The sequence below is a fragment of the Ornithorhynchus anatinus genome, chromosome 10 (genome assembly GCF_004115215.2).
Source record: "Ornithorhynchus anatinus isolate Pmale09 chromosome 10, mOrnAna1.pri.v4, whole genome shotgun sequence".
In the NCBI taxonomy this organism is placed as follows: domain Eukaryota; kingdom Metazoa; phylum Chordata; class Mammalia; order Monotremata; family Ornithorhynchidae; genus Ornithorhynchus; species Ornithorhynchus anatinus.
In genome coordinates this window covers 53,708,634-53,842,213 of record NC_041737.1, presented here as the reverse complement: position 1 = coordinate 53,842,213, position 133,580 = coordinate 53,708,634, and the positions used below count along the sequence as shown (strand labels likewise).

General features: G+C 54.8%; 8 protein-coding genes across 9 annotated transcripts; 4 read left to right on the top strand and 4 right to left on the bottom strand.

The window, feature by feature from the left end:
- Positions 1 to 2,589: 2,589 nt before the first annotated feature.
- Positions 2,590 to 4,700, bottom strand: LOC103164684 (zinc finger protein 501-like). The gene is made up of 3 exons (XM_029073380.2): positions 4,535 to 4,700; positions 4,121 to 4,234; positions 2,590 to 3,931 (listed from the first exon to the last, which is right to left on the bottom strand). The coding sequence occupies exons 1-3, from the start codon at positions 4,659 to 4,661 to the stop codon at positions 2,826 to 2,828; spliced, it is 1,347 nt and encodes a 448-aa protein (XP_028929213.2). The 5' UTR covers positions 4,662 to 4,700; the 3' UTR covers positions 2,590 to 2,825.
- A 1,892-nt stretch (positions 4,701 to 6,592) lies between these two features.
- Positions 6,593 to 8,934, bottom strand: LOC120638662 (gastrula zinc finger protein XlCGF52.1-like). Its single transcript, XM_039913388.1, has 2 exons — positions 8,893 to 8,934; positions 6,593 to 7,692 (listed from the first exon to the last, which is right to left on the bottom strand). Exon 2 carries the CDS (start codon positions 7,529 to 7,531, stop codon positions 6,593 to 6,595), a length of 939 nt encoding a protein of 312 aa, XP_039769322.1. The 5' UTR covers positions 7,532 to 7,692; positions 8,893 to 8,934.
- Positions 8,935 to 26,470: 17,536 nt separating this feature from the next.
- On the top strand, positions 26,471 to 27,724 carry LOC100079258 (gastrula zinc finger protein XlCGF52.1-like). Its single transcript, XM_029072903.1, has one exon. The coding sequence runs from the start codon at positions 26,471 to 26,473 to the stop codon at positions 27,722 to 27,724; it is 1,254 nt and encodes a 417-aa protein (XP_028928736.1).
- A 3,309-nt stretch (positions 27,725 to 31,033) lies between these two features.
- On the bottom strand, positions 31,034 to 38,782 carry LOC100079196 (gastrula zinc finger protein XlCGF57.1-like). The gene is made up of 5 exons (XM_039913224.1): positions 38,705 to 38,782; positions 38,273 to 38,383; positions 34,367 to 34,536; positions 33,608 to 33,721; positions 31,034 to 32,892 (listed from the first exon to the last, which is right to left on the bottom strand). The coding sequence occupies exons 3-5, from the start codon at positions 34,491 to 34,493 to the stop codon at positions 31,265 to 31,267; spliced, it is 1,869 nt and encodes a 622-aa protein (XP_039769158.1). The 5' UTR covers positions 34,494 to 34,536; positions 38,273 to 38,383; positions 38,705 to 38,782; the 3' UTR covers positions 31,034 to 31,264.
- A 3,707-nt stretch (positions 38,783 to 42,489) lies between these two features.
- LOC114814636 (gastrula zinc finger protein XlCGF52.1-like) lies at positions 42,490 to 49,842 on the top strand. 2 transcript variants are annotated; one of them, XM_029073393.2, is made up of 5 exons: positions 42,490 to 42,588; positions 43,950 to 44,077; positions 45,378 to 45,547; positions 46,123 to 46,236; positions 48,504 to 49,842. In XM_029073393.2, the coding sequence occupies exons 3-5, from the start codon at positions 45,421 to 45,423 to the stop codon at positions 49,592 to 49,594; spliced, it is 1,332 nt and encodes a 443-aa protein (XP_028929226.1). In that variant the 5' UTR covers positions 42,490 to 42,588; positions 43,950 to 44,077; positions 45,378 to 45,420; the 3' UTR covers positions 49,595 to 49,842. The 2 variants fall into 2 exon arrangements, with proteins under 2 accessions (XP_028929226.1, XP_028929227.1); XM_029073394.2 differs by lacking the exon at positions 43,950 to 44,077 and having other exon boundaries at positions 42,496 to 42,588.
- A 6,898-nt stretch (positions 49,843 to 56,740) lies between these two features.
- LOC100086949 (zinc finger protein RFP-like) lies at positions 56,741 to 60,913 on the top strand. The gene is made up of 3 exons (XM_001516939.5): positions 56,741 to 56,982; positions 58,625 to 58,915; positions 59,273 to 60,913. The coding sequence occupies exons 2-3, from the start codon at positions 58,630 to 58,632 to the stop codon at positions 59,902 to 59,904; spliced, it is 918 nt and encodes a 305-aa protein (XP_001516989.2). The 5' UTR covers positions 56,741 to 56,982; positions 58,625 to 58,629; the 3' UTR covers positions 59,905 to 60,913.
- A 24,155-nt stretch (positions 60,914 to 85,068) lies between these two features.
- On the bottom strand, positions 85,069 to 93,071 carry LOC103168212 (zinc finger protein 202). The gene is made up of 6 exons (XM_029073388.2): positions 92,652 to 93,071; positions 92,164 to 92,314; positions 91,248 to 91,330; positions 88,158 to 88,275; positions 87,075 to 87,179; positions 85,069 to 86,554 (listed from the first exon to the last, which is right to left on the bottom strand). The coding sequence occupies exons 1-6, from the start codon at positions 93,039 to 93,041 to the stop codon at positions 85,773 to 85,775; spliced, it is 1,629 nt and encodes a 542-aa protein (XP_028929221.1). The 5' UTR covers positions 93,042 to 93,071; the 3' UTR covers positions 85,069 to 85,772.
- An 18,166-nt stretch (positions 93,072 to 111,237) lies between these two features.
- Positions 111,238 to 118,998, top strand: LOC114814641 (zinc finger protein 787-like). The gene is made up of 3 exons (XM_029073409.2): positions 111,238 to 111,262; positions 116,974 to 117,079; positions 117,451 to 118,998. Exons 2-3 carry the CDS (start codon positions 117,001 to 117,003, stop codon positions 118,473 to 118,475), a joined length of 1,104 nt encoding a protein of 367 aa, XP_028929242.1. The 5' UTR covers positions 111,238 to 111,262; positions 116,974 to 117,000; the 3' UTR covers positions 118,476 to 118,998.
- Positions 118,999 to 133,580: the final 14,582 nt, after the last annotated feature.

Genomic DNA, 133,580 nt, shown 5'->3' with positions numbered 1-133,580 from the left:
GATAACGAGTTAGATCTCTTCCTGGAACCCAGTCGTAACTACAGCATCTTATCGGCATCCTGCGTCACGTCACGGCATCCAGCCAGGTGGATTGTCCTAATAACGGACAGTTGGCTCTGTAAGCAAATTAGAGAGTAATTCCTAGCATGGGTTAATGGTCCTGCTTACACAGCTCCAGCTGTTGGTTTTGGAAAATTTGAAACCTGAATGGTCCCCAATTTTTTCTTTTCACTTGAGCCGGGAGCAAAAATGAAGCTCTGCCTAGTTATACGATCGAATAATTGCCGCTGTTTTCCTGCTTATCAATAAGCCCCTGTAGTTCTCCTTTCTTACCCAGCACTTTACGAACAGTTGCTCTTTCACTTCTTCCTATTACTGCGAGGAATGAATTGAGAAAACTAGCCCAACGATGTGATAGATATATAGTCGTGGTATTTCTTGACATTAAGACCTATTCAATAACGCCCCGGGCCTGTTCTCTCCCCAAGGAGGTTCTGGAGTGCTCTGCACACAGGAAGCGCGCAATAAATACGATGGAATGAATGAATGGAGTGCTTGAAATGATTGAGGCCAGCTGGGCTCTGGGAAGATGTCCTGATAGATGGAATTGTTCAGTAAGATTTGTGAGGGAGGGAGAGTCAGGGTTCATTGTTTTTTTCCTAGGGGACATCTTTCCTGCCCAATAAATACCATAAAAACATAATAATAGTAATAATAATGATAATAATAAAAATAATTGTTAGGTGCTTACTATGTGTGAAGCACTGTTTTAAACGCTGGAGTAGATACAACTGGGGTTGGACACAGTCCCTTCCCACCTGGGGCTCACAGTCTAATCAGAAAGGAGGACAGGCATTAAATCCCCATTTTACAGATGAGGAAACCGAGGCACAAAGAAATTAAATGACATTCAAAGGGCTGTTTTCCTGTGTGGATTCTCTCATGGCCAATATGGCCTTGTGTCTCTTTGAACACCTTCCGCCACTCAGCCCAAGAATTGTGTCCTACTCTCCCAAATGCTTAGTACAGTGCTCTGTACATAGTAAGCACTCTATAAATACCACTGATTGATTGATGGATAACAGTAGGAATCGTATTTATTAAGTGTTTACTACAAGCAGGGCGTGGCAGTAAACCCTGGGAGAGAATACAGAGATGGAGATGAGAAATGAACCCTCGAGGGGTTCACAGTCTGAGTAGTGGGGAGAAGGAACTGGAGACAGCATGGCATAGTGGATAGAGCATGGGTCTGGGAGTCGGAAGGTCATGGGTTCTAATCCCGGCTTCGCCACCTGTCTGCTCTGTGACCTTGGGCAACTCACTTCACTTCTCTGGGCCTCAGTTCCCTCATCTGTAAAATGAATTGCCCCATCTGGGACAATCTGATTATCTCAAATCTACCCCAGTACTTAGAAGAGTGCTTGGCACTTAATAAGCGCTTAACCAATACCATTATTATTATTATTGTAATACAAGCAAATCAGGTTGGACACAGTCCCTGTGGCATGTGTGGCTCAAAGTTTCAATCCTCACTGAAACTATGAAGCGGGGTGTATTTCTTTAGGGGCATTAAGGAACCCAGTGTGCATTTTAAAGGAGTATATTCACAAGTCCGATATTCGCCAGCAGTAGTTTAAAGACAGGAGGACTTGAATTAGTAGAGAAATGGAGGAAATGTGCAGAAAGATCATCCCACCCCCCACTGGCCTTTAACATCTCCCCCCACTGCCTCCTCCCCCTTGCACCTGACACTGGCTGGGTATCATCTGTGGAGAGTCAGAAGTTCAAGGGTTTCGAATCATCGTGCTCCACTCTGCCCTATAATCACTGGGTGGTCAGCAGAGGGTAAAGAGGTCCGTAACTCCACCTCCAGTTGGGGGGATGGAGAAGGGGTACACACAGAAAGAACCCCAACTGCCCACACTCCAGAACAACCCTCCATGCCCTCACCCAGTGACAGTTTGCTTTTGTAGTTCTCCACTGTAATTCCCGCGTAGAGTTCCCTCAGGGTTTCCTCCACTGTCTCCCGTTCCCACCGAGTCACCCTGCTCCCTGCCCTCCATCTCCAGAGCATCGTTCTGGGCATAAAACCTAATGCAGGAGGAGGTCGGAGGGGGCCTGGCACTGCCAATGTTGCTCCCGTCACTGAGTTAGTGGGGTGGGGGACGGCAGGGCACACAGATCCTCATCCAGGATCCATTCTGAGGGTCAGAAAGCGGATGGAGAAATCCATGGGTGAGGCCAGAGAAAATGAACCAACAGTGAATTGACAAGAATCTGGAAGCAGCACGGCCTAGTGGACGGAACCTCGGAGTCAAAGGACCTGAGGTTCTAATCCCAGCCCCTGCCACTTCCCCGCTGTGGTAACGTTGTCAAGTCACTTTACTTCTCTGCACCTCAAATTCCCTGATAGAGGTTCAACACCTGTTCTTCCTCCCACTTCGACTGGGAGCCCCATGTGGGGCAGAGACTGTACCCAACCCCATCGATTCGCGTCTCGCCCCGGCACTCGGAACTGTGCTGGACATATAGCGAGCGTCTCACCGGCACCATTAAGAAAACCGCTAAGAGCGGTGTTTTATTGACAGCTTTGAGAAAGAGAACCAAACATCGGGAACTTTGATCGTGCTACAAACGGCTTTCCTTACATGATGCGGGTCTTACATGATGCCACGAGGCGGGAGCACGAAGGGATCAATCCACATAGTCGGACACCGCCATCCCGGCTGCAGCGACAGAGCAGCCTGGCTGCTCCCGGGGCCTAGATCTTTCCCCATTGTGGATTCTTTTGTGGGAAGGTAGACTCCCTATCTGGCTGGAAGTTTTCAAGCAACGCATTCACCGGGCTTCTCCCTTGCATGAAGTGTCATATGGGCCGCCAGCTGGGATTTGAACCCAAAGCTTTCCTCACAATGGGGACACGCACAAGGTTGGACGCCTCTGTGAATCCTCTGGTGCGCCATCGGACTGCTCATACAGCTGAAGGCCTTCCCGTACTCAAGGTATTCAAAGGGCTTCTCTTCCGCGTGCATTCGCCTATGCCGTCTAAGACTTCCTCTGATCTTGAACTTCTTCTGGCACTCTGGACACTGAAAGGGTCTTTCGTCAGTGTGCACTGTCATGTGGGTATTGAGAGCGGTCTTCTCTCTGAAGCTTCTCTTGCACTGGAGGCACACATAAGGTTTTTTGTCTGTGTGACTCCTCTTGTGCATCGTCAGACTGTTCTTCTGGCTGAAGGCCTTCCCGCACTCGAGGCATTTGTAGGGCTTCTCTCCCGTGTGCAGTAGCCTATGCCGTTTAAGACTTCCACTGCTCTTGAACCTCTTGTGGCACTCCGGACACAGAAAGGGTCTTTCGCCAGTGTGGACTCTCATGTGGGCAATGAAACCTTTGTTCTCTCTGAAGCTTTTGTTGCACTGGAGACACACAAAAGGTTTGATGCCTGTGTGAATCCTTTCATGACTTATCAGATAGCTCTTCTGGCTGAAGATTTTCCCACACTTGAGACATTCATAGGGCTTCCCTCCCTTGTGCACTCGCATATGCACTTGTAGACATTTTTTGACCATAAAGCTCTTCTGACACTCCAGACACTGGAAGGGTTTATCTTTATTGTGCATCCTCTCATGGGCGGTGAGACTCTTCTTCTGTATGAAGCCCGAGGCACACACGCTACATGTATAGAACTCCTCTCCAGTGTGCGTCTTCATGTGCGTGACGCCATCTTCTCGATTCCCACACTCGAGATGTTCAAAGGGCTTCTCTCCCGTGGGCACTGGCTTCCGCACCCCCCTCCTCTCTACTTGCAGGTCTCGTTTCCTCTTAGATCCCCATGGATTCTCCAGGGATCTTCCCTTTTGAGGATGGTGGGAAACATCTCCATGGGATTCTGCAAACGCTGGGCTGTGCGTTTGCTCTTCCCTGATTTCTTCTGCGGGAGGAAGAGCATCGGGTCAGTACATTGTGCATGAAAACAGGCAGACAGATAAATGGTGGAGCCGGAACTGGAACCCAGGTTCTTCTTCTTATTATTATTCTGATTTCCACGCCCGCGCTATCCGCTGGGTCACACTGCGCCTCTCTATATTAGAGGCTTAGGACAGAGACCCCCCAGGCTTACCTATCCAGGCCTGTTCGGGGAAAATCCATCTATGGTGAACTGGAGGTTCGGGAATACATGGATCTTTCCCCTTCTCCAGCTGGCGGATACAGTTAGGCATCGGACATCCGGCTCCTGGGGAAGCGCACAGTGAAGAGGAATGAGTGGAGATCTGTGACAGACACACAGGCTCCCTTTCTCCTCCCACCCTCTCTGACCCGGGAGCCAAGTACTCTGAAAGAGGCAGAGTTGGTGAGTGGGATTTCACTACTCCCTGTCACTCCTTCAAGATAAGAGAGAAGTAATAAACTACAGAAGCTGACAAACCAGAATCTCGTCCACGACAAGCCTTAGGCCTAGAGGGGGAGGGTGGTCGTCCGTCACTCTCCGCTCCATGGTGGTCTGTCGCCCTCTCTTCCCGTGGGGTGTCCTTACCCAGTGAACGTAGATGTTCATAGTTCTCCGACATGACGCTCTTATAGAGCTCCCTCTGAGCATCTGTCAGACTCTTCCATTCCCACCGGGTCAGGAAGATGGCCACGTCCTCGAACGTCACCTCCATTCGTCTTTGCTCTTCTTCCTCCAGAGACCGAAGAACAAAATGCTTGGGAGAAAAGGGTGCTGCGGGAGGAAAAGAGGTGAGCGCAGTCAGTCAGTATGATTGACAGGCGCTTCCTGTGTGCAGAGTAATAATAATTACAGTGATGGTATTTGGTAAGCGCCTCTCTTTGATGGCACCATGGTCTCAGGAACCTCCTTCTCGGGCACCCCCCTTAAAATAAGACATAAGGATAGTAAGTCTTTCCTTCTGGTGGCGGCTCTGAGCCTCCCCTTTCGTATTCCAGCTCCTCAAGGACGAAACCTACAGCTCAAATTGGGTCTGTCTTCCCCCATGACACTCCCCTGAGAATTAGTAGGATTACACTCAAAGCTGTTAACTAGCTCAAGAATTCAGAAGCCCCAAGAGATGTAATCTCAAATTTTCTCCAATTCTATAACAGGAGGAGATTCTTTGACCCATCTTGTCTCTAATCGTCACAGGTCACACCCCTACCTCACCCCATTCCCATCCAGGGTGATCCAAAACACACTTCAGGAATATTTCCAAACAAGCATCTGTCACTGCTTTGTAGAGCAGTCACTAGAGGTTTGGGTTCATTAAGTGGATCCCAGCACCAAAACTCAAGGAGAAGTGGGGGAGAGGAGAGATATCACTGTGTTCTGAATTGCTCCATTCAACGCGTTCCATTGGGAAAGGGACCCTTAATTGGTTAAACTGCTCACTGTAGCCGGCATAGAAATAAACTCTTCTGGGGGCCTTGGACTAGCATTTAAGCCCCCTGCCCACACTCCGAAATGAACTTCCATGGCTTTACCCAGTTCGTTTTTGTAGCTCTCCACCATAAAAGCCTGTGTACAGTTCCCTCTGAGCATCCTCCACTGTTTCCCATTCCCGCTGAGCCACCCTGCTTCCTGCCCTCCATCTCCAGAACACCTTTCTGAACGTCAAACCTAATGCACGAGGAGGTCTTAGGGGCCAAAGTTGCCAGAATTATCAATGCCAAATTAGCTGAGGAAGTGGGCTGGGGGATGGCAGGGCGCACAGACCCTCACCCAGTAACCATTCTGGGGTTGAAAGGGAGATGGAGAAATCCACGGTGAGGCCAGAGGATATGAATAATAATAATAATAATAATAATAATAACGTTGGTATTTGTTAAGCACTTACTATGTGCAGAGCACTGTTCTAAGTTCTTAGATACAGGGTAATCAGGTTGCCCCACGTGAGGCTCACAGTTAATCCCCATTTTACAGATGAGGGAACCGAGGCACAGAGAAGTTAAGTGACTTGCCCACAGTCACACAGCTGACAAGTGGCAGAGGGGAATTCAAACTCATGACCTCTGACTCCCAAGCCCGGGCTCTTTCCACAGAGCCACGCCGCTTCTCTATAATCAACACTGAATTAACAAGAATTGGGAAGCAGAGTAGCCTAGTGGATAGAGCACAGGCCCGGGTGGCGGAGGACCTGGGTTCTGATCTCCCCCCTCCACTTGCCCGCTGTGGCAACTTAGGTAAGTCACGGAGGTTCAATACCTGTTCTCCCTCCTACTTAGACTGTGAGCCCCATGTGGGTTGGACCGTATCCAACCCGGTCGATTCGCATCCATCTACCCCCGGTGCTTAGAACTGCGCTGGACATATAGTGAGCGCCTCACAGACACCATTAAGAAAACCACTGACCAAGAGAGAGGCGTTTGACTGACAGCTTTGAGAAAGAGAACAAGCCATCGGGCACTTTGGCCACGCTACAGACAACTTCCCTTCCAGTACGGCCAACATGCCGGAGCACAAGGGAATCGGTTCATATAGTAAGGCACCGCCAATCCCGGCCGCAGCGACGGAGCAGCCTGGCTTGCTCCCGGGACCTGGATCTTTCCCTGTTGTGGATTCTCTTGTGGGAAGGTAGACTCCCTGTCTGGCTGAAAGTTTTCAGGCAGCACATCCACTGGGCTTCTCCCTTGCATGAATTGTCCTATGGGCCACCAGCTGGGATTTGAACCCAAAGCTTTCCTCACAGTGGGGACACACACAGGATTGGATGACTCTGTGAATCCACTCGTGCACCGTCAGACTGCTCTTATAGCTGAAGGCCTTCCCGCACTCAAGGCATTCAAAGGGCTTCTCTTCCATGTGCACTCGCCTATGCTGTCTAAGACTTTCTCTGATCTTGAACTTCTTCTGGCACTCTGGACACTGAAAGGGTCTTTTATCAGTGTGCACTGTCATGTGGGTATTGAGATTGGACTTCTCTCTGAAGCTTCTCTTGCATTGGGGACACACATAAGGTTTGATGCCTGTGTGAATCCTCTCATGCTTTCTCAGACTGTTCTTCTGGCTGAAGGCCTTCCCGCACTCGAGGCATTGAAAGGGCTTCTCTCCCGTGTGCACTCCCATATGCCCTCTAAGACTTCTTTTGATCTTGAACTTCTTCTGGCACTCCGGACACTGAAAGGGTCTTTCGCCGGTGTGGACTCTCATGTGGACCATGAGACGGTAGTTCTCTCTGAATCTTCTCTTGCACTGGAGACACACATAAGGTTTGATGTCTTTGTGAATCCTTTCATGCTTCTTCAGCATGTTCTTCTCACAGAAGGCCTTCCCGCACTCGAGGCATTTGAAGAGGTTTTCTCCCGTGTGAATTCGCATATGCACTCTAAGGTATGCTTCCCTCACAAAGGTCTTCTGGCACTCCGGACACGGGAAGGATCTATTCTCAGCGTGCACTACCATGTGGGCATTGAGGCGTTTCTTATTCCCAAAGCCCTTGGCACACACCCCACATTTAAAGGGCTTCTCTTCGGGGTGCGCCCCCGTGACGCCATTTTCTCCATTCCCACACTCGATACGTTCCAAGGGCTCCTCTTCCATGGATACTGTCTTCTGCGCCCCCCTCCTCTTTACTGGCGGGTCTCGTTTCCTCCTAGATCCTCGCCGATTCTCCAGGGATCTTCCCTTTTGAGGATGGTGGGAAACGTTTCCATGGGATTCTGCCAACACTCTTCTGGGCGTTTGCTCTTCCCTGATTTTTTCTGTGTGAAGAAGAGCATCGGGTCAGTACATCACTCATGGAAAGGGGAAATTCACTCTGCACTGCAGAGCATATTGCCAAACATGTTCCCAACTGTGCAGTATTAAAGGAAGTTTGTTACCCCTGGTTGAACCTCTACCACCTTCCATAGGGCCCTCCCCGGCCCCTCCATCAGAGGCCACTTGGCAACTCTCTTTCCTCCCAAGGCCATCAAATCGATGGTTTGGGTATCGAGAAGCAGCATATCGTAATGGAGAGAACGTGTGCCAGTGGGACAGAGGGTCTGGGTCCTAACCCAGTGGTCTGCCACTCATCTCTGGTGTGGCCTTGGACGAGTCACTTCACTTGTCGGGGTCTCGGTTCTCTCATCTACAAAATGGGGACTCGATACCCCAGAGAAGCAGCGTGGCTCAGTGGAAAGAGCATGGGCTTTGGAGTCAGGGCTCATGAGTTTGAATCCCAGCTCTGCCACTTGTCGGCTGTGTGACTGTGGGCAAGTCACTTAACTTCTCTGTGCCTCAGATCCCTCATCTGTAAAATGGGGATTAAGACTGTGAGCCCCACGTGGGACAACCTGATTCCCCTATGTCTACCCCAGCGCTTAGAACAGTGCTCGGCACATAGTAAGCACTTAACAAATACCAACATTATTACCCATTTTCTCCCCTACTCTCGTATCATCCCAAGTGCTTAAACTGTGCATCCCACGTGGGACAAGGGATTGTGTCCAACCTAATTACCTTGTATCTCAATGTTTAGACACAGAGTAAGCACTTTTTTTTGGAAAATGGTATTTGTTCTGCGCTTCCCTAAGCTCCCCTTTCCTCTTCTCTCACTCCCTTCTGTATCAGCCTGACTTGCTCCCTTTATTCATCCCCCCCACCAGTCCCATGGCACTTATGCACATATCTTTAATTCATTTATTTTTATTAATCAGCTGGCTCCTCCTCTAGACGTAAGCTCATTATGGGCAGGGAATGTGTTTGTTTATTGTTATAGTGTACTCTCCCAAGCGCTCAGTACAGTGCTCTGCACACAGTGATCACTCAATAAATACTAATGAATGAATGAACTTCTCTGGGCAACAAGGGACTGTGTCCAACTTGATTAGTTTGTATCTACCCCGGCACTTAGAACAGTGTCTGGCACATAGTAAGCGATTAATACAAATAGCATAAAAAATAATAGAAATTGGTCCTACCTACTCTACTTCATTGTCCTTTCCCAATCAGTACAGTATTCTCCACACAGTGAGTGCTGAAACAAGAAAAAAGAGTTGTGGTATTTGGAGGAGTATGGTATTTGTTAAGAGAGAGAGCATGGCCTAGTGGACACAGCATGGACCTGGGAGGCAGAAGGACCTGGATTCTAATTCTACCTCTGCCATTTGTCTACTGTGTGAATTTGGGCAAGTCACCTCACCAAAGCTGATCTGCCTAATTTACTCTTCTGGTAAGGGCTTAACAAATTCCATTTGGGAGGGGAAAAAAAAAACCCCAAAACAACGAGCTCAAAGTCTAAGGAGGCAAACATCAAAACGAATAAATAAAATTACAGATATGGATTTAAGTGCAGTGGAGCTACCCAGAGGCTCTCCCACCTCGGGGTTTTCGATCCCTGATCCGAGAGGAAGGTAAACAGAGTCTCTCTCCCTGTCCCCTCCAGAGGGGCAGGGTTTGGGAATTGGCACGAGAAAAAGAGACCCAAATCAAGGGCTACATTTCTACAAAATTTATTCTGCGTGGCGAACTGAACTTCCCTTTCGGGAGGGATATAATAATAATGTCATTTGTTAAGCGCTTACTATATGCTAAGCTCTGTTTATATGCCAAGCAATAAATACGATTGAATGAATGAAGTGCAGATACCAGGTAATCAGGTTGCCCCTCGTGGGGCTCAGAGTCTTAAATCCCCATTTTACAGGTGAGGTGACTGAGGCACAGAGAAGTTAAGCGGTTTGCCCAAGGTTATACAACAGACAAGTGGCAGATGCGGGATTAGAATCCACGTCCTCTGACTCCCAAGCCCGTGGTCGTTCCATTAAGCCACGAGGCTTCTGAATAATTGTTTAATTACCCCCCCCACGGCACTTGTGTGTATATATATTTATAATTCTATTTATTTATAATCATATTTGTTAAGTGCTTACTATGGGCCAACCACTGTTCTTAGCACTAGGGTAGATACCAGGTAATCACGTTGTCTTAATCTATCATTTTACAGATGAGGTAAATGAGACGTAGAGAAGTCAAATGACTTGCCAAAAGTCACCCGGCTGATAAGTGGCAAAGTCAAGATTAGAACCCACGACTTCTGACTCCCAAGACCGGGCTCTATATGTGTCTGTATCTATAATTCCATTTACTAGAGAAGCAGCGTGGCTCAGTGGAAAGAGCTCGGGCTTGGAAGTCAAGAGGTCATGGGTTCAAATTCCGACACCGCCGCTTGTCAGCTGTGTGACTGTAGGCAAGTCACTTCACTTCTCTGGGCCTCAGTTCCCTCATCTGTAAAATGGGGATGAAGACTGTGAGCCTCACGTGGGACCAGCTGATTACCCTGTATCCCCCCCAGCGCCTAGACAGTGCTCTGCACATAGTAAGCGCTTAACAAATACCCACATTATTATTATTATTATTAATGCCCATTTTACAGTTGAGGGAACTGAGGCCCAGAGGAGGGAAGTGGCTCGCCCAAAGTCACCCAGCTGTGCTCTGCAAGCAACGATCGCTCCAGAAATACGGTCGATTGAATGGAAAGGGTGGGGAGGAAGGGAGTGGGCGAAGCGTTGCGGGCCGGCCAGCCCTCCGGCCGGGGTCTGCACGTGGCTAAACGCTGTGGTCCGGCCTCCATCCTCGTGGCTCAGTGGAAGGAGCCCGGGCTTGGGAGTCAGAGGTCACGGGTTCGAATCCCGACACCGCCACTTGTCAGCTGGGTGACTGTGGGCAACTTCTCTGTGCCTCAGTTACCTCCTCTGTAAAATGGGGATTAAAACTGTGAGCCCCACGTGGGTCGACCTGATCGCCTTGTATCTACCCGAGCGCTTAGAACAGTGCTGTGCACATGGTAAGCGCTTAACAAATACCAACATTAGTATTATCCTCCATCCTCCAGCTCCTCACCTGGTGCGGGCCGAAAAGGGTCCGGGGGTCACCACCGGGGTCACGGGGGGTCACGGGGGGTCACGAGCCGCCGCCGACCAAGCTCCCCCCGCACTGGCGGCCAGCACAGAGGCGGCCGAACCGCCCCGCCCCCACCTCCCTGGGATGGGCGGCCGGGCCAGGGACCACCCTCCTCCGGCCCCTCCTCCGGATCCCCTCCCCCGTGGGGGCCCGGGTCGGTGGCGACGCCTTGGAACACCCCTCTGGCCTGTAAACTCATCGAGGGCAGGGACTGTGATCGTTTACTGTTGGTATTTGTTAAGCGCTTACTATGTGCCAAGCACTGTTCTAAGCGCTGGGGTAGACACAGGGTCATCAGGTTGTCCCACGTGGGGCTCACAGTCTTCATCCCCATTTTACAGATGAGGTAACTGAGGCACCGAGAAGTGAAGTGACTTGCCCAAAGTCCACACAGCTGACAAGTGGCCGAGTGGGGATTCGAACCCATGACCTCTGACTCCAAAGCCCGTGCTCTTTCCACAGAGCCAAACTGCTTCGTTAGAGCGTGCTCTCCCAAGCGCTCAGTACAGTGCTGTGCACTCAGGAAGCGCTCAAACAATAGGGTTGACTGAAGAAATGTGGCTGGTTCAGCTTCTAAATCCTCCATCGGGGACGTGTGTGTCCCCAGGCCTGTTTTCCAGACTGTAAACTCGTTGAGGGCAGGGAATGTGTCGGTTTATTGTTAGAACGTGCTCTCCCAGGCGCTCAGTACAGTGCTCTGCACGCAGGAAGCGTTCAATCAATAGGGTTGATTGAATAAATGTGGCTGGTTCAGCTTCTAAATGCTCCATCGGGGACGTGTGTGTCCCCAGCCCGTTTTCCAGACTTGTGAGCACGTTGTGGGCAGGGAACGTGTCTGTTTACGGATAGAGCGTCTTCTCCCAAGCGCTCAGTAATAATAAAAATGATGGTATTTGTTAAGCATTAGCTCTAAGCGCTGGGGCAGATGCCGGATTATCAGGTTGTCCCACGTGGGACTCTTAGTCTTAATCCCCATTTTACAGATGAGATCACTGAAGCCCAGAGAAATGATTTGCCCAAGGTCACACAACAGAAAAGCGGCGGAGCTGGGATTAGAACCCACGTCTTCTGACTCCCAAGCCCGGGCTCTTTCCACTAAGCCAAGCTGCAGGAAGCGCTCAAGGAGTCGGATGGATTTGACTGTGGGTCCAATGGGGGCAGGGATCGTCTCTCCTTATTGTTGTACTTTCCGAGTGCTTAGTACGGTGCTCTGCACATAATGAGCGCTCCCCTGAAGCCAATTCTCCTGTAACTGTAAGTCGTTATGGGCAGAGAATGGGCCATTTTATTGTTGGAGCGGACTCTCCCAAGCGCTCAGGACAATGCTCTGCACCCAGGAATTGCTCAAACAATAGGATTGACTCTAAGGCCTTTGTGGACAGGGGTCATCTCCCCTTATTGCCATATTGTACTTTCCAAGCGGTCAGTATAGTGCTCTGCACACAGTAAGCGCTCAGGACAGTGCTCTGCACCCAGGAATTGCTCAAACCATAGGATTGACTGTAAGACCCTTGTGATAATAATAATAATCATGTTATTTGTTAAGCGCTTACTATGTGCAGAGCCCTGTTCTAAGCGCTGGGGGAGATACAGGGTAATCAGGCTGTCCCACGTGAGGCTCACAGTCTTAACCTCCATTTTACAGATGAGATAACTGAGGCACCGAGAAGTTAAGTGACTTGCCCGAAGTCACACAGCTGACAAGTAGCAGAGCCGGGATTCGAACCCATGAGCTCTGACTCCCAAGCCCGGGTTCTATTGCTCAAACAATAGGATTGACTGTAAGCCCTTTGTGGATAGGGGTCATCTCCCCTTATTGCCATATTATACTTTCCAAGCGCTCAGTATAGTGCTCTGCGCTCGGTAAGCACTCAGGACAGTGCTCTGCACCCAGGAATTGCTCAAACAATAGGATTGACCGTAAGTCCCTTGTGGACAGGGGTCATCTCCCCTTATTGCCATAGTGTACTTTCCGAGTCCTTGGCATAGTGCTCTGCACCCAGTAAGCGCTCAATAAATCAGCGTGGCTCATTGGAAAGAGCCCGGGCTTGGGGGTCGGATGTAATGGGTTCGAATCCCGGCTCTGCCATTGTCAGCTGTGTGACTGTGGGCAAGTCACTTCACTTCTCTGGGCCTCAGTTGCCTCATCTGTAAAATGGGGATGAAGACTGGGAGCCTCACGTGGGACAACCCTGGATCTCCCCCAGCGTTTAGAAGAGTGCTCTGCACATAGTAAGCGCTTATCAAATACCAATATTATTATTAAATACGAATGAATGAATGAATGAATGAATGAATGAATGAGTCCAGGTTCAGTTTCCAGGTCATCCAGCGGGGAACTGGGGGGAGAGGGGGGGTGTATGTGCGCGCTCCCGCGACTCACTCCCCTAGGCCTGCTCTCCAAACTGTCAGTCGTCGCGGCCTGGAGTTTAGTACAGTGCTCTGCACGCAGCAAGTGCTCAATCAACAGGATTTCCTAGCCGTACTGGCCTCTTCTCCCCACCCCCGCCCTTTTTCCGTCCAGGCGTTCGGTTCTTCAGGCCCTGGAGGAAGAAGAGCAGGGACGGATGGAGGTGACATTCGAGGACGTGGCCATCTTCCTGACCCGGCGGGAATGGGAGAGCTTGGTAGACGCCCAGAGGGAGCTCTATAAGACCGTCATGTTGGAGAACTACGGACATCTGCGGTCACTGGGTAAGGGCCCGGAGGGCCGTGCGGGTCAAGGGTCACCCTCATGGAAGGGGACAGCGACAGGCCACCATCCCCCTCTAGATGGGAAGCTCACTGTGGGCAGGATAATTCTTTAAAAACCCTTTTATATTGTGCTCTCCCAACCGCTTGCTCCAGTAGTCCGCACAAAGCAAGCTCCATCCCTTATGCTCTCCACCCCCTCATTCATTCGATCCTATTTATTGAACGCTTATTATGTTCAGAGAACTGTACTAAGCGCTTGGAAAATACAATTCAGCAATAAAGAGGGGCAATCCCACACCAGGGTTATACATATATTATAATAATAATAATAATGTTGGTATCTGTTAAGCACTTACTAGGTGCAGAGCACTGTTCTAAGTGCTGGGGGAAGACACGGGGGAAATCAGGTTGTCCCACATGGGGCTCACAGTCTTAATCCTCATTTTACAGATGAGGTAACTGAGGCCCAGAGAAGTTAAGTGACTTGCCCACAGTCACACAGCTGACAAGTGGCAGACCTGGGATTCGAACTCATGACCTCTGACTCCAAAGCCCATGCTCTTTCCACTGAGCCACGCTGCTTCTCTATAATATAATATATATATTCTATAGATATATAATAATAATGTTGGTATTTGTTAAGCGCTTACTAGGTGCAGAGCACTGTTCTAAGCGCTGCGGTAGATACAGGGTAATCAGGTTGTCTCACGTGAGACTCACAGTCAGTCCCCATTTTACAGTTGAGGTCACTGAGGCACAGAGAAGTTAAGTGACTTGCCCACCGTCACACAGCTGACAGTATACGTAATTGCTGCGGGGCCTGAAGAGCAAAGAGAGTGAGTCGAGGTGACAGGGAAGGGAGGTGGTTAGAACAGCTTCACTCCTTCCTATATTGTGTTCTCCCAAGAGAAACAGCTTGGCTCAGTGGAAAGAGCCTGGGCTTGGGAGTCAGAGGACATGGGTTCGAATCCCGACACTGCCACTTGTCAGCTGGGTGACTGTGGGCAAGTCACTTCTCTGTGAATGAGCACTGTTCATTCACTTCATTCACTTCACTGTTCATTCACTTCTCTGTGAATGAGCACTTCTCTGTGAATGAGCACTGTTCATTCCAAGCGCTTAGTACAGTGCTCTGCACATAGTAAGCGCTCAATAAATACTATTGAATGAAATCTGTTGCCGACTTGTTCATTCCAAGCGCTCAGTACAGTGCTCTGCACATAGTAAGTGCTCAATAAATACTATTCTCTGGGCCTCAGTGACCTCATCTGGAAAATGGGGATGAAGACCGGGAGCCCCACGTGGGACAACCTGATGACCGTGGATCTCCCCCAGCGCTTAGAACAGTGCTCTGCATGTAGTAAGCGCTTAACAAATACCAACATTATTATTATTATTAGTGCAGGCCTCTGTGCACAGGAAGCGCTCAATAAATCTGTCCAGAGTGGGTGGCGATTGGTACAACATTCCGAGATTGAGGGCAGTTGCCTTGGGGAGTTCACTATATAGCCCAGGGTAGGAAACTCCCCGACGAGATTCCCGTTTGTCAGTTTCTTTGGTTTACCCTCCTTTCTGCTCCCCAAGGAGCGCTAGGGAGAGGTGACATCCCACTCACCAACTGGCTGTAGTGGATGGAGCCCAGTCCTGAGAGCCAGAAGAGTCATGGGTTCTAATCCCGGTCAGCTACTTGTCTGCCATGTGACCTTGGGCAAGTCACCTCCCTCGTCTGGTCCGCAGTCCCCTCATCTGTAAAAGGGGGAATAAGACTGTGAGCCCCATGTGGGATAATGCTGGTATTTGTTAAGCGCTTACTATGTGCAGAGCACTGTTCTAAGCGCTGGGGTAAACACAGGGGAATCAGGTTGTCCCACGTGGGGCTCACAGTCTTAATCCCCATTTTACAGATGAGGGAACTGAGGCACAGAGAAGTTAAGCGATTTGCTTGTATCCACTCCAACGCTTAGTACAGTGCCTGGCACTTAGTAAGTGCTTAACAAAATACCACAATTATTTTATTGTTATTATTCTCTGTGCCTTAGTTACCTCATCTGTAAAATGGGAATTAAGACTGTGAGCCCCGGGTAGGACAGGGACTGGGTCCATCCCGATTTGCTTGTATCCACCCCAAGCGCTTAATACGGTGCCTGGCAGCCAGTAAGCACTTAACAAATACCACAGTTATTACTGTTATCCCCACTCTGCCATTTGTATAATAATGTTGGTATTTGTTAAGCGCTTACTATGTGCCGAGCACTGTTCTAAGCGCTGGGGTAGACATAGGGGAATCAGGTTGTCCCACGTGGGGCTCACAGTCTTAATCCCCATTTTACAGATGAGGGAACTGAGGCACCGAGAAGTGAAGTGACTTGCCCAAAGTCACACAGCTGGCAAGTGGCAGAGCCGGGGTTCGAACCCATGACCTCTGACTCCAAAGCCCGTGCTCTTTCCAGTGAGCCACGCTGCTTCTCGTATTTGTATGTATGTTGTGTGACCTTGGGCAAGCCGCTTAACTTCTCTGTGCCACAGTTACCTCCTCTGTTAAATGGGGGTTAAGACTGTGAGCCCCACGTGGGACCACCTGATTACCGTGTATCTACCTTAGCGCTTGGTACAGTGTTGGCACATAGTAATCGCTTAACAAATACCATAATTATTATTATTACTGTCAGAATAGCTTGCTCCCAGGACATAGCAGGTGGGAGGAGAAAGGACACCTGTGTCTATCATAGATCTCCACTCATTCATGGCTCAATGGAAGGAGCACGGGCTCGGGAGTCAGAGGTCGTGGGTTCTAATCCCGACTCCGCCACTTGTCAGCTGGGTGACTTTGGGCAAGTTACTTAATTTCTCTGTGCCTCAGTTCCCTCATCTGTAAAATGGGGATTAAGACTGTGAGCCCCACATGGGACAACCTGATTACTTAGTATCTCCTTCAGCGCTTAGAACACTGCTTGACACTTAGTAAGCGCTTAACAAATGCCATCATTCATTCATTCCTCTTCTCCGTTTGCTTCCCCAGGAGCCGGGCGTCCGAAGCCTCGGTGTATCCACCAACTTGAGAAGGGGGAAGATCCATGGATTCCCGAACCTCCATCTCAACACAAATGGACTTTCGCAGAAGAGGCCTGGAGGGGTAAGCCTGGATGTCTCTGTCCTAAGTTAATAACAATAATAATAATAATAATAATAATGTGGCCTAGTGGATAGCTCGGGTCTGGGAATCAGAAGGACCCGGTTTCTAATGCGAGGTCCTCCACTTCTCTGCCAGTTGACCCATTTTTACAGATGAGGGAATTTAGGCAAGTCACAACCCCGGTTGACAGAGGCCCAAATTCATAAATTTTTACATTTCAAAGGTTGCCTGCATTCGCACCTACTCTGCCCCTATTATCTCCCACAGTTCACACCAACCCAGTCTATTTACTCCTGAGAGCTGGCCTCTTCCCTCTCCAGGGTCCAATTCAATTCAATTCAATCATCTCCTCAGGTTATCACCGGATTAAGTAGTTATCAGTCTTTTAAGTAGTTAAGTCTTTTATCAGGCCCCACCGTGAACTTTCAATCCTCCACTTTCTAGTCAGCCCATCCCAATCCTCCCCTCAGATACCCAGCCCAGCCCCCACCCCTCCTCCTCCCCTACCCCATCCCTGTAATCCTGTCCCAGAACCACCCCTCCCGCCCCTCCCCCAGAAACTCCCCCCCCCCAGTCTCAACCAAGTGGGACCTTTGGGACATCATGGGGAAACTTCCCTTCATCCTTGACCCGTTCCTTGCTCTTCCTCCTCACCGTCCCTGAAACCTGACTTTCCCCAGATGACTTGATCTCCCCGTCTCCTGTGCTGCTCTCTCCAGAGGGGACCTCATCTTCTCCCACTCCCCCAGACTCACTGGGAAAGGAGGAGATACTTTTAGGTCACAGTCTCCCCCTCTAGACTATAAGATCGTCGTGGGCAGGGAATGTGTCTGCTTATTGTTGTATTGTACTCTCCCAGGCCCTTAGTACAATGTTCTGCATACAGTAAGTTCTCAATAAATACAACTGAATGAATAAATGAAAATCTGAGGTCCTGGGATCTAATCACGGGCTCTGCCCCTTGTTTTCTGTGTGACCTTGGACAAGTCACTTCATTTCTGTCAAAGAAGCAGCGTGGCTCAGTGGAAAGAGCATGGGCTTTGGAGTCAGAGGTCATGGGTTCAAATCCCGGATCGGCCATTTGTCAGCTGTGTGACTTTGGGCAAGTCACTTCACTTCTCGGTGCCTCAGTTACCTCATCTGTAAAATGGGGATTAAGACTGTGAGCCCCACGTGGGACAAACTGATTCCCTTGTGTCTACCCCAGCGCTTAGAACAGTGCTCGGCACATAGTAAGCGCTTAACAAATACCAACATTATTATTATTATTTCTCTGGGGCTCAGTCCCCTCATCTGCAAAATGGGGACTCATCCATTTTCCCTCCGACTTCAGACTGTGACCCTCACAGGGGCTCTTCTATCTTCCCAAGTGCTTAGACTGGGCCTCCCATGCGGGAGGGCCTTGTGAAAAGTGGAAGAGGTTCAGCCAGGGTAAGAAACTTCCTTTAACACTGCGTGGTTGGGAATGTTTCTGGCAATGTGCTTTGCAGCGCGGCAGAAGCCAAACTGAATTTTCTATTTTCAGGAACAATGTACTGATTCGATGCTCTTCTTCCTCACACAGAAGGAATTGGGGAAGAGCAAACACCTAGCAAGCCGTTTGCAGAATCCCATGGAAACGTTTCCCACCATCCTCCAAGGGGTAGATTCCGGAAGAATCAGTGGGGATCTAGGAGGAAACGAGACCTGCCGGTAGAGCGGAGGAGGGCGCAGAAGACAGTATCCATGGAAGAGGAGCCCTTGGAACGTCTCGAGTGTGGAAATCGAGAGAATCGCGTCACGAGGGAACACCCTGGAAAGGTGCCGTATAAGTGTGGCATGTGTGCCAGGGCCTTCAGACAGAAGGGAAATCTCAGTGCCCACTTGAGGGTCCACACTGGAGAGAGACCCTTCCAATGCCCGGAGTGCCGGAAGAGCTTTAAGAGCAAAGGAAATCTTAACGTGCATATGCGAATGCACACGGGAGAGAAACCCTATGAATGCCTTGAGTGTGGGAAGACCTTCACTGACAAGAGCAGTCTGACGGTGCATGAGAGGATTCACCAAGGCATCAAACCCTTTGGGTGTCTCCAGTGTGAGAGAAGGTTCACAAAGAAGATCAGTCTCAGTGCCCACATGAGGGTCCACACTGAAGAGAGACCCTTCCAATGCCCGGAGTGCCTGAAGAACTTCAAGAGCAAAGGATCTCTTAGAAGGCATATGCGATTCCACACAGGAGAGAAACCCTTTGAGTGTCTCGAGTGCGGGAAGACCTTCCGTGCGAAGAGCACTCTGAAGGTGCATGAGCGGATTCACAAAAGCATCAAACCTCATGAGTGCCTCCAGTGTGAGAGAAAGTTCAGAGAGAAGACCGGTCTCAGTGCCCATATGAGAGTCCACAGTGAGGAAAGACCCTTTCGTTGCTCGGAGTGCCGGAAAGGCTTCAAGACCAAAGGACATCTTAGACGGCATATGAGCGGACATGCGGGAGAGAAACCCTTTGAATGTCCTGCAGTGTAGGAAGACTTTCAGCCAGAAGAACAGTCTGATGAAACATGAAACGGTTCATAAAGCATCAAACCCTATGTGTGTCTCCAGTGTGAGAGAGGCGTCAGAGAGAAGTCCGATCTCACTGTCCACATGAGAGTCCACAATGGGAAAGACCCTTTCATTGTCAGGAGTGCCTGAAGGACTTCAGGACCAGAGGAGGTCTTAGGCAGTATAGGCGAGTGCTCGCGGGAGAGAAGCCCTTTGAATGTCTCGAGTGCGGGAAGGCCTTCGGCGAAAACAGCACTCTGATGGTGCACAGAGGATTCACTCAGTCGTCCAACCCCATGAGAGTCCCCATTGTGAGAAAAGCTTCAGATTCAAATGCCACTTGGTGGCCCACAAGACAGTTCACGCAGGAAAGAAGCCCTGTGAATACACTGACTGAAAACTTTCAGCCGGATAGGGAGTCTACCTGCCCACAGGAGAATCCGCAACAGAGAAAGATCTAGGCCCCGGGAGCAGCCAGGATGCTCCATAGCTGCAGCCGGGATGGCGGTGCCTTGACTTTGTGAACTGATTCCCCCCGTTCCGGCATGTTGGCCGTACTGGAGGGAAAGTTGTCCGTAGTGTGGCCAAAGTGTCCGATGGCTTATTCTCTTTCTCAAAGCTGTCAGTCAAACGCCCCTCTGGTCAGTGGTTTTCTTAATGGCGTCTGGGAGGCGCTCACTATATGTCCAGCACAGTTCTAAGCATCGGGGGGAGATGGATGCGAATCGATCGGGTTGGATACGGTCCAACCCACATGGGGCTCACAGTCTAAGTAGGAGGGAGAACAGGTATTGAACCTCCGTGACTTACCTAAGTTGCCACAGCGGGCAAGTGTAGGGTAGATCAGAACCCAGGTCCTCCGCCACCCGGGCCTGTGCTCCATCCACTAGGCCATTCTGCTTCCCAATTCTAGTTAATTCAGTGTTGATTCATATCCTCTGGCCTCACCGTGGATTTCTCCATCTCCTTGTCAACCCCAGGATGGTTACTGGGTGAGGGTCTGTGCGCCCTGCCATCCCCCAACCCACTTCCTCACTTCCTCAGTTAATTTGGCATTGATAATTCTGGTGACTTTGGCCCTTAAGACCTCCTCGTGCATTAGGTTTGATGTTCAGAAAGATGTTCTGGAGATGGAGGGCAGGAAGCAGGGTGGCTCAGCGGGAATGGGAAACAGTGGAGGATGCTCAGAGGGAACTGTACAAGGGCTTTTACAGTGGAGAGCTACAAAAACAAACTGGGTAAAGCATGGAGGGTCATTCTGGATTGTGGGCAAATGGGGCTTTCCCTGTGTATGCCCTCTCCCCCCCGACCCATGCTCCCCTCAAAGGAGCGTGATAGAGCATGGAGAGAAGCATGATGATTAGAAAGCCTGAAACTTCTGTATCTGTTGCCGAATTGTCCAGTCCAATGCTCTGCAAATAGTAACCGCTCAATAAATACTATCGAATGAAGGAATGAATGAACCTCTGACTTTCCAAGGATGATACCCAGCCATTGGAGGGGGCGAGAGCATGGGGGCAGTGGGGGTTAAGGCTAGGGAAGAGATGCGCTTTCTGCAGTTTTCCTTCATCTCTCGATAGATTCCAGTCCTCCGATTATTATTAATCGATGGTTAATTAGACTAATTAGATTGATTAATTAGATTATCTTGCCAGCTGTGTGACTTTGGGCAAGTCACTTAACTTCTCTGTGCCTCAGTTCCCTCATCTAGAAAATGGGGATGAAAACTGTGAGCCTCATGTGGGACAACCTGATGACCCTATATCTCCCCCGGCGCTTAGCACAGTTCTCTGCACATAGTAAGCGGCTTAACAAATACCAACATTATTATTATTATTATTATGAACCCTACCTCTAGTGATTGCTCTCCAAAGGAGTGACAGATGCTTGTTTGGAAGTATTCCTGATGTGTGTTTTGGGTCACCCTGGATGGGAATTGGGTGAGGTGGGGGTGTGACCTGTGATGACGAGAGACAAGTTGGGTCAGAGAACCCTCCTCCTGTTCTAGAACTGGAGAAAATCTGAGTTCTCACCTCTTGGGGCCTCTGAATTCTCCAGCTAATTAACAGCTTTTAAGTATAATCGTACGAGTTCTCAGGGGAGTGTCACTGGGGAAGACATGACCCAACTCAGCTCCAGCTGTAGGTTTCGTCCTTGAGGAGCTGGAATTACAAAAGAGGAGGCTCAGAGCCGCCACCAGAAGGAAAGACTTGGTTTTGTAAGTTACTATCTTTATGTCTAAAACTGAGCTCCTTATCTTCCCTCCCAAACCCTGTCCTCTCCCTGACTTCCCTGTCACTGTGGACGGCACGACCGTCCTTCCCGTCTCACAGGCCCACTACCTCGGTGTCATCTTTGACTCAGCTCTCTCGTTCACCCCACACGTCCGATCCGTCACCAACACCTGCCGGTCTCACCTTCACAATATCGCCGAGATCCGCCCTTTCCTCTCCACCCAAACGGCTATCTTACTGGTACAGGCTCTCATAATATCCCGGCTGGATTATTGTGTCAGCCTTCTCTCTGATCGCCCTTCCTCCTGTCTCTCCCTGCTCCAGTCTATTCTTCATTACGCTGGCTGGATCATCTTCCTACAGAAACGCTGTGGGCATGTCACTCCCCTCCTCAAAAACCTCCAGTGGTTGTCCATCAACCTTCACACAAAACAAAAACTCCTCACTCTTAGCTTCAAAGCTCTCCACCCCCTTGCCCTCTCCTACCTCACCTCCCTTCTCTCTTTAATAATAATAATGTTGGCATTTGTTAAGCGCTTACTATGTGCAGAGCACTGTTCTAAGCGCTGGGGGAGATACAGGGTAATCAGGTTGTCCCAAGTGAGGCTCACAGTCTGAATTCCCATTTTACAGATGAGGTAACTGAGGCACAGAGAAGTTAGGTGACTTGCCCACAGTCACCCAGCTGACAAGTGGCAGAGCTGGGACTCGAACCCATAACTCTGACTCCCAAGCCCATGTTCATTCCACTGAACCACGTTGCTTCTACTGCCCACCCCGTACACTCCGCTCCTCTGCCACTCACCTCCTCACCGTCCCCCGTTTACACCTATCTCGCCGTCGACCCCCGGCCCACGTCCTACCGCCGTCCTGGAATGCCCTCCCTCCTCACCTCCGCCAAACTAACTCTCTTCCCCTCTTCAAAGCCCTACTGAGAGCTCACCTCCTCCGGGAGGCCTTCCCAGATTGAGCCCCCCTTTCCCTCTGCTCCCTTTCTCTCCCCCTGCCCTCTGCTCTTCCCCCTTCCCCGCCCCTCAGCACTGTGCCCATTTGTATATATTATTTATTACCCTATTTATTTTGTTAATGAGGTGTACATCTCCTTGATTCTATTTATCTTGATGATGTTGTCTTGTTTTTGTTTTGTTCTGTTTTGCTTGCTGTCTGTCTCCCCCATTTAGACTGTGAACCCGTCATTGGGCAGGGATTGCCTCTATCTGTTGCCGAATTGTACATTCCAAGTGCTTAGTACAGTGCTCTGTACTTAGTAAGTGCTAAATAAATACTATTGAATGAATGAACGAATGATGTCTTATTTTAAGCAGGGAGAGGGGCCTGGGAAGGAGGTACCCGAGACCATGGTGTCATCAAAGAGAGGCGCTTACCAAATACCATCACTGTAATTATTATTACTCTGCACACAGGAAGCGCCCAGTCAATATGATTGACTGACTGTGCTCACCTCTTTTTCCCCTCCAGCACCCTTGTCTCCCAGGCGTTTGGATCTTCAGTCTCCGGAGGAAGAAGAGCAAAAACGAATGGAGGTGACGTTCGAGGACGTGGCCATCTTCCTGACCCGGTGGGAATGGAAGAGTCTGACAGATGCTCAGAGGGAGCTCTATCAGTGCGTCATGTCGGAGACCTATGAACATCTACGGTCACTGGGTAAGGACACCCCACGGGAGGGGAGAGCGACAGACGACCACCATCCCCCTCTAGGCCTAAAGCTTGTCATGGTCGAGATTCTGGTTTGTCAGCTTCTGTAGTTTATTACTTCTTTCTTATCTTGAAGGAGTGACAGGGAGTAGTGAAATCCCACTCACCAACTCTGCCTCTGTCAGAGTACTTGGCTCCCGGGACAGAGAGGGTGGGAGGAGAAAGGGAGCCATAAGTAAGCGCTTAACAAATACCAACATTATTATTATTATTATTATTAATCAGGTTGTCCCACGTGGAGCTCACAGTCTTATTGCCCATTTTAAAGATGAGGTAACTGAGGCAAAGAGAAGTTAAGTGACTTGCCCAAGGTCACACAAAACCCAAGTGGCGGAGCCGGGATTAGAACCCACATTCTCTGACTCCCAAGCCTGTGCTCTTTCCACTAAGCCATACTGCTTCCCGGGGAAGGGGAAGGGCATGGAGGGTCATTCCAGAGGGTGGGCAGGTGGGGTTCTTCCTGCGTGTGCCCCCTTTCCTTACCCCAGCTCCATTCGATGGAGCACAAGAGTGGAGGACGATGATTAGAAAGCCTGGAACTTCTAACTTTCCATGAATTACACCCAGCCAGTGTGTGGGGCGATGGGGTGAGGGGCAGTGGGGGTTAAGACCGGGGGATGGGACAAGGGTCGATCTTTTGGCACATTTCCTCCATTTCTCGATTAATTCCAGTCCTTCTCTAATTAAACTGTTGCTGGCTAATGTCGTCCTTGCAAATATAATAATGTTGGTATTTGTTGGTATTTGTTAAGCGCCTACTATGTGCAGAGCACTGTTCTAAGCGCTGGGGGAGATACAGAGTAATCAGGTTGTCCCCCATGAGGCTCACAGTCTTCATCCCCAATTTACAGATGAGGGAACTGAGGCCCAGAGAAGTGAAGTGACTTGCCCACAGTCACACAGCTGACAAGTGGCAGATCCGGGATTCGAACCCATGACCTCTGGCTCCCAAGCCCGGGCTCTTGCCACTGAGCCACGCTGCTTCTCTTAAAACACACCCTGGGATCCTTAATACTCCTAGGAGTGGTAGCATTTCAGTTTATTTGAAACTGGCCTCTCTAGGATAGGGACTTCTGAATTTTCAACCTTGTTAACGGCTCTTGAGTACGTTCACACGAGTTCTCAGGGGAGTGTCGGGTGGAGGAGGTAACCACCAGTGTATAAAAGACACAACCCAACGACCCAAATCAGCTAGAGCTGTAGACTTCATCCTTGAGGAGCTGGAATCCAAAAGAGGAGGCCCAGAGCTGCCACAGGAAGGACAGACTGGGAATTCGCAAGTTACTATCTTCATGTCTCATTTTAAGGAGCGGGAGGTGGGGGTGGCTGTACCTGAGGTCATGATGATATCCAAGCGAGGTGAGACTAATGGGGGATGCACTTGTTTATTTTGCTAGGCGGGATGTAAAATTGTATGGAGTGCGTGGGAAGGTTTTTGGGGGGATCCTTTGGGGGATGGGAAGGATATTCCTGAAGCAGAACATCTCTTTGGACTCTTTCAAGAACTGAGTGCAGTGCTCCGCATTCAATCAGCACTGAGTGCTGACTGTGAGAAGAAAACTGTACTAAGTGCTAGGGAGACACAGACATTCCCTGCCCACAAGTAGCCCAGAGTCTAGAAGACTACGTAGAGTAAGTGCTCAATAAATACCACTGATAAATCTCTTATGTCTGCTGTTGCCCTGAGTATCTAGTCTGCTCCTGGTCAGAGACTAATGTATTTTGTCGGAATGCTTCTAACCTTTCTTTTGGGGGCAGAAAGGGCAAATCTGGTTGGAGTCCAGTGGCCTAGTTCACAGAGCCTGGGGCTGGGAGTCAGATGGACCTGGGTCCTAATCTCACCTCCACCACTTGTTTGGTTAACTTGGGCAAGTCATTTCATTTCTGTGCCTCGGTTTCCTCACCTGTAAAATGCGATCGAGGCTGTGAGCCCTACACGGGACAGGGACGTTGTCCAACTCGATTCGTTCGTATCCACCCCCGGCGCTTAGTACAGTGCCGGACACATAATAAGTGCCTGGGACTTATTAATAAGTCAGAGGACGCAGCTTCAAAATCTGGCTTCACCCCTTGTCTACAGGGTGACCTTAAGCAAGACACTTAAACTTCTCTGTGCCTCAGTTGCCTCTTCTGTAAAATGGGGATTAAGACTGTGAGCCCCATACGGGAAACCTGATTACCGTGTATCTACCCCAGCACTTAGAACAGAAGATAGAACAGTGCTTGGCACATAGTAAGGGCTTAACAAATACCAGCATTATTATTATTATTATTGTTATTATCATTAACAAAAGTCATTATTATTACTCTGCACATAGTAGACAATCAAAATGATTCCCTAACTGTTCTCTCCTCTGTCCTCTCCTCTTCTCCCCACCAGCACCTTTTTGTCCCCAGGGTTTGGATCTCCAGGAACTGGAGGAAGAAGAGCAGGGAAGAGTGGAGGTGACGTTCAAGGATGTGGCCATCTTTCTGACCCAGCAAGAATGGGAGAGCCTGGCAGATGCTCAGAGGGAGCTCTATACGACCGTCATGTTGGAGAACTACGGACACCTACAGTCACTGGGTAAGGACACGGAGAGCCTTGCGGGTCAAGGGTACTCCCCTCCAGGCCGGAAGCTCGTTGTAGACGAGATTCCAGTTTATCAGTGTGATAGGGAATGATGAGATCCCACTCACCAACACTAGGCTCTCAGGACATAGCGGGTGGGAGGAGAAAGGGAGGAGGATACCTGTGCCTGTCATAAATCTCCACTCATTCCTCTTCACTGTTCCCAGGAGCTGGGTTTCCGAAGCCTCATTGTATCCGCCAGCTGGAGAAGGGGAAAGATCCGTGGATTCCCGAACCTCCGTCTCACCACAGATGGATTTTCCCCAAAGAAGCCTGGAAAGGTAAGCCCGAATGTCTCTGCCCTAAGCCTCTAATATAGAGAAGAGCAGTGTGGGCATGGAAATCATAAGGACCTGGATACTAACTCTGGCTTCACTATTTGTCTGTTTTCATGAACAACATACTGACCCACTGCTTTTCTTCCTTACCCAGAAGCAATCAGAGAAGAGCAAATGCCCAGCACAGCATTTGCAGAGTCCCGTGGAGATGTTTCCCCCCATCCTCGAAGGGGAAGATCCCTGGCTAATCTGTGGAGATCCAAGAGGAAACGAGACCTGCCAGTAGAGAGGAGGGGGTGCCAACTTGAAAGAAAACTGCAGCCAACCACCCAAGCCGTATCCCCATTTTCCAAACAGAGAGGTAACCGCATTGCCCATCGGTCCTCTTGTCCCGGCGTAAAATGTCACCGATGTAATATGTGTGGAAGAAGCTTCCGGAGCCTGGGGTGTCTCAGAATTCACCAGAAGGAACGCCATCGAGAGAAGATGTATTCCTGTGCTGAATGCGAGAAAAGCTTCAGGTGGAGAAAATGCCTTACTAACCACGAGCAGATCCACACGAGAGAGGAGCCCTATAAGTGTGAAGTGTGTTTCAGGAACTGCAGACACAAGGCAAATCTCATTGCCCACATGAGGGTCCACACTGGAGAGAGACCCTTTCGATGTCCAGAATGCCAGAAGAATTTCAAGAGCCAAGGAAATCTGAAAGCCCATCAGCTAGTGCACACGGGAGAGAAGCCCTTTGAATGTCTCGAGTGTGGGAAGGCCTTCAGAAATCGAGAAACTTTCATCACGCACATGAGGTTGCACACTGGAGAGGAGCCCTATAAGTGTGGGGTGTGTGCCAGGGGCTTCAGACGGAAGGGATACCTCTCTGCCCACTCGAGGGTCCACTCTGGAGATAGACCCTTCCAATGTCCGGAGTGCCAGAGGAGCTTCAAGACGAAAGGAAATCTCAACACGCATAAGCAAGTGCACACGGGAGAGAAGCCCTTTGAATGTCTCGAGTGTGGGAAGGCTTTCCGCCAGAAGGGCAATCTGATGAAACACGAGAGGATTCACAGAGGCATCAAACTCTTTATATGTCTCCAGTGTGAGAGAAGCTTCAGAGAGAAAGACAGCCTTGTTGCCCACATGAGAGTCCACACTGGCGAAAGACCCTATCAGTGCTCGGAGTGCCCCAAGAACTTCAAGAGCAAAGGAAATCTTCGGGTGCATCTGCGAGTGCACACAGGAGAGAAGCCCTATGAATGTCTCGAATGTGGGAAGGCCTTCAGCCAGAAGAGCAGTCTGACGCTGCATGAGAGGATTCACAAAGGCATCAAACCCTATGTGTGTCCCCATTGTGAAAAAGCCTTCAGAGTCAAATACCAATTAGTGGTCCACATAAGAATTCACACAAGGGAGAAGCCCTATGAATGCCCTGACTGCAGAAAAGCCTTCAGTCAGATGGGAATTCTCAGGGTCCATCAGAGGATTCACACAGGAGAAAAACCCTACCAGTGTCCCAACTGTGAAAAAAGCTTCCGGAGCCTAGGAAATCTCACTGGGCACCAGCGTCTGCATACTGGAGAGAGACCATACAGTTGCCAGCAGCGTGGGAAAGATTTCAGCCAGTCAGGGACTCTGACTACCCACAAGAGAACCCACAAAACTAGGCACTGTTCTTGAGCCTAAAGGAAGACTGCTGCTGTGAGCAGTCTGGATATTCTATCTCTGCAGCCTGACTTTGTGAACTGACTTCCTTGTGTACCCACATATTCGCCTTATTGTAAGGGAAGTTGTTTGTATAATGACCAAAGTTCCCGGTGGCTTGTTCTCTGTCAATAAAACGACCCGTTTTTTTAGAGGTGTTTGTGATTTTCAGCTAGATTTTCACTAGATTTTCAGCACAGTTCTAAGTACTCAGGGTGAAGTGAGTTGGATATGTGGGTTGGATATAGTCGCTGTCTCACATGGGGCTCACGGTCTGAGTAGGAAGGAGAATTGAATAGCCATGTTACAGTTTGGAAATCTGAGGCACAGAATGACTTGCCGAAGTTGCCACAGAAACTTTATCCACTGGGCCTCGCTGCTTCCCAATTCTTATTAATTCAGGGTTGATTTCTCCATCTCCCTTTCAGCCCCCAAAACGGATCCTGGGTCTGGGTGCCCTCCCGCCCCACTTCCTCAGTAACAGGGGCTACGCTGGCAGTGCCAGGCCCCTCCGACCTCCTCCCACATTAGGTTTGATGCTCACCTTCACGTTCAGGCTCTCCTCCAGAAGGCCACCATGCCGTTTGACGATCCCTGCCAGCTTGGTCGGGTGCCTATTTGGCCGGACAATTCCGTTCTGGGAGATCTTCCTGCAGTCGGGCAGCGGAAAGGCAAATGGGAACATCGTCTGCACATTTGGCAGAAGTTGTGCCTGCAAGCGATGGACATGGGGTTGTGGAAAGAATCCAAACAGATGGGGCAGCTCATTTTGTTCCAGAGACTCTGGGCCCTAGGGAGGACACTGTAACTCAGGAAGGGACTACCCAGTAGCCTAGGGAGGCTAGCTGTTTCTTCTCTTCCTCCCCCCAACTCCTGAAGCCTCTTGGGTGGAAGCTGAAAATAAGGAAAAATTATCATGCAAATTCAGCCCTTCTCTGTAACCCCACCTCATGACTCAAGGGGAAATATCTTGGTTGAAGTTGGGGGCCTCGTGTTTCACATCAGCTTGACGGAAATCACTTTTTAGAGTCAGAGCAGATAAAAGCTCCATTTCCTACCGGGATTGGGAGCCTCAGGTGGGACAAGGGACTATGTCAGACATACCTGAGCGTTTACCCTTGTAAACGGGAAAGAGCACGGGCTTGGGAGTCAGAGGTCACGGGTTTGCTCTCTCATTCACTCCACACATCCAATCCGTCACCAACACCTGCCGGTCTCACCTTCACAATATCGCCAAGATCCGCCCTTTCCTCTCCATCCGAACGGCTACCATGCTGGTACAAGCTCTCATAATATCCTGACTGGATTATTGTGTCAGCCTCCTCTTGGATCTCCCTTCCTCCTGTCTTTCCCCACTCCAGGAAATTCTTCATTCCATTGTGTGGATCGTCTTCCTGCAGAAATGCTCTGGGCATGTCACTCCGCTCCTCAAAAATCTCCAGTGGTTGCCTATCCACCTTTGCAAGAAACAAAAACTCCTCACTCTGGGCTTCAAAGCTCTCCATCACCTTGCCCCCTCCTACCTCACCTCTCTTCTCTCTTTCTACTGCCCACCCCGCACGCTTCGCTCCTCTGCCGCTCACCTCCTCACTGTCCCCCGTTCTTGCCTATCCCGCCGTCGACCCCCGACCCCCGTCCTCCCGCTGTCCCGGAACGCCCTCCCTCCTCACCTCCGCCAAACCAACTCTCTTCCCCTCTTCAAAGCCCCACTGAGAGCTCACCTCCTCCAGGAGGCCTTCCCAGACTGAGCCCTCCCCTTTCCCTCTGTTCCTCCTCCCCTCCCCATTTTCCCTTCTCCCTCCCTCTGCTCTTCCTCTCCCCTTTAGCACTGTGCATATTTGTATATATTATTTACTGCTCTATTTATTTTGTTAATGATGTGTATATATCTATGATTCTATCTCTCTTGATGATGTCTGTGCCAGATAACTTGTTTTATTCTATTTTGCTTTGCCATCAGTCTCCCCCATTTAGACTATGAGCCCGTTATTGGGCAGGGATTGTCTCTATCTGTTGCCAAATTGTACATTCCAAGTGCTTAGTACAGTGCTCTGCACATAGTAAGCACTCAATGAAGACTATCGAATGAATGAATGAATAATCCCAGCTCCGCCGCTTGTCAGCTGTGTGACTTTGGGTAAATCACTTAACTTCTCTGTGCCTCAGTTGCCTCATCTGTGAAATGGGGATTAAGACTGTGAGCCCCACGTGGGACAACCTGATGACCCTGTATCCCCCCATCCCTTAGAACAGTGCTTTGCACATAGTAAGCGCTTAATAAAAGCCATTATTATTATTACAGCAGTGCTGCTTGAAATGTAATAATGATGGTAATAGTTATATATTATTATAATAATGCATAACAAATAGTATATATCACTGCACAATAATATTATTAATTATATTTTCATAATGATGAAATGATTATTCTTTTTCTTATCCCTTCTAATGAATTGCCCCCAATGCCCCCTGACTGGGTATCATTCTTAATCGGAGGTGTACTGGAATCAGGAAAAGTGCAGAAAGACCATCTTTTTTTCCACCCTCTCCCTGCAGGCTTAACCCCCACCACCTTCCCCTCTATACTGCCTGGGTATCATCCTTGGAAAGTCCACAACTCCGCCTCCTGTCGAGGGAAAAACCCGGGGGGAGGAGGGGAGAACACACACAGGAAGAGCCCCACCGGCCCAGACTCCGGAACGACCCTCCCTGACGGGATATTTTTGTAATTCTCCACTGTAACGCCTCTGCGAAAGAGTAACCTCTGAGCACCCTCCATTTCCTTCCATTCTCCCGAGTCACCCTGCTCTCCGCCCTCCACCTCCAGAGCATCAGCCTAATGCAGGAGGAGGTCGGAGGGGGCCTGGCACTGCCGACGTTGCTCCCGTCACTGAGGAAGTGGGGTGGGGGATGGCAGGGCACACAGACCATCATCCAGCATCCTTTCTGAGGGTCAAAAAGAGGATGGAGAAATCCAGGGAATATGAATCAACAATTAACAAGAATTGGTAAAACAGCATGGCCTAGTGGATAGAGCCTGGGAGTCAAAGGACCTGGGTTCTAATCCCTGCCCCCCTGCCACTTACAACTCGGGCAAGTCACTTCAATTCTCTGTACCTCAGATTTCCTAACTGTAACAAGGAGGTTCGATACCTCCTATTCAGACTGTGAGCCCCTTGTGGGGCAGCGACCGTATCCCACCCGATCGATTCGCATCTCCCCCCAGCGCTAAGAACTGCGCTGGACACGTAGCGAGCGCCTCACAAACACCATTAAGAAAACCACTGACCGAGAGAGATATTTTATTGACAGCTTTGAGAAAGAGAACAAGACATCGGGAACTTCGATCAAGCTACAAGCAACTTTCCTTACAATACGGCCAACGTGCCGGAGAACGAGGGAATGAGTTCGCCAAGTCAGGCAGCGCCATCCCGGCGGCGGCGATGGAGCATCCAGGCTGCTCCCGGGGCCTAGATCTCTCTCTGCTGTGGATTCTCTTTTGGGGAGGAAGACTCCCTATCTGGCTGCGAGTTTTCCGTCAGTGTACTCACAGGGCTTCCCCCCTGCGTAAAGTGTCTTGTGGGCCACCAACTGGCATTTGAATCTGAAGCTCTTTTTACACCGGGGACACACATGGGGCTTGGCGGCCATGTGAATCTTCTTGTGGACCGTCAGATTACTGTTACGGTTGAAGGCCTTCCCACATTCGAGACATTCAAAGGGCTTCTCTCCTGTGTGCACTCTCAAATGCCTTCTAAGACTTCCTCTGGTCTTGAACTTCTTCTGACACTGCAGACATAGAAAGGGTCTTTCGCCAGTGTGGATTCTCATGTGGGTAATGAGATGGTCCTTGTCTCTGAAGCTTCTCTCGCAATGGAGACACACACAGGGTTTGATGTCTTTGTGACGCCTCTCGTGCTTCCTAAGACTGCCCTTCTGGCAGAAGGTCATCCCGCACTGGAGGCATTTAAATGGCTTCGCTACCGTGTGCACCCGCATATGCTTTCTAAGACATCCCCTGGTCTTGAACTTCTTCTGACACAGTGGACATGGAAAGGGTCTCTCGCCAGTGTGGGCTCTCATGTGGGTAATGAGACGGTCGCTGTCTCTGAATCTTCTCTCACACTGGAGACACGTACAGGGTTTGAGGTCTTTGTGACGCCCCTCGTGCTTCCTAAGATTGCCCTTCTCTTGGAAGGTCTTCCCGCACTCGAGGGATTCAAACGGCTTCACTCCCGCGTGCACCCGCATATGAACTTGAAGAGATCCTTTTCTCTTAAAGTACCTCTGGCACTCCGGGCACTGGACGGGTTTTTCTCCACTGTGGACTCTCATGTGGGTAAGGAGACGGCCCCTGCCCCTGAAGCTTCTACCACACTGGAGACACACCCAGGGTTTGACGTCTCTGTGACGCAACTTGTGCTTCTTAAGATTGCCATTCTGGCGGAAGGCCTTCCCGCACTCGAGGCATTTATATGGCTTCGCTCCCGTGTGCACCCGCATATGAACTCGCAGGGATCCTTTTCTCTTAAAGTACCTCTGGCACTCCGGGCATTGGAAGGGTTTTTCTCCAGTGTGGACTCTGATGTGGTCAATGAGACTGGACTTCTCGCTGAATCTTCTCTCACACTGGAGACACATATGGGGTTTGATGCCTTTGTGAATCTTCTCGTGCCTTGTCAGATTGTACTTCTCGCGAAAGGCCTTCCCACACTCGAGACATTCAAAGGACTTCTCTAGCGTGTGCACTCGCTTATGCTTGTTGAGTTTTCCTTTTGTCTTGAAGCTCTTCTGGCAGTCTGGACATTGGAAGTTTCTATCTCCAGAGTGGACCTTCATGTGGCAAGTGAGGTATCCCTTCTGTCTGAAGCTCCTGGCACACACCCCACACTTATAGGGCTGCTCTCCAGTGTGCAACCTCATGTGCGTGACAAAACTTTCTCGATTCCCACACTTGAAACGTTCAAAGGGCTCCTCTTTCACGGGCACTGGCTTCTGCGCCTTCCTTCTCTCTACCGGCCGGTCTCGTTTCCTCCTAGATCTCCACTGATTCTTTAGGGACCTGCCCCTTCGAGGAAGGTGGGAAACGTTTCCATGGGATTCTGCAAACACTGTATCGGGCAATTGCTCTTCCCTGATTTCTTCTGTGTGAGGAAGAGGAGCATAGGGTCAGTACGTTGTTTGTGAAAAAGGAAAATTCAGTTTGGCTTCTACGGTACCGTAAAACACAGTACCAGGCACGTTCTCAACCACACAGTGCTAAAGGAAGTTTCTCATCATCTACAGATCCTCTCACACTTTCCTTCCTTCCAGTGTAATTGATTAATGGTTTCGTTATGGAGAAGCAGCATACCCTAGTGGAGGGCACACTACCCTCTGGGTCAGAGGGTCTGGGTTCTAATTTAGGGCTCTGTCACTTATCTGCTGTATTACCTTGGACAAGTCACTTCCCTTCTCTGGGCCTCATCTGCAAAATGGGGACTCATTTTCCCTCCTCCGTAAAACTGTGAGCCCCAGCCAGGACAGGGATGGTGTCCAGCCCAATTAACTTTTATTTACCCCAGGGTTTAGGGCAGTGCACTTTCCTTTTTTTTGAAAATAGCATTAGTTAAGTGTTTTCTAAGAAAGTAAATTAGACAAATAAGGTTAGACACAGTCTAAGTCCCACGTGGGGCTCACAGTCTTAATCCCCATCTTATAGATGAAGGAACTGAGGCATAGAAAGTGACTGGCCCAAGTACACAGAGTTAGAATTAGAATCAGAATCCAGGTCCTTCCGATTTCTAGGCCTGGCCTACGTGATTGGTAACAATGTCCCTCTCCCTATTAGAGGTTTAGGGCAGAGACATCCAGGCTTACCGGTCCAGGCCTCTTTGAGGAAAATCCATTTGTGGTGAGCTGGAGGTTCGGGAACCCATGGATCTTCCCCCTTCTCCAGTTGGCGGATACACTGAGGCTTCGGACGCCCGGCTCCTGGGGAAGCAGTGAAGAAGAATGAGTGGAGATCTCTGACAGGCACAGGTGTCCTCTTCCCTTTCTCCTCCCACCTGCTGTGTCCTGGGAGCACACTACTCTGACAGTGGCAGAGTTGATGAGTGGGATTTCACCGCTCCCCATCACTCTTTGGGGATCAGAAATATCAGACAAGCGGGAATCTCATCCATGGAGTTTCCTACCTGGGCTAGATAGTAAACTGACCAGACCGCCCACGGTAACCCCTCTCAACCTCGGAATGCTGTACCAACCATCACCCACCCTTGGACTGTGGAGAGCAGAGGGGATAGGTCAGTAATATTTATTGAGTGATTCCTGTATGCAGAGCACTGTATTAAGCGCTTGGGAGAGCACAATAGAACAATACAGAAGTGAGTGAAATTGTGCCAGCTATCTCCCATCAGTGGAGTGTGGGGAGCAGAGGGGATTGATCGACCATATTGAGTGATCGCTCACTGTGTGCACCGCTGTACAGAGCGGTTGGGAGAATACAATAAAATAGAGTTGTTAGACACATTCCCCGAGCACAACGAGCTTCTGGTCTAGAGGAGGCTTGGGGGTGGTCTGTTGCTCTCCCTTCCCCAGAGGGGTGTCCTTGACCCGCACGGCTCTCCGTGTCCTTACCCAGTGACCGTAGATGTCCGTAATTCTCCAACATGACGCTGGTGTAGAGCTCCCTCTGAGCATCTGCCAGGCTCCCCCATTCCCACTGGGTCAAGAAGATGGCCACGTCCTTGAACGTCACCTCCATTTGTCCCTGCTCTTCTTCCTCCGGGGGCTGAAGAACTAAACGCCTGGGAGAAGAGGGTAGGGGTGGAGAGAAGAGGTGAGAACAGTTAGGCAATCATATTGATTGAGCGCTTATTTTGTGCAGAGCACTGCAAAAGTATAATAGAACAGACAAACTCCCTGCCCACAGTGAGCTTACAGTTCCAGAGAACAGGCTTAGGGAAGTGAGCCACTGAGAGTCATACACACCTACACAAGGAATAACCAGAAACAAATACTAACTAGATCCCCTGCGGGGGCCTGGAGCCTTCTCTTGAAGCTGCCCCGAGGTATATTCCCTTTATTTCTCTTTTCATCGGTATATGTTATGTGTTTACCATGTGCCAGGCACTCTACTAAGCCCTGGGGTGGATACGAGCTAATGGGGTTGGACACCCAGTCCATATCCCACTTGCGACTCACAGTCTTATACAGGAGGGAACCGAAGCCCAGAGAAGTAAAGTGACGTGTCCAAGGTTACCCGGCAGACAAATAGCGGAGCCGGGATTAGAACCCAGATCCCTGCGACTGTCGGCCCCAGGGCACTGTGCTCCATCCAGCCTTGCCCTTTCTTCCTGAAAAAGAGGGTCTGAAGCATTCCAACGAAATACGTATTAGTTTCTGACCAGCTGCAGACTAGATACTCAGCAGGCATACGACAGAAAAAAAAGATCAATAGTATTTATTGAGCACCTACTATGTGCAGTCCTTTACACAGTAGGATTCTTGTGGAGAGGGAATGTGTCCGTTTACCTTGATACTATATTCTCCCAAGGGCTTAGTACGATTGACTGCGGGGCTCTGTACTAAATGTTTGGGAGACTGCAAAAAGATATTCTGCTTCAGGAATATCCTTCCCATCGTCTAAACCCCCAAAGTACCTCCCCGCCCAAAAAAGCTTCCCACGCACTCCATATAATTTTACCTACTCCCTAGCAAGACGAACAAACGCACCTCCCATTAGGCAAGGCTTTGCTGACGTCTTGGCCTCTGGTATCTCCTTTCCTCCCCCACCCTTCCTTAAAATAAGACAGAAAATAACTTACAAATTCCCAGTCGTTCCTTCTGATGGCAGCGCCAAACCTCCTCTTTTGGATTCCAGCACCTCAAGGGAAAAACCTACAGGTCTAGCTGAGGTGGGTTTTGTCTGCCCTCATGACACTCCCCTGAGAACTCATGTGATTACACTTTAGAGCCGTTAACCAGTTTGAGAATTCAGAGGCCCCAAGAGGTGCTAAACGAGTTTGAGAATTCAGAGGCCCCAAGAGGTGCTAACTCAGATTTTCCAGGGATCTTCCTTTTGAGGATGGTGGGAATCGTTTCCATGAGACTCTGCCAACACTCTTCAGGGCATCTGCCCTGATTTCTTCTGCTTGAGGAAGAAGAGCATCGGGTCAGTACATTGTTCCTTAAAAAGAAAATTCAGTTTGGCTGCTACAGCGCTGCAAAGCACGTTTCCAGACACGTTCCCAACTACGCGGTGCTTAAGGAAGCTTTTCCCTGGCTGAACTTCTCCCACTTTCCACAGGGCCTTCCCCAGCCCCTCGGTCAAAGGCCACTTAGCAGCTCTCCTTCGTCCCAATATCAAATCAATGGTTTTGGTATCGAGAAGCAGCATACGCTGGTGGACAGAATACGTGCCTGTGGGTCAGAGGGTCTGGGTTCTAATTCTGAGCTCTGCCACTCATCTGCTGTGTGACCTTGGACAAGTCACTCAACTTATCTGGGCCTAGGTTTTCTCTTCTGTAAATTGGGGACTCAATGCCCATTTTCCCTCCTACTGAAGACTCTGAGCCCCACAGGGGCTCTTGTATCGTCCCAAGTGTTTAGACTGTGCATCCAAGGTGACACAAGGATCGTGTCCAACTTAATTAACTTGTATCTACCCCAGTGTTTAGACATACAGTAAGCATTTTTTGGAAAATAGTGTTTGAACTGTGCTTCCCTAACCCCCCTTTCCTCTTCTCCCACTCCCTCCTGCATCGCCCTGACTTGCTCCCTTTATTCATTCCCCCTCCCAGCCCCACAGTACTTATGCACATAACTGTCATTTATTAATTTTTATTAATTGTCTGTCTCCTCCTCTAGACGGTAAGCTTGTTGTGGGCAGGTAATGTGTCGATTATTATAGTGTACTCTCCCAAGCATTTATTACAGTTCTCAGCACAAAGTGGTTGTTCAAAAAATACGACTGAGTTAATGAATGAACTTCTCTGGGCGGCAGTGCCCTCCTCAGTAAAAATGGGGATTGAGACTGTGAACCCCATGTGGGACGTGAACTGTGTCCAACATGATTAGCTTGTATCTACCCCGGTACTTAGAACAGTGCCTGGGACATAGTAAGCAAATAACAAATACCATTAAAAAAATATACTAGGAGTCAGGTGTACCGACTCTACTGCACTTTGCTTTCCCAATGAATATGGTGTTCTCCACACAGTGAGCGCTCAATCAGGAAAGAGTTGTGGCATTTGGTTTTTTATGGTATTTGTTAAGAGAAAGAGCGTGGCCTAGGGAAAGAGCACAGATCTGGGAGTCAGAAAGACCTGGATTCTAATTCCAGCTCTGCCACTTGTCTGTTGTGTGAACTTGGGCAAGTCACCTCACTTGTCTGCCTTAGTTACCTCATCTGTAAAATGGGGATTAAGACTGTGAGCCCCAAGTGGGACATGGATTGTGTCCAACCTGATTTGCCTAACTCACTTTCCTGTTAAGTGCTTACACTCCATTTTGAAATAAAAGCTGCTTACTATGTTTCAGTGATGAGGAGTGATTGGGTCTTGAAAAGGTCAAGGATGAAGGGAAGATTCCCCATTATGGAGCAGGTGGGGGGAGGTGGTCCCACAGTCTGGATTTGCTTGGGGCTGTGAGGGGGAGATTCTGGGGGAGAGAAGGGCATGAGGGGAGGGGAGGGGAGGGGAGGGCTCGCATGGGAGTGAGTTGGTGGGGGTCGGCGGGAGGGCAGGGGGGCAAGGTTGGTGCAGGGCCAGGATGACAAGGGTGGGGCGGGCGGGACGGTGTAAGGGGTGGGGAGTGGGTCGATGGTGGCCAGTGCAGAGGAAGGGGCATGAGGGGTGGGGATGGGACAGGATTACAGGGATGAGGTGGGGAGGAGGGGTGAGGGTGGCCCAAAGGGTAGGGAAGGGTTGGGAGGGGTTGGGGGAAGGACCGGGATGGGCTGACCTGAGCTGGGAGGAGAGATCTAAGGGTCACAGTGGGGCTGGTGAGGTCTTGAAAAGCCTCAGCACACACTTACACACACAGCAATAACAAAAAACACAGCAATAACAACTTAAACTGGTGATAACCTGAGGAAATGGTTGAATTGTCCTTGGATCCAGGAGAGTGAAGAGGCCAGTGATTAGAAGTGAACAGACAGGATCGGGTGTGAGTTTAAGAGAAAGCAGGGGCCGAACAGGTGCAAAGGCACAACCCAGGTCCTTCGGACTCCCAGGCCTGGGCTATCCATTAGGCCGCCACTGCTCCTCTCCCTAACTAGAGGGCAGAGACATAATAATAATAATGTTGGTATTTGTTAAGCGCTTACTACGTGCAGAGCACTGTTCTAAGGACTTAGGTAGATACAGGGTAGTGAGGTTGTCCGACATGAGACTCACAGTCTTAATCCCCATTTTCCAGATGAGGGAACTGAGGGCCAGAGAAGTGAAGTCACCCGGCGGACACGTGGCAGAGCCGGGATTCGAATCCATGACCTCCGACTCCCAAGCCCGGGCTCTTTCCACTGAGCCAATCCAGGCTTACCAGTCCAGGCCTCTCCGGGGAAAGTCTGTGGTGAGAGGGAAGTTGGGGAAATCCACGGATCCGCCCTCTTCTCCAGGTGGCGGATACAGTGAGGCTTCAGACAGTCGGCTCCTGGGGAAGCAAACAGGGAAGAGGAATGAGTGGAGATCAATGACGGGCTCCCTTTCTCCTCCCACCCACTATGTCCTGGAAGCAGAACACTCCGAGTCGGTGAGCGGGAATTCACCGCTTCCTGGCGCCCTCTGGGGATCCGAAAGAAGCTGTAAACCAAAGAAACTGACAAACTGGAATCTCCTCTGTGGAAATTCCTGCCCCGGGCAATGTAGAGAACTGCTCAAACTCCCCCCTGCTACGCCCCTCAATCTCGGAATGCTGACCACCTCCCACCCCTGGGCCGCGGAGGGCAGAGGGGGATCGATCAGTTGCATTTACTGAGCGCTTCCTCTTTGCAGGCCACTGTGCTGAACGCTTGGGAGATGCCACAAACTACGACTGCGTTGAAGCTGTTCCAAATCCCTCCCACCAGGGGAGTGAGGAGAGCAGAGGGGAATCGTAACCATGCTATTTGTTAAGCGCTGGCTCTGAGCACTAAGGAGAAAAGCAGAGTGGCTCAGGAGCTCGGGCTTTGGAGGCAGTGGTCATGGGTTCCAATCCTGGCTCCGCCACCTGTCGGCTATGTGACTTTGGGCGAGTCGCTTCACTTCTCGGTTACCTCATCTGCAAAATGGGGATTAAGACTGTGAGCCTCAGGTGGGGGCAAACTGATTGCCCTGCATCGACCCCGGCGCTTGAAACAGTGCTCGGCACATAGTAAGCTCATAACAAATACTAACACTCTTATTATTATCCCCATTTTACAGACAAGGTAAATAATAATAATTATTATTATTATTATTACCAGGTAATCAGGTTGTCCCACTTGGGGCTCACGATCTTACTCGAAGCAGCGTGGCTCAGTGGAAAGCGCCCGGGCTTGGGAGTCCGGAGGTCATGGATTCCAATCCTGGCTCTGCCACTTGTCAGCTGGGTGACTGTGGGCAAGTCACTTCACTTCTCTGGGCCTCAGTTCCCTCATCTGTAAAAGGGGGATGAAGACTGTGAGCCTCACGTGGGACAACCTGATGACCCCATATCCCCCCCCGCGCTTAGAACAGTGCTCTGCACATCGTAAGCGCTTAACAAATACCAACATTATTATTATCCCCATTTTACAGACGAGGTCACTGAGGACCAGAGAAGTGAAGTGAGGTCTGATTCTCTTTCCCTCTTCAAAACCCTACTTAAAAATCACCTCCTCCAGGAGGCCTTCCCAGACTGAGCTCCTCTTCCCCCTCTACTCCCTCTGCCATCCCCCCTTTACCTCTCCGCAGCTAAAGCCTCATTTTCCCCTTTTCCCTCTGCTCCTCCACCTCTCCCTTCCCATCCCCACAGCACCGTACTCGTCCGCTCGACTGTATATATTTTCGTTACCCTATTTATTTTGTTAATGAATTGTACATCGCCTCGATTCTATTTAGTTGCCATCGGTTTTTACGAGATGTTCTTCCCCTCGACGCTGTTTATTGCCATTGTTCTCGTCTGTCCGTCTCCCCCGATCAGACCGTAAGCCCGTCAAACGGCAGGGACCGTCTCTATCTGTTGCCGACTTGTTCATCCCAAGCGCTTAGCACAGTGCTCTGCACATAGTAAGCGCTCAATAAATACTATTGAATGAATGAATGAATGAAAGGTCGCTCCAAGTGCGGGGATTAGAAGCTACGACCTCCGACTCCCCAATCCGTGCTCTTCCCCCTATGCCACGCTGCTTCTACTGAATATACTGTGCGCGGAGCACTGTTCAAGGGCCTGGAGGAGCACAATTTACCTGTCCACAACGAGTTTCCGGTCTAGCAGGGCTGGGGGTTGGTCTGTCGCCGTCCACTTCCTTGAGGATGCCCTTGACCTTCGCGGTTTTCCGGGCCCTTACCCAGTGACCGTAGATAACCGTAGTTTTCCAACATGACGGGCCTGTAGAGCTCCCTCTGGGCGTCTCCCAAACTCTCCCATTCCCGCCGGGTCGGGAAGATGGCCGCGTCCTGGAATGTCACCTCCATTCATCCCAGCTCTTCTTCCTCCAGGGCCTGAAAAACCAAAGAAAAGGGTGGGGGTGGGGAGAAGAGGTGAAAACAGCCAGGCCCATTGTACTGATTGAGCGCTTCCTGTGTTCAGAGCACTGTACTAAACTCTTGGGAGAACAGTTGCAGTCCCTGCCCACAACGAGCTGGCAGTCTGGAAAACAGACACACAAATGGCCCCCGATGGAGGACTCCGAGGGGCACAGAATCCCCCAACATTTCCATAAATAATAATAATAATGATGGCATTTGTTAAGCGCTTACTATGTGCAAAGCACCGTTCTAAGCGCTGAGGGGGGATACAAAGGTGATCAGGTTGCCCACGTGGGGCTCACGGTCTTAATCCCCATTTTGCAGATGAGGTAACTGAGGCCCAGAGAATAATAATAATAATAATGTGGGTATTTGTTAAGCGCTTACTATGTGCAGAGCACTGTTCTAAGCGCTGGGGTTGTTACAAGGTTATCAGGTTGGCCCACCTGGGGCTCACAGTCTTAACCCCCATTTTACAGATGAGGTAACTGAGGCACAGAGGACTTAAGCGATTTGCCCAAAGCCACACAGCTGACAGAGTGAGGATTAGAACCCATGACTTTTGACTCGCGAGCCCGGGCTCTTGCCACTGAGCCACGCTGCTCCACCAAAATCTTTTAGTCCAGGATGATTCCCGAGGAGTCATTCTGAAGGCTCATTCCTAGAGCAGTAAATAGGGCCAAAGAAGAAGAGGTCTCAAGCTGATAAATGCAGCCCCTGGGCACATAATCATTCAATCAATACTATTCACTGAGCGCTTCCTGCGGGTGGCGCACTGTACTGAGCGCCTGAGAGAGCGCGCTCTAACAATAAACCGACACATTCCCTGCCCACAGCAAGATTACAGTTTGGAAAACAGGCTTAGGGGCGACACACGTCCCCGGCTGGAGGATTCAGAAGCTGAACCAGCCTCATTTATTCAGCCAACCCTATTGATTGAACGCTTCCTGTGTGCAGAGCACTGTACTGAATGCCTGGGAGAGCACGCTCTAACAATAAACACACTCCCTGCCCACAGCGAGCCTACAGTCTGGAAAACAGGCTTGGGGGAACACATACATCCTTCACTGGAGGACTCAGAAGCTGAAGTTAGCCACATTCATTTAGTCACCCTTGTTGATTGAGTGCTTCCTGCGTGCAGAGCACTGTACTGAGCGCTTAGGAGAGCACGCTCTAACAATAAACAAAGTCCCTGTCCTCGATCAGTTTACAGGCCAGAAGGGTGTCCCTTGGCGAATCGGGGGACCCCCCCCCCCAGGCCAAGGACGATGTCGCCACCGTCCCGAGCCACCAAAGAGGAACACAAGCGCTCAGTACAGAGAGAAACAGTGTGGCTCAGTGCCAAGAGCCCGGGCTTGGGAGTCAGAGGTCATGGATTCGAATGCCGACTCCACCACTTGTCAGCTGTGTGATTGTGGGCAAGTCACTTCACTTCTCTGGCCCTCAGGGACCTCATCTGTAAAATGGGGATTAACCGTGAGCGTCACCTGGGACAACCTGATGACCCTGTATCTCCCCCAGCGCTTAGAACAGTCCTCTGCACATAGTCAGCGCTTAACAAATACCGACATTATTGTCAGCTGTGTGACTGTGGGCAAGTCACTTCACTTCTCTGGGCCTCCGTTCCCTCATCTGTCAAATGGGGCCTGTGAGCCTCCCGTGGGACCACCTGATGACCCCGTATCTCCCCCAGCGCTTAGGACAGTGCTCGGCACATAGTAAGCGCTTAACGAATACCAACGTTATCATTATTATGGGGATGAAGGTTGTGAGCCTCCCGTGGGACCACCTGATGACCCCGTATCTCCCCCAGCGCTTAGAACAGTGCTCGGCACATAATAAGCGCTTAACGAATACCAACATTATCAGGATTATTACAGCGCTCTGTACACAGTAGATAGGAGTGCGGGAAGGAATGAAGTCAGAAGCGGGGGCGGGAAGGGGCCCGGCCCGGAGGGGCGGGTCCGGGGGAGGGTCCCGGGGAGGGGGGTGGTCCCTGGCCCGGCCGCCCATCACAGGGAGGTAGGGGCGGGGCGGCCCGGCCGCCTCTGTGCTGGCCGCCAGTGCTGGGGGGGAGCTTGGTTGGAGCGGTCGAGGGCGGTGGGCCGTGACCCCCCCGTGACCCCGGGGGTGACCCCCCCCCCCGGACCCCTGCTCGGCCCGCACCAGGTGAGGAGCTGGGGGATGGAGGTTGGGGGATGGGGGATGGAGGCCGGGGGCTGCAGGGTGGAGGCCGGGGGCTGCAGGATGGAGGCCGAGGCCTGGAAGGTGCAGGATGAGGCCGGGCCGCAGCGTTTGGCCACATGCAGACCCCGGCCGCAGGGTTTTCCGGCCCGCAACGCATCGCCCACTCCCCTCCTCCCCACCCTTTCCATTCACTGGACCGTATTTAGGGAGCGATCGCCGTTTGCCGAGCACAACCGGGTGACGGTGGGCGAGTCACTTCCCTGCCCTGGGCCTTAGTCCCCACCTACAAAATGGGCATTCAGACGGGGAGCCCCACGTGGGACAACCTCGTCACCTTCGATCCCCCCGCGCTGAGAATAATTATAATGTTGGTATTTGTTAAGCGCTTATTAGTCAAGCAGCCTGGCTCGGGGGAAAGAGCCCGGGCTTGGGAGTCAGAGGTCATGGGTTCGAATCCCGGACCGCCACTTATCAGCTGTGTGACTGGGGGCAAGTCACAACTTCTCTGTGCCTCAGTTTCCACATTAAGACTGTGAGCCCCGTGTGGGACAATCTGATTACCTTGTATCTACCTGATTACCTTGTATCTTAGAACAGTGCTTGGCACATAGTAAGCGCTTAACAAATGCCGTTAATAATTATTATGTGCAGAGCACTGTTCTGAGCGCTGGGGTCGATACAGGGTGATCAGGTTGTCCCACGTGAGTGAGGCTCACGGTTAATCCCCATTTTACAGATGAGGGAACTGAGGTCCAGTGAAGTGACTTTCCCTCAGTCACCCAGCTGACAAGGGGCAGAGTCGGGATTCGAACCCATAACCTCTGCCTCCCAAGCCCGGGCTCTGGCCATTGAGCCACGCTGCTTCTCTAACGGTGCCTGGCACCCAGTAGGCGCTTTAACACATGCCGTCATTATTATTTTAAGGGCTCAGTACAGGCCTCTGCACGTAGTAAGCGCTCAATAAGTACGACTGAATGAATCTTCCTCCCCAAGTTCTCAATTCACTCGGTCGGATTTATGGAGCGCTCGCAGGATGCAGCGCACTCTGCTAAGCGCTTGGAAACTGCAGTTCGGGGACCAAGAGGCTCCCAGGCCAGAAGCGGGGAGACGGGAGCCAAAACAAGCAAACAGGCGTCGTTAGCATCGATATCAATACATAGAATTATAGACACATCACTAATATAAAGAAATAGAATTATAAATATGTACACAAGTGCTGTGTGTGTGGGGATTAATAATAATTCAGAAATAGCGTGGTTTACTGGCAGGAACACGGGCTTGGGAGTCGGGACGTGGGTTCTAATCCTGACTCCGCCACTTGTCTGCTGTGTCACCTTGGATAGGCCACTTAACTCCTCTGGGCCTCAGTGACCTCATCTGGAAAATGGGGATGAAGACTTTGCGCTCCCCCCTTGGGACAAGCTACTGACCTCGAATCTCTCCGAACGCTTAGAAGAGTGCTTAGCTCATAGTAAGTGCTTAACAAACACCGTTATTATCATATCCCTCCCGAAAGGGAAGTTCAATTCGCCGCGCGGAACAAATTTTGTATAAATGTAGCCCTTGATTCCGGTCTCTTTCTCTCACCGATTCCTGGAGAGAAAGAGAAAGAGAAAGAAAAGAATCGCCGGGACGAGAATCTGGAGTTTTCCTCTGCTTATACGGATAATAAGAGTTAACTAAAATAAGATTATGCGAAAAACTGTCGTCAGCCATAAGATCTAAGGAGTCTGTGATAAAGGGGACAGCAGCTCACGACGGAGAGATCTATTTGCTGGGTAGTACAAATTAAATGGGGTATTAAAAGTGGGATTAATTTGTTCATCTTTGCTCGTCACTTTGATCTTAAGGTTCAGATGGACTTCTTCACCCTAGCCTGGCTAAAGGCCTGGATGTTTACTTTCGTTTTGCAATTGTGTTTCCTTTTAGAGGGCTGGGAAGGTTTAGGCATCCTATCCCAAGGATTTGGAAGGCAGCAGCAGGATAGTCATTGGAAATAGTTGTTGAATTGCTGAGGATGATTTTTAGAGTAATTAAGAATAATTGTTAATTACTGAGCAGGGACAGCACCGGGGTGGAGCGGCCTAGGCTCCACCACTTGTCTGCCGTGTTTCTGGGCCTTAGTTTCCCCCCACGGTAAAATGGGGATTGAGTGGAACATGGCTTGTGAGTCCAATCTGATTAGTTTGGAGCTACCCCAGGGCTTAGTACGGTGCCTGGCAGGTGGTAAATGCTTAACAAATACCATTTTAAAAAAATAAATAAAGGGAATATGTCCAGGTTCAGATTCTAGAGAAGGCTCCACTCCACAGCCGGGGACGTGATTAGTATTTGTTTCTGGTTATTCCTTGGGGGGCTGGGAGTGGGTGGATGTGTGTGTGCTAGTGAAGCGGCGTGGCTCAGTGGAAAGAGCCCGGGCTGGGGAGTCAGGGGTCGTGAGTTCGAATCTGGATCTGCCACTTGTCAGCTGGGTGACTGTGGGCAAGTCACTTCACTTCTCTGGGCTTCAGTTCCCTCATCTGTAAAATGGGGATGAAGACTGCGAGCCTCACATGGGACAACTGATGACCCTGTATCTCCCCCAGCGCTTAGAACAGTGCTCTGCACATCGTAAGCGCTTAACAAATACCAACATTAGTGTTATTATTATTAGTGACTCATTTTTCTAGGTCCATTCTCTCGACTATAAACTCGTTGTGGACAGGGCACTGATCTGTTTTATCGATACAGTCGACTGGCTGTTCTCCTCCTCTTCTCCCCTTTTCTCCCAGGTATTTGGTTCTTCAGTCCCTGGAGGAAGAAGAGAGGGGACGAATGGAGGTGACATTCGAGGACGTGGCCATCTTCCTGACCCGCCGGGAATGGGAGAGCTTGGCAGGCACTCAGAAGAAGCTCTATACGACCGTCATGTTGGAGAACTACGGACATCTACAGTCACTGGGTAAGGGCCCGGAGGGCCGGACAGGTGAGGGTCATCCTCATGGAAGGGGTCATCGACAGGCCACCGTCCCCCTCTAGAAGGGGAGCTCGCTATGGGCAGAGCACGTGTCTAACAACTCTGTTATATTGTGCCCTCCCAACTGCTTAGACAAATAAACACTCAATAAATTTCATGGATTGATCCCCTCTGCTCTTCACACTCCTGATGGGAGGTGGTCGGAACAGCTTCTGGCATTCCTATACGGTTATGTTGTATTCTCCCAGAAGCTTAGTACGGTGCTCTTCACAGAGGAAGAGCTCAATCAATACGACTGATCGATCCCCTCTGCTGTCCACAATCTACGGGTGGTAGGCGGTTGGTACAGCATTCTGAGATTGAGGGAGGTTGCCGTAGGAGGGGCTTCTGGCCAGTTCCCTGTATAGCCCAGGGTAGGAAACTCCATGGGCGAAATCCCACTTAACAACTCTGCTACTGTCAGAGTAATTTGCACCCAATACATAGCGGGTGATAGGAGAAAGGGAGGGCACCTGTGTCTGTCATCTCCACTCATTCCTCTTCACTGTTTGCTTCCCCAGGAGCCGGGCATCCGAAGCCCCACTGTATCCGCAAACTGCAGAAGGGGGAAGGTCCGTGGATCCCCGAACCTCCATCTCACCCCAAGTGGACTTTCCCCGAAGAGGCCTGGACAGGTAAGCGTGAGTGTCACACCAGACACAGCCCCTGCTTTCTCCTCCATTCACAGCAACCCAGTCTGTTACTCTTAATCACTGGCCTCTCCGCTCTCCAGGACCCAAGGACGATTCAACCATCTCCTTGGGGCATCACTGGATGAAGTAGTTTATTGCCGTCCTTTACCTCAATTACCACGCTTGGTGACCAATGACCCTTCGATTTCCCCCCACTTCCTGTCAGCCCATTCCCAGTCGTCTTCTCCCACCTCACCCCCCGTCCCTACTCCACCCAACTCCTCCCCACCCCATCCCTGTAATCCTGTCCTTGTCCAACTCACTACCATCCAAACCCTCCTCATCGCTCATGCTGTTCCCTGCCCCAGAACCCCCCCCCCCCCCCCGCCAAGGCCGCAACCAAGAACAAGACCCCTGCTCCATCGTGGGGAAGCTTCCCTTCATCTTTGACCTGTTTCTGACCCAATCACTCCTCCTCCTCCTCCACCATCTCTCAAACCTGCTGCTCTCTCCAGGGGGGTCTCATCTTTTCCCACACCCCCAGACTCACTGGGGGAGGAGGAGGTGCCTATGGGTCAAGAGTCTAGACTGAAAGCTCGCCGTGGGCAGGGAATGTATCTATTTATTCTTATATTGTATTCTCCCAAGTGCTTCGTGTACGAAGCTCAGTAAATACGATTGAATGAATGAATAAAAATGAGAGCTTCTGGGTTCTAATCCTGGCCTCCGCCACTTGTCTGCTGTGCGACCTTGAACAAGTCACTTCACTTGTCTGGGCCTCAGTTCCCTCATCTGCAAAATGGGAACTCAATATCCATTTTCCCTCCTTCTGTGAACCCCATAGGAGTTCTTCTATCTTCTCAAACGCTTTGACTGTGTGCCCCATGCATACATCCCTGTCAAACTTAATTTGTTTCTATCCCAGTGTTTAAAACAGTGTTTGACACATAGTAATCACTTTTTTTTGTTTTTTTCAAAATGGAATTTAAGAGTTTACCAGAAGAGTAAATTAGGCAAACGAGGTTTGGTGAGGCGACTTGCCAAAGTTCACACAGTAGAGAAGTGGCAGAGCTAGAATTAGAATCCGGGTCCTTCTGACTCCCAGGCCCGTGCCCTGTCCAGTAGGCCTTGCTTTTTCTCTTAACGAATACCATAAAAAAACAAATATCATAACTCTTTTTCCTGATTGAGCACTCATTCTGTGGAGAACACTGTACTGATTGGGCGAGCACAATGCAAAAGAGTAGGTACACCTGATTCCTATTTTTTTTTATAGTATTTGTTATATGCTTACTATGTCCCAGGCACTGTTCTAAGTGCCTGGGTAGATACAAACTAATCAAGCTGGACACAGTTCATTCCCCACATGGGGTTCACAGTCTCAATCCCCATTTTTACAGGGGAGGGAACTGTCACCCAGAGAAATTCATTCATTCATTCAGTCGTATTTTTTGAGCAACTGCTGTATGCAGAGAAGTGTACTAAATGCTTGGGAGAGTACACTATAATAATAAACAGACACATTCCCTGCCCACAACAAGTTTACAGTCTAGAGGAAGAGACAGACAATAAAAATAAATAAATGACAGCTATGTACATAAGTGCTGTGGAGCTGGGAGGGGGGATGAATAAAGGGAGCAAGTCAGGGTGATGCAGAAGGGAGTGGGAGAAGAAGAAAGGGAGGCTTAGGGAAGTGCAGAACAAATACTATTTTTTTTTAAAGTGCTTACTATGTGTGTAAGCCCTGGGGTAGATACAAGTTAATTAGGTTGGACACAATCCTTGTGTCCCCTGGGGTGCACAGTCTAAGCACTTGGGATGATACAAGAGCCCCTGTGGGGCTCAGAGTCTTCAGTAGGAGGGAAAATGGGCATTGAGTCCCCAATTTACCGATGAGAAAACCTAGGCCCGGACAAGTGGAGTGACTTGTCCAAGGACACAGCAGATGAGTGGCAGAGCCCAGAATTAGAACCCAGACCCTCTGACCCACAGGCATGTATTCTGTCCACTGAGGTATGCTGCTTTTCAATACCAAAACCACTGATTTGATAGTAGGAGGAAGGAGACTTGCCAAGTGGCCTTTGACGGAGGGGCTGCGGAAGGCCCTGTGGAAAGTGGGAGAGGTTCAGCCAGGGGTGAGAAACTTCCTTTAACACCGCATGGTTGGGAACGTGTCTGGCGGTGTGCTTTGCAGCGCTGTAGCAGCCAAACTGAATTTTCTTTTTAAGGAACAATAATGTACTGACCCGATGCTCTTCTTCCTCACGCAGAAGAAATCAGGGAAGAGCAAACGCCCAGGAGAGTGTTGACAGAATCCCAGAGAAACGATTCCCACCATCAAAAGGGAAGATCCCTGGAAAATCAGTGGGGATCTTGGAGGAAGCAAGACCCTCCGGTAGAGAGGAGGGGGCCGCAGAAGCCAGTACCCACCGGAGAGGAGCCCTTTGAACGCCTGGAGCGTGGGATTCAAGAAAATGGCGCCAAGCTCACCGGAGAGAAGCACTTTAAGTGTGGAGTGTGTGCCAGGAACTTCAAACGGAAGAAATGCCTCAACTCCCATATGCGGTTGCATACCGGAGAGGGACTCTTCCAATGTCCGGAGTGCCGGAAGAGGTTGAGGAGCAAAGGATGTCTTCTAGTGCATATGCGGGTGCACACGGGAGAGAAGCCCTACGAATGTCTCAAGTGCAGGAAGGCCTTCAGGGAGAAGTACAGTCTGATGCTGCATGAGAGGATTCACATAGACGTCAAACCCTGTGTATGTCTCCAGTGTGAGAGTAGATTCAGAGATAAGAAAAGTCTCACTAGCCACATGAGAGTCCACACTGATGAAACCCCCTTCCAGTGCCCGGAGTGCCGGAAGAACTTCAAGAGCAAAGGAAATCTTAAGCGGCATATGCGAATGCACACGGGAGAGAAGCCCTTTGAATGTCTCGCGTGTGGGAAGGCCTTCAGCCGTAAGAACAGTCTGATGCTGCATGAGAGGATTCACACGGGCGTCAAACCCTTTCTCTGTCCCCAGTGTGGTAAATATTTCAGAGAGAAGAGTTGTCTCAATGCCCACCTGAGAGTCCACACTGGAGAAAGACCCTTTCAATGTCTGGAGTGCCCGAAGAACTTCAAGACAAAAGGACAACTTAACACGCATCAGCGAGTGCACACGGGAGTGAAGCCCTTTAAATGTCTCCAGTGTGAGAGGGCCTTCAACGATAAGAGCAATCTAGTGGTGCACGAAAGGGTTCACACGGGCGTCAAACCCTTTGCCTGTCCCCGCTGTGAGAAGAGCTTCAGCTTCAAATACCAGTTGGTGGCCCACATGACAATTCACACAGGAGAGGAGCCCAATGAAAGCGGTGACTGAAAACTCCTAGCCCGACAGGGAGTCTACCAGCCCACAAGAGAATCCAAAACAGGGAAAGATCTTGGTCCTGGGAGCAGCCAGGATGCTCCGTCGCTGAAATTGGGATGGGGGTGCCTGACTTTGTGATTGATTCCCTCTTGCCCCTGCCTCTTTGCCGTCTTGCAAGGAAAGTTGTTTTTAGCATGGCCAAAACTTCCGTTGGCTTGTTCTCTTTCTTAAAGCTGTTCATAAAATATCTCTCTGGGTCAGTGGTCTTCTTAACCGTGTTTGTGAGGCGCTCACTACGTGTCCAGCACGGTTCTAAGCACTGGGGGGAGATGCGAATCGATCGGGTCGGATACAGTCGCTGCCCCACAGGGACCTTGCAGTTTAAGTAGGAGGGAGAAGAGGTTCTGAACCTCCATGTTACAGTTTAGGGAACCTGAAACACAGAGAAGTGAAGTGACCTGCCCAAGTTTCCACAGCAGTCAAGTGGCAGAGGGGGGCAATTAGAACCCAGGTCCTCTGACTCTGAGGCCCTTGCTCTATCCACTAGGCCAAACTGCTTCCCGGTTCTCGTTCATTCGGGGTTGATTCGTATTCTCTGACTTCACTGTGGATTTCCTCATCGCCCTTTCCACCCCCAGAACGGATCTGGGTGGGAGTCTGTGTGTCCTGCCATCCTCCACCCCACTTCCTCAGTAACGGGCACAACACTGGCAGGTTCCTCTGACCTCTTCCTGTTTTGGGTTCGACGCTCAGAAAGATGCCCTGGAGATGGAGGGCGGGGAGCTGGGTGACTCGGATAAAGGAAGAAAATGGAGGGTGCTCAGAGGTTACTCTTACACGGGCGTTACAGTGGAGAACTACGAGAATATCCCGTCAGGGAGGGCCGTTCCGGAGTCGGGGCAGGTGGGGCTCTTGCTGTGTGTGCCCCTTTCTCCCCCGGCACTCAGAATTCCCTTCACAGGAGGTGGAATCATGGATTTGCCAAGGATGACACCCGGGCACTGTTGGGAGTGGGGTGATGGGGACAGTGGGGGTTAAGCCTCGGGAAGGGATGGTCTTTATGCATTTTTCTTTCATTTCTCAATCAATTCCAGTCTGCCTTGGATTAAGGATGATATTCAGCCGGTGTGGGGAGGGCCAGGTGGCAGGAGCAGTGGAGGGGGGGGCCGGGGAAGGGACATCGGGGGGCAGCTCCTAGAAGGGATTAAAAAAAAGAATTATAGTTGTGGCATTTGTTAAGTGTTTACTTTCGCCAGGCTGGGGTAGATATGAGCAAAGCAGGTTAAACAGTCTCTGGGGCTCACAGTTTAAATCCCCGTTTCACAGCTGAGGGAACTGAGGCACAGGGAAGTTTAAAGGACCAGTCCAAGGTTACACAGCAGAGAAGCAGTAGAGCCGGGATTAGAACCTACGTCTTTCTGACTTCCATGTCCGTGCTCTATCTACTAGACCATGCTGTTTCAGATCCCAAGTAAGCCCCTTTTACGCCCTAAACCTCCTTTCTTCCTGCTTCCTCACCCCTCACCTTGTCCAGGTGCAGCCTCAGGCCCCTCCAGACTTTGTGGCCCCGTGGGCAGGGAGTTGCATTGGCTGGAGCTATGGAAAAGAGTGAAAATTTAGAATAAAGGCCGGTGCTGGGGAGACTGGGAAGATGGGGGTGAGGTTGGGGTGCAGGGGAGAAGCAAAGAACCCCGCTGAGTTGGGGATGATGGGGATGAGACTGGGAGTGGAGATGCCTCCCAGGCATATTTGCTAAATAATTCATTGAATTACAGTATTTGTCAAGGACTTAATACATTTTGAGGAGCATTCAGTGTAGGTACAAGTTAACCAGGTCAGACATCATCCCTGTCCCACAGGAGGCTCCCAGAACCGGTAAGAAATGGAAGTTTTATCTGCTCTGACTCAGAAAAGTGATTTCCATCCAGCTGACGTGGAAACGCGAGACCACCCCCGCCAACTTCAGCTCTGCCACTTGTCAGCTGTTTGACTGTGGGCAAGTCACTTAACATCTCTGTGCCTCAGTTCCCTCATCTGTAAAATGGGGATTAACTGTGAGCCTCACGTGGGACAACCTGATGACCCTGTATCTCCCCCAGCGCTTACAACAGTGCTCTGCACATAGTAAGCGCTTAACAAATGCCAACATTTATTCAACCAAGATTTTTCCCCTTGAGTCATGGTCCTCACCTCCTGGGCGGGGGCTTATAGAGAAGGGCTGGATTCACATGGAGGCATTCAAAGGGCTTCTCTCCCATGTGCACTCACCTATTCACTCTTAAGATTTTCTCTTGACGTTCTTTGAGCACTCCGGACATTGATAAGGTCTCTCGCCAGTGTGGACTCTCATGTGGGCAATAAGACGGTCCTTGCCTCGAAGGTTTTCTCACACTGGAGACACACACAGGGTCTGATGCCTTTGTGAATCCTCTCGTGCTTACTCCGGTTGCTCTTCTCACCGTAGGCCTTCCCGCACTTGAGACACTCCAAGGGCTTCTTTCCGTGTGCACTCGTATGCACTAAGATTTCCTTTGTTCTTAAAGCCCTTCTGGCACTCCAGACACTGGAAGGGTTCATTCATTCAATCGTATTGAGCACTTACTACGTGCAGAGCACTGTACTAAGCACTTGGAATGGACAATTCGGCAACAGATAGAGACCATCCCTGCCCAGTGACGGGCTCACAGTCTAATCGGGGAAGGCAGATGGACAAAAACAAGACAACATAATCACGATAAATAGAATCAAGGGGATGGACACCTCATTAACAAAATAAATAGGGGGTAATAAACTAGTGAGGGTTTGCTCCCTGAAGCAGCATGGCTTAGTGGCAAGAGCTCGGGCCCGGGAGTCAGAGGACCTGGGTTCTAATCCCCCGCTGCCACTGTGCTCGAGACCTGTTTTCCCTCCTACTTAGACTGTGAGACCCACGTGGGGCAGCGACTAAATCCAATGCAGTCGATTCACATCTCCCCCCAGCGCTTACAACTGTGCTCTACTTGTATTGATGTCTGTTTTCCTGCCTCTAGACTGTGAGCTTGTTGTGGGTAGGGACTATCTTTCTTCCCTGCTGTATTGTACATTTCAAGCGCTTAATACAGTGCTCCTCACACAGTAAGCGCTCAATAAATACAATTGAATGGACATATAGTGAGTGCACAAACACCATTAAAAAAAAAAAGAAATCTGTTACCGATTTGTACATTCCAAGCGCTTAGTACAGTGCTCTGCACATAGTAAGCGCTCAAATACTATTGAATGAAAGAACACTTACCAAGAGAGATGTTTTATTGGCAGCTCTGAGAAAGAGAACAAGCCATCGGGAACTTTGATCACGCTACAAACAACTTTCCTTACAGAAAGGCTGGAGCACGAGGGACTAAATTCACCAAGTCAGGCACCGCCATCCCGGCGGCAGGGATGGAGCATCCCGGTTGCTCCGAGGACCTAGATCTTTCTCCGTTGTGTATTCTCTTGTGATTCTCTGAAAGTTTTCCCACACTGCTGGCAACTGAGTGGTTCCTCTCCGGGATGCAGAAGCCCATGTCGGATGAGACTTCTTCGGTACCGGAAGCTTTCTTCGCAGTTGGGACACCGGAAGGGATCGTGTCCTGTGTGAATTCTCCGATGGACCCTGAGACTATCCACCTGACTGAAGGTTTTTTTGCAATGAGCGCATTCATAGGGCTTCTCCCCCGTGTGATTTCTCATGTGGGCGACAACGTGTGTCTGAATCTGAAACTTTTCTCACAGTGGGGACACACGCAGAGTTTGACGTCTGGGTGAGTCCTCTCGTACACCCCATCAGATCTCTCTTCTCGCTGAAGGCCTTCCCACACTCGAGACATTCAAAGGGCTTCTCTCCCGTGTGCACTCGCCTATACGCTTGAAGAATCTGTTTGCTCTTGAAGTTCTCCCGGCACTCCGTGCATGGAAAGGAATTTTCTCCGGTGCAGGTTTTCTGTGGGCCACCAAATGGTATTTGATCCCGAAGTTTTTCTCCCAGCAGGGACACACACAGGGTTTGACGCCTTTGTGAATCCTCCCGTGCATCATCAGGCTGATTTTCTCGCTGAAGGCCTTCCCTTCTCCCGTGTGCATTCGCATATGCACTATAAGGTTTCTTCTGCTTGTGAGGTTCTTCTGGCATTGATAGGGTCTTTTGCCAGCATGGACTCTCATGTGGTCAGTAAGTTCAGTCTTCAGCCTGAAACTTCTCTCACACTGGAGACATACACAGGGATTGATGCCTTTGTGACTCTTCTCATGCTTCCTCAGAGATCTCTTCTTGTGGAAGGTCTTCCTGCACTTGAGACATTCAAAGAGCTTCTCTCCCATGAGCTCTTGCATACGGTCTTGGAGATTTCCTTTGCTCTTAAAGCTCTTCAGACATTCCGGACATTGGAAGGGTCTATCTCCGGAGGGGACCCTCACGTGGGCGGTGAGGTATCTCTTCCGTCTGAAGCCCCTGGCACACGCTCCACACTTATAGGACTCCTCCCCAATATGTCCTCTCGTGTGCGTGATGCCATCTTCTCGATTTCCACACTCAAGAGGTTCAAAGGGCTTCTCTCCCACGGGCACTGGCTTCTGCACACCCCTCATTTCCGGCGGGTCTCGTTTCCTCCTAAATTCCCACTGATTCTCCAGGGATCTGCCCCTTGGAGGACGGCGGGAAACGTCTCCATGGGATTCTGCCAACGCTGTTCTTGACGTTTGCTCTTCCCTGATTTCTTGAGGGTGAGGAAGAAGAGCATCGGGTCAGTACACTGTTCATGTAAAGGAAAACTCGGTTTGGCCTTCTATCATACTGCAAAGCACATTGCTAGACACATTCCTAACCGCATGGTGTTAAAGGAAGTTTCTCACCCCCGGCAGAGCCTCTCCCACTTGCAACAGGGCCCTCCCCAGCCCCTCCTTCAAAAGCGACTTGGCAACTCTCCTTCCCAATATAAAGTCAGTGGTTTTGGTATTAAGAAGCAGCATACCCTAGTAGAAAGAACACGTGCCTGTCGGTCAGAGGTTCTGGGTAAATTCCCATTTTTATGGAAGAGGGAAGTGTCACCCAGAGAAGTTCAATCATTCATTCATCCATCCCGTCGTATTTATCAAACGCCTGTGTGCAGAGCACCGTATTAAGTGCTTGGGAGAGTATAATGCAACAATATAAAGACACATTCCCTGCCCATAAAGAGCAGACATTAATATAGATAAATAAATGACAGATATGTACATAAGTGCTGTAGGACCGGGAGGGGGAAAGAATAAAGGGGGCATGTCAGGGTGATGCCGAAGGGCGTGGAAGAAGAAGGGGGGGGCTAATTTATCAAAGCACTTAAATACCCTTTTCCAAAAAAAAATGCGCTTACTACGCATCTAAGTACTGGGGCAGATACAAGTTAATTAGGTTGTCCCACAATGTGGGGAAAGTCTAAGCAACTGGGAAGATATAAGAGCCCTTTTGGGGCAAACAGTTTTAAGGAGGAGGGAAAATGGGTATTAAGTCCCCATTTTGCAGATGAGGCAAATGAGGCCCAGAGAACTGAAGTGATTTGTCCAAAGTCACACAGCTCACAAGAGGCTGAGCCCCGGATTAGAACCCAGAACCTCTGACTTTCATTCATTCATATAATTATCGAGTGCTTACCATGTGCAGAGTATCATACTAAGTGCTTGGGAGAATATGATACAACAATAAAGAGACACATTCCCTGCCCTCAACAATCTTACAGTCTAGAGGGGGAGATTCTAACCCACAAGCACCTTCTCCTTTCTCTGTGAGTCTGGGGGTGTGGGAAAAGACCCATTCCTTGTCCCACGTGGGGCTCACAGCCTCAGTCCCCATTTTGCCCCGTCAAACCATGACACTAGATTGGTCTGGGGGAGCGGGAGACGACAAGGCCCGCTCGGGAGAAAGCAGCAGGGGAGACTGTGTCGTCTGGGGAGAGCCAGCTTTCAGTGATGGCGAGGAGGAGGAACGCGAAGAACATCTCATTCATTCAATCGTATTTACTGAGCGCTTACTGTGTGCAGAGCACCGTCCTAAGGGCTTGGGAGACCCCTTTCCTGAGTAAGAGACTAATCCCGGCTCCAGCACTTATCAGCTGGGTGAGTGTGGGCAAGTCACTTCACTTCTCTGCGCCTCAGTCACCTCATCTGTGAAATGGGGATTAAGACGGGGAGCCCCATGTGGGACAACCTGGTTGCCTTATATCTGTCCCAGCGCTTAGAACAGTGCTTGGCACACAGTAAGCGCTTAACAGATACCATCATTATTTTGAAGCAGGTCATGGATTTGGGGCTATGAGGGGATGAGGATTATGAGGGGAAGTTCCCCTCGCCCTCTTCCCCGGAGCTGGAACCATTCCCTTCCAGGCTGGATGGGGAGGTGCCCCCACAGAACCCTAATCCCGGCTCTGTCCCATGTCTGCTGTGCGACCTTGAGCAAGTCACTTCACTTCTCTGGGCCTCCTCTGTACAATGGGGATTGAGGCTGGGAGCCCCACGTGGGACAAGGGCTGTGTCCAACCCGATTAACCCCGGTGTTTAGGACGGTGCTTGACACTTAGTAAGCGCTTAACAAGTACCAGATTTATTATTATTAACCCCAGGTGTCAGCCTAAACCTCTCTATCCCATTATCAAGGAGGGCGGGATCGTGAGGGGAAGGTCACCATCCAGACTCCACCCCGCCACTTTGATCAGTCACCTTTCCAAGGAATTTGATCACGGCCCTTACCACTGATTGATTGATTATTGAAGGTACCTAGAATTGAGTTCAGGCAAGCACCGGCGGCACCTTCTGAGAAACGGACCCAGAAACGCCCCTGTTTCCCAGTCAATCAGTGGTATTTATTGAGCGCTTACTCTGGGCAGAGCACCGTGCTAAGTGCTTGTCCGAGTTACGAGTTGCTAAACCCGACCCCTGCCTTCAAGGAGCTGACCATGGAGCACGTCTGGGAAATAGGCTTTGTCATATATTTATGATAGCCACAAAAACGTGACATCCCTGACCAGTGGATGTGGGACTATCAGAGCACTTACTGTGTGCAAAGCACTGCACAAAGCACTTGGGAGTGCACATCCTAACTGGGCGGACACCATTACGCTCTCTGTGTGAATGCCCCAGCCCCTTCCTCTGATTGATTTCTTCCAGGGACTTGGATAGCATCAGGGCGATGTTCACAGTTTAGGGGAGATGTAATCAGGGAAAAGTGTTTTTAAAAGAACCAGGGCAAAGGGCTATTGAACAAGAAGTCGAAGAGCCGAAAAACACCAGATCAAGAGAGCAGCAGAGTTCAGAGAAAACCCCAGTTCAGAGACAGCGGCAGCGTGACTTGGCTTCCGAGGAGTCCTTCCCTACCTTTCGACCTCATGAAAACAGCTACGAGAGACCACAAGGTTTGACTTTTCTGATGGAGATAAACACTGGATATGGGAAGAGGATCCAAATGAATTGATTTATATTTGCTGAATAATAATAATGATGTCCATCTTCCCTAGGAGACTGTAAACTCGCTAAGGGCAGGAAATGTGTCTGCTAATTCTGTTATATTCTCCCAAACTCGCTGTGGGCAGGGAATATTATCTGTTATATTGTACTCTCCCAAGCACTTAGTACACTGTTTTGCACACGGTGAGTGCTCAATACAGTTGACTGACTTAGTACAGTGGTCTGCACATAGTAGCTGTCAATAAATACCACTGATTTAATAATAATAATAATAATAATAATAATAAATTGTGTTATGTTAAGTGCTTACTATGTGCTGTACTATAATCAGGGTGGAAACAAGATAATCAGGTCGGACACAGTTCCTGTCCTATTTGGGGCTCGCAGTCTAACTGGGAGGTATTTAAACCTCATTTTAATCATATTTATTGAATGCTTACTATGTGCAGAGCACTAGATGAGAAAAGCAAAGCCCAGAGAAGTTATGTGACTTGTCCAAGGTCACACAGCAGGCAAGAGGCAGAATCTAAATCTGAAGCACCAGACCTTAAGCGTGACATCTTTTGTACTAAAACATCAACACCAAATTGATGAGGCCAGGCCTGCATAATAATAATTCTGGAATTTGTTAAGCTCTTACTATATGGCAGGCGCTGTGCTAAGCGCTGGGGCGGATACAAGCAAATCGGGTTGTATGCAGGCTCTGTCCCACGTGATGCTCACAGTCTCAATCCCTGTTTTACGAATGAGATCCCGAAGGCCCAGTGAAGTGAAGTGGTTTGCCCAAGATCACACAGCAGACAGATGGCAGAGCCGGGATTAGAACCCATCGGAACATTTCACATCAAATATCCAATGAATTGTAAACTCCAAGAGTGCAGGGATCATGTCGTCTACTTCTTAGGGTACCGCCCGTATGCTTAGTACAGCGCTCTTCGATCGATCAGTCAATCAGGGGTATTGATTGAGCGCTTACTAGGTGCAGAGTATTGTACTGAACATTTGGGAACATGCCATAAAATAGGGTGGGTAGACGTGATCCATGGCCTTAAGGAGCTTACAGTCTAGAGGGGGAAGCAGACATTAAAATGAATGACAGGAGAAATGACGGAGAATAATAATTACGGTATTTGTTAAGTCCTTACTATGTTCCGAACACTGTTCTAAGCTCTCGGATAGATAAAACTTAAGCAGATTGGACACATCCCTGTCCCACAGGGGGCTCACAGTCTTAATCCCCCTTTTACAGTTGAGGGAACTGAGGCTCAGAGAAGTGAAGTGACTTCCCCAAGGTAGCACAGCGGACACGTGGCGGAACCGGGATTAGAACCCATGTCCTTCTGCCTCCCAGGCCCGTGCTCCATCCACTAAGCCACGCTGCGCAGAAGTGTTCGGAGCTGGGATGGGGTGAATATCCCAGGGCCTTTTATTAATCATCATCATCATCATCATGGTACTCGTTAAGCACTTACTATGTGCCGAGCTCTATTTTAAGCACTGAGGTAGGTCCAAGTTAATCAGGTTAATCACAGTAGGTGCTCAGTAAATACCTCTGATGGATCTAAAAACGCACCTGATTATCTTCCTCAGGGAGCATGGCCCAGAGTTTCCAGGATGAAGTGATCTGCCCTGTGTGTCTGGATTATTTCTCTTACCCGACGTCCATAGAGTGCGGACACACCTTCTGCCTCTCCTGTATCTTCCGATGGTCCTGCTCCGCCGCGGAGGTGTCTTTCACCTGCCCCGAATGCAGGGGGGTCTCCCAGAGGGCGAATCTCCGGCCCGATCGGCAGCTGGGGAACCTGGCCCGCCTCGTCCAACGGCAGAGAGGTCTCCTGGAGAGGACCCTGAGCCTGAAGAAAGAGATGCTCAGATTCAGAGGTAGGTGGCAGGTCTCGACCGGCCGAGGGTAACCGGGCGGTCCCAAACGAAGGAGAGGGGCTTCCTCACAGAAGCACCAGCTTCTTTTTCTGAGCTTGGGGGCCGGTTAATTTGGAGAAAGACTCCTGGGGGTCGGAGGGAAAAGGAGAGTCACGGGCCGACACGCAGCCGGGATGAGGCGGGGGGACCCGGGCCTCAGTTTCCTCAGCTGGCAAATGGCAACCCGGTACCCTTTGACCCTTCCCCTTAGCCTACGCGCCCCATAAGGGATAGGGACTGAATCCGCCCTGTATCTAGCCCAGTGCTTAGCACAGAATAAGCGCTTAACACATACCACGATCATTATTACTTCCACAGAGGACATGACTCTGGATCCCAGCACGGCCCACAGCTACCTAGTCTTATCCGAAGATTTGAGGAGTGTGAGGTGTGGATTCAGGGAGGAGCCCCTTCCCAACACCCCCGAGCGATACGATGAAACCGCCTGCGTCTTGGGCTCCTCTCGATTCACCCACGGGAGACACTTCTGGGAGGTGGAGGTGGAGGGCAAGACGGAGTGGGATATCGGAGTGACTCTGGAATCTGGGACGCGGAAGGGAGATATTACGCTCTCCCCTCAAGAAGGATTCTGGGCCATTTGCCTAAGGGAGAGGCATCATTTCTGGGCCTCCACAAGCCCCCAGACTCCCCTCTACCTGAGGGAGTGTCCTAACCGCGTGGCAATTTTCCTTGACATAGAGGCCGGAATCATTTCTTTCTACGACGTCTCCTGCGGCTCCCACATCTTCACTTTTTCGGACACTTTCTCCGAGCCGCTGCGGCCTTTCTTCTGCGTCGAGCTTCCGGACGGAGGGGAGAACGTGGCCCCGTTGACCATCTGCCCGGGGCCGGTTGGAGCCTGGAGAGGCCCCGGCCACCTCCCCGAACCCGACATTCCTCCAGAGAACCCAGCGGCCCCCACCGTGGAACCTCACGACTCCACCCCCTGATGTCGGGGCCTCTCTCGCAAAGTACCGAACTTTAGGAATGGGGGAGAATTGTTTAACCCTCATAGAATATAGAGAAAAAGAGTGGCCAGTACCCCGATATCCAGCTTTCCCCACACCATCGAGGATCAGCGCCTCGGCAAGATACATAGGTTTGGAGCAAAGATATCACGCTACCAGTTATCATCTGTTTAAAAGTTAAGGATTTCCAACTACTTTAGCTTAGATAATGTGGAAGCATGATGTCTCAGCCTTGCTTCAGCCCCTTCTCCTCCAACCATTCCCCCTAAGCTATTTTGTTTCGAGGCCAGTTTGATTGTCCCTAATCCCCTCGTTTAAGTGAACGAGAGTAACTCCGGTGCCGAGGGTCCCTAGGAATAGTAGAATACGGAGAGAAATAGTAGAGTACGGATGGGACGTGATGGGCCTTTAGTCCTGGAATCCATTTTGTCTGGCCACGCTGCCATTAACTCAAAGCGGGCACATCGCATATCCTCCCCTCTCCTTTGTTCTGTCCTAGCCAGGTATCTATCTGACAAGAAGTTTGGTTTGTTAAGGTTTCGAGGCAGGAAGAAGCCGGGTCAGGATTTCTAACCTGCTTATCAGTAGTGTTTGCTCACCAGATCCTTATAATGGGGAGAACCAGGCAGGGCCTAGTAGTTACCCCGAGTAGAAATTACTGCCATTGCATTAAGATACGTACAATGATTTATGCTTTTTGATCACGTGTGAAGCCAGAATTTTGAACCCTTTGTATTATTTGCAGTTGAGCTGGCCTTGACTAGCAGAGGAACTCTGCCCGTCAACAACCACGCCCCGTTAGCGCTGGTAGGTAATAAAGCCGTCTCTCGCTTACCCTTTCGAACACGACGTAGAACCCGGGAAGTTCTCTTCCACAATACAGTGTCCAGCTCCACGCTGGGCGTTACTGTCAACTAAGTTTCAGGAGAAAGAGTTGATGAGTTGAAGACCGGGACGATGAGCGTTAATAAAACGTCTGGCCTTTGTGGTATTCCCACGTGTTGTCCGACCTACTGTTCGGCAGAAGAAGGTGGCCGGAGAGAACACGTCGATCAATGGATCGATCAGATGTACTGAGCGCTTGCTACGTGCAGAGCACTGTACTGAACGCTTGGGAGAGCACAACAAGCCAAGGCCCACGAAATACAAACACACGTCTTGCGGCTATGGTAGTCCTGAGGGCTGCAACTGGGGAAGGGTCCGGCGTAGCCGTGTGCCTGGCCCAGCACATACGGCGTCGTACGTGTCTGGGTTGTCGGGTGTATCAACGTGTCTCCCCCTTGAGACTGTAAGCTTGTTGTGGACAAAGAACATGTCTACCAACTTTATGTTATGCTCTCCCAAGCGATTAGCACAGTGCTCTGCCCACAGTATGATAATAATGATATGCAAGTACTTACAGCATAATAACGTGTTTGTAAAGCACTCACTATGTAGTTCTAAGCACTGGGGCAAGTACAAGGTCATCAGGTCGGTCGCAGTCCCTGTCCCACTCATTAAGGCTCATGGCCTTAATTCCTATTTTACAGATGAGGTAACTGAGGCACAGAGAAGCGAGATGACTTGCACAAGGCCACACAGCAGACACATGGCGGGGCTGGGATTAGAACCCAGGACCCGCTGCTTCCCAAGCCCACGCCCTACCCACTACACCAGCCTGTTGGAAATAAATACAATCGATTATAGTCATATGCCTCAGGGGCAGATAGCCCTTTCACTGGGGCCCTTTCCTGCCTTGACTTACTCCAGTCCCAGAGCCCTTCTGCCTCCCAGGCCCGGGCTGTAACCCACTAGGCCACACTGCTTCTCACTCCCGTGACCTTCTACCGTTCCCTTTCTCCCCTCAGGAGCCCTTCCCCCAACTTCACCTCCTCCCCCTCACTAAACATACACAGTCACGGCCCGTCAGAAATGAAGGCATTTATTCTCTGACTACCCCCATCCATCTTCCCTTCTCCTCTCTCGGAGGGAAGATTCAAAATGGGGCGGAAGAAATAATAATAATGGAATTCATTAAGCGCTTACTACGTGCCAGGCACTGTACCAAGCACTGGGTAATGGGTCTTATGGGTCAGACTGAAGAGGGAACTGGGAAACATCACTTGGAAGTTGTTTCAGACATTCCAGAGGTCTTATCAAGTTGCTACAGAGTTATTCCACAAATACACTGCGGGGCTGAATCGGTCGGATCGGAATCGGGTTTGCTATGAAGTCATCCCCAGGTTACCGGGAACGGCTCCGAAAAGCACTTTAAGGTTAAATCTGCCCGGCAGCGAAATAGGGGAATGACGTCCGGCTACCCCCGAAGACGAAGGGAACCGAGTCAGAACAGAGTTGAGGCGGGTGGGGGACGGCGAGGAGGCGAAGGAAGAGAGGAAGCCGGCGTGACACTGACAGCTACGGTTGCCGTGTCTCCTCGTCTGCAGACGAACCCCAGCTGAACACCCCCACATCTAGAGGGGAAACAGAAAGGAAATCAGGAGAGGGGACCGGGCCGAGCCCTTGAACCCCCCTCCTCCTCCCCATCAATCCCCTTTCTCTTCCCACAACGCCCACCCCCGATTCTCAGCGGGCCTCACTGCAGCCCATTGGATGTTTTTCACCCCTCACCTCTGATCTCTGGCTGGGACAGCAGTTTCAGCAGGTGGCTCTGAAAGTCCAGATCTTCAAGGTGGAAGGACGGAGAGCCATCTGGGAGACGGAAGGGTGGTCAGCCGAGGGGGTGGACGCACGGATGGGTGACTAAGGGATTCAGGGTTGGGGCTGGAGAGGCAGAAGACGCACTCCCAACCCCACCCCTGGTCCAAAATCCATCAAAGAGAGGACATAAATTGGCCGGGGGGAGGAGGCGGGGACCGGAGCTGTGAATGGCAGAGTCTTGTCGAGCGAATAGGGCCTGGGGATCAGGGAGTCGGTTTTTAAGGTATTCATTAAGTGCTCACGATGTGCCAGGCACTGTCCTAAGCACTGGGGCGGATAGAAGCCAATCGGGTTGGACCTAGTCCCTGTCCCATATGTACATATCTGTAATTTATTTACATTGACGGCCGTCTCCCCCACTCTGGACTGTAAGCTCGTTGTGGGCAGAAATGTGTCTGCTTATTGTTGGATTGTACTCTCCCAAGCGCTCAGTACAGTGCTCTGCACACAGTAAGCGCTCAATAAATGAGAAGCAGCGTGGCTCAGTGGAAAGAGCATGGGCTTTGGAGTCAGGGCTCATGAGTTCGAATCCCAGCTCTGCCACTTGTCGGCTGTGTGACTGTGGACAAGTCACTTAACTTCTCCGGGCCTCAGATCCCTCATCTGTAAAATGGGGATTAAGACTGTGAGCCCCACGTGGGACAACCTGATTCCCCTATGTCTACCCCAGCGCTTAGAACAGTGCTCGGCACATAGTAAGCGCTTAACAAATACCAACATTATTATTATTATTAAATATGATTGAATGAATGGGGCTCCTATGTGCCAGGCACTGTAATAAATGCTGATTTACAAGCAAATCGGGTCGGACACAGTCCCTGTCCCTCGTGGGGCTCACAGTCTTAATCCCCATTTTACAGTTGAAGTAACTGTGGCTGAGAGAAGTAATAATAGTATCTGTTAAGCGCTTACTATGTGCTAAGCACTGTTCTAAGCCCTGAGCACTGTTCTAGAGAAGTGACTTGCCCCAGGGTCACGCAACAGACACATGGCAGAGCCAGGATTAGAACCCATGATCCTCTGGCTCCCAAACCTGTGGTCTACCCATTATGCCACGCTGCTTCACAGGGGGCTGGTGGATGGTTGAGCTGGGGATAGGAAGAGGGTCAAGGAGAGAGTTTTGGGGTGAAAGGAGCGAAAAGAGGGAGCCAGGGAAGAAGCGAGGGGAAGGAGAACCTTACTCACCGGGCCCCAGGAGGTATCCGGCACTGTTGAGGGTCCAGCCGCCTCCGCCCTAATAGTAATTGTGGTATACGTTAAGCACTTACTGTGTGCCGGGCACTGTACTAAGCGCTGGGATGGATACAAATTGGGTTGGATACAGTCCATGTCCCACATGGGGCTCATAGTCTCGATCCCTATTTTATAGATGAGGTAACTAAGGCCCAGAGAAGTGAAGTGACTCGCCCAAGGCAACACAGCAGACAAGTGGGGGATTAGAACCCATGACCTTCTAACTCCCAGGCCCCTACTCCATCCACTAGACGATGCTCTGTCCTCTAGAGAACCGGGGACAGACCCAGAAATGGGACATCGTCACAGCTGTAACCACGTCAGGAGAAAGGAGCCAGGGGAGAACGTGGGGGCGGAGTTGGGCGGCATGGCCTAGTGGATAGAGCGCGGGCTGGAGTCACAAGGACCTGGGTTCTAATCCCAGCTCCGCCACTTGTCCACTGTGTGATCTCGGGCGAGTCACTCAACTTCCTTGTGCCTCACCTCATCTGTAAAATGGGGATTAAAACCGTGAGGCCGACGTGGGACAGACACCGGGTCCGATCTGATTAACTCGTAGCTATCCCAGGGTTTAGGACAGCGTTCGACGGAGAGTAAGCCCTTAACAGATACCATCAACAGAGTGTCTTTCGTCAGGCACTTTCGGTTTCCCCAAGCCAAGGGGTGGTGGAAAAACGGGGAGCCTTACCCTGGGAGTAGGTGCTGCTTCCAGGGTCCCCATGAGGCTAAGCAGGTTGGAGAGAAGGAGAGCAAGGCGGAGAGTTGGGGCCATCTGAAGGAGAGAGACAGAGACAGCGAGAGACACACGGAGACAGTTGCAGGAGAGAGAGACAGAGAGAGAGAGAGAGAGAGAGAGAGACAGGGATGGGCGGAAACAGAACAGTGAGTCCCTAAGAGGATACGGGAAGAGAGACAGGCGTCTGGTTTCCAGAGATACAGAGACAACAACATGCGACTCCCCCCAGAATCGTAAGTCACTGAGCCTAGGCCATATCACCAGTGCCTCTTTATTGCTGCACTCTCCCAATGCTCCGCACACAGTAGGTGCTCGTTGTGATTGAACGAACTACCTCTCCATTCCAGTTACCCGGCTCTCTCGGTGAATCTTCCGGCTCCTCGATACAGTGTCCCCTTCTCTATCTCTCCTTAGTCCTCCGAAAATATATTTACCTAGGAGCTCTCCCCACTCCCACTCTTTTCTCTCTCCTCACCCCCAATCCCCAACCACCTAATTTTCCAGACACCCAAATCCTCTCCCCTTCGGTTTCTCTCTCGCGCGTTCCGCCTCGATCCAATCCTCCCTCCTCGCCAAATCCTCTCCTTTTTCCCTCTGTTTCTGCTTCTCTCTCCCTGTTTCTGTCTCCTTTCCCAGTGCGTCTTCCCCATCGGGCATTGTCCTGACTTCCCTTCCGGAGCTAATCTCCCATTAGCTCCTCGTCCCCAGTTAGCCAGTGGTATTCGGTGAGCACTTACCCTGTGCAAAACACTGTACTAAGAGCTTGGGATAGTACAACAGAGTTTGTAGACACATTCCCTGCCCCAAATTATATTAACGTCTATCCCCCCTCTAGACTCTAAGCCCATTGTGGGCAGGGGATGTGTCTGTTCACTGTTACATTACACTCTCTCCCAAGCTCTTGGTAGAATGCTTTGCTCACAGTAAACGCTCAATAAATACGATGGAATTGAATGGACTTAGTCTAGAAGGTTTCCCAGTCCACTAGAATCCCAATCCTTCTGCCTCTCTCTCCTCTTCCATCTGGGCTCTATCAAAATTTCCCAGTCATTAGACCCTCCGTAGCTTATAGTATTAAGCACTTACTATGTGCCGATCACTATTCTCAGCACTGAGGTGGATCCAAGATTATCCAGTTGGACACAGTCCCTGTCCCATATACGGCTCACAGTGCAGGTAGTCGGATCGAATCCCCATTTTACAGATGAGGGAACCGAGCCACAGAGCAGTTAAGCGGCCACGCAGCGGAGCCTCTGACTCCGAGGCCCACACTCCTTCCCCTAGACCACGCTACTTCTCTAAGTACCTCCCGGCCCTTTTTTTACAGTATTTATTAAGCGCTTACTGCATGCCTATACTAAGCACTGGGGCAGATACGAGTCCTTCCAACCTTCCCAAGCCACCCATTTCCCACCCCCCTCTCCCTCTAACCTCTCAATCCTCTCCCTTCACCCCCCGCAAGCCCTCCGAACTCACTCTTCTAACTTCCCAGGGCCCTCACCTCAGTTGATGACATCCAGGATCTGGCTCCAAAGCCCCTTGCCATTTCTAGTTTTATAGGCCCCAGGTGGAGTGAGATGCGTCCAGTAATGAGCTAATGGGCTCTAATTAGGCCCTCCAGGAGCCTAGAGCGCTTCCCCCAAACTCCTCCCCGCCTCCCAGGACGGTGTTCTCCCCGGCTCCTCGGCTCGCCCTTTCCCGGCAGTGGATTTCTGTCAACGACCTCTCCGTCCCTTTAACGTTTTGCCTCTGACCATCTGTCTCCATCTTTTTGCCATCTTTTGGCGGTTTGGTTTCCCATTCAATCTGTCTCTGCTTAATTTTTCGACTCTCACCTGGCTTCCCTTTCTGCCTCTGTCCCAGCGTCTTCTCTGCCTCACCATCTTTTTGTCTCTATTTCTCTCTGCCGATTCTTTCGGTCGTTGTTGGTCCCGCTCTTTCGTTCCTTCTGCATCCCAGTCTCTTTTTCGGCCTCTTTTCGTCAAGCAGCGTGGCCTAACGGAAAGGGCCCGGGGCCTGGCAGTTAGAGAACCTGGGTTCTAATCCCCGGTCTGCCATGTACCTTTTCTTTGACCTTGGGCAAGTCACTTCACTAGGCCTCAGCTTCCTCATCTGTAAAATGGGGATTAAGACCGCCAGCCGCTTCAAGGATCGTGTCCTACCATATCGGCTTGTATTTACCCCAGCGTTTAATATAGTGCCTGACGCATAGTAAGCACTTTACAGATTCCATCAGAAAAGTATTTTGGGTTGTCGGTCAGTTTTTTCTGACCCCGTCTGTCTCTCTCTGTTTCTATGTCTCTTTGTCTCTTCCCCGACTCCACCATTCCACGCGGACCCAGCAGCCCCCTCCTCTTAAGCTCCTTCTCCCTCCTCCTGTGCTCCCAGGGGGTCAGGGCAGGAGAAGGCAGGAAGCGGTGGGAAGGGACGAGTAGCAGATAGACCTCAAGTGGCTAGAGAGGAACTGTGGAATGTGGCAAGGAGGTGTGAATGGGGATGTCGGGAAAGGACAAAGAGGCTTGGGGGGAGCGGGGGCGTCGAGCTCCGAGACTTTGAAAACAGGGGATTGGGAGAGAGGAAAAAGGAAGAGGGACAGGGAAGGTTAAGAGTCCAGGACTCTTGGGGGCCTGAGGTTGCGGGGCGTGAGAGATAGAGAATGAAATCGCCGGGGGCTGTGGGAAAGGGGGAGAAGGCCCGAAAGAGGGAAGGCTGGAGGGGTCCCTCCGGGAGGGTAACAGAAAGAATGGAAGGGAGAGACCCAGGGTCTCCGGGAGAAGGGGAGAGGGCGGGAAAGAGCGAAGGTAGAAACAGCGTGGTTTATGGGATAGATCGTCGGCTTGGGAGTCAGAGGACCTGGGTTCTAACCCTGGCTCTGTCACCCGTCTGCTGTGTGACCTCGGGCAAGTAATAATAATAGTGTTGGTATTTGTTAAGCGCTTACTATGTGCCGAGCACTGTTTTAAGCGCTGGAGTAGATACGGGGTAATCGGGTTGTCCCACATGAGGTTCACAGTCTTCATCCCCATTTTACAGATGAGGGAACTGAGGTCACTTCCCTTCTCCGGGCCTCGGTCCCCTCATCTGTAAAATGGGGATCGGGACTGCGAGCCCCACGCGGGACAGGGACTGGATCCAATCCGACTTGCTTGTAACCACCCCGGGGCTCAGGACGGTGCCTGGCACATAGTAAGCGCTCAACAAATACTATCATTAATTGCTATTAAATATTACGGCTACTACTCAGGAAGGTGGTTGCCGTCTGACCTTCGCCACATCTAATGCCGTCCACACGGGCATAACATCATCTTAAAACGCTGTCCTGCAAAGCCCAGAATTCAGGAGATTTAGCTGGTTTTAGAGCATGCCCTCCTCCTAGGGCCGCATCTTAGCTAAAGTCAGTAACGAAATGTCCCCTTGTGGGCAGGTGATGATGATGGTATTGGTTAAGCGCTTACTATGTGCCAGGCCCCGTTCTAAACGCTGGGGTAGATACAAGTTTATTAGGTTGGACACAATCCACGTGCCAGAGGGGGCTCACTGTCTTAATCCCCATTTTCCAGATGAGGTACCTGAGGCTCGGAGAATAATAATAATAACAATTTGGGTGTTTGTTAAGTGCCTACTATGTGCCAAGCACTATTCTAAGTGCTGGGTAGATACAAGGTAATCTGGTTTTCCCACGTGGGGCTCACAGTCTTAATCCCCATTTTCCAGATGAGGTAACTGAGGCCCAGAGAAGTGAAACGACCGGCCCGAAGTCACCGGAGCCGGGATTAGAACCCACGACCTCTGACTCCCCAGCCCGGGCTGTTTCCACGGAGCCACGCTGCTTCTCAAGTGAAGTGACTCGTCACACGGCCGACAGGTTTAGGACTGGATTTATAACCCGTGTCCTTCTGACTTTCAGGCCCGTGCTCTACCCACCGGGCCACGCCGCTTCTCACCTGGGGGATCGGTGTCGTCGAAAAAAAGAGATGGAACGCATCCAGTTCGTTCGATCGCCTCCACCGAGCTCTTACCGTGTGCAGGGCACTGTTCTAGGGGCTTGGGAGAGGACGATATAACGGTAAAGAGACGGAGGACCCCAGCCGTCAGCGAGGGGTGGCTGTGGCCGCTTTACTCACCGCCTCGTCCATTGCTCCCCGAAGTGCTAACGAGAAGTGCTAATGAGGAGCGGCGTGGCTCGGGAGTCAGAGGTCGTGGGTTCGAATCCCGGCTCGGCCACTTCTCAGCTGTGTGACTTCGGGCGAGTCACTTCACTTCTCTGTGCCTCGGTTCCCTCACCCGTAAAAGGGGGGTGAAGACCGTGAGCCTCACGTGGGACAACCTGATGACCCTGTATCTCCCCCAGCGCTGAGAACAGTGCTCTGCACATAGTAAGCGCTTGACAAATACCGACGTTATTATCGGTGCTTGGAACGGTGCTCCGCACATAGTGAGCGCTTAACAAATACCAAAGGGCATTCACGACCGTCCTGTTTCTGAGCGCCCCAAAGCCCACTCTGCTGCAGTGTGGGTCCAACTCCATTCGCTCGTATCCACCCCGGCGTTCACCGCAGCGCCCGGCACGCAGCGGACGCTTAATACGTACCATTAATGGTGTCGTGACCTCAAAACCGATATCAGACACAGACCCAGAGACGCACATTCGCTCCGTTTCCCGACAGACGTCTGTCCCACTCTGCCTCTGCGTCCACCTGTCTGCGGGTCGGGGGGGTGTTTACTTCATGCTCCCGCTCGCCCACCCCGTGAGCCCCCCTCGCTGTTCTCTCTGCTGGGAAACGGGAAACGAGGCGATCAGACGCCAAAAGAGGCCCATTATCCACTTCGCTGTTTCTCCAGAAGAGCGAGACCGCTGGCTAAACGGAGGAAAGGTGAGGGAGGGGAAGGAAAAGTGAGGTGTCCTGCCCCGTCCCCCCCCCCGTCTTTTATTTCTGTGGTTCTTGCTAAGCGTCTGCTCTGTGCGAGGCATCGGACCCGGGCGGTGGGGTAGATACAGAATCATCAGGACGGACACGATAATAATAACGATGGTATTCGTTAAGCGCTTACTACGTGCAGAGCACTGTTCTAAGCGCTGGGGTGGATACAGGGGAGTCAGGTTGGCCCACGTGAGGCTCACGGTTAATCCCCATTCTACAGATGAGGTAACTGAGGCACAGAGAAGTGAAGCGACTCGCTCACAGCCACACAGCTGACAAGCGGCAGGGTCGGGAATCGGACCCACGATGTCCGTCTCCCGAGACCGGGCTCTTTCCACTGAGCCACGCCGCTTCGGCTCACACGGGGATCCCTGTTTGTCAGAGGAGTGTTTAATTCCCATTTTCCGGATGAGGTGACTCAGGCGCAGAGAAGCCAAGTGACTCGCCCAGGGTCCACAGCCGACAAGCGGCGGAGCCGGAATTAGAGCCCGGCCTCCCGGCTCCCAGGCCCGTGCTCTTCCCACTGGGCCGCTGAGAAGCAGCGTGGCTCGGCGGAAAGAGCCCGGGCTCGGGAGTCAGAGGTCACGGGTTCCAATCCCGGCTCCGCCACCTGTCGGCTGTGGGACTTCGGGCAACTCACTTCCCATCTTGGCGCCTCAGTCGTCTCATCTGGAAAACGGGGATGAAGACGGCGAGCCTCACGTGGGACACCCTGATTATCCTGTATCCACCCCGGCGCTTAGAACGGTGCTCGGCACATAGTGAGCGCTTGATAAATACCAACGTTATCGTTATTTCTCATTTTTCCTTGGTGGCTGCTGACTGCAAGCACAGAAGCCTCTTGGCCCGGGCCCGTCCTCCCGTCTGTCTCTCCCCCTCTGTACCGCAAGCGGATTGCGGGCAGGGAATAATAACAGTAATAACGACGATGATAACTGTGGTGTTCGTTAAGCGCTACGGGCCAGGCACGCGCCAGCGGTCGATGGGAAACGGAGTTTATTTGTATCCGTGCCCGTCTTCCCCTCTTCCCCCGAGACCGCGAGCCGTACGGTGCTCCGCGCACGGTAAGCGCTCAATAAATACGACCGAACGAACGAAACGTGCTGGCCGGGAGCCCTAACTCGAGCAGCAAATTGAGGCCTGCCTGTTGTTGTTGCTCACTGCCCCGTGAGTACATCCGAAGTATGATCAGATAAGGCCTTGGCAGGCGGCCAGTTTGGTAAGCGTCCGGTACGGTCTCACCCGTGATGACTTGCAAGCCTTCGAGTAAGTGGGGCCCGGCTGTCCCGTCGAAACGACAGTAATAATGAAACTGGAGGCGAATCTCCTCTCATTTCATTCATTCATTTTGTTCGATTGTATCTGAGCGCTCGCCGGGTGCAGAGCACCGCACTAAGCGCTTGGGAGAGTACAGTAGAACAATAAGCAGACGCGTTCCCTGCCCACAGCGAGCTTCTAGCGCAAAGCGCCGTACTGAGCGTTTGGGAGAGTACAATAGAAGAACAGACACATTCCTTGCGCACAACAAACTTACCGTCTAGAGGGGGAGACATCAAATATAAATGAATACGTTTATATGAGTATAAATATGTCTTGAGCATTGCGCTAAGCGTCAGGGTAGATTCGAGATAATCAGGTGCCGCTTGGGGCTCAGAATCCGAGAAGGAGGGAGAACAGGGATCGTCAGCATTTATTTTCTGTCTTGGAGATCAGGAGAAGCCCCCGCCCCTTCTCTTCTCACCCCTTCACCCCCAGATAAAGCCCTCACTCCCACCTGGATCCCAACATAAGGAGTCAGTCTCCGAAAGGCGGGTTGTGAGCATTTATTTTCTCTCTTAGAAATGGGGAGAAGCCCCCCCCACCCCACCCCTTCTCCTCTCACCCCTCCACCCCCCACTACTCTCTTGGGAGAGCCCGTTGGTTCTTGGAAGTCTCTCCTCAATCCCCCTTGCTGCATCTGGGCACCTGCAAGGGAAGACGCGTTAGGACGAGTGCATCCCGCGCATAGCCGTCCCTCCCCGCCGCCGCCCCGGGGTCCCCCCCCCCCAACCCGGTCACTCGGGGCGGGGTCAGACGATAAAGATGACGATGATGGTATCTGTTAAGCGCTTACTTCGTGCCAAGCACTGTACTACGCGCTGGGGCGGATCCGGGCAAATCGAGTTGGGCAAAGTCCCTGTCCCGCGCTCGACGGTTTCGATGCCCGTTTTCCAGACGAGGGAACCGAGGCCCAGAGAATCGAAGCGACTTGCCCGAGGTCACACGGCAGACAGGCGTGCCGACTCCCAGGCCCGTGCTCTGGCCACCACGCCACGGGGCTTCCCAGATAGAAGCAGCGTGGCTCAGTGGAAGGAGCACGGACTAGGGAGTCAGAGGTCACGGGTCCGAATCCCGGCTCCGCGCGCTCATCGGCTGTGTGACTTGGGGCGAGTCGCTTCACTTCTCTGTGCCTCATTTACCTCATCTGTACAATGGGGATGAAGTCTGTGAGCCCCACGCGGGACAGCCTGATCACTTTGTATCCCCCCAGCGCTTAGAACAGTGCTTTGCACATAGTAAGCGCTTAACGAACGCCATCGTCGTCATTATTATCATCATCATCGCTAAGGGTGGTATTTTCTGCCCGGGGTCCGAGGGCGCTCTAAGGGCAGGAGCCCCCCACCCCGGCCTTCATCCTCCCGCTCCTCACGGGGTGACCGCCCGGGGACCCCCACGCCCTGGCTCTGGCGTGGTGAGGGTGCCCCGAAGGAGAGAAAGGGGTGAGTGGCGGGTAGGAGGAGCCCTCTCCGGGCACCCGACCGCCTCCCCTCGCCCGACGGCACCCCCGCGCCGTACCCGGCTCGGGACGGGCACGGGGCCCAGAGGCGGTCCCGGTCGTAGTCGTCCGGGGTGGCGCACCAGAGCTTGGCGTCCACGTCACTGGCGTCGGTGCAGCCGGAGTAGAGTTGGCCCTCGTAGAGAAAGGGGAAGACGCAGGGCGGGGCGGGCAGGCCGCCCCCCGGGCCTGTCCGGCAGAGAACGGGGTCTGGGACTGCCGGGCTCCTCCGTAGGGCCCCTGGGCGGGGGGAGCCTCCCTCCTAAGAGCTCAATACAGAGCCCTGTCCACAGTAGATGCTCGGGAAATACGGTCGACTGCTAAGGATGATAACCGAGGTATTTGTTCAGCGCTTACTACGTGCCGGGCACCGTCCTGAGCGCTGGGGTGGATACAAGCACACGGTCCCCGTCCCACGTGGGGCTCACGACCTTAATCCCCATTTTACAGAGGAGGCGGCGGAGGCACCGAGAAGCGAGGCGACCTGCCCGAGGTCACGGGGCAGCTCCGTGGCGGAGCGGGGATGAGAACCCCCGGGAAGGGGAACGGGAGGAGAGAGAAAGGGAGGAACGGAGGACGGGAGCGAGAGGAGAGGGCAGACGCGCAGGCCGGAAGCCGAGGAGGGCCGGGAGGGGATCGTCTTCTAGTCTTAGAGCCCGCCGGAGGCCTGATAACCGTCCGCGGCTCTGTAACAATAATCATACTAACGATAAAAGTAATAATATTCGTTAAGTGCTCACCGGGTCCTAAGCACTGAAGTAGGTACAAGGTAACCCGGGTACACACGACAGAGAAGCAGTTTGGCTCGGCGGAAAGAGCAAGGGCTCGGGAGTCAGAGGTCATGGGCGCGAATCTCGGCTCCGCCACTCGTCAGCTGGGCGGCTGTGGGCAAGTCACGTCACTCCTCTGGGCCTCAGTGACCTCATCTGTAACCCGGGGATTCAGACCGCGGGCCTCACGAGGGACCGCCCGACGACCCCGTGTCTACCCCGGCGCTTAGAACGGCGCTCTGCACAGAGTAAGCGCTTAACGAATACCAACGCTATTATTACAACCCCCGTTGCTCGTTAGGCTCCCAGTCTAAACGGGGGGGACGACTTACACGGGCCTTTAATCCCCATTTGAAAGAGGAAGAGCTGCGGCCCCGAGGGAGGAGATGGGGCGGCCGGTCGGTCGGCCCATCCTGTTTATTGAGCGCTCACTGTGTGCGGAGCACGGTACCGAGCCCTGAGGAGAGGACACCGTAACGACGGGAAGCTCCCCCGGGTAGCTCACGGTCGGCGGGGAGACCCAGCCGGGCCCGAGGGGCGGTGGGGGGCGGGGGACCCTCACCCGAATCGGCACAGTAGGCCCACCGTCCGTCGGCGTCGTAGCTGCCGGTGGTGGGGCACCAGAAGCCGCCGGCTCCGCGGCCGAGGGCCACGCAGGAGTCGTGAGGCCGCCCCTGGTAGACGAACGGGAGGACGCGGCCCGGCCCCAACCTCTCCTCGCTCAACACCGCGGACGCAGGCCGGGGCTCAGCCCGGTGGCTGACCCGGAGCCCCCCGGCCCCACCTCCGGCCTGACCCTCCGCTTCGCAGCCGAGGGTTTCCGGCAAAGGAGACGATGAGGGCGATGGCATCTGTTAAGCGCTTATTATCTGCGGGGCACTTAGTAACTGCGGCACTGGTTAGCGCTTACTATGGGCCAGGCGCTGGGGTAGACACAAGCTAATCGGGTTGGACACAGTCGCCGTCCCACGTGGGATTCGCTGTCAAGACCCCCGTTTCAGAGAGGAGGGAACCGAGGCCCGGAGAAGCGAAGCGAGTGGCCCGAGGTCACCGGGCAGACAAGTGGCGGAGCCGGGATTGGAATCCAGGTGCTTCTGACTCCCGGGCCTGGGCTCTGTCCACCAGCCCGTGCTGCTTCCAAAGAATAATTAAAAAAAAAAATTTTTTTAAATATAATTTTATAATTTAAAAAAAAATTAAAAAAAAGAATTATTTGTTTGATTGATCGATCAGTGGCATTTATCGGTCACTCGCTCTGTGCCAAGCACCGTGGCCCAGCAGTTAGAGCACGGGCCCGGGAGTCGAAAGGACCTGCGTTCTACACCCGGCCCCGCCACTCGTCCACCGGGTGCTCTTGGACAGGTCACTTCACCTCTCTGGGCCCCTGTCGCTTGTCTGCTGCTGTGTCACCTTGGGAAAGTCACTTTACTTCTCTGGGCCTCGGTTACCTCAGCTGTAAGATGGGGATTCAGACTGCGAGCCCCAAATGGGACGGGGACTTGGTCCGATCTGATTGGCTTAGAAGCGTGGCTCGGCGGAAAGAGCCCGGGCTTGGGAGTCAGAGGTCATGGGTTCTAACCCCGGCTCCACCGCTTGTCAGCTGTGTGACCGTGGGCAAGTCACTTCACTTCCCTGTTCCTCAGTTACCTCATCTGGAAAATGGGGATGAAGACCGTGAGCCCCACGTGGGACCACCTGATCACCTTGTAATAATAGCAATGATAATTTCGGAATCTGTTAAGTGTTTACTATGTGCGGAGCACTGTTCTAAGCACTGGGGGGTCCCACGTGAGGCGCGCGGTCTTCATCCCCATTTGACAGATGAGGTAACCGAGGCACAGAGAAGTGAAGTGACTTGCCCACGGTCACCCAGCTGACAAGTGGCAGAGTATCCCCCCCCAGGGCCTCAGAACAGTGCTCTGCACATAGTAAGCACTTAAGAAATACCATCATTATTATCTACCCCAGCGCTCAACACAGTGCCTGGCTCTTAGTAAGCCCTTAACAAAGACTAGTTAAAAAAAAAAAAATCTCGTATTTACTCTTCGAAGTCCTTAGCACGGTGCTCTAAACAAAGTAAGCGCCATGGATTAATGGATCGAGACTTAACTTTCACCCGGGACCCCACCCCCTCCCGGGACCTTCTTCTTCCACCAGCCCGGCCCCTCCGCCCCGGTGCCGTTACTGGCGTCGGGGCAGTAACTCCAGAGCTTGTCTCGGTCGCAGTTGGCGGTGGTGCCACACCAGAAGCCTCCCCTCCCCCGGCCGCCTTCGAGGCAGCGGTAGGACGGAGACCCGTTGTGAACGAAGGGGAAGACGCAGCTCTCGCCGTGGCCGTTACCCCCGTAGGCTGGAAAGAGAAGCGGGACGGGAAGAGGGAGAGATCGGGCCGGGCAGATCGTTCTCAGGGGTCATCGCCACCAGTCCCCTGCATCGGGGCAGGCAGGACTCGTTCTTACTCTTGAGTACCTCCGGGGGAGGATCCCCAGTCTCCCTTCCCTTCCCTCTTTCCCTTCCCTTTATTAGAGAAGCAGCGTGGCTCAGTGGAAAGAACCCGGGCTTGGGAGTCAGAGGTCGCGGGTTCTACTCCCGGCTCCGCCAATTGCCGGCTGCGTTGGGCAAGTCACTTCACTTCTCTGCGCCTCAGTGACCTCATCTGGAAAATGGGGATTAAACCCGTGAGCCCCACGTACAGCCCGATGACCTTGTGTCCCCCCAGCGCTTAGAAGTGCGCTTTGCGCGCAGTAAGTGCTTAACAGATACCGCCATTTATTTATTTTGATTTTACTCCTTTTCCTCCCTCCCTTCCCTTCTTTCTTTCTTAAGGAGAAAAAAAAAGGGTTGACTTCGTGCCAGGCGCTGTACTTAGCACTGGGGAAGATAGAAGTTAATCGGGTTGGACACAGTCCCTGTCCCACATGAGGCTCACGGTCTTAATCCCCGTTTTACAGATCAGGTAACCGAGGCACAGAGACGCAAAGGGACTTGCCCGAGATCACCCGGCCGACGAGTGGCGGAGCCGGGATTAGAACGCGGGTCCTTCTGACTGCCAGGTCCCCGCTCTAAGCCACGTCGCGGGCGACCCGGTTTCCTTCGGAACACCGAGCTCTCCTGTCGAGTTAAGCCCTGGAGGGGTTTCTTCGTCACCCGGGCCCAAATCAACAGATTACAGATAAATCGCATCGGGAAATCGACGGGACCCGTTACCGGACGTGAAGGGTTCCGGTGACGCTTTCGACGAGATTCTCAGAAATCAATACCCTCGTCGGCTCCGAGGGCTCAGAGGATCTCTCAGGGGTCAGTTCATCTATTCCTCTGCATCCGGGACACCCAATCCCACTCCCCGTTTCACCATCTCCACTGTGGGTCTCCTCTTCCTGCAGCCAATCGGTGATATTTACTGAGCACTTCTTTGGTTTTAAGCGCTTCCTAATGTATCGGACGCTATACGAAGCGCTGGGGTAGATAGAAGGTTGGACCCAGTCCACGTCCCACGGTGGGGCTCTCGATCTTCATCCCCATTTTACAGATGAGGGAACCGAGGCACAGGGGAAGCGAAGTGACTCGTCCGAGGTCGCACGGCAGGCAAGTGGCAGAGCCTGGGGATTCAAACCCAGGTCCTTCCGACTCCCAGCGGCTCTATCGACTGAACCACTCTGCTTCTCAGTGCTCCCGGGTGCAGAGCGCTGGACTAAGCACCGGGGAGAATCCGACATAACAGAGTCGGTTCCCGTTCCCTGCTAGGGTCTAGAGGCGGAATCGTCTCTGGAGGTCTTGAGGGGCAGGACGTGGCCCATCTGTTGGAGGATGACTGGGGGGGGGGGGGGGGAACCATCCTTCCGGAAAGCAGGGGGATGGACCAGAGGACCCCTCAAGAGCCCCGCCACCCAAAGGAATTCTGTGATTTGTCTCCTCTTTCGCCTGTAGTCTGGTACCAGATTCCTAGCTTCCAACTTTCCCACGCCTAGAACACGGAATACAGAACCCGGCTTCCGTGAACCCTCCTCCCTCCGTTCTGCCAGATCGGGGGGTCGAATTCCTAGCACCCTAGTTTCCCGATCCAGAACACGGAGTACAGAATCTGGCCTCCTAAACCTCATCCCTTAGTAGTCTGCGACTCCCCGGCTTCCGCTCTGCCAGACTGGGGGGGGGGGGGGGTCTTCCCGACTTGTTTCGGGGAGAAGGACGGCGGCGAGGAGCAATGGGAGAGGGGGCGCTCCCTGGGATTTTTCTGGATTCTCCCCTTCTTCCCTGCCCTCCAGCCTGCAGCTCCCAATCCCAGGCTGGCATCACCGGATCTGATGGGCACGGTGTCTTCCTCCCCCCCCCCCCCCGGCGCTCCCGTCCCGACCATCCGCCCGCAGGAACTTGCCGAAGACGCATCACTGTGCGAAGCCCTCCGCGGTCAGCCCCCTGGGGTTACCCTGCCCTCCCTGCCCTCCGGGGGCTTCCGGTCAAACGGGCCTAGTGCCTAGAGCCCGGGCTTGGGAGTCAGAGGCACCTGGGTTCTAATCCCGGCCCTGCCGCTTGTCCGCTGCGTGACCTCGGGCGAGTCACTTCACTTCTTTGGGCCCCAGTCACCTTGACTGTAAAATGAGGATGAAGACTGCGAGCCCCAGGTGGGACGACCCGATGACCTTATATCTCTCCCAGCGCTTAGGAAAGTGCTTGGCACATAGTTAGCGCTCCACAAATACCATCATCATCATTATTATTACTATTATTATTCTCTGGGCCTCAGTTACCGCATCTGTAAAATTAAGGCTGGGAGCCCCACGTGGGACAGAGACCGTGACCAGTCTATCTCGTATTTACCCCAGTGCTCAGTACAGTAGCTGGGACATAATAAGCACTTAACAAGTACCACGATCATTACTATCGGCGATATCATTATTATCATCACTCTGCCAGATCACGGGTCTTTCCCACACATATCGGGGAGAACACAATGGCAGGTTTGGGGAACAGCCACCCGTGATGTCAGGATGGAGCACGTCACGGCGCCGGAAGGAACTGTCGTCCTCCCTCCCTCCCGTCCTCCATCCCCGCGTCCCCCGTCCTCCCGGAGCCCCGCGAGACGCGGCCCCCACTTGCTGGGAGAACTGAGTGTACGGTCCTCGTGTTCAGAATTCAATACCGATGGTAACGCTGGGATTTGTTAAGCGCTTACTACGTTCTAAGCGCTGGGGTAGATACGAGGTCATCAGATTGTACCACGAGGGGATCAGAGAAACATTACGCTCAATTTCCACTTCAGCACTCGCGTACTAAAGTTCTGCAGGTCACCTGCTCAGCTGTTTAAGAAGAAGGCTCTAAATCCGCATCCCCATTTTCTTCATCCTCTGACCTCGGAATTTTCTTTTTTTTTAAAGGGCATCTGTTAAGCGCTTACTCTGTAATAATGTTGGTATCTGTTAAGCGCTTACTATGTGCAGTGCACTGTTCTAAGCGCTGGGGGAGATACAGGGTCATCAGGTCGTCCCACGTGAGGCTCACAGTTAATCCCCATTTTACAGATGAGGGAACTGAGGCTCAGAGAAGTTGTGCCTTGCCCACGGTCACACAGCCGACGAGTGGCGGAGCCGGCATTCGAACTCATGACCTCCGACTCCCAAGCCCGGGCTCTTTCCGCCGAGCCCCGCTGCTTCTCTGCTATGTGCCAGGCACTGTACTGAGCACCGGGGTAGAGCCAAGCTAAACAGATTGGACACAGACCTTGTTCTACGTGGGGCTCCCGGTCTCAATCCCCACTGGACAGATGAGGTCACCGAGGCCCAGAGAAGTGAAGCGACTCACCCGGGGTCACACGGCACGCTAGCGGCAGAGCCGGGATTAGAACCCGGGTCCTTCGGGCTCCATCCGCCGGGCCGGGCCGCCTCTCTCGTGTTTCTACCGCGTCTGTCTCTTTCCGTGTCGATCCCCCCACCGCCGGCGGCGCTTCCCGTTCGGCGAAGAGCCCCTCCGCCGCTCCCCGACCCCTCGGCCGGACTCACTCGTGGTGTGGCACGGCCTCCATTTGCGGTCGACGTCGTAGTTGCTGGCGGTAGCGGCGCCACGGCTGCCCCTCGCCGGCCCCGGCCTCCGTGCGGCGGTGGTAGAATCTCTCCCGGTAGAGAAAGGGGAAGACGCAGGGAAGATTGGGAAGGGTCTCCGTGAGAGCTGTTCGGGGGCGGGGGCGGGCGGGGGGGGAGACGACAAAGTAGCCGGCCACGGTGAGACGCATCTCCCTCAGCGTCGGCCCCGCGCTCCGGGCCTGGACGTCTGAACGGTCATCTGCCCAAGCGTCTACGCCTTCGCGACGGCATAGTCAACGCCCGCGACCCATACGGGTTTTACCCGAAGGCCTGGCATCCCGGGTGTCCGCCCATGCCCCGGGCAGACCGGTCCGACCCTTGGGCACCGGGACCTATCGGCCGAAGGCAAGGCTGACCGGGGCGAGCGAAGGAGCGGCCCCCGGGGGCCGATCCCACGACGGCTGGATGGGTGAAGAGGGATGCGGGATCGTGGGAGGCGGGGAATGCATCTCTTATATCGTTATATTGTCCTCTCCCGACGATAATGATATATTCACGTATTTTTACGTTAACGTGTTATTATATAATATATATCTTGTGTTTACCCCAGCGCTCGGTACGGTGCCTGGGACATACTAAGCTCCTAACAAGTACCACGATCATCATTACTAGTGTCGTCCCTGTTATCGTCGCTCTGCCAGATCAAGGGTCTTCCCCACACAGACCGGGGAGAACGCAGCGGCGGGTTTAGGGAACGGCCACGCGCGATGTCAGGATGGAGCACGTCACGGCGCTGGAAGGAACCGTCGTTCCTCGTATGTAAAAGGATCATAATATCTAATGATCACATATGATTATTTAATTATATAACATATAAAATAATATGCAATCTAACGAACAATAATAATACGTGCCAGGCCGGAGTGGCTACAAGCAGATCAGGTTGGACACCGTCCCCGCCCCGCTGGGGCTCACGGTCTCGACCCCCATTTTACAGACGAGGTAACTGAGGCCCAGCGAAGTGAAGTGACTCGCCCGAAGTCAGACAGCCGACGAGCGGTGGAGCCGGGATTGGAGCCCACGACCTCCGACTCCCGAGCCCGGGCTCTATCCACCGAGCCACACCGCTTCTCTGCGTCTGTTATAACGTTACATTTTGTAAAAAAGAAAAAAAGAAAAAAGATGGCATTTGTTACGCGCTGTGTGCTGAGCACCGTTCTAAGCACCGGGGAAGACACAAGGTAATCAGACTGTCCCACGTGGGGCTCCCAGTCTTGATCTCCAGATGAGGTCACCGAGGCCCAGAGAAGCCAAGCCACTGGCCCGAAGTCACACAGCTGATCGGCGGCGGAGCCGGGATGGGAACCCACGACCTCCGACTCCCGAGCCCGGGTTCTTGCCGCTGAGCCACGCCGCTCCTCTGAGCGCAACCTGTACCAAGCGCTTGGGAGAGTCCAATCCGACAGAATTAGCTTTACATCTACCCCAGTGCTCGGCACGCGGTCTGCGCTTTACCCCGCATTCCCTCTCGACCGTAAGCGCCCGACGGGCAGGGAACACGGCCAATTCCGCTGCCCCGTCCTCTCCCGGGGGCCCGGTACGGGGCCCCGCGCCCAGGAAGGGCTCGATAGACAGCGGGGAGCGATTCCGACGGGACGGGCTCGGGGGTGCGGCGGGGAGGGGGATGCTCACCGTCCTCGGAGCAGTAGCGCCACTCGGGGAGGAGGTCGTAGTTGTCCGTGGTGGCGCACCGGGGTCTCCGGGACCACCCCCCGACGCGGGTGCGGGCCGCGAACCGCCTGCCTCTGTACCCGCAGGGGAAGGCGCAGGGGCGACCGGCCAGCGCGCTCGGCCGAGCTGCGGGACGAGAAACCCGGCCCCGTCACCCCCGTCCGGCCGACCCCCGTCTCCCCCAACAACGGCACTCTCCACTCCAGCCCCCCTCTCCCGTAGCCTCCCCACCCTTTTTTTTATTTATGGCATATGCGAAGCGCTCACTCCGTGCCCGTCACCGTACTAAGCGGTGAGGTAGACGCAAGCTCATCAGGTTGGACACAGTCCCCGTCCCACGGGGGGCTCGCGGTCCCAATCCCCATCTTACAGACGAGGGAACTGCGGCGCAGAGAAGTGAAGCGACTCGCCCAGGGTCACACAGCGGACGGGTGGCGGAGCCGGGATCGGAACCCAGGTCCTCGTGACTCCCGGGCCCGTGATCCATCCGCTAGGCCACGCTGCGTTTTGGAAAGACGGGGCCTAGGCCGGCGGGGAGCGTCCTCCCGGCGACGTGCGTCCAGCAGGGTAGCGCGTCCGAAGAGACGTCAGGTTTCCGAAGGCCCGGAGAGTGTGAAGGGAGGTACGCGCAGAGCGCTCCGGGAGCCTACCGGACGTCAGCGGACGAAAACCCGCTCTTCTGAACGCGGCCTAGTGGCTAGAGCCCGGGCCCGGCAGTCAGGAGGACCTGGGTTCGAATCCCAGCTCCGCCACTTACCCGCTGCGTGACTCTGAGCAAGTCGCTTCACTTCTCTGGGCTTCGGTTTCCTCGTCGAAAAGATGGGAATTCCTTCCTTCGGTTGTATCTATTGAGCGCTCACTACGTGCAGGGCGCTGGACGAAGGAACTGAGACCGTGGGACGGGGACCGTGTCCGACCGGATAAGCTCCCATCTACCCCGGCGCTCAGTAGAGGGCTTGACACATGGCGAGCACTTAACAAATACCGCGATTATATTATTAACTGAAGAAGCGGCGAGGCTCAGGGGGAAGAGCCCGCGCCTGGGAGTCAGGGGTCGTGAGTTCTAATCCCGGCTCCGCCACTTGTCATCTGGGTGACGGGGGACACCCAGAAACCGACATTTCTTTCGACGTTCTATCCAGCTAGACGCACGTCGCCGGGAGGACGCTCCCTGATGGCCTAGCTCCCTTCTTCCCAAAACGCAGCGTGGCCTAGCGGATGGATCACGGGCCCGGGGAGTCGCCAGGACCCCTGGGTTCCGATCCCGGCTCCGCCACCTGTCTGCTCTGTGACCTCGGGCGAGCCGCTTCACTGCTCTGTGCCTCGGTTCCCTCATCTGTAAAATGGGGATTCAGACCGTGAGCCCCCTGTGGGACGACCTGCTTACCTCGTCTCGCCCCCGGCGCTTAGAACAGGGCTTGGCCCATAGTAAGCGCCTGACAAATGCCGTCGATACTATTATTGTTAATGAGGCGTATATCTATCTATCTATCTATCTCCTTGATTCTATTTATCTCGACGATCTCGTCTTGTTTTCGTCCTGTTCTGTTTCGCTCTGCTGTCTCCCCCGTTTAGACCGTGAGCCCGTCACCGGGCAGGGACGGTCTCTACCCGTTGTCCAACTGTCCATTCCAAGCGCTCAGTAGAGTGCTCTGCACACGGTAAGCGCTCAATAAATACGATGGAATGATTGAACGATCGCCCAAATACTTCCAAAATTACATACGCAGACACAGATACAACACCCACGCACCCACACAGACCCTCCTCCCTGACGTCACCCACAAACCCCAAGGGATCCTCAACCGCCCCGCCTCGGCCACCCCCCTCGCCACCCACCCCGGCCTGCCCCATTAGCGTATCGATCTCCGCAGAGGAGCCTATCGCCCCGCGGATATCCCCTTCGGAGCGTCCCCCCAACCCGCCGGCCCTCAACCTTCAATCCCGGATCCGAGAGGCCCGCCCGGATCCCCCCCCGGCCGGCCGCCCCCAGGGGAGGGAGAGACATCAGGGCCCAGGGGAACGGGAGCGGGGCGGAGGCCATCTCCCCACCGGCCCCCAAGAGGTCAACCGCCGGGGCGGGCCCAGAGGAACGGCCTTCATACCGTCGAGGCCTCGGGCCCTCCTCCGGGGGAACCCCCCCCCCCCCCCCCGCCCACCTCCCGCGAACCACATTCAAGTCCAGCTGGTTCCCGTGGCCGAGTGACCCCGGATCTCTCCGCGCCGGTGAGCCGGCAGAGGACGGGGTACAAAAAGACCCTCGTGTCTGAGGCAGCGAGACATAAGAAGCTCAAATCGCTCCGAGTCCGGGGGTAGAGAGCTTTCTTCTCCAGCTAAGCCTGTCCCACGCCCTAAAGATGCTGCTCGGGCCGCTCTTCACGAAGCAGCGTGGCCCAGTGGATAGAGCGCGGACCCGGGTTCTAATCCCGGCTCCGCCGTCTGTCTGCCGCGTGACCTGGGGCTTCACTTCTCTGGGCCTCGCTGACCTCATCTGGAAAATGGGGATTAACTCCGGGGGCCCCATTCGGGACAACCCGATTAGCTTGTATCTAGAGAAGCGGCGCGGCTCGGTGGAAAGAGCCCGGGCTTGGGAGTCAGAGGTCGAGGGTTCTAATCCCGACTCCGCCACTTGTCCGCTGGGTGACCTCGGCCAAGTCGGTTCACTTCTCCGGGCCTCAGTGACCACATCAGTAAAAATGGGGATTAAAAAACGTGAGCCCCACGGGGGACAATCTGACTACCCTGTATCTACCCCGGCGCTTAGAACAGTGCTCTGCACATAGTAAGCACTTAACGAACACCACGATTATCATCATCACTCCGGCACTTAGGACGGCGCTTGACAGATGGTGAGCACTTAACGGATATCGTCTTTTTTTAATCATCATTATCTGGGTAGGCCGTCCCCGCCCCGGTCCCGACTTTTCTTCGCAACCGTTAAGCTCCACCTCCCGCAGGGACCCCGAAGAGCAGAACCGGCTGCTCAGCGTAATCGCTTAGCGGCGCGCGCAAGGGTCTGGGACTGAGAGCCGGGTTCTAGCGCCCGGTCTGCTATTGACCTCCTGGGTATCCGTGGGTCTTTGTGCCTCGGCGTAAGGTACCTTCCCTCCCCCCCTTTCGATTAGGGAAGCAGCGAGGTCTGGTGGAAGAGCCCGGGCCCGGGAGTCGGAGGACCTGGGTTCTCATCCCGGCTCCGCCACTTGTCCGCTGTGCGACCCGGGGCAAGTCGCTTCGCTTATCGACTCTTGTCATCCCGTGGTCTCCCGAGCGTCTAGTAGCGATCCGCACAGAGTAAGCGCTCGGTAATGACAGGGACTGATCGATCTGGGCTGTCGAGAAGCACACCGGTAAGATCAGACTTCGAATCCAACGAAGCGTCACACATCCGGGCGCTGCCGTTTTCCCTTCAACCCCCTTTTGGTTTTTCTCACAGACTCCGCAGGCTCGCCGGTCTCCCGCACCTCCCGACCCCAAGACGCGCCAGGCGTCTAAGGGGGCCGGCCCTCCCCCCCAGTTCCCCGACGCTCGTGAAAGAAACCGTCCAGAGCCACTCGGTTAGAAAAAAAAAAAAAATCAGCTTATTTTCTGTCAACCCGTTGAGCGTACATGCATCCTAGGAAGGTAGCCGGGGAAACGTTAAGGTGGAAAACAGGGCGTCCGGGGGAAGGGAGGGCTGCTCTGGGCTCACGTTTCCCGACGAAGAGCCGGGGAGAGGAGGGCCGGGTGCCTCGGTGCCCCTCGCCCACCCTCCGGGTCTGGAGAACGACCATCCCGGGGAGCCTCGGGGGGGGTCGTGTCTGAGGGTGGCCCGGGCGTCTGAGGGCACACCGATACGGGGGCCCCGCCGGAGGTTTCGGGCGGTTCTTCCGCAGGGCACACCTGGACCCCCGGGGGAAGGGGAGACCGGAGCCCGAGTCATCGGGGTGGGGTCACCCTGGGCCGACCCAGAGCGCCGGGGTTGGTCACCAAAGGTCGCCCCGGGCCCAACCGGTCCAAGTCGACCCCGGCTGAACTGACCGCTGTCGGGGGCGGGGAGGGGCAAACGGCAAGCCGGCGTTTCCGACTCCCTTTGCCGGAGGCCTCAAGCCAGAGAGGGAGGTTGGGAAAGGCCTCTTCGGGGTTCCAGGGAGGGAGAGCGGGCCCAAAGCCCGAGCACCAAAAACCGCCCCATCGGAGACCCAGAGCATTCGTCCTCGCAACCCATGGAGGGGAGCGGGGTCTCGCTCAGCCCCCGAGGCAAAGTATTCCTCCGCGGAGTCTCTGTGGGGGGAAACAGTCACAGGCGGGGGGGTCCGGGATGCCCCCCGGTAGCTGCCTGGAGAGAGAGAGAGAGAAGGGGAGGAGAGAGAGAGAGAGAGAGAGAGAGAGAGAGCGCCAGCCAGGCGGCCCACAAGTCGTCGCTGCCCTTTGGCCACCCCGGGGCCGGTCTGGCTCCAGGAGAACCCCGGCCCTCAGGGCGGGGCAGCCGTCCACTCCTAGTCCGACGGATCACCCCCAGGAAGCCGAATCAAATCCCGGGCGGCTTCACGGGGACGGGGCAGAAGGAGCGGGAGTTTCCCGGGCACCGTTCGGTCCAAGGAGACGGGGCCGGCCCCGGGAGCAGCACGCCGCGGCCCGGGAAGGGCCCAGGGCCGGGCCGCGGCCCCGGGAGAGGGCGGGGGGTTTTCCGGGGAACCCGATCCCTCGGAGGCCTCCCCCTACCAAAGGGCAACCGGGCCGGCCGAGGAGGCCACCCCGACCCCGTGGAGCCGAGCCAACCCGCCCCTCCGAAAGCGCTCGAGTCCCCCCGGGGTGACGACGCCCCCCGACTCTCTCTCCTTCCTCCCCTCCTCTCAGCCGAGGCCGGGGGTCGGGGGTCGGGGGAGAAGCCAGAGAGGAGGAACCCGTGCTCGGGGGGGGGGGGGGAGGAGCGGGACGGAGGGCGCCGGGTCAGACCCCCTCTCCCACGGGGGCCGGCCGGTGCTGGCCGAGGCCGAAGCTCTTCCCGCAGGCGCCGGCCCCGAGGGGCCCGGCCGCCAGGAGGCCCCTCGGGTGGACGGCCAGCTCCGCTCCCTGCCGGTAGCTCTCCCAGAGGGGGCGGCGGGGGAAGAGCTTCTCCCCGGCGTGGGTCCTCTGGTGCCTGATGAGGTGTTCCCGCCGGCCGAAGCTCTTCCCGCACTCCCGGCAGCCGTAGGGTCTCTCGCCCGTGTGGGTCTTCTGGTGGCGAATCAGGTGCTCACGCCAGTAGAAGCTCTTGCCACACTGGCAGCACTCGTAGGGCTTCTCCCGGGTCTGGTGCCTCAGGGGGTGGGCGGCCCACAGGAAGCTCTTCCGGCACTTGGGGAACTTGAAGGGCCGCTCCCCGAGGTGGGTCCGCTGGTGGCGGATCAGGTGCTCGTTCCGGCCGAAGCTCTTCCCGCACTCGGCGCACCGGTAGGGCTTCTCGCCCGTGTGGCTCCGCAGGTGCCGGCTGAAGTGGGCCGGCTTGAGGAAGCCCTTCCCGCACTCGGGGCAGGCGTAGGGTTTGCCCGGCGGGGCGTGCGGGTCCAGGGCCAGGGGGAAGCTGACGAAGCGCGGGACGGGGAGCTCGGCTCTCCTCCCCACGGCCCTCCCGGGTTCCTCCTTGCCGGGGGCTCTGCGGTCGGGGCCCGGGGCGCCCCCCGAAAGCGCGCCGGGCCGCTCGGCCCTCTCGGGGCCCCCGGGGGGCTTCGGCTCGCTCTCGCTCGGGTCTCCTGCCGGGGGGGGGGGGGGGGGGACAGGGGATCCGACTGAAGCGAGCCATCGTAACGACGGTTACGGTACCCGTTAAGCCCCGAGCGTCGGGGGAGATACGAGCGAATCAAGCGGGACCTGGTCCCCGTCCCACACGGGGCTCACACTCTTATCCCTCCCTTACAGATGAGGTAACCGAGGCCCGGAGAAGTGAACCAATTTACCGAGAAGCCCGCTTATCACTAGTAATATTATTTTCGTTAACCCCAAGCAGCGGAGGCGGTGGCGCTAGGGGCCTGGGTATGGCGGGAGGAGATTTAGCGGGATACAAAGGAGGAACTCTTCCCGGGAGCCCGTTCAAAGCAGGAGAGATAACCGCCCCCGGGTGCGGGCAGGGGACGTCTGTTTATTGTACCGGTGTACCCTCCCAAGCGCTCCGCGCCCAGTAAGCGCTCGATAAATACGACAGACACGACCAGGGAGCCGGATCCGGTGACCTCCGAAGGTCCCAGCCACCCCTGGTCCTGACAGACTCCTCACCTGTGAGCATCACTCGGGCAGCCTCCCTCTGCTCCCAGTGCCGCGGCCCGGAAGCCCAAGGTCCTTCCCCAGCTCCCGGCTCGGAGGCAGCGTCGGACGTGGGGCCTGCCGGGGGGAAGGAAACGACACGTCTGCGGCCGGGGGAGGCACCGCCGCTCGTGCGGCGCGGGAGGGGAGCGGCGGGAGATGAAGTCGGCTTCGAAAATGGCTGCTGCCGTTTGGTGCCTCCTTGGACCCGGGCCTGGGTGGGTGGTTTGGCGTCCCACAGCCACCCTAGAGGCACGCTCAAGGTCAGACTCGAGGTCAAGGGGAGAACCGTTCCAAGGCGGGGCGGGGAGGGTGGTCGTGCAGCGTCCTCCGGGGCCGGGGGCTCGGTGAAAACCCCCCTTGGGCCGAACGTGGCCCACAAGCTGGATCTTGCCCACCTACGTCCTAGACAGAGACGCACGGACACACCAACGCCCGCCTGGTGCCCTCCTGGAAGCCCCAAAGACCCGTCCCCACCCCAACCCAGATAACCCTTGGGACCGCCCTGCCTTCCCAAAAACCCAAGGGCCCGTCCCCCCACCCCCCCCCCCCCCCGGCACAGACGACACACACGTGCGGGATCTTGGTCAGAGCCCTCCTTTAAGGCCCCATCCTCCACCCGGCCATCCCATCCTAAGCGCATCTCACCCCGGACCCAGCCTCAACAGTCCGTCGGCCCTGTAACAGAGGGGAAGGTCCGGAATTTAGGGGAGTCGATCCCCCCGCTTTTACAAAAGGGCCAGTCGCGTCGATCTGGGAACCTCCATCTGGGCGAGCGCCGAAGCGACGAGGCAACCGCCGGGAGCCAGGCCATCCCAGGGAAGGGAAGCGGACGGCTGAGGGAGGGTCGGTGCCCTCTAGACCGAAAGCTCCTCGGGGGCAGGGCACGTGTCCGATTACTGCTGTAGCGTACTCTCCCAAGCGCTTAGTACAGTGCTCTGCCCACCGTAAGCGCTCCTTAACCACGACCGAATAAAGGCACGATTGCCACCCGCTCCCCGGGCCGGGGCCGGAGGGGAGACCGGCCCTCCGGTCCCGGGAGAAGTCGGTCCTCACCCCAGGGCGCCCTCACGCATCCCTCCTCCCGGACGGACGGATCTCCGCAGGCACCCGGCTTCTGCCCGTCCCGTTGCTGCGGCTCCTGCTCGGGCCCATCCCGGAAGGTGAGCGGCCCCTGAAATTACACAAGACCCCCCACCCCGTCCCCGTCACTCTCGGGAGAAGGGCGGCACCTCGGGCGTGGGCACGGGGCGGCCCTAAAGGACGGCTGCCGCAGATCGGAGAGCCGACGGACGGCCCGGGGTGTCCGCTGGGAGGCAAGCCCCGTGCCTGGCACCTTGCGGGGGTGGGATGGGGAACAGAGGAAGGAGGAGCCCCGGTGGAGCGGCCGGGAGAATGGGGAGAGGCGGAGCCTGGACGCGGAAAGGGACACACACAGTAGAAACACAAGCAGCGTGACCCAGTGGACAGAGCCAGGGGCTGGGGGTCCGAAGGACGTGGGTTCAAATCCTGCCTCCACCACCTGTCGGCCGTGTGACCTTGGGCACGTCACTTCTCTGGGCCTGTTCCCTCACCTGTAAAATGGGGATTGAGAGGCTGAACCCCACGTGGGACAGGGACTGGATCCAACCTGCTTAGCTCGGGTCCAGCCCAGCACTCGGTATGCTGCCTGGCACACAGTAAGCATCTAATACCATTTCAAAAAACCCCCAAACAAACGATGTATGCTCCCAAGCGCTTAGTACAGTGCTCTGCACATAGTAGGCACTCAGTACCATTGACTGATCAATAAAACAAATGACAGAGAAACAAACTTAGGGAGACTCAGTTGGGGGTGACCGGCCCGGCCCGGAGGACATCCGTCCAATCATCTTTATTGAGCGCTCACTGGGTGCAAAGCACTGTACTAAGCGCCGGGGAGAGGGCACTATGAAGATAAACAGGCAGATTCCCTGCCTACAATGAGCTCACAGTCTAGAAGGGGAGACAGATATTAATATAAATAAATCAGTAAATAAATTACAGATACGTTCCTGAGGACAGATAGCAAGCAGAGGGAAGTTGAGCGAGGAGAGAGAGATCGGAGACGCGGCTCCTGTCAGTTTAACAAAGGAGATGACCCCTCACGTCCCCCCCAGGGATACGGAACATTCGAACGCTAAAATTTGAGTCCCCGTCCCCTTAACTGTGGGACAGGAGAAGGGGACCAGGAACACGGCTTATCTAAGAACAACAACAACAGAGAGTCGACCTAGATCCCGCACCGTGATAAGCACGGTGCTGAGGGATTCCCGGATTGAGTGGACCAACTGAAGCCCGGCGAGATTAGCCCTGGAAGGCTCAACGATGATAATTACGGTCTTTGTTCATTCATTCAATCGAATTTATTGGGCGCTTACTGTGTGCAGAGCACGGTACTAAGCACTTGGGAGAGGACCCTGCAAAAACAGACACATCGCCTGCCCACGACAAGCTCACGGTCTAGAGACAAGGAGTTTACGGTCCCTGTTCTGCGCCAAGCACTAGATTAAGTGCCGGGACAGTCGCGGGATCGTCGGATCGGACCGGTTCCCGTCCCTCTAGTGCTCGGTCTTCCAGGGAGGGAGTCTATCTTATCCCCGTTTTCGGGATGAGGAAATGGGGGCCCGAGGGCCGTGCCCAAGGACACTCAGTCTGTCACTGGAGGGATTAGAACCCAGATCTACTGACCCTTAATCCCATGTTCTTTCCGCTGACTCAAAGACTTGAGGAAAAACTGAATCTGTAGAAATCTGAGGGGAGGGATCTATCGGGAGGAACCGGCAAACCTAACAGCACGGGGTTTATTCAGTTCCGCCCGCCCCATTTTTCGGTCCGTTTTCTCGTTCTTGGCCGTGACACTGCCTTCCATTTTCTGCCCGCCGTCATCCCCCACTCCAGCGGAAGCCCCCCGAGGGCAGGGGTCACGTCCCATTCCACTGCTCCCCGAGCCTACGGTATAACACGCGGCAGAACGATGATAACAGTGATATTGGTATTTGTTGAGTACTTACTATACATTAAGCGCTGTGCTAAGCTTTGGGGTAGATAAAATACATGAAGACTGGACACAGTCCCGGTCCCACGGTGGACTTCCCGCCTCAGGGGGAGGGAGAAGGGGCTGCCGAATCCCCATTTTACCGGATGAGGAAACTCGGCACAGAGAAGCGACTGAACTGTACTCTCCCAAGCGTTCGGTACCGTGTTCTGCCCCAAGTAAGCACTCAGTAAATATCTCTGATTGACTGATAGCCCAAAGTCACACAGTGGGCAAGGAGTGGGGCCGGGATTAGGACCCAGGTCTCCCAACTCCCAGGCCTGGGCTCTTTCCACGAGGCTAAGCTCACGGCATCCCCTTAGCAGTGAATCAACCCTGATTAATCTGACAGAAATGACCCCGGGGGGTGGAAGGAGTCTTGTGCAGACGGGGTGGGAAGGAAGACAGGTCTGCCTAGCTGGAGTGGAGGGCACGAGCTAGTCAATTATACCCCAGCATTACCCGGCTGTTCCTATGGGAACCGACGGGATTCCGGGTGGAATAATTAGGAGAAAGGCACACGAAGGGCAAGGAAGCGATCTTCGCCCTAAACTGACCACTGGCCCGATCCTTCCTGGGGCAGCGTGTCGGTGGATCACCCTGTTTTAGAAGGAAGGAGAAGAAACTGGCGAGGGGCCGGAGAAGGAAAGACAGTCTGAATGAGGGGGGAAACCGCTAGGAAGGCTAAGGTACTCTGGGTCGTTTAGCAGAGAGGAGAGAAAGCCCCAGGAGGACCGTCTTGGGGTTTCCGATGGGATTCCGCGAGGGCACCGACCGGGTTCTCCCGGGCCGGTGGAGAGAACTACAGGAAAATGGTCTGAATCCCGGCAAGAGGTTCTTCCCCGAGTGATCCCGTCAAGGGGATTAAAGGAGGCGTGGGAAGGCTGGGGCACCTTTGTCCCTGGGAAACTATGCCAAGAGAAGGTTTAGCAGGGCCTGAGCTTCCTGGAGACAGGAGGCCGGACTCACCGACTCGGGAGATCTCTTCCGGATGACGGGGGGTTTAATGGCCGGAAAAGGCCCGGGGGAGGGGGAACTCCCATAAACAAGGGGAAGATGGGATACGCGTTCCGGACGGGGCGGGTGCTTACCTGGGAGCCGGCGGTGGCCGCCATCCCCCGGTCTCCGTCACACTCTTCCTTGGAAAGGGCGGGAACTCGGGAAATAGGCCGAACTGGACGGGACAGAGCCGAGAGAAAGCTTGGATCTGCCCGGCCGCTCCCCCAACCATCCCTCCGGGCTAGAGGAGGAGGCCGGGGGGACCCCCATCACCGAATCCCTGGGAGACCCTGCTGGCCAGGTGTGCCCCTTGTCCTCAGGATCCTGGGCACGAGCCAGTGCTCTCTTATGGCAGGAAAGGAGACGAGGCCTTCCAGACTGAGGAGGAACCGAGGCGCCGGGAGGGTTGACTGAGGACACCGTGGACTCTCCCTCCCCGAAAACCTTTTTAAAAAGAGAGAGTCCTCCATTCCTGATGGGGCTGGGCTGGGGGATGGGGACCGGAGCTCGCCGATTCCAGGTCTTCCGCTCACCCGGGCCCCTACCCAACTCCAGTCTCCCTTGCCATCCCCTTCCCAGCCTACTAGTAGACCACCCTGCTTCTCCCAGCCCTCTGACGCTCCCCTCTTACCGGCAGCTCAAACCCATGCTAGTCTGGCCTCCCGAGCTCAACACAAATGGCCCCTCTCCCTCGCTTCCCCCTCCCAGTCTCCCCCAGCCCCCCACCCCCACCTGCCTTCTAGGAGCGCTCGACCCGCGGTCCTCTCTCCCCCGTCTCTCTCTCTCTGCTCCTCACCCCGCCTAAAATGTGATTTCCCCGCGCAACCCAGGGCCCCATCATCTCCTCAATCTCATCCTCCCGTCATTGACGTGACCACGGTGTCCGTGTGGCTCGTCTGCCTGATTCTGCCGCAGCCTCCTCGAGGGCTGGAAGTGGGTCCATTTTCCGGCCTGGGCCCCGAACCCCTGCCCCGCCTTCTGAGGGTGCAGTAGCGCTCGTTGACTGACCGCCGTCCCGCGGAGCCGCTCGCCGGTCCTCCTGCACCACGGGGCTCCGCTCCGCTTGGGGTCCCGGGCCCCGAGCCCCCTCCTCCTGGGACGGCCCTCTGGGCCGCAAATCCACCGGCAGAGTGAGGGCCTCCATCCTCTCTGAGACGACCTGTGGGAAACCCAAGCCCTCGTCAGGCCAGCCCCCGGGGAGGCGGGAGTCGAATCCATCATCTTCAGGAGCCCTCTCCGGCCCCTAAGATGTCCCCCTTCTTCGCCTCGCTCTTCCCTCCCTCCTCCCCTTCGTCTTCTCGAGACTGTCCTCCTTCCCTTCTCCGTCCTCCCTCATTTCCACCTCCCCAGGCAATCCAGCCCTCATCCCTCTCCCCCCCCCCCCCCGTCCAGACACCCCGTCCTGCTCCTCCCTATCGTTTCCTCCTCTTCCTCCGTCCCTCTCGTCTCCCACCGGCCCTCCCTCCTCTCCCCATTCCGGTCCCCGTCTTCCTCACCCACTGGCTCGGCACCCCCGGTTCCCTCTGCAGCCCCTCCACCAGGGTGACGGCCTCCTCGCCGCTCTCCGGCCTCCACTCCCGCACCCAGGCCTGGATCTCCCTGGGCAGGACGGTGAGGAACTGCTCCAGCACCAGCAGCTCCAGGATCTGCTCCTTGGTTCTCCGCTCGGGCCTCAGCCACCGACGGCACAGCTCCCGGAGGCAGCAGAGGGTCTCCCGGGGCCCGGCCGCCTCCTGGTAGGGGAAGCCCCGGAAGCACTGGCGGGCGGTCTCGGGACCGGGCGCGAGGCCCCGGCCCCAGAGCGCGTCCTCCTCGACCTTCACGGGGAGGATCCCCGTGGGCTCCTGGGGGGCTAGGCTCAGGGGGCCTAGGCCTGAAGGCTTCATCTGGCTCCGGTGGGGCAGGGGGAGGAGGACGGGGGAAGGGGGGACGGGCGGGCGGGCAGGAGGCGGGGCTTGGAGGGTCTCTCTGTCTCCGGAGCAGCGTCTCCCACGGACCCCTGGGGGAAAAGACGAGACCGAGAGCGTGAGGAACCCTCCCGCGAGAACCATCCTCCGCGCTGCCTCGGCCCTTCCCTGAGAACCGTCTCCTCGGGGGTCGTGGGTTCTCATCCCGGCCCCGCCACTTGCCCGCTGTGTGACCTTCGAGTCACTTCACTTCTCTGGGCCTCAGTTCCCTCGGCTGGAAAATGGGGATTGAGACCGCGAGCCCCACGTGGGACAGGGACGGTTCCAACCCGATTACCTTGTATCTTCCCCTAAATTGTGCTTGGCGTATAGTAGGCGCTTAACAAATACCACGATTATCGTCATCGTTGTGATTCCCCTGCCACCCACCCCGTCCCCCAGACACGCACACACACACGCTCGACACCCCAGACACACACAGCACCACTTTTTCGTGACTCAGTGGCAGGAGCCCGGGCTTGGGAGTCAGAGGTGGGGGGTTCAAATCCCGGCTCCGCCACTTGTCAGCTGTGCCTCAGCTACCTCATCTGGAAACTTCTCTGTGTCTCAATCACCTCATCTGGAAAAGGGGGATTAAGTGTGGGAGCCCCACGTGGGACGACCCCATCGCCTGGTTCCCCCCCAGCGCTTAGAACAGTGCTCTGCACATAGTAAGCGCTTAACAAATGCCATCACTATTATTCTTCCCTGCCTCTTTCCCTCAACCTTCTCCCCGCACATCCCTCCTCCTCCCCTCTCCCTGGGTCCCCCTCCCCAACCCCTCAGCTCCTCTGTCCCCTGGGCCCTCAACCCCTTCCCCACCCCTCCACGCCACTCCCCCTCCCCCTCAGCAACAACCGACCGTGTGACCGTGGGCAGGTCACTTCCCTTCTCTGGGCCTCGGTGACCTCATTTGTAAAATGGGGATGCGGACTGGGAGCCTCACGTGGGACCACCCGATCACCTTGCACAAAGTGCTCTGCACACAGTAAGCGCTTAACAAATACCAACATGATCATGATCAACTTCTTCCTCATCTCACTTGCTCGTGGACCCTCTCCCTCCTCCCACCAACCCCCATTCTTCCCCAAGGCCCTTCCCGTCCCCTCCCCCCAGGCCCCCTTCCCCCCAGCCCCCCTCCCCACCCCTCGAGTCTCCGTCCCTCTTTCGGCCTTGCCCCTTCCCCCCCAAATCCCAGTCTCCCCATTTCCCATCCCAAGCCCCCCACTTTCCCGTCCCCCTCCCCCTTCGACTCACCTCGGGCTCCCTGGCCACCTGCGCATGCGCGGGCGACCCCGGCTCCGGACTACGCTTCCCAGAAGCCTTCGCGGCAGCCCGCTTTCTTTGGCCATGATGGGGAGGGACCGTGTCGGGCGGTTGCCAAGGAGACGCCCCCCCCCCCAGGGTCGAGGCCCCCCTCGCCGAACCAGGGCTCTCATTGGCTGGGCCTCAAGCTCCTCCCCTTCCTCTACCCGGGAAGGCGGTCGAAGAGCCCCCAGGAAGCTGGGGAAGGGGTATCCCTTCATCCATCCATCCATCCATCCATCCATCCGTCCATCCGTCCATCCGTCCATCTTGAGCGCTCCCTCTGTGCAGAGCCCCGGACCAAGCGCTTGGAACATCCAATTGGCCACCAGATAGAGACCATTCCCACCCAACGAAAGGCTCAGCGGAAAGAGCCTGGGCTTGGGAGTCAGAGGTCATGGGTTCGAATCCCGGATCTGCCACTGGTCAGCTGTGGGACTGTGGGCAAGTCACTTCACTTCTCTGTGCCTCAGTGACCTCATCTGTAAAAGGGGGATGAAGACTCTGAGCCTCACGCGGGACAACCTGATCACCCTGTATCTACCCCCGCGCTTAGAACAGTGCTCTGCACATAGTAATGCCTAACAAATAACAACATTATTATTATTATTATTATTAATAAAAGATTAGACTGCAAGCCAGTCATTGGGCAGGGATGGTCCCTATCTGGTGCCGAATTGTTTATTCCAAGCGCTTAGTAAGTGCTCTGCATCGAGTAAGAGCTCAATCGATACTATTGAATGAATAAAAGGGGGAGACAGCAAAACAAAACAAGCAGTCAGGCATCAATGCCATCAAAATAGATAAATGGAATTATAGATAATAATAATAATGTTGGTATTTGTTAAGCGCTTACTATGTGCAGAGCACTGTTCTAAGCGCTGGGGGAGATACAGGGCCATCAGGTTGTCCTACGTGAGGCTCACAGGCTTAATCCCCATTTTCCATATAAGGTAACTGAGGCCCAGAGAAGTGAAGTGACTTGCCCACAGTCACACAGCTGACAAGTGGGAGAGCCGGGATTACGAACCCATGACCTCTGACTTCTAAGCCTGAGCTCTTTCCACTGAACCACGCTGCTTCTCTTTTATAGACACATAAGTAATAGTAACAATGGCATTTGCTAAGCGCTTACTATGTGCAAAGCACTGTTCCAAGCGCTGGGGAGGATACAAGGTGAGCAGGTTGTCCCACGTGGAGCTCACAGTCTTCATCCCCGTTTTACAGATGGGGTAGCTGAGGCCCAGAGAAGTGAAGTGCCTGGCCCAAAGTCACCCGGCTGACAAGTGGCGGAGGCGGGATTTGAACCCATGACTCTAGACTCCCCCGCCCGGGCTCTTCCCACTGAGCCTCGCTGCTTCTCTAAAATAGAGTAAGAAATAATATATACAAATATACCCAAGTGCTGTGGGGAGGGGAAGGGGGTAGAGCAGAGGGAGGGAGTAGGGGCAGAGAAAAGCAGCGTAGCTCAGCGAAGCAGCCTGGCTCATTGGAAAGAGCCCGGGCTTTGGAGTCAGAGGTCATGGGTTCGAATCCCGGCTCTGCCACTTGTCAGCTGTGGGACTGTGGGCAAGTCACTTTACTTCTCTGTGCCTGTTACCTCAACTGTAAAATGGGGATGAAGACTGAGCCCCACGTGGGACAACCTGACTCCCTTGTGTCTACCGCAGAGCTTAGAACAGTGCTCTGCACATAGTAAGCGCTTAACAAATACCAACATTATTATCATTAGGGACGATGGGGAGCCAGACTGGAGGCGGGGGGGGGGGGGGGGGGGAGAGAGAGAGAGATGGGGGGGCGCATGCGCATTCCACTCATTGGTCGCTAGGAAGGTGGCGCTTCAAAACGCGCCTGCGCAGTAAGAGGCTTGCGCTTCCCGGTGCACATGCGTGCGAAAGTGCCTTCTGGGAAATGTAGTTTATCGGCACCGGCCGAGCATCTCCCCCCCCAAAAAGGCTTCGGGGAGAGCGAGAGGTGGAGAAGGGAGCGGCGGAGATGGGGACGGGGCTCGAATTGGCAAGGGTCTGTGGATGCAGCCGCTGGTCGCCATGGAGACGGTGAGGGGGAGGAGGGGAACACCGGGAGGAGGCGTCTCCATGGCAACCGGGGAATCGAGGCGCCTGGACCACGGTCTCCATGGCAACTCGGGCAGTGGTGGCGGGGAGGAGACCGGGGATGATAACAGGGTTGTGGGTCGAGGGAGAGGTGGCGGGTTGCGGGTGTCGATATATGGGAAGGATGGCGGTCGGCTGACGGGTCGAAGGGTACGGGGGCTGCTTGATCGTTGACAGGCAGGCGGGCAGTCCGCACTCCACTGTCCCTTAGGGTCAACAGACATTCCAACCAGGCCGTGAGTTTCCTGGGCTTTTTCTGATTATAAAATATCCACTTGTGAGTGTTTCCCAGGGGGTGGTGGGTTGGAAGGAATCAATCGATAGGGAAACGGCATGGCCCCGTAGACAGAGCAAGGGCCTGGGAGTTTAATCCCGGCTCCGCTGCAGGGTGACCTTGGGCAAATCACTTCACTTCCCAGGGCCCCAGTTACCTCATCTGTAAAGTGGGGATTAGGTCTGTGAATGAATGAATGAAATGAATGAATGACTGTGAGCCCCATGTGGGACATGGACTGTGTCCAACCTGATTATCTGGTATCTACTTTAGTATTCAGTACGGTGGCTGGCATAAAGTAAATGCTTAACGAACGCCATCCAAGAAAATGCTATTTATTGAGCGCATTCTGTGTCCAGAGCAATCAGTCAATGGTATTGATTGATTCCCTGCTGTGTGCAGAGCGTGTACTAAGCCCTTGGGAGGGTATGACAGAATAGAGTTGAGAGACATCTTCCCTACCTACGAGGAGCTTACAGGGCGATGTCTCCAAATTTGAGACATGAGGAGGGTTTAAAAGGTTGGGATCCACTGAAGGTATCTGGAAGGTGGGTCCAGAGAAAAGATGAGCTAGGTGATTAGACGACAGGAAGTGTCTAGGAGGCTGAGGGACTGGATCGAGGGAGAATAAGGAGGTAGTAGGGTTGATTTGTTTATAAGATTGAAGGATTGGGTGGTGGTAGGCAAGTCCACGTTCCTGGCGCATAGTAAGCTTGACAAATACCGTTAAGGAAAAAAAGTAGGCGCAGAGAAAGGGCCTCCGGGCTGTCGAGGCCGCCCCGTTTCCCTCCATCTGTGCTACCGCTCCGACTGGTGGGCGTGTAGCAGTATCGGAGGAACGGGTGAGGGAGGGCCACCACTGGATGACGGGCCCAGGGCCCCAACTTCGGTTAACGCCCCCTGCCCTGGTGGAACATTCCGAGCCCCCTGATGCCAGATGGCTCCGTGATTATCCAGAGGTCAACACTAACCTAGAGCCACTCAGAGCTAGTTAGGGGAGCAGGGCCAGGAACTGAGGAGCTGCTGCTCTTCATACCTCTCAAACCACCCTCTCTGAAGCAGTCGCTCAGTCATTCACTCATTCCTACCTTCTTTCTTTTGTTCGTGACATTTGTTAAGCGCTTACTACGGGCCAGGCACTGTACTAAGCACTGGGGTGACAGAGGCAAATCCCGTTGGACACGGTCCCTGTCTCACATGAGGCTCACGGTCTCAATCCCCATTTTCCAGATGAGGCTACTGAGGCACAGAGAAGTGAAGCGACCTGCCCGGGGTCGCACAGCAGACAGGTGGCGGAGCCGGGATTAGGACCCAGGACCTTCTGACTCCCAGCCCCGCGCTCTATCCACTCTGCTCATTCACTAATTCCATTGTTCATTTATGAGTTCATTCATTCACTAATTCGATTATTCATTTATGTATTCATTTTTTCATTCATTCACTAATTCAATCGTTCATTCAGTTTGTTCATTCATTCACTTATTCAATTATTTATCCATTCGTTCATTCGAGAGTAGACTGAGAGCTCCAAGTAGGACTGGGGCTGTGTCGGATCTGATAACTCTGTATCTATCCCAGTGCTTAGCCCATAGTCAGTAGTTAATAAACACCAACATCATTATTAACAGTAGCAGCGTTTAATAGTACTGTAGTTGCGTACTGTGTACTAAGCACCGAGGAAGAAACTGCACAGATGGGCCAGACAGGGACTTCACCCCCACCCCCGGGGTCCAGGAACCCGTCTGTCTGTTTCGTTTTGTCATCTCTCTTCCCCTTCTAGACCGTGAGCCCGTTGTTGGGAAGCGATTGTCTCTATCTGTGGCCAAATTGTACTTTCCAAGCGCTTAGTACAGTGCTCTGCACAGAGTCAGCGCTCGGTAAATACGACTGAGTGAACGAAGGGGCTCCCGACGGGGTTAGCGACGGATGCCTAAGGAGCGACGAAACGGCAACGACGCACAAGTCCCGTCAAAGGCGCAGACCCGGTAAATACAGTCAGAACGGCGGGTTCCGTGGCTACGGGAGCGGATCTCGGGTTCCCTGCCTTTCGGAGTACGGTGCTTGAGCGCTTAGTACAGTGCTTTGCACCCGGCAAGCGCTCAATAGATGCGACTGGATGAGTTCGGAGTCCCCATAGCGACGCTAGTCAGAGCCACGGCCTCAGGCTGCCCGTTGTCTGAAGAGACAGAAAAAAGCACGCCGCCTGTTCATCCTTTCCCTCCGCCACTTCGAGGAGGGGGCCGTGGAGAGTCCGGATTGACGGTCGGGGGAGAGGAGGGCGCTTCGTCCCCCCCGAAATTCCCGGAGAGACCTTCAGTCCAACGGCAGCCCCGCTTCTGGGATCTGGGCGTGAGAAGGACCAGCGACGGTCTTCGGAGAGATCTGCCTTTTCCTGGCCGGGGTCTGCCTCCCCAGGAGAGCCTCCCGGGTGTTCCTGTCGGGCCGCACGAGGAGGATGTAGCACTTGGGGAAGAAGATGCAGCCGAGCAGGCCGGAGCTGGAGCAGAGGATGCTGAACACCTCCACGGCCGCCGTGGCCCGGCCCCCCACACGCTGACGAACACCACCGTGCTGAACGTGATGAACTCGGCCTCGTTGAAGCCGTCGGGGAGGCGGCGGGCCAGGAAGGCCAGGACCAAAGACGCCAAGGCCAGGAGCCACAGGTAGCCCAAGACGCACCAGAAGGCCACGGGGGAACCCCTCGTTACACACCAGGAGGACCTTGCCGGGACTGGACCGCGTGTCCCGCTCGGGGAAGGCCGGCGCCGAGACCGTCCACGAGGCGCAGACCACCGCCTGGATCAGGGCGCCGCCGGCCACCGCGGCTTGGGGGAGCCAGGGCTTCAGCCAGCCCTGGAGGGCGTTCCCGGGGACGGTGGCCCCGAAGGCCAGGACCACCACCACGGTCTTGGCCAAGACGCACGCGACCCCGGTGGCGAACAGGACCCCGAAGGCCGCCTGTCGGAGGAGGCAGGCGAGGCGCGTCGGCGGGGTGAGGAAGAGGAGGCGGCTCAGGTCGCAGAGGAGGAGCGAGGCCAGCAGCACGTTGCTGAGGTCCAGGCGGCTGGGCCGGACCACGGGCGGGTGGGAGAACCGGGAAGAGAAGGCCCAAGATGGCGGCGGGGAGCAGGGCGGCGGCCACCGACGCCGAAGCCAGGGCGGCGCCGAGCGGCTCGCCGTAGGAGAGGCGCTCCACGGGCCTTCTTCGCGCACCGGTCCTTGGCTTCGTTGGGCCAAGATTCGTCATCCGGACAGCGCCGACACGTCAGGGAGTCTGGGGAAGGAGGCCGAGTGGTTGGACTTTTTTCCCTTTTTTAACGGCATCGTCAAGCGCTCACTGCGATGACAATAACCGTGGTATTTATTAGGCGCTCACCTTGTGCCGGGCGTCCTACCAAGCCCTGGGGTAGATAGAAGGTAATCGGGTTGGACACAGTCCCCGTCCCACCCGGGGCTCCCACTCTCATTCCGCATTTTACAGATGAGGCAGCTGAGGCCCAGGGAAGCGAACGGACCCGCCCACGGCCACGCGGCAGTCTCGCGGCAGAGCCGGGATTAGAACCCGGGACCTCGCGACTCCTAGGCCCCGCTGCTCCTCCCAGTTCCCTTTCGGTCACCTGAGAGGCCCCTTCACTCACCACTTCGGTTCGCCATCTCTCCTTCCGAGCAGGGAGTGCGGTTAAAGCAGCAGGGGGGGTCGGCCCCGTCGTGGGGTGCGCGTGGAGCCTGGCGGGCAGCTCTCGCTGCAGACGGAGCGGGGGGTCTGAGAAAAGAGGGGCGGAGCTGAGCCCACGCCAGGGGAATTCTGTGCCAAGAATATTCCCGCCGGCCACCACCGTCCACATTGCCCTCGACTTCTTCTTCTTCTTCTTCTTCTTCTTCTTGTGATTATTAACATCACTGTATTTGTTAAGCGCTGTGTATCAAGCACTGTTTTAAGCGCTGAGAGATAACCAGTTGGACACAATCCTTATCCCACATGGGGCTCCCAGACGAAGTGGGAGGAAGAAAAGGTATTTAAATCCCCAGTCTGCGGATGAAGAAACTGAGGCCCAGAGCAAGCACGCGGCAGAGCTGGGATTCGAACACGGGTCGTCTGACTCCCAGGCCCGGGCCGTTCCCAGTGAGCCGTGCTGCTTATTCGCCTCATCGGCGTGGTTAGCTGTCCCGGGCGTCGCTGATCGTGTTTGACTGGAGAAGCAGCGTGGCCTACTGGTTAGACACGAGCCTGGGAGTCACAAGTAAAAATCCCGGTTCCGCCGCTTGTGTCTCCCGTGTGACCTGGGGCAAGTCGCTTGGCTTCTCTGAGCCTCCGTTCCCTCCTCCGAAAAATGGGGATTAAGACTGTGAGCCCCACGTGGGACGAGGACTGGGTCCCACCTCATTAACTTGGTGCTTGGCAAAATGAATGGTGGTATCTGTTAAGCGCTTACGATGCGCAGAGCACTGTTCTAAGCGCTGGGGAATACGAGGTGATCAGGTTGTCCCACGTGGGGCTCACAGTTTTAATCCCCATTTTCCGTATAATAATAATGTCGGTATTTGTTAAGCGCTTACTATGTGCAGATCACCGTTCTAAGCGCTGGGGTAGACACAGGGGAATCAGGTCGTCCCACGTGGGGCTCCCGGTCTTCATCCCCATTTTACAGATGAGGTCACTGAGGCACAGAGAAGTGAAGTGACTTGCCCACGGTCACCCAGCTGACAAGTGGCAGAGGCGGGATTCGAACCCATAACCTCCGACTCCAAAGCCCGTGCTCTTTCCACTGAGGCACGCTGCTTCTCTAGGCAAGTGAGACCCAGAGAAGTGAAGTGACTCGCCCAGGGTCACGCCGCTGGCAAGCGGCGGAGCCGGAATTAGAACCCAAGACCTCTGACTCCCAAGCGCGGCTCTTTCCACTGAGCCACGCTGCTTAGTAGAGTGCCTGGCACCTAGAAAGCACTTAACAAATATCGTAAGCTCATTGCGGGCAGGGAATGCGGCTGTTATTGCTATATTGTACTCTCCTAAGCGCTTAGTGCATTCATTCAACAGTATTTATTGAGCGCTTACTCTGTGCAGAGCACCGGACTGAGCGCTCGGAATGGACAACCGGGCAACAGATAGAGACCGTCCCTGCCCGATGACGGTCTGATCCGGGGACACAGACGGCAGAGCGAAACAGAACGAAACAAGGAGGAGACACCATCATCCCGATAAATAGAACCCAGGACTCCGCACACAGTAAGCGCTCGATAGATATGACTGAATGAACGAATGATTAAAAAACCCAACCCCTTGGGTTATCGTCGGCAAGAGCGGACCCCAGGCCTATTGTCTGGGTCGACCCGCCCCCGGGCCGAGAACCTTCCCTGGGAAGCGGCGTGGCTCCGTGGCAAGAGCCCGGGCTTCAGAGTCAGAGGTCGTGAGTTCGACTCCCGGCTCTGCCGCTCGTCAGCTGCGTGACCGTGGGCAAGTCACTTCACTTCTCTGGGCCTCAGTGACCTCATCTGGAAAATGGGGATCAACCGTGAGCCTCACGTGGGACGACCCGATGAGCCTGTATCTCCCCCAGCGCTTAGAACAGTGCTCGGCACACGGTAAGCGCTTAACAAATACCGACATTATTATCATTATCATTCTTATTATTATTATTATTATTCTCACCTCCCGCCTTCCTCCATTCCACAGGATGGCGCCGTGGTGGACGCCGAGCCTGTCCCCCCGGGCCCTGGACGAGTTGAAACGCCCCACTGGCACGAAGTTGTACCCGTCTCCGGGGGCGACCTGCCAGTTGAGAATGTCGAAAACTCCTGGGGGGCCGCCCCCGCCGCAGATCTCCCTCTGGGACGTCTGGCCCTTCACCTTCTTCAGGTAGGGCAGGAGCCGGAGGACGCACCCAATCCATCTATGGAGTGCTCACTACGCGCAGAACACTGCACTGAGCGCGTGGGAGAGTCTGGTAGAACAGAATTAATAGCACGTTCCCTGCCCACGATGAGCTCACAGTCTAGAGGGAAGCGGCATGGCTTATTCATTCATTCAACGGTAGCAACTGAGCGCTTACTATGTGCTGAGCACTGTACTAAGCGCTTGGAACGGACAGTTCGGCAACAGATGGAGACAGTCCCTGCCCGTTGACGGGCTCACAGCCTATCGTCGTATCACTTTAGCGCTTACTAAGCGTCAAGCACTGTTCTAAGCGCTGCGGTCGATCCAAGGTCATCAGGTTGTCCCACGTGGGGCTCGCGGTCTTCATCCCCATTTTGCAGATGAGGGAACCGAGGCACAGAGAAACTGACGATGGTATTGGTTAAGCGCTCAGTGGATAGAGCCCGGGCCTGGGAGTCAGAGGACGTGGGTTCTAATCCCGGCTCTGCCACTTGACAGCTGTGTGAGCTTGGGCAAGTGACTGAACTTCTCTGAGCCTCAGTTACCTCATCTGGAAAATGGGGAATGTGTCTGTTTATTGTCATATTGGACTCTCCCAAACACAATAACAGACACATTCCCTGCCCACGCGAGCTTGCAGCGTAGAAGACAGAAGAGGAAATGGGACCTAGTCAGGGAAGGCGACGCTCTCTCTCTCTCTCTCTCCCCTCCTCCCTACATTCCAAGCGCTTAGTACAGTGCTCTGCACATAGTAAGCGCTCAATAAATACTATCGAATGAATCCCTAGTTAACAAAAGACAGAGTAACCAGAGGGGCTTTCTTTATGGTACAGACACAGACCCTGGAAATACAGATCTGTAATTTATTGGTAAGAATAACAATAGTAATTATAGTATTCCTGAAGCGCTTACTATGTGCCAGGCACTCTACTAAGCGCTGGGCTGGATACAAGCAAATCAGGTTGGACACAGTCCCTGGCCCACATTTTACACATGTGGAGTGAGATGACTTGCCCAAGGTCACACAGCAGACAAGTGGCTGAGCCGAGATTAGAACCCATGACCTCCTGACTCCCAGGCCCGCGCTCTCTCCACTAGGCCATGCTGCTGTATTTATATTAACGTCTGAATATCTGGAATCGATTTATTTCCATTAATGGCCGTCTTCCCCTCTGGACGATAAGCTCACTGTGAGGGGGAAGTGTCTGTTTACTGTCGTATCGCATTCTCCCAAGCGCTCCATACGGCGCAGTACGGAAGTATTCGTACAGTGCTCTGCGCACGGGAAGTGCTCAATAAATACTACCGAATGAAGGAACGGAGACATCTCTCCACCTCCTACCTGCCAGGGTTCGAAGTCTCCGATGTCGGCACACGCCCCGTCCGCGAAGGGACCCTCCGGGGGCCGGCAGAGGCTCAGGGCCTGCGGGGCGTGGGCGATGCTCCGCACGGCTTCGTAGGCCCGGAACGTGGCGCTCGAGCCCCTCGGGTCCAGGAAAGGGATGGGGAGACCCCGCAGGTTCTCTGACCCCGTGCAGACGCGGACGCTTGAATTGCCCCCCGCGGGGTGCGCCTTCACCGGGGCGGGGGGATGATGCCCGTCGGCCGCCGGGCCAGCGGGCGGATGGAGAAACGCTCGTCGACAAGAGTCGCCCACCTCCCGTGCCCCCTCCCCTGCAGCCACCGAAAACTCTCCCGCCTCCGAGCTGTTCCCCTTACCGCAGTGCCCTCCGTTCTCCTCTCTGCCAATCCGAGTCAATCCCCGGTGATGGTATTTGTTAGGCGCTTACTATGTGCCAGGCGCTGTCCTGAGCGCCGGGGCAGATACAAGCAATTCGAATTATAATAATAATAATGTGGTATTTGTTAAGCGCTTACTATGGGCAAAACACTATTCTAAGCGGGGGGGGGGGCGGTGATAAAAGGTGATCAGGTTGTCTCGCGTGGGGCTCACGGTTTTTAATCCCCATTTTACCGATGAGGTCACTGAGGCATAGGGAAGTGAGGTGACTGGCCCAAAGTCACACAGCTGGCAAGCGGCGGTGCTGGAATTCGAACCCACGACCTCTGACTCCCCAGCCCGGGCTCTTTCCACTGAGCCACGCACAGTCCCCTGTGGGGCTCCCGGTCTCGATCCCCATTCTACAGTTGAGGAAAGTGAGGCACAGAGAAGCGAAGTGACTTGCCCAAGGTCACACAGCAGATGTGGGGCAGAACCGGGATCAGAACCCCTGACCTGCCGCCTCCCGGACCCGGGCCCTTTCCACTGAGCCGCGCTGCCTCTAGACTGGACGCTCTTCGTGGGCCGGGAACGTGTTCCATCAGTCAGTCAAGCGTACTTATTGAGCGCTTACTGTGTGCAGAGCGCTGGACTAAGCACTCGGGAGAGTTCGGTAGAACAGTATAGCAGAGCTGGTAGGCCCGTTCCCTGTTCACGAGGAGCTTACGGTCTAGAAGGGGAGACAGGTGTTAATATATGAATATGAATGAATGAATTTGCTCCCTCTCAGATATTACTATAAATTAATCAATTACGTAAGTGCTGTGAGCCGGCGGGGGGGGGGGGGGGGATAAAGGGAGCGAATCGGGGCGAGGCAGAAGGGAGTGAGGAAAAGAGGAAAGGAGGGCGCAGTCGGGGAAGCCTCCTTGGAGGAGACGGGCTTTCGATAAGGCTCCGAAGGTGGGGAGAGTCATTTTCTGTCAGATTTGGAGAAGGAGGGCGTTCCGGGCCAGAGGCCGGACGGGGGCGAGAGGTCAGCGGCGAGACGGAAGAAAGAGATTGAGGTGTCGTGAGGAGGTTGGCATCAGGGGAGCAAAGCGTGCAGGCCGGTTCGGGGTAGAAGTCCGCGGCGTCCCCGGCCTGAGCGGGGGCGGAGACGAGGCGCGGGGCCTTAGCGGCCAGAGCCCGGGCCCGGGAGGCGGGAGGACCCGGCTTCTCATCCCGGCTCTGCCGCCTGTCTGCTGAGTGACCTTGAGCAAGTCGCTTCGCTTCTCTGGGCCTCAGTTACCTCATCGGGGAAATGGGGGGTAAGAGCGTGAGCCTCATGCGGGCCAGGGACTGCGTCCAACCCGATTAACTTGTATCCGCCCCAGTAGGACGGTGCTTGGCACGTGGTAAATGCTGAAGAAGTACCACAGTTATTGTTGAGGGCAAGACGTGGCCCTGAACCATCCTCCCTGTCCACCCACCCCCCGCCCCCCCGCCCCCCTCCGGGCCCTTACCGTCCCAGCTTCGCCCCCCTCAGATGGCAGGGTCTCGTTCTCGGGCCCCGGGGAGGCCCACCGGCAGCCGAGGGTCTCGGCCCAGAAGGACCCCAGGAAGACGTCCTCCGGGGTCCCGGCCGGGCGGAGACGGTCGAGGAATTCCAGGAAGCCCGGCATCTCGTCGACGCGGGTGGAGAGGGCCAGGGAGCCCTGCGGTGTCCGGTGGACGGGCCCGGCGGAGAAGGAGAACATGTCCGTGCTGCTCCGGCCGTCACTGTGTGCCCAAGCCGTGCCCATCAGGCGACCGCTTTTCCCCTGGGGCAGAGTGAGGACGGGGCCGGGGGAGGGTGGGATCACTCAGTTGCACTCTCTCCCTCTCTCTCTATAGTAATTATCGTATCTGTTAAGCGCTTACGACGTGCCAGGCACTGTTTGAACGCCGAGGTAGATAGAGGGTATGGGGTTGTCCCACGTGGGGCTCACGGTCTTAATCCCCGTTTTACAGATGAGGTCACCGAGACCCGAGAAGTGAAGTGATTCGCCCCAAGTCACACAGCTGATGAGTGGTAGAGCCAGAATTAGAACCCACGACCTCTGACTCCCAAACCTGTGCGCTTGCCACTGAGCCACGCTGCTTCACTCCGTCTCGCTCCCCCTTTCTCTGGCTTCTTTATAATACCGCCGAGATCGGCCCTTTCCTCTCCACCCGAACGGCTATCTTACCGCTACAGGCTCTCGTGATATCCCGGCTGGATTATCGTGTCAGCCTCCTCTCCGATCTCCCGTCCTCCCGATCTCTCCCCGCTCCAGTCCGTTCTTCACTCCGCTGCCCGGCTCATCTTTCCGCAGAAAGGCTCCGGGCCTGTCACTCCCCTCCTTAAAAACCTCCAGTGGTTGCCCATCGACCGCCGCACGAAACAAAAACTCCTCGCTCTGGGCTTCAAGGCTCTCCATCCCCTCGCCCCCTCCTACCTCTCCTCCCTTCTCTCTCTCCACCGCCCACCCCGCACGCTCCGCTCCTCCGCCGCCCGCCTCCTCGCCGTCCCCCGTCGTCGCCCATCCCGCCGTCGACCTCCGGCCCACGTCCTCCCGCCGTCCCGGAACGGCCTCCCCCCTCACCTCCGCCAAACTGACTCTCTTCCCCTCTTCAGAGCCCTACTGAGAGCTCACCTCCTCCGAGAGGCCTTCCCACACTGACCTTCCCCTTTTTCCTCTGCTCCCTCTCTACTCCCCCTTCGCCCCCCTCAGCTAAGCCCCTTTCCCTCTGCTCCTCCCCCTCTCCTCAGCACTGTGCTCATTTGTTTATTACCCTATTTATTTCATCAATGAGGTGTACATTCCTTTGATTCTATCTATCGTGATTAAGCTGTCTTGTTCTTGTCCGTCCGTCTCCCCCGATTAGACCGTAAGCCCGTCAGTGGGCAGGGACCGACTCTATCTGTTGCCGAATTGCCCATTCCAAGCCCTTAGTCCAGTGCTCTGCACATAGTAAGCGCTCAATAAATACTACCGAATGAATAAAGTACAATATAAAGGACATATAAAGTACATCCTCTTGATTCTATTAGTTGTGATTACGTTGTCTTGTTTTCGTCCGTCCGTCTGGCTCTCCCGATTAGACCGTGAGCCCGGCATGGGGCGGGGATGGATGGTCTCCATCTGTTGCCCGATTGTCCATTCCGAGCGCTCAGTCCAGTGCTCTGCACCTAGTAAGCGCTCAGTGAATACTACTGAATGGATTGAATGAATAAAGAAATAAATGACCGTCATGGACGTAAGTGGTGCGGAGGGAGGAAGAAGAAAGGGAGCGAGTCGGGGCGCCTCAGAAGGGAGTGGGAGAAGAGGAAGGGGGGGGGGATTAATCAGGGAAGGCCTGATTAATTAAAAAATATATATATATATATATAGAAAAATCCATTTGTCTTCGGCAAGCGTGGAAAAAAAACCTCTCGTACGATCTACAGGTAGGCAGATCAGAAACAGTTTCGTTTTCACCCATTATTTTATGGAGTTTGCACCCTATCATAAAAGGCCTCTTACAATAAGTGACTCTCCAAGAGGCCTTCTTGGAGGAGGCGGGCCTTCGATCGGCGTGGCTCAGTGGAAAGAGCCCGGGCTTGGGAGTCTGAGGTCATGGGTTCGAATTCCGGCTCCGCCAGTTGTCAGCTGGGCGACTGGGGGCAAGTCACTTGTCTGGGCCTCATCTGTAAAATGGGGATTAACCGTGAGCCTCACGTGGGACGACCCGATGACCCCGTATCTCCCCCAGCGCTTAGAACGGCGTTCTGCACATAGCAAGCGCTTAACAAATACCAACATTATTATTATTGTTTTAATGAGATGTTCATCCCCTTGATTCTATTTATTGCTACTGTTCTCGTCTGTCCGTCTCCCCCGATTAGACCGTGAGCCCGTCAGAGGGCAGGGACTGTCTCCGTTACCGATTTGTCCATTCCAAGCGCTTAGTCCAGTGCTCTGCACGTCGTAAGCGCTCAATAAATACCCTCGAATGAATGAATGATTATTATCAGGCCTGGAAGGAGTCAGCGCCGGGCGGATTTGAGGAGGGAGGGCGATCCAGGCCAGAGGCGGGACGTGGGTCGGGGGGCAGCGGCGGGGTAGAGGAGATGGAGGCCCGGTGAGAAGCCTGGCATTAGAGGCCCCAACTGTGCGGGCTGGGTGCTCATCAAGTAGCCTGGCGAGGGAGGAGGAGGGGGCTCAGAGAGGATTTGAGGGCTTTTCAAGCCAAAGCTGAAGAGTCTCTCCGGGATGAGGAGGATCTGCCTGAGCTGAGTTAGTTCCCCTAAACACCGGCCCTCGAGGAGAAAACAACCGACGACGGGCGGGGAGAGAAGAAAATGATTTCCAAGGAGCGCAAACCAAACGCTAAAGGAGAACCAACTGCGGGAGGGTGGGGCAGCTGAACAGGGAACAGGCAGAATCATAGTGTCGGTATTGGTTAAGCGCTTCCTCTGTGCAGAGCACCGTTCTCGGCGCTGGGGGAGATCCAGGGTCATCAGGTTGTCCCAAGGGAGGCTCACAGTCTTCATCCCCCTTTGACAGATGAGGGAACTGAGGCACCGAGAAGTGAAGTGACTCGCCCACAGTCCCGCATGGCAGCGTGGCTCAGTGGCAAGAGCCCGGGCTTGGGAGTCCGAGGTCATGAGTTCGAATCCCGGCTCTGCCACTTGTCAGCTGCGTGACCGTGGGCGAGTCACTTCACTTCTCTGGGCCTCAGTGACCTCATCTGGAAAATGGGGATTAACTGTGAGTCTCCCGTGGGACAACCCGACGACCCTGTATCCACCCCAGCGCTTAGAACGGTGCTCTGCACATAGTAAGCGCTTAACAAATATCAACATTATAATTCGAACCCATGACCTCGGACTCCCAAGCCCGGGCTCTTGCCACTGAGCCACGCCGCTTCTAACAGATACCGCAGTCATGACGATGAGGATGATGAACCCCCAACGCTTAGACCAGTGCTCGGCACATAGTGAACGCTTAACAATAACATCGTCGTCACTATCGACGGTGCCCGACACATAGTAAACGCTTAACGAACGGGAGAAGCGGCGGGTCGTAGCGGCTAGAGCCGGGACCTGGGAGTCAGGGAGCCGTGGGTTCTAATTCCAGCTCGGCCGCCGGTCCGCTGTGTGACCCCGGGCAAGTTTCTTCACCTCTCTGGGCCTCAGTTACCTCATCTGGAAAATGGGGAGTGAGTCTATGAGCCCCAAGTGGGACAGTGACTGTCCAACCCGATTTGCTTGTACACCCAGCGCTCAGTACGGTGCCCGGCACATAGTGAGCGCTTAACAATATACCATAATCACTGTTAAATACCACAGGCATCCTTATGGTAAGGATGAGGCTGATGATCATGAATGAAAGGAATCCCCCCTCCTAGACCGTGAGCCCGTCGTGGGGTAGGGGCTGCCTCTATCTGTTGCCGAATTGTACTTTCCAAGCGCTTAGTACAGTGCTCTGCACACGGTAAGCGCTCAAATAACTAGGATAGAATGAATGTTCGGCACACAGAAAGTGCTCAATAAATATGATAGAATGAATGGATGTTCTGCATGCAATAAGTGCTCAATAATACGAATGAATGAATGGATGAATGAATGCTGTGCACACAGTAAGCGTTCAATAAATATGATGGAATGAATGAATGTGTGCTGTGCACACAGTAAGCGCTCAATAATTCGATAGAATGAATGAACGAACGAACGAACGAAGTGCACACAGTAAGGGTTCAATAATACGAATGAATGAATGAATGAATGAATGCATGAATGCATGAATGCGGTGCACACAGTAAGCGCTCAATAATTCGATAGAACGAATGAATGAAGTGCACACAGTAAGGGCTCAATAATACGATGGAATGAATGAATGCTGTGCACACAGTAAGCGCTCAATAGTACGATAGGATGAATGAATCCCCCGATTAGACCGTAAGCCCGTCACACGGCAGGGACCGTCTCTATCTGTGGCCGACTTGTTCATTCCAAGCGCTTAGTACAGTGCTCGGCACATAGTAAGCGCTCAATAAATACTATTGAATGAATGAATGCATGCTGTGCACCCAGTCAGCGCTCGATAAATACGATAGAATGAACGCATGCACGCAGGAAAGGAGCTCCCCGGCCGGTCTCCCCTCCAGCCCTCCAGCCGCGAGCGGCACCGTGCGGGCTGCCGGGGTCGGGGTCGGGGTCGGGGGTCCCGGTCCCGGCCAGCAGGGGGCGCGGTGTCGGGGCGGGCGGGCGGGCCGGCGCCGCTCTAGCCCGTGGCCTCGGTGGCCTTAACCCTTTCCCGGGGCGGGTTTGGACGCGGGGCGGCGCGGGCCGGGCCTCCTCTGCCGCCGCCGGGGGAGATGGCGGCCGGGCCCGGGAACCTTCCCGCCGCACCCCCACTCCTCCTTCCGCCCGCCCCCGGCCGGGGCTTGGGCCGGAGGAGGGGGGGGGAGGGAGGGGGAGGCCCCGCTGCCCGGACCCCCGCCGGAGGGGGAGGGCGGACCGCGGGGGGCGCCGAAGGGGTTAAAACCATAGAGCGGGGCGGGAGGGAAAGTCCCGGAAGTCCCTGTCGGGGGTCGGGCGGCGGCCATAGAGTCGCCAGGGGCAGGAGGCCGGAGCGCGGGGAGGAGGACGAGCGAGCGAGAGGGAGAGGGAGGGGGAGAGAGAGAGAGAGAGAGAGGGGCTTGGCTGGGCGGGCGGCCATGGCCCCGCGGTGACCATAGAGTCGGGGCGGGGGCCTAGAGCGGCGCGGCCGGAAGCGGCGGAGAGGTGACTTCCGGCCGGGCGGGAGGGAGGGAGGGAGGCCCCCTGACCCCGGCTCCGGACCCCCCCCCCCCCACGCCCTCGCCGCCAGCAGCAGCAGCAGCAGGAGAGGGGTGAGTGTGGGGCGCGCCTGGGGGAGGGGACGAGGGGAGGGGGGCCCGGCTGCCCCTCCCCCCAACCGGGTGGGGAGGCTGAAATGTGCTTTGGGGGGGGGGAGGCTTCCAGCCCCTCCCCCGGCGCCGGAAATGGGGGGCGTTTGGGGGCAGCAAGGCCGGGGGGGAGGGGCGGGCCCAGGAGCCGCCCTCCCCCCCCCCCCCCATCGATCGATCGATCAGCGGTGCTCATTGAGGCCCGCCTCGCTTCCCTCCCGGCCCCCGCCCCGCTCCCCTGGGGGAGGGGTGGGCTGGGACCCTCTCTCTCTCTCACTAATCGATCAATCAATCAATGGTACTTATGGAGCCCCGCCCCGATTCCTCCCCGCCCCGCTGACCCGGGGGACGGATGGCCTGTGACCCTGTCTGTGTGTGTGTGTGTCTCTCTCCCCCCGCCCACCCTCCCGTCTCACACCCACATAGTCTAATCGATCGATCAATAGTATCTATTGATCACCCCCTCCTCCTTCCCCGTCCCCGCTGACCTGGAGGGGGGGGGGCTGGGTTGTGACCCTGTCTCTCTCCCTCTCTGTGTGTCTCGCAATCTCTCTCGCTCACACACACACACCCACATAGTCTAATCGATCGATCAATAGTATCTATTGATCACCCCCTCCTCCTTCCCCGTCCCCGCTGACCTGGAGGGGGGGGCTGGGTTGTGACCCTGTCTCCCTCCCTCTCTGTGTCTCTCGCAATCTCGCTCACACACACACACACATAGTCCAATCAATCGATCAATAGTATTTATTGAGCACCCCCTCGCTTCTCCCCGCTGACCTGGAGGGGGGCTGGACTTTGACCCTGCCTCTCTCCCTCTCTGTGACTCTCGCAATCTCTCTCTCTCACTCACACACACACACACACACACACACGGAGCAATCAATGCTATTTATTGAGCGCCGCCTCACTTCCCTTCCCCCGCCCCGCCTCCCCGGGGGAGGGGCGGACGGTGACCTTGTCTCCCTTTCACACCCACACCCCCCTCCCACTCCGATCCATCGTGTTTCTCGAGCACTTGCCGAGCGCAGAGCTCCGTACTAAGCGCTGGGGAGAGGATGATAAAAGAGAGACTCTCGCCAGCCCCGGGTCACCCCTTGACCTCCCCCGGCCCAGGACGGGAGTCTCGGGCGGAACCGGCCGCGGAGAAGAGAGGAGCACCACCGCCGGGGAGGACGACCCGGCCGCCGTCTGAGCAGTCGGAGGGGATGGGAGTTAGACGCCCCCGGGAGGAACCCTGCGGCCCAGAGGGGAGACGGAGAGGGGCCGGGGGCCGAATCTGGCTCTCCCTTCCCCCCCCCCCCCCCGCGCGTAAACTCATTTGAGGAGTAAGTTTCATTCAGCGGGAGCCCGGAGAACCTCTCCCGTCGATCGAAGCTACTTCTTGAGCTCTTGCCGTGTGCAGAGCGCCGCACCGAGCGCCGGGGAGCGCGCCGACCCGCGGCGTCGGCGGACTTCTCCTGCTCGCTCGCCCCGGACCCCGTCCTGCCCCGCTCTCCTCCTCCTCGCCCTGATCACCGTTGCCGCCCGAGGCCCCACCTTAATGAGATCGGCCGCCTGCGAGGCCTCTAATCCAGCTCCGTCAGGGCTGTTATTAAAGAGGAGGAGAGAGCGGTCTCTCCCCCGCTACGTGGGGCAACAGCCTGGGCTCCGGAGGCAGAGGTCGTGGGTTCTGATCCCGACTCCGCCGGTTGCTTGACTCCGGGCAAGTCACTTCACTGGGCCTCGGTGACCTCATCCGGATAAGGGGGATGAAGACCGTGAGCCCCACGGGGGACAGACTGATCACCTCGTGTCCCCCCGGCGCTTAACACGTAGTGAGCGCTTACCAGATAACACCATTGTTACGATGCCTGGCCGTGTCTTTCACCCCCAGCGGCGGGTGGACCCTCCCTTTCCCCTCCCAGATCCCGGGGGGGGGGGGGGGTGTGAGGTCCCACCTCCCCACCCGACGACGAAGCGCCGCCCGGTCTTCTAGATCGCCAGGCGACTTGCTCCTCCTTCCCTGGGGTCTGACCAGACTCCAGCCCGCTGCGGCTTCCACGGTCCGGGCCCAGGGGGTCTTTTGGGGCAATGTCTGTCTCCCCCTCTGGACTGTAAGCTCGCGTGGGCAGGGAATGTGTTTATCATTATATTGTACCCCCCCCAAGCACTTAGTACAGCGCTCTGCACACAGTAAGCGCCCAGGATGATTGACGGAGAGGGGGAGGCCGAGGGTCCGGCCCAGGTTGGGCGGGGGGGGGGGGGGCGGGCGGTTCGCAGAAGGGAAGAGCGACCCCTGCCCCAAAGGGGTTAGTTCTGGGGTCCGTCCGCAGCGGGGCTCTCTGCGGCCGCTCTCTGTCTCCCCCCCGGAGCCGGGGTTGGAGGGGGCCGGCGATGAGGACCCCCTCTCCCCAGGGCCCCGTGCAGGAAGGGGTCCCCGGCCTCTCACCCTGGCTCCAGCGGGGTCGTGGCCGGCTCCGCTCCCCGGCAGCTGAGGCGGGAAGCGGTGGGGAGATGTCCCAGCTGAGGGTGGGGGGGGTGTCTTGACCCCCCCCCCCCCATTCCTGAATTCCCAAAGCCAGCCCCTCTGAGGCCTGAAGGAAAGAGGGACAGGGTCACCCCAGGACCATCCCAAGCCTGGGGGTGGGGAGACTTGGGGGATCCCTCCTATCCTCGTCCCGGCCCTTCCCCCCCCACCCCAGGACTGCCGCTGAAGGCTGCAGCCCCTCACCTCACCTGTGAATGTCCTTCGTCCGCCCTGAAATGAGAAGGCCCAGCCTGATCCTGCCCTCAATAATAATAATAATAATTGCATGTGTTAAGCGCTTACTATGTGCCAAGCACTGTTCCAAAGTGCTGCTGGGGACATGACACCCCTCTCTCTCTCTCTCGCTGTCTCACTCTGTCTCTCGCTCTGGGCGTTAGCACATGAACCTCTCAAAGGCTCCGACGACCCCACGAGCCCGGAAGCTCCTTGTGAGCGGGGGTCGTCTCTGTCAGCTCCGTCGTTTCGTCTTCTCCCAAGCGCTTAGTACGGTGCCCTGCCCGCAGTAAGCACTGGGGATATAGCGTTGATTGAACAGAGAGGAAATGCCCAGAGGCACTTCGTAATAATAATAGCTAGGGTGGTATTTAAGTACTTACTGTGTGCCAGGCACTGCTCTAAACACGGGGGTAGATGTGAGCTGATCGGGTAGGACGCCGGCCCCGTCCCACGTGGGGCGCACAGTCTTTCATTCATTCAATAGTATTTATTGAGCGCTTACTATGTGCAGAGCACTGTATTAAGCGCTTGGGATGAACAAGTCGGCAACAGATAGAGACGGTCCCTGCCCTTTGACGGGCTTACGGTCTCATCGGGGGAGACGGACAGACGAGAACAATGGCAATAAACAGCGTCGAGGGGAAGAACGTCTCGTAAAAACCGATGGCAACTAATTAGAATCGAGGCGATGTACAATTCATTAACAAAATAAATAGGGTAACAAAAATATATACAGTCGAGCGGACGAGTACGGTGCTGTGGGGATGGGAAGGGAGAGGTGGAGGAGCGGAGGGAAAAGGGGAAAATGAGGCTTTAGCTGCGGAGAGGTAAAGGGGGGATGGCAGAGGGAGTAGAGGGGGAAGAGGAGCTCAGTCTGGGAAGGCCTCCTGGAGGAGGTGATTTTTAAGTAGGGTTTTGAAGAGGGAAAGAGATCAGTTTGGCGGAGGTGAGGAGGGAGGGCGTTCCGGGACCGCGGGAGGACGCGACCCGGGGGTCGACGGCGGGATAGGCGAGACCGAGGGACGGCGAGGAGGTGGGCGGCGGAGGAGCGGAGCGTGCGGGGTGGGCGGTAGAAAGAGAGAAGGGAGGAGAGGTAGGAAGGGGCAAGGTGACGGAGAGCCTCGAAGCCTAGAGTGAGGAGTTTTTGTTTGGAGCGGAGGTCGATAGGCAACCACTGGAGTTGTTTAAGAAGGGGAGTGACATGCCCAGATCGTTTCTGCGGGAAGATGAGCCGGGCAGCGGAGTGAAGAATAGACCGGAGCGGGGCGAGAGAGGAGGAAGGGAGGTCGGAGAGAAGGCTGACACAGTAGTCTAGCCGGGATATAACGAGAGCCCGTAATAGTAAGGTAGCCGTCTGGGTGGAGAGGAAAGGGCGGATCTTGGCGATATTGTAGAGGTGAAACCGGCGGGTCTCGGTAACGGATAGGATGTGTGGGGTGAACGAGAGGGACGAGTCAAGGATGACACCGAGATTGCGGGCCTGAGAGACGGGAAGGACGGTCGTGCCATCCACGGTGATAGAGAAGTCTGGGAGCGGACCGGGCTCGGGAGGGAAGATGAGGAGCTCAGTCTCGCTCATGTCGACTTTTAGGTGGCGAGCCGACATCCAGGTGGAGACGTCCCGGAGGCGGGAGGAGATGCGAGCCCGAAGGGAGGGGGAGAGGACAGGGGCGGAGATGTAGATCTGCGTGTCATCTGCGTAGAGATGGTAGTCAAAGCCGTGAGAGCGGATGAGTTCACCGAGGGAGTGAGTGTAAATGGAGAACAGAAGAGGGCCAAGAACTGACCCTTGAGGAACTCCAACAGTTAAAGGATGGGACGGGGAGGAGGCTCCTGCAAAGGAGACCGAGAATGACCGGCCAGAGAGGTGAGAGGAGAACCCCCACAGAGTCCGTGAAGCCAAGGTGAGATAAGGTATGGAGGAGGAGGGGATGGTCGACAGTGTCAAAGGCAGCAGAGAGGTCAAGGAGGATCAGAATGGAGTAGGAGCCATTGGATTTGGCAAGAAGGAGGTCACGGGTGACCTTAGAGAGAGCAGTCTCGGTAGAGTGGAGGGGACGGAAGCCAGATTGGAGGATAGGAGATGCGGTGAGGGGGTCGGAGGAAGTGGAAACAGAGGCGGTTCATCTGAGAAGGTGGCGTCCCCCCCCAACTCAGGGCGGAGGCGTCTCTCTCGGGCGTTTTGGGCGGGGGAGAGGTTTGATTTGGGGGACGGGGGGAGAGCATTTCAGTCCAAGGCGAGTGGCACGTGGCCAGCGGTTTGGAGCGGACACCGGGGGTCTGGAGGAGGTTGGCGCGGCGGGAGGTGGGTCGGGGAGCCGAGGACGGCCAGACGAGAGGAGCTGGGAGAGCCCCCCACCCCAGAAGTGGGCTGCCGCGGCGGGGTTGGCACACCACACGTCTCCCGGGGGCGCGGGGGGCTCCCGCTCCCATCCCGTGTAGATCACGGGGCCGGAGGGGGGCGGGTGGGGGCCAAGGGGAGGGATGCCGGGACTCCGTGAGGGAGATTTGGGGGGGGGGGAAGGGGGCGACGCCCCGGTAGCCCACGTCCGGAAGCGCCTAGTACGGTGCCCTGAGAAGCGGCGTGGCTCGGTGGAAAGAGCCCGGGCCGGGGAGTCAGAGGTCGTGGGTTCACATCCCGGCCCCGCCGCTTGTCGGCCGTGTGACCGTGGGCAAGTCGCTTCACTTCTCTGGGCCTCGGGGACCTCATCCGGAAAAGGGGCATTGAAACCGGGAGCCCCACGTGGGACGACCTGATCGCCTCGTATCCTCCCCCGCGCATAGAACGGTGCTTGGCACGTAGTAAGCGCTCAACAAATGCCGTCATCGTCGTCATTATTATTATAGTAAGCGCTCGATGAATAAGACCGACCGAGGCAGCGCCTGAGGCCCCCTCACCACGCCCCCCCGGCGTGTCTTCCCCCGGCAGGATCCCGTGGCCCGCCCCCTCCCCGGCATGGAGCTGCGGGAAGAGCCCTGGGCCCCGGGGCCCCTGGACTCGGAAGAGCAGCAGATCCCCAGCCTTGAGCACCCAGGTAAGGAGCGGGACTCCCGCCTCCATTCCACCCCCCCCCCCCCGCCCCCTCCTCATCCCCGGACACCGGGGGCCCCGCCGGTCGGGTCGATCCGCGGGCTCCGCCCCCGTCCGCTACCCCGACTCTCCACCCCTCCGGTCAGTCGTACCTACTAAGCGCCGGCGAGAGTCCGATAGGACAGACCCCATTCCCTGCCCGCCACGGGGTTCGGCCCCGCGCCCCGTCCCCTCGTCGGACCACGAGCTCATGCGGGGCCAGACCCGGGATCCCTCCGGGGCGGGGGGTGGGCCGAGGGGGCGCCGGGGACCCCCTCCCGCCGTCCCCCGCCCGCGAAGCGTGACCGGTCCTCTCCCCCACCCCGGCCGGCGCAGTGGGCATCCTGATCATGACGGACAGCGAGGAGGACGAGGGCCGCGCGTCCAGCCCGAAGGGGGGCTCCCCGGCCGGCGCGGTCCCTTCCCCGCCCGCCCCGGGGGGCCGGCGGCGCGGGGGCGGGGCGGCCAAGACCCCGGGCCCCCCGCGGCCCCGCCCGGCGGCCCCGGGCCAGAGCCCCTACATCTGCAACGAGTGCGGCAAGAGCTTCAGCCACTGGTCCAAGCTGACGCGGCACCAGCGCACGCACACGGGCGAGCGGCCCAACACGTGCGGCGAGTGCGGGAAGAGCTTCAGCCAGAGCTCGCACCTGGTGCAGCACCGGCGCACCCACACCGGCGAGAAGCCCTACGCCTGCACCGAGTGCGGCAAGAGGTTCAGCTGGAGCTCCAACCTCATGCAGCACCAGCGCATCCACACGGGCGAGAAGCCCTACGCCTGCCCCGACTGCGGCCGCTCCTTCACGCAGAGCAAGAGCCTGGCCAAGCACCGGCGCTCCCACACCGGCGAGAAGCCCTTCTGCTGCCCGCACTGCGCCCGCGGCTTCAGCCAGAGCAAGAGCCTGGCCCGCCACCTGCGCCTCCACCCGCCGGCCGCCCGGGCGCCCGGGGCGGCCGCCGGGCCCGGGAACCCCGGCCCCGACCGGCCGGCCCGCCGCCCGCCGCCGGCCCCCAAGCCCTACGTGTGCGTCGAGTGCGGGCGGGGCTTCGGGCTGAGCGCCGGCCTGCTGGCTCACCAGCGGGCCCACCGCGAGGAGGGCCGGGGGGCCGCCGCCGCCGCCGCCCTCACGGAGGAGGAGGAGGACGACGAGGGGGAGGACGGGGAGGAGGAGGAGGACGAGGAGGAGCCGGCGCACATCTGCGTGGAGTGCGGCGAGGGCTTCCGCCAGGGCGCGGCCCTGAGGCGTCACAAGCGGGTCCACGCGGTGGAGGCGCCGCGCCTCTGCGGCGGCTGCGGCCAGAGCTACTACCGGGGGCCGGGCCGGGCCGGGCGCTGCGCCCAGTGCCAGGAGAGCGGCCGGTAGGGGAGGGCCCGCCGCCTCCCGTGCGTCTCTCCCCGCCCGCGCCGCCGGGCGCCCCGCGCCGAGGCCGCCCCCGCGGCCCGGGCCCTCCCTAGGATCGGAGGTGGCCCGTAGGAGTTTCTCGTAGGCTTGATTTGTTTGGGGTTTGTTTTTTTTGAGGCGCCCGCCCCCGGGCCCCCGACCTCTCCTCCGCCCCCCCTTCACCCCGTCCTCTTCCCCACTGCCCCCGTCTGTCCGACGGGGAGCGGGGAGCGGGCCCGGAGGGCCGAGAGGGCTGGGGCGAAGCCCAAGGACGCCGTCCCCTCCTCCCGCCCCTGAGCCGCGGAGCCCGCGGGCCGAGATCGCAGAAAGCGGAACTGGAATGGGATGGGGGGAAGACCGGGGGCCGGGCTGGGGGACGCCGGCGCGGGGTGGGAGGCGCCCCGGGAAACCCCGACGCCGGCCCCCTCCCCGGCTCGGCCCGGCCCGGCGCCACCGGCCGGGGGTCGGCGGGCGGGAGCCGGGCCAATAAACAAGTCAGCCTCAATCCCCTGTGTCTGTCTCGGTCCCTGGCCGGGGTGGGGGCGAGCGGAGGGAGGGCCCAGCCCGGGTGGAAAGAGGCCTCCGGCTACGCTTCCCGGGCGGCCCCGCCGCCGGACCCTGCGAGCTGGGGGCGGGGGCGAGGGGGGCGGCGGGGGACACCCGCCCACCTCCCCCATCCCTCCCCACCCCAGCCCCACCCGCGGGCTCGGAGATCTCCCGGGAGCGGGAGCGGATTCGGGCCGCGGGAGGTGCCGGGAGGCGCTTCCCGGGATTGGGCGGGAGCCAGGCTGCCCTCCCGGGCTGTGGCCGTGCTGGTTTAGTTGTCCGGCCGCTTCTGGCTCGGCCGGATCTCGGCCCGGACCCGACCTAGTTCCCCTCCCAGAGAGGCCGCCCGTGGGCCTCTCTCTCTCCCCGTCCCATCCTTGCCCTCACTGTATCTTCCTTCCGGCACGCCCTGGCTCCTCCTGCTCCTCCCCGTTCCCCCCGACCCCTCGGCCAGCAGCCCCCGTCCCTCTCCCCACCCCATCCCCTGCTCTCGGTTTGCCCACACCATGAGTCGGTCAGAGCAGCCGTGTGGCCTAGTGGATAAGAGCAGGGGCCTGGGGCTCAGAAGGACCCGGGTTCTAATCCCAGCTCCCCCACTTGTCTGCTGTGTGACTCAGGGCAAGTCACTGACTTCTCTGGGCCTCAGTTCCCTCATCTGTCAAATGGGCTTTAAAACTGTGAGTCCTACGTAGGACAGGAACTGTGTCCAAACTGATTATCCACCCCAGTGCTACTACAGTGCCCTGCACACAATAAGCGCCCAGTAAATACCCCCGATGGATCGAAGAGCACTCAGACACCGGGGGACCTGAGTTTTAAACCCAGCTCCACCCCTCGCCTGCTGTGTGACCTCGGGCAAGACTCTCAACGTCTCTGTGCCCCAGTTCCCTCGCCTGCAGAATAGGGATTCAGTACCTGCTCCTTCTCCAACTTAGACTGTAAGCCCCGCGGGGGATCTGATGTTCTTCTACCTCAGCACTTAGTTCAGTGCTTAGCACAAGGTAAGCGCTTAAACACCACAGGCGTGGAGACAATGGGGAATCCTTATTTGCTTAGCAGAGTTCCTATGGGGTCTCGATCTGGAGTCTGCTCCTTCCAGGATTTACGAGGGGGGAGGCCCAGCGTGCGGGAAAGAGAAGGAGCGGGAGGCCGGGCCTGGAGAAACTTCGCTCGTGGACCCCCGTGCTGCCCCTTCCCACAGCTGAGCCTCCGGCAGTGGGCCCAGATTCCCCTCCTACCTCTCTCCTCTTTCTTCCCTCCCTTTTTCCTGCACTGTAGAGTTCAGGTCACCTCCTCCAGGAAGGCCTCCCCCCTTTCCGCACCCACACCAGGAAGGGGATCACCCCCCAGAGGGGTCCGGGGTCTTCGGGACGGAACGTCAACCCAGGCAGCTTCCCGAGGCTCCCCGCCCCCAGTTCCCCCACCTGATTTTCTCTCCCTCTCTGCCGCTCCATCTCCGTCTCCCTCTGCGCCCGAGCGTCTCTGTCGGAACCCGATTCCGTGGCTCCATTCGATCGATCCCTTCGATCGTGTTTATTGAGCACTCGCGCTGTGCGGAGCCCTGTACTAAGCGCTGGGGAGGGTACAGTGAAACGATGAGCGGACCCGTTCCCCGTCCACAGTGGCTGGCGGGTAGAGGACGAGCTGCGGCCTCGAGGACACCCCCAGGCCTTCGATTTCCCCCTTACCCGCCCCTCCCCGCCCTGGCAGGTCTCCGTGCTCCCGAGGGGGCCCGCGCTCACCCTAAGGGCTGCAGTAAATCCGGGCCCTGGCCTCCTCGTAGGCGTGGGTGGTGGCACACCACGTGAGGTTCATCTCGGAGCCCTCGGTGGTGCAGGAATAGTAGACTTTGCCCTTGTGCGGGAAAGGGAAGCGGCACGCTTTTGGCGGGAGTTCCTCTGGGACAGCTGGAGTGGGAGAGAAGCCAAGAGCTTTTGAATGTGGCCTTCCAAGGCAACCCCCTTCGCCCCCCAACGTACACAGACACGTGGACGTTGTCCATCCACCTACTCTACTGTTCCCCTTCTTCGCCCCCACCCCCGTTCCTGGCCCGGCCGAGCCCGCCTTGTAGAAGTTCCCCACCCTCTGTGGCTCCGTCTTTGGGCTCTGCCCTCTTGCCCACGCTCTCTCCTCCGTGTGGAACTGTCTCCCAAATCCTGTCTGCCCTGCCTCCATCTCCTCCTCTGGTCCCTCCTCTTCTTCCTCCTCCTCCTAATCCAGGTCCTCTTCATCCTTGTCCTCCTCTTCTTCCACCTCCTTTTCCTCCACCTCCTCCGCCACCAACTCCTTTTCTTCCTCCACCTCCTCCTCCTCCACCTTTTCTTCCTCCACCTCCTCCGCCACCAACTCCTTTTCTTCCTCCACCTCCTCCTCCTCCACCTTTTCTTCCTCCACCTCCTCATCCATGTCATTCATTCATTTAGTCATATTTATTGAGCATTTACTCTTCCACCACCTCCTTTTCCTTCTCCCCTTCCCTCCGCTGCCTCATCCATGTCCTCTTCCACCTCTACTTCCTCCTCCACTCCTTTTCCTCCTCTTCCTGTCACCTTTTCCTCCACCACCTTCTCCACCTTCTCTCCGGCCGTCTCCTCCTCCCCTTTCCTCCTCCACCACTCCCGCTTCCTCCATTTTCTCCTCCACCACCTCTTCTTCTTTTTCTCTTCTCCCTCATCTACCATCCTCCTGCCACTTATTCTTGCAGTCACTGGGTCTCTGTTGACCCCGTGCGTGTTTCCATCTGCTGACGCTAACTCTCCCGTTCCCCCAGAAGCTCCTTGAAGGCAGGAACTTTGCACTTGCCCCCGGGCTCCTCCCGGAGCATTCAGTGAACACCTGTTGGTCGCTGGGCAAACGATCCTACCTGCCGCCCACCAGAGAATATAAGCCGACCCTCCTCCCTCTGCGTCGTCAGAAAATGACCCGAGGGTCACAGTGAACCCCAAGCTGAACGACAAGAGCCGGCCAGTCCCCACGATCCCGGAAACATTAAGCCGAGTCTCAGAAATCTTCCCCCCAGAAGGATAGGGCGTCATCGGCCCTGGATGATTCGGGCGTTCCCGTGCCCGGAGGCAGAAGTCTGGACCGGTTGGGCTTCAGCGGCCCCTGGCCGAACTCCGGTCCTACCATTCGGTCCTCCCCGCCCGGAGCCCCTTACCTTTGTCTGGACAGAAACTCCACCGCTTGTCCCGGTCAAAGTTGGCGGCGGTTGGACACCAGAGCTGGGCTCTGTCTTCCGAGATACAGGCCTGGATCGCTTTCCCCTTGTAGGTGGACGGGAAGACGCAGGGACTGCCTTTGGAGTTCCCGCCGTAGGCTGCCCAGAGAGGGGTGGGAGGAGGTGCTCAGTATATGCCGTCGACGATGAGGACGATGAGAAAGATCGGGCCGCAGGTCAGAAAACCCAACTGCCAAATGAGTTCCGTCAATCCCCTCCTCTTACAGACCCTCTAGACTGGAAGCCTGTTATGGGCAGGGAACGTGTCTGCTAATTCTGCTGTGTCGTACTCTCCCGGGCGCTTAGTACAGTGCTCTGCACCTAGTAAATGCTCGATAAATGCCCCCGATTGATCGATAGATCAAAATGTGGCCCTCGTGGATTTAGGTGCCAATCTCTCGATGTGCATCTGGACATTCGACTGTTTGGCTGCCCGGGGTCTTTCTCCTTCCTCCGACTTTTACCCTCCAAAGTCGCGTCTGTCCGCCTCCCCTCGCTGGATCGGCCGGCACTTCCCCCGGCCCCCGCTGCCCCCTCCCCGCGCCTGGCCGTGTCCTCCTCCCCTCCCGCCCCGCGCCCAGCTCGCGCTGGAGGACGCAGTCCTTCCACCGCTTGACTTCTTCAAAGTGGCTGGTCACGGCGCGCCACGGCCTGTCGCCGAAGGACCCGTCGGGGGTGCAGTTGGTGTAGCGTTTGCCGCCGAAGGGGAAGCGGAAGACGCACCTGGGAAAATCTGAAGAGCGAAAGCCCGAGGCCGGAAACGGGAGCCGGGGATTTTTGCCCTCCCCGCTCTGCGGTTCTGCCCCTGAGAGTTGGGCTGGCCTACTCGCTCTCCAGCCAGCTACTTCCCGTTGCCTCATTAATAATACTAATCCTACTAGTGAAATCCGAGCGATATTTCTTAAGCGCTTACTATGTGCCAGGCACAGAGGTGGATGGAAGCGAATCGGGTTAGACACAGTCCCTGGCCCATGTGAGGCTCCCAGTCTCCACCCCCCAATTTACAGATGAGGTAACTGAGGCACAAACAAGCAGAGTGACTTGCCCAAGGTCACCCGGCAGACGCACGGCCCGAGTCGGGATTAGAACCCACGGCCTTCTGACTCCCAGACCCGTGCTCTCTCCGCTACGCCACGCTACATCTCCCCTCCTACTTTAAACTGTGAGCCCCATGCGGGATGGGGACTGCGTCCAACCTAATTAACTTGTACCTACCTCAGCCCTTAGAAGAGAGTTTGACACATAACAAGTCCTTCAAAAAGGCCATTGAAAACCCTCCCTCCACATCTCATTAATACCAAAGAGGCCCCTTCTAGTTTGTGACTGTATTTACCCCACTGTGACTTCTATAATATTCAGGAGTTGACCCCACGCATTCCTGGCAGATTCATTTAAAGAGCCCGGGCTTGGGAGTCAGGGGTCATGGGTTCGAATCCCACTCTGCCATTTGTCAGCTGTGACTGTGGGCAAGTCACTTCACTTCTCTGGGCCTCAGTGACCTCATCTGGAAAATGGGGATTAATTGTGAGCCTCAAGTGGGACGACCTGATGGCCCTGACTCTCCCCCAGTGCTTAGAACAGTGCTCTGCACATAGTGAGCGCTTAACAAATACCAACATTATTATTAAAGGCACATTGGCAGTCCAGGCAGAGGAACCCCTCCGTCTCCTCTCCCTCCTGCCTCCTCCGGCCTTGCCGTGAAGGAGGGAGAAGATCTCAAAGCACTTCCCTCCCTCCCCGGTCAGGAATCACTTGTCAACTTGTCCTTCCCCTCGTCTCCAGGAGGGATTCATCCAACCCCCGCCCCCCGACAAACACACCCCAGCCACATCCGAACCCCTCCTCTGCTTAAGGTCTTCCCGGATAAGAGAAGCCACGTCATTCTCCCTCTCCCACCCCACCATCTCTCTCTTCCTCCACGGTCGGTCAACTCGTCCTCAAAACCTCAAAAGCTGCAGCGGCTTCCTTTGGCTTCCTCCTTGGGGGCTCCGTTCTCCTGGCGGAGCCCCCGAGGCCCAGACATCTTCTGCCCGCTCCCCTTAGCCTTCTCTTCCCCGCTGCCACCTGACTTGATGTCCCCTGCTGATCTCTGAGGCCCTCATTGAATTCCCCACTCCGGTTGGATGGCAGGTAGCCCAGGACTCTCCTGACCTAAGGGCGCTGGCAGGATCACTCACCAGTTTCCAGAGGCCCCCGATGGATCGGCTCCTCCGTCCCCCATTCCCTACGCCCCCGTGAACTCACTCTTGGCCCCCTGCCTCAATCCCCCCGAGCCCCTCCTTTGCCCCATGACTCTGTGACCTTGACCTTGCCTCCAGCCTCTTCCCTCCTGCCCCTCCCCAGCATTATTGCCCCACATTGGCACATAGTAAGCACTTAACAGATACCACTATTATTATTATTCAGTTTCACCTGAAACTGCCCACAAGGAGGAACCGCTGAAATGGAAACCCAGAGACAGCCAGCTCAGGACAGTGACCGTGGCCAGCGCCATCCTCCCCGCCGCCTCTGGAACCCCGGGCGGGCTCCCAGCCTTATATATCCCCCCACCCCTCCCCCAGCACAGCGTGGGGGGAGAGGCCCGGGGCCTCTGAAGGGGTGAAACTGACCCCCAGGTCAATGACCCCTGACCCTGTTGTACAGTACTCTTCCAAGCGCTCGGTACGGTGCTCTGCACTCAATAAATGCCACTGATCAATAATTGGGGGACTGGATGGGATCGAACAGCTGACAAAGACCAAAGAATTGACCGACTTGCGATGATTTACTGACTGACTGTGGGCGAACAACCGACCATCACTCACTGGCTGATGACGGCCACCCTTCCTCACCGGTGCCCAGTACGGGGCATCCACCGACCACACGTCCCAGGAGGCCAGAAAGGATGAGGGAGGGCAGGGTGGGTGTAGAGAGACACCCCCAGAGACGATTCGGGCCACGAATCTGCCGCTGCTGAGTGGAGGCCAAAATGTTCCAAGACCTTACAGGCTCCAGGCCCTCCCACCCTGCTTGGTGAGAGGAGGGGGTTGGGAGGGGGCAGCGACCAGATGGGGAGGTCCCAACCAGCAGGGATGAGGTTCTGTCTCTTAGACACCAAGGAGGGGATGACAGAGCCAAAATGAAACCCATCCGTTGCCTGAGGGGGGAACGGCATGTTTAAGTCCTGAGGCAAAGGGCCTTCGTGCTCTCCCACCCGAAACCACCCCCCTGGGCTCCTTTACAGCCCGTTGAGTAGCCACAGTGGGCTAAGCCAGGGGCAGAGGTTGTATCAGCCTGGAGGTCGGGACCCAGAGCACCCCCCCACCCTCCCAGCCGGGCCCTGTGACATTAATCCAAGGAAGCGTAGCTCCTGCTGTCGCCCTCGGGTCGATCCAATCCACTCCTCACCTGACCTTGATTTACACCAGGCAGAGGGAGGATGAGGAGCATTTAAGGGGGCAGAGGAGGGCAGTGCATTCTGGAACTTGTAGTTCTCCCTCCTGGGCAGGACTAATCATAATAATACTATAAGCCCGTCAAACGGCAGGGACCATCTCTATCTGTTGCCGACTTGTTCATTCCAAGCGCTTAGTACAGTGCTCTGCACATAGTAAGCGCTCAATAAATACTGTTGAATGAATGAATAATAATGTTGGTATTTGTTGAGGGCTTACTATGTGCAGAGCACCGTTCTAAGCGCTGGGGAAGATACAGGGTCATCGGGTTGTCCCGTGTGAGGCTCACAGTCTCAATCCCCATTTTACAGATGAGGGAACTGAAGCACAGAGAAGTGAAGTGACTTGCCCACAGTCACACAGCTGACAAGTGGCAGAGCCGGGATTCAAACCCGTGACCTCTGACTCTCAAGCCCGTGCTCGTTCCACTGAGCCATGCTGCTTCTCTATGGCTATCACTGCCCCCGTCCCCAAAAGCCTTATTAAAGGCCTATCTCCTCTTCCCTCACTAAGCCCTCCTTTCCTCTTCTCCCCCTCCTTTGTGCATCGCCCTGACTCTCTCCCTTTATTCATCCCCCCTCCCGGCTCCACACCGCTTACGTTCATACCTGTCATTTATTTATTTTTATTAACATCTGTCTCCCGCTCTAGACTAGAAGCTCGCTGTGGGCAGGGAATGTCTCTATCTGTTGCCGACTTGTTCATTCCAAGCGCTTAGTACAGTGCTCTGCACATAGTATGCGCTCAATAAATACTATTGAATGAATGAATGAATGTGTCTATTGTCATAGCGGGCTCTCCCAAGGACTTAGCACAGTGCTCCGCACACAGTAAGCGGACTCAACAGATACGATTGACTGACCGATTTGTGCCCACTCCACCCACAGCCGTTCAGAGGGTCGGCCTTGCCACCCGAGGGGTTAGGAGGTTTTGAGGGTGGGCTGGATTTTAGAGCTCGCCTGGCTGAGGTGGAAGGGCAGGTCTCTGGCAGGACTGGCCCTCTGCCTTCTCCGTGAGCCGGTGGTCACTCCAAATTTTTTGCTCCATTGCCAGAGATGAGGGTCGGAATGTTCCCTCCACCCGGGGCTCTCTCTCCTCCCGCCCTCCTGCCACCCGAGGCCGTCCCCCCGGATTTCTCCGAGGCTCGGACCCCCCGAAGCCCACCCTGAGGGTCAGCTGGACTAGCAGGCAGCTCCCGGATCTTTCACCTGGGACATCTCGGTCCAGAACTCTGGCCCACACAGCCTCCATCCCCAGGGGCTCTGGGGCCATTTTAGTAATAACGATAATCATAATAGTGCTTATTCTGTGCTTTCTATGTGCCAAGCACTGTGGAAGATACAGGTCAATCAGGTTGGACACAGTCCCTGTCCCACATGGGGCTCACGCTCTTAATCCCCATTTTACACGTGAGGTAACCGAGGCACAGAGAAATGAAGCGACTCGCCCAAGGTCACGAGCGGACGCGTGGCAGAGCCGGGATTAGAACCCAGCCCTTGGGCTCCCGGCATTTCCCTCCGGGACCCCCGGCCGACTGGTCGCCCCCCCCGCCTCACTGCCGTTCCTTCTAGCGGTAGTAATAGCATTAAGTGCTTACTATGTATGGAACACTGTGCTAAGCACTGGGAGAGTACAGTCCAACAGAATCGGTAGTAGTAATAAGCAGTAATAACATTTTTTAAGCACTTACCGTGTGCAGAACACTGTTCTAAGCACTGGGAGAGTACAACAGAGTTGGTATTAGTGATAAGAGCATTTATTAAGAGCTTACTCTGTGCAGAGCACTGTGCTAAGTGCTGGAAGAGTGCAATGCAACAGAGTAGGGAGTAGTGATAATAGCATTAAGTGCCTACACTGTGCAGAGCACTGTACTAAGCGCTGGGAAGGTAACGATACAACAGAGTTGATGGTAATAATAACGATGGCATTTGTTAAGCGTTTACTACGTGCAGAGCACCGTTCTAAGCGCTGGGGGGGATACAAAGTGATCAGGTTAATAATAATAATAATAATGTTGGTATTTGTTAAGCGCTTACTATGTGCCGAGCACTGGGGTAGACATAGGGGAATCAGGTTGTCCCGCGTGGGGCTCACAGTCTTAATCCCCATTTTACAGATGAGGGAACTGAGGCACAGAGAAGTTAAGTGACTTGCCCACAGTCACACAGGGTTGCCCCACGTGAGGCTCCCAATCTTCATCCCCATCTTCCAGATGAGGGAACTGAGGCCCAGAGAAGTGACTTGCCCAAAGTCACGCAGCCGACAAGCGGCGGAGCCGGGATTAGAACCCACGACCTCTGACTCCCAAACCCGGGCTCTTTCCACCGAGCCGGTAATAGCTTAATTTAACACTTACCATATGCAGAGCACTGTACTAACACTGCCCACTACGACAAAGCTGCTAATGGTAATAATAGCATTTATTAAGCACTTACCCTGTGCAGGGCGCTGTACTAAGCACTGGGAGAGTGACTTCATTCAGTATTGCAGCTGAAGGGTACAGTGTTCAACCAGGCGAGGAAAGTCACGTTAGTTATTTATGATATTTCTAAAGAGTTCAATAGATATCGATATAGCAATATGAATTCGGCTGTCCACCCTCGTTCAACCCAGCCGTTCAGTACTTACGTAAATATTCTTTTCTCCACTACTTCCCCTCTCCCTCATCTATTGTTTCGTCCGTCTCCCCCCCCGTAGACTGTAAATTCCTTGTGGGCAGAGATCGCCTGCCATTTCTGTCGTACTTTTCCAAGCGCTCAGCACAGTGCTCTGCACACATAAGTGCTCAATAAAAACCACTGACGGGTTGATTAATTGCCAAGCACCGTGCTAAACCCTGGGGTAGATTCGAGATGATTATTTCCCCTACCTGTAACACATTTTCGGGTCTGTCTCACCCCTGTAGACTGTAAACTCATTCATTCACTCAATAGTATTTACTGAGCGCTTACTATGTGCAGAGCACTGTACTAAGCGCCTGGAATGAACAATTGGGCAACAGATAGAGACCATCCCTGCCCAATGACGGGCTCACGGTCTAATCGGGGGAGACAGACGGACAAAAACAAGACACTCCTAGTGGGACAGGAACTGTGTCCAACCTGATTATCTTTTACCTCCCCCGGCGCTTATTAGAGTGCCTGGAGCATAGTAAGCTCTTCCAAAATGCCATTTAAAAAAACCAAACCTGGGTTTTCTAACTCCCAGGCTCCTGTTCTTTCTCTGCAGTCACATTGTCTTCCCCACCTCCAGCTGTGGATGAATAAGGCAAGGAATTAGTGAACCAGCAGGTCTTGGGCGTAATTAGCTACTGATGAATAACGCACAGAGGAACGCTAAGGCCCCGGAGCGAGCAGGATGGCTTAGTGGATAGAACATGGGAGTCAGAAGGATCTGTATTCTAATCCTGACTCTGCCCACCTCTCTGCTGAGTGACGTTGGGCAAATCCCTTCACTTCTCTGGGCCACAGTGACCTCATCTGTAAAATGGGGATTAAGACTGTGCCTCATGTGGGGACGGGGCCCAACCTGACGAGCTTCTATCTACCCCAGGGCTCAGTAAGGAGCCTGGAACGTAGTAAGCGCTTAATAAACTTCTCCCGGCCTCTAGACTGCAAGCCGGTTGTGGGCAGAGATTGTCTCTATTACTGTATCGTACTTTCCCAAGTGCTTACAACAGTAAGAGAAGCAGTGTGGCTCAGTGGAAAGAGCCTGGGCTTGGAAGTCAGAGGTCATGGGTTCGAATCCCAACTCTGCCACTTGTCAGCTGTGTGACTGTGGGCAAGTCACTTCACTTCTCTGTGCCCCAGTTACCTCATCTGGAAAATGGAGATTAAGACTGTGAGCCTCACATGGGACAACCTGATGACCCTGTATCTCCCCCAGTGCTTAGAACAGTGCTCTGCACATAGTAAGCGCTTAACAAATACCAACATTACATTATTATTATTATTATTACTTTCCCAAGTACTTAGAACAGTACTCTTTGCGCAGTAAGTGCTCAATAAATACGGCTGAATGAACAAATACCAATAAAATAATAATAATAAAAAGTAGGGCGGTTGAGGGTTCCTTGAGAAGCAGTGTGGCTCGGTGGCAAGAGCCCAGGCTTGGGAATCCGAGACTGTGGGTTCTAATCCTGTGCCTCATTCATTCATTCATTCATTCATTCATTCATTCAGTAGTATTTACTGAGCGCTTACTATGTGCAGAGCACTGTACTAAGCGCTTGGAATGAACAAGTCGGCAACAGATAGAGACAGTCCCTGCCCTTTGACGGGCTTACGGTCTCATCGGGGGAGACGGACAGACAAGAACAATCGCAATAAATAGAGTCAAGGGGAAGAACATCTCGTAAAAATAATGGCAACTAAATAGAATCGAGGCGATGTACATTTCATTAATAAAATAAATAGGGTAATGAAAATATATACAGTTGAGCAGACGAGTACAGTGCCGAGGGGATGGGAGGGGAGAGAGCGTCAGTTACCTCATCTGTAAAATGGGGACTGTGAGCTTCAGGTGGAACAACCTGATTACCCAGTATTTACCCCAGCGCTTAGAACAGTGCTCTGCACATACTAAGCGCTTAACGAATACCAACATTATTATTAATCCTGGCGCCACCACTCGTCAGCTGGGAGACTTTGGGCCAGTCACCACTTCTCAGTGCCTCAGTGACCTCATCTGGAAAATGGGGATGAAGACCGGGAGCCCCACCTGGGACAGCCTGATGGCCTCGTATGTCCTTCCCCAGCGCTTAGAACAGTGCTTGGCACATAGTAAGCGCTTCCCAGATACCAAAGTTGTCATTGTCGTGATTTCTTCCTGCTTTTTCCACAAGATGGCGCTTTGAAGACGGTGCCAATTCCCTGCCCTCCCGGGGTGGGTTTGGAGCCCCCCGAAGCCCTCGACTGCCCAGCTTTCCACCCCAATTCTCATCATCTCCCCTCTCTCCCTTTGCCCTTATTCACTCGTTCATGCAATAGTATTTAGCCAGCGCTTCCTGGGTGCAGAGCACTGTACTAAACAAGGAGCAGCGTGGCTCGCAGTGAAAAGAGCCCGGGCGTGGGAGGCAGAGGTCATGGGTTCGCATCCCGCCTCTGCCACTTGTCAGCTGGGTGACCGTGGACAAGTCACTTCACTTCTCTGGGCCTCAGTGACCTCATCTGGAAAATGGGGATTAACTGTGAGCCTCCCGTGGGACAACCCGATTCTACCCCAGCGCTTAGAACAGTGCTCTGCACCTAGTAAGCATTAACAAATACCAACATTATTATTATCAGTCATCATCCCCATTTTCCAGATGAGCTCACTGAGGCCCAGAGAAGCTGAGTGACTGGCCCAAAGTCACCCAGCTGATAAGTGGCGGAGCCGGGATTAGAACTCACGACCTCCGACTCCCCAGCCCGGACTCTCTCCACTAAGCCACGCCGCTTCTCTGAGAGATTACATTCCCGGCCCACAACGGGTTTATGGCCTCGAGAGCCCTTAGTTCCCTCAAGCCCATCACTCCCGCAACGTCTCTCCCCCAAGAACAGTGCCCGGCGCAGAGTAAGCGCTTAACAAAAACCATCATTATTATTATGAATTTAAGATAAAACAGCCCTCTGAACAGAAAACTCCTTGTGGGCAGGGAGGATGTCTACCAACCCTGTCGTAGTGAACTCTCTCAAGCGCTTAGCACGGTGCTCTACACGCAGGAAGTGCTCAGATAAATGCCATCGATCGGTTGATGGAGTGATTGATAAGAGAAACGGAAACATCTCCCTCCCCCCTCGACAGTTGTCTTCTTCCAAGAAGTGACGCAGAACTCCCACCCCCCATCCCCATCCTCCAGACTGCGCGTTTATCCCTGTCCCCCTGCCGCCCTCGACTTGAAAAAAAAAATCTGTGGTATTTGTTAAGCACTTACTCTGCGCCAGACACTGTACTAAACGCTGGGGATAAATGCACAGCGTGGCTTAGCGGGACGAGCACGGTCTTGGGAGTCAGAGGAAGTGGGTTCGAATCCCAGCTCCACCCCTTGTCTGCTGTGTGACCTTGGGCAAGCCGCTTAACTGCTCTGTGCCTCAGTTACCTCGTGTGTAAAATGGGAATTAAGACTGAGCCCCAGGTGGGACAACCTGATCACCTTGTATCTACTTCAGCGCTTAAAACAGTGCTTGGGACAAAGTAAGCGCTTAATATTACACTAGATCATCAGGTTGCACAGAGTCCCCGTCCCACATGGGGCTCACAGACAATCGTATTTATTGAGCGTTTACTGTGAGAAGAGCACTGGGTTAAACGTTTGGAGGGGTACACTATTACAGACACACTCTGTCCATAAGGAGTTCACAGTCTTAATCCCCATTTTACGGATGAGGGAACGGAGGCCCAGAGAAGTGAAGCGACTCCCTCAGAGTCACCCAGCAGACGAGTGGTTCCCTCTTAGATCCGCTGGATCGTATTTATTGAGTGTTGACGGCATGCAGAGCACTCTACTAAGCGCTCGGGAGAGGACAAAATGACGATAAACAGACACATCCCCTGTCCACAACGACCTCACAGTCTAGAGACGAGCTGACGTGAAAAAGCCCCGGGGTCCGATCTGATTAACTGGGATAAACGCCTCTCTTCTCTGGCACTGGGAGCCGGGGCGTTCCCGGTGAGGTCAGCTGGACAGGGAGACGGGATTAGAGATGGACAATTCACGCCGGGTGGAGAGGTCAGTCTCTGTTGGCAGTGACGCATGAAGAGAGGCAGGAATTAGGGCGCAGAGAAGAGGATGCTGAAACGAGCCCGTTTGGGAGTGGGGAGAGCCTCGAATCATCTTCAAACCAGGAGCAAGGAGGATGGGACCTGGGGGAGGGCCTTAACTATAATAATTATTATTATTCTGGTATTTGGAAAGTGCTTACTATGTGCCAAGCACTGTTCTGAGCGCTGTAGTAGATACAGGGTCATCAGGTTGTCCCACGTGGGGCTCACAGTCTTCATCTCCATTTGACAGATGAGGTCACTGTGGCTCAGAGAAGTGAAGTGGCTCGCCCAAGGTCACACAGCAGACGAGTGGCGGAGCGGGGATTAGAACCCATGACCTCTGACTCCCAAGCCTGGGCTCTTTCTACTAAGCCACACTGCATGGAGGAAAGGGGAGGCCTTCCCACTCCCACCTGGCCACAGGGGCTTGGAGGTGGGGTCATAATAATCATATTAATAATAATAATAATAATGTTGGTATTTGTTAAGCGCTTATGATGTGCAGATAGAGGGTAATCCGATTGTCCCACGTGAGGCTCACGGTCTGAATCCCCATTTTACAGATGAGGGAACTAAGGCCCAGAGAAGTGAAGCGACTTGCCCACAGTCACTCAGCTAAGTGACAGAGCCGGGCTTCGAACCCACGACCTCTGCCTCCCAAGCCCGGGCTCTTTCCACTGAGCCACGCTGCTTCTCACCCGGCACGGAAGGAGGGGACTGGTTGGGTTGACCTTCTAGCTGACCCCTCCAAAGGGCGGATCTGTGGATTCCTCGATCCCAACTCCCTCGTGACGTCCCCGGGGCTTAAGGGCGAAATTAATTTTCCACAGATCGACACATCCTGAGCTCTTCTAATCCAGATTTATCATTCAATCCGCCTCCCACTCCCTCCGGCCCCCTCGTTCCTGGAAAAGAACAGATTATCCCTCCGGAGTGAAGGGGATGGGCTGGGCAGGACTTCTTCATGCCTCTTCCCTCTCAAGCTGGAGAGATAAGGCTGCTGCAGGGGAAAGGGTCGGAGGGGCCAAATGAAGCAGAGTGGCCTAGTGGCTAGAGCCCGGGCCTGGGAGTCAGAAGGTTCTGGGTTCTAATCCCCGCTCCACCACTTCTCTGCTCTGTGACCTTGCTCAAGTCACTTTGCTTCGT

Bases quoted from the DNA above. Each gene is read 5' to 3' on its own strand.
- LOC114814641 (XM_029073409.2), top strand. From the start codon at position 117,001: ATGGAGCTGCGGGAAGAGCCCTGGGCCCCGGGGCCCCTGGACTCGGAA. The intron at 117,080-117,450 runs GTAAGGAGCGGG...CGGCCGGCGCAG, and splicing joins CCCCAGCCTTGAGCACCCAG to TGGGCATCCTGATCATGACG.
- LOC103164684 (XM_029073380.2), bottom strand. From the start codon at position 4,661: ATGGAGGTGACGTTCGAGGACGTGGCCATCTTCCTGACCCGGTGGGAA. The intron at 4,235-4,534 runs GTAAGGACACCC...GCGCTTCCCCAG, and splicing joins TGAACATCTACGTTCACTGG to GAGCCGGATGTCCGATGCCT. The intron at 3,932-4,120 runs GTAAGCCTGGGG...TTCCTCCCGCAG, and splicing joins CCCCGAACAGGCCTGGATAG to AAGAAATCAGGGAAGAGCAA.
- LOC114814636 (XM_029073393.2), top strand. From the start codon at position 45,421: ATGGAGGTGACATTCGAGGACGTGGCCATCTTCCTGACCCGCCGGGAA. The intron at 45,548-46,122 runs GTAAGGGCCCGG...TTGCTTCCCCAG, and splicing joins CGGACATCTACAGTCACTGG to GAGCCGGGCATCCGAAGCCC. The intron at 46,237-48,503 runs GTAAGCGTGAGT...TTCCTCACGCAG, and splicing joins CCCCGAAGAGGCCTGGACAG to AAGAAATCAGGGAAGAGCAA.
- LOC120638662 (XM_039913388.1), bottom strand. From the start codon at position 7,531: ATGGAAGAGGAGCCCTTGGAACGTATCGAGTGTGGGAATGGAGAAAAT.
- LOC100079196 (XM_039913224.1), bottom strand. From the start codon at position 34,493: ATGGAGGTGACGTTCAAGGACGTGGCCATCTTCTTGACCCAGTGGGAA. The intron at 33,722-34,366 runs GTAAGGACACGG...CTGCTTCCCCAG, and splicing joins CGGACATCTACGGTCACTGG to GAGCCGGGCGTCCGAAGCCT. The intron at 32,893-33,607 runs GTAAGCCTGGAT...TTCCTCACACAG, and splicing joins CCTCAAAGAGGCCTGGACCG to AAGAAATCAGGGAAGAGCAA.
- LOC100079258 (XM_029072903.1), top strand. From the start codon at position 26,471: ATGTGTGGAAGAAGCTTCCGGAGCCTGGGGTGTCTCAGAATTCACCAG.
- LOC103168212 (XM_029073388.2), bottom strand. From the start codon at position 93,041: ATGAAGCCTTCAGGCCTAGGCCCCCTGAGCCTAGCCCCCCAGGAGCCC. The intron at 91,331-92,163 runs GTCAGTCAACGA...TGTCCCGTCCAG, and splicing joins AGCGGCTCCGCGGGACGGCG to TTCGGCCTATTTCCCGAGTT. The intron at 87,180-88,157 runs GTGAGGACCGAC...TCCCCCCGGCAG, and splicing joins ATGCGTGAGGGCGCCCTGGG to GCCCCACGTCCGACGCTGCC.
- LOC100086949 (XM_001516939.5), top strand. From the start codon at position 58,630: ATGGCCCAGAGTTTCCAGGATGAAGTGATCTGCCCTGTGTGTCTGGAT. The intron at 58,916-59,272 runs GTAGGTGGCAGG...TTACTTCCACAG, and splicing joins AGAGATGCTCAGATTCAGAG to AGGACATGACTCTGGATCCC.